The following is a 144,179-nucleotide window of genomic DNA, read 5'->3' as shown; positions in this document are numbered from 1 at the left end:
GTGCACATTCGAGCCAAGTGTTGAGATGTGCGGGGGAATGTTGATCTGTGTACGTCCATGAATGAATGTGAGTATTTTTCCTTCATTCTGGAGTGTTCCAGCGATAGGTTGGACCCCCTACATGCGGCCATTTCGTAGCTTTGCCGTTGCAACGATGGGCAGTCATCGCTCCAAGTTTGCAAGCATTGTTTACATCATATTCGTGTTACACATATATGCCGTGAGGTGACGTGTTCGTTTAGCATCTTTGGGATGTGTTGTTAGTCCAAATGAGTGTAAAGTGCTTCATTGCCACCACGTTTTGTTGCCAAATTGACCTCGTGTGTATACGGCCTACATCCGGGTTGTGCGCGCGCATGTGCGCATGCCCCCGCCTTTTTGTTTATCGCACTGTGCAATTTATTTGTGTGTTGTTGATTATTGTGCAGTCAATTTGCATTGTTTTACATTGGCACTGATATGCTGTTAACCTTAACCCCAAATTCAGAATTTTTGACATTAGGCTTAATCTTCGAGTTAGCGGGGTTCAATTAGTCAGTGGAATTGATTTCAACAAATTCCATGCATTTTGTTAGTAATTGTTAGTTTCAGGGCTCTGGAGTGGCTAAGCTCGCTCGAGTCAATGGTGGTTGAAATAAACTCCATCGACTAATTAAACCTCCGCTAACTTGAAGATTAAGCCTTATGTGAAAAATTCTGATCTTCCCCTTTAAATTCAATTATCAGAGAGTCAATTACAGTGGTACCGCTACATACAAATTTAATTCGTTCCAGGACCTTGTTTTTAAATCGAAATGGTCATATGTCCAGCAGGATTTTACAATAAGAATACATTTTAATTCGATTAATTCTTTCCACAGCCCAAAAACCAACACTAAATCCTTGATAAATGCTGCTGGTACTATTTAGGGTTGCCACCTTTCAGTAATAGAAATAAGGGACGCCTCCCTCGCGCCCAAAGCCTGACGGGTGAAAAAAAGCGGCAACCCCAAAACTCCTAAAATGCATAGAAATGTATTTATTTTTAGATGAGAAAACTGTATTGTGCACTATTTGGGCATGGCGGTTTCCTTGCAGCAGATTGTTTTGTTTTTTCCTGCAGGTTAGTGAAAACGAAGTTGTGAATATCGTAATTAACATTTGTGTTGTCGGCACTGAATCCGGTCACGTGATCCATTGACAAGGCAATTTCTTAAGGGAATGTTCCAGGAGACCTACAATTCCAGCAGCTGACTCGTCTGTATTCTCTATAAAGTCCAGCATTTTGTTGGTGAGCCCAGACTCTGGACTGAAGTACTGGACAGCAAGGGAAACATCTTCCTGCTCTATTTATTCGAGGCATCGGTCTGTATGGAGAATGGGATGGGTGACGTTAAGATCTTGAGCAAATCACCCACTGCCTTTGGACCCAGGACTTGTTTCAACTGTGCGTCCTGCTTTGTTCTCCCCAAAGTCATTTTCTTCACCATTTTGGAATCACATAAAAATCTGATTGAGGATGTGTCCGCAGTCAGCACTATTGTAGCTCTGGCTGGCTACGTTTTACTGTGTGGTATACCTGTGTCATCTCAGCTGCAGTAATTTAGAGGGTAGGAGTGGGATGATGTCAAATTCACTATTAATCAATCAATAGATAGTATACTGTATATTCACAGTAGGACTGTTTATTCAGTGTTTATTTGCTGTTAATCTATTAGGAATAATTCCAAATGAGGAGCATTAGTTAGCGTAACAAAATAAGATGTTCTTTATGGGTACATAAATTCCTTCCATATTGATTGATAATAAATGCATGTTTCAAAAAAATAAAAAAAATCAACATTCCTGAAAATAATCAACCATAGTGGCAACTGAAATAGCCTAGCGATGCTCCTTATATTCCGTTTGTGGAGGTCCCCTGCAGCATGCTGTTTTACACCTCCGTGAGACACAGCAAAAATGTTCCTGCCTGCCTTGCAGTTCGCTTTATAATCATCATCAGTGACTCTATCGGCCTACTATCTTCCCACTCCAGTCTATTTTTTGGAGACGTTTCCCCTTTAGAGGATGAGGTGGGGTGTCCTGAGCTTCTGTTGTAGAAGAAGACATCTTTGTTTTGAAAACACGCGGGCGGTGCACTGAGCAGAGCGAGCAACATAACTAGGCAACGAACCCGGAAGCGGAGCGCAGTGCAGGGCAGACAGCACCGGGCAGACAGATAACTATCTTGCTGTTTTTAACATCTCCTGCCCTTTTTGTTCATTATTGTTCGCTTAGTGGTCACTCATGAGCGCAGGAGGTGTTTGTTTGTGTGTGACAGACGTGCATAGGGTGGGCGCACTGCCGCCCGCGGCTCCCAGCGGGGTCGCCCCATGGGACAATTGTGAAATACGGAATAAACAGTGTTCCGTATTGGTTCAATACGGAATGCAACTTTTAACTCCCAATTACGGAACGATTCCGTATTTCAAGGGATGGGTGGCAAGCCTAGTACTATGGCAAATAGCAATTACACAAAGCAAAACAAAAAAAATATTGAATACAAATTGGAATAATAATACAGTAATAGTAATAATGATAATAATACCTGAAATAATGTCACGAATCGGGTTCTAATGTGGCGGATGTGTTATGCGTGGTGTAACTGAACGCACCGCGTGGCTGACTTGACAGAGTGAGAGAGGGACTTTGACTTTGTTCAGCTACAGCGGACAGTAGGCATGTTGTGTTGCACAGGTTCTGAAATAAATTATTAAAAACCTGACCAAGCTGGCGATTTTTGGCGATGTTACCACAATGATAATTGTCACCTTAACCTTTGACGACTGGCGAATAGAGGTCGGAGGAGGACTGTCGAGATCGTAGACAATCTACGGCCGTATTGTCGAGCCAGTTCACGGACGCATGCACCACGGTCATATTTTTCATTTCCATCTTTATTTCAATGATAAGCCTCATATTTTTCCTTTTTCCACCACCTGCACTAACATTTTTGGAACCCATGTTGATTTCTCTCACAAGAAAATCCGCCGTGCGTCAGTCTTGCGGGCAAACAAACTGCGACGGTGTCACAAATCGTCAAATTTCAAGCATGTCATCGGATGTAGAAACAAATGGCGAGTCAAATTTTACGTCGAAAAAATCGTGTGTCGAAGCAATCGTATGTCGAGGTACCACTGTAAATGTGATTACATTTTTCTGTTGTCATTCTTATGGTGAGGCGGCAAAGGGAGAAAAAAATGGTAAAAAGTAATTATTACTTAACTGGATTACATTTTTGAGGTGTCATTAGTAATCAGTAATAATTACTAAATAATATGTGACAACACTGCTCACTACTGAAAAAAACATTGCCGTTATACTCTAACAGCATTATTAACACTGATTACCATTTATGTCAGTCAATGAGATAACACAATACGTTTTCCTGTTTTCTATGCTAAATAACCATAAGCAGTCATATCATGCTTTCCCCCCCCACACATTTTTTGTTTGCCATTTTATTAGATATCGATTCTGAATTGCTCCAGATAATGTGCCTGGCACCGTTGCATGCTGTTGTAATGTGTTTTTGTAAAGTATTGATTGTTTCTCCAACTGCAATGTGATAGTGCTGGTCATACCAGGTGGGTTAAATCGGTTGCTCAATGGACACCCACCACTGATAAAAACACTTTTACCCCCTGACTCATTTTGTGTGCTTGCACGTAGCCTGGAGGCAACATGGCTTCATGAAAATTGATGAGACGAGCCTCATCATGTTTGCAGGTGTGTTGCAGCTATCTTCACCAAATGACACACGCGCACACTGTAACACGGAGAGTGCACACAGTGGAGCAATATCCCAGCTGGTGTCTGCGCCCGTCACTGTCCAGTCACCTCGAGCAAACACTGATGAATGATCGGGCAGTATGATGGAAATCCTTATTTACAGTAGTTTATATGAAAATCACAGCACTGTATATTCATTTCACAGCAGTGATTGCATACTTAGCTGCAGGGGATTTTTTTTTTAAATATACATTGTACAGCATGAATGTTCCTGCCTGGGTGGCTGATACACGCTGAAACATGAGGCAATCATTATTGGGATTTATACATTTGCACTCAGAAGCACAGGGGTTTTGTGGCCACATTTGTATACATCTCAAGTTCCAAAAAGTCATTTCAGGGAGATATTTATCAACCTTACTCATTAATAAACTAATTGTGAATTAACTAAAAGTGAAGTTTTAATTAATTTAGTCTCCGTTTTGCTTAATTTATGACAGTCTTGAACCTATAGAAATAAAATGCAGGCATTGGTGTGTTAAACTTTGCCTATCTTAACATGTCTTTTACCAACATTAAGTCCGCAGTGAGCAATGCTAGGGTCACTTTTGCACATGGTGCACCTTGCCATGTTGTCATCATTCTTCACTTAAGTCAGTACTTCTCAAATAGTGGGGCGCATCCCCCCAGGGGGGCGCAGAGCGATGCCGGGAGTGGCACATGTGACCTCGGGGAACACACTTTTTCTTTTTTTGCCGTACTGGAATAAAGTGTACTTGCACATCCACTCAGTGGGTGGCAGTGGCGCTTTCATTCTCAAAGTCTGCGCAGTATTTTTGAACCAAACAAGAGCACAAAGCAAAGATATTATGAAGAGTTGTGCGCCATTCATGGGCCGGGCTCATGCAGTGAGCCAGTGTCTTCTCCGGTTCTGCCTGAGAAGCGCCTTGTTTGGCTTGGGAGCGTCACGACAACTGTCCTCACCTCAGGTTCTCCCCCGGAGAGCTGAGAATGCGCCGTTTTTTTACTTTTCCCACTTGAGAGACGAGGAAAGACCACTCCGTTTACTGTGTCTAAAAATTTTTGCAGCGGACAGCGGGAAGCCGAATCACTTAAGACGTCACTTAAGACATTAGACCCCAATCTCATTGATAAGCCACTTGAATGTTTTTCAGTGAAAACAAGCTGAATATTGCCAACAATCGTCCCACTTTGTCAGTGCTATATCAGTAAAGTCAGTACTAAATAAACCCCACACCATTGCAAAAAAGCTGGTACTGCGAGCAGCAAAAATAAAAACTCGCTCTGTCCAATGACACTGTCGTTTTTGTTCTATTCATTTTTGTTTTTTCGGTCATATTGTTTGGCATTTTTTCCTCATGGGAATCTTGAGAATCAATTTGAATTCATTATTATTTATTGATTTTATGAAATTTTTCTGTTCCAAACAAAACAATGATGTACAAACAAACACAGAGTTTGTACTTTATTGTAAGTTGATCTATGTTATCTATGTTATTTTCTTCTTCGATCGAAAAAAATGACACAATGTTAAGCAGAGGTGTACTTATAATTTTATAGTCAAATACTATTTACAGTGGCGGCAGAGACTTGGTGGGGAAACATTTACGGTTATACGTCTTCTTGGGGGGGGCGTAACAGAAAATAAATGAAAAGCACTGACTTAAGTAGACAGGACTATACAATGAGGGAAAAAAGTATTTGAACACCCTGCGATTTTGCAAGTTCTCCCATGTAGAAATGATGGGCTGGTTTGAAGTTTTCATGGTAGGTGCTTGTCCACTGTGAGAGATGATCTAAAAAAAAATCCAGAAATCACTGTGTATGTTTGTTTTTTACAATTTATTTGTAATATAGTGCTGTAAATAAGCATTTGAACACCTGAGAAAATCAATGTTAATGTTTGCTACAGTAGCCCTTGATTACAATTACAGAGGTCAAACTGTTCACCAGGTTTACACAGACCGCAGCAGGGATTTTGCACTACTGCTCCACACAGATCTTTTCGAAATCAATCAGGTTTCTGCATTGTCACTGAGAAACAGAGTTTGAGCTTCCTCCAAAGATTTTCTATTGGGTCTAGGTATGGAGAGTGGCTAGGCCCCTCCAGAACCTTGATCTGCTCTTTACGTAACCACTCTTTGGTTATTCCAGCTGTCAGCTTTGGGCCATTGTCATGTTGGAAGACTCAGTCACAACCCATTTTCAATGCTCTAACTGTTATTCCCCAAAATATCACAATACATGGCCCTGGGCATCCTCTTCTTAATACAGTGAAGTCGTCTCGTCCCATATGCAGAAAAACACCCCTAAAGCATGATGCTACCACCCCCATGCTTCGCAGTAGGGATGGTGTTCTTGGGGTGGTACTCATCATTCTTCTTCCTCTAAACACTATGAGTGGAATTATGACCAAAGAGATCCATTTTGATCTCATATGACCACCTGACTTTCTCCAATGGCTCCTCTGGATCATCCAAATGGTCATTGGCAAACTTAAAACAGGCCTGGACATGTGCTGGTTTAAGCAGGGGAAGCTTCCATGCCATGCATGATTTTAAACCAAGACGTTTTAGCCAAGAGTAACCTTGGAAATGGTGGTTCCAGATGCTTTGAAGTCATTGACCAGCTCCTCCTGTGCAGTTCTTGGCTGATTCCTCACCATTCTTAGGATCATTAAGAACCTACGAGGTAGATTTTGCATGAAGCCCCAGTCCGATGAGATTGACAGTCATGTTTAGCTTCTTCTATTTTCGAATTATTGCACCATTGGTGGAGCTTATATCACCAAGCTGCTTGGCAATTGCATCGTAACCCTGTCCAGCCTGGCTTCCCCTTATGCCATTCCTGAAGGCCGGTTGATGGGGCCGGATGGCCCGGGGGACCACCCTGGATCCCAGGGGGGATGAAGATGGCCCCTTGGCCAGGCTGCGGGAGGAGGGATGGTCTGCGCTGTCCTCCCCGGAACAGTCCTTAACCTATCATTTAGACTGTCATTGTGCTGATCTGGGCCGCATCTGGCACATTGACGTTAAGCGGGAGTTTCAGCGCATCCGGTCTGCACGGTCCGCCCCAGAACAGTCCGTAACCTATCATTTGGGCTGTCATAGTGCTGATCCAGGCCGCATCGACGCACTGACGTCAAGCGGGTGTGATTGCTATTCGGATCTGGCGAGCTGAGGCCAGATCCGGCACGCAGTTGCCTGCTATTTGGGTGGTCAAATGCTCATCATCAAAAGTTAGCTAGATGACCCTGTCTGGATAAATTTGAAATCTTGGTCAATTTGACAGTCCCACTCGTAGAGTATAAGCGACATTATTTTGACTGATACGCACATAGAGGCAGAAATATGGTGTGGGTGGGCGTACACATTACTGTAGTAACGTTGGAGGAGTTAAAATTGAATACAATTTCATGAAACAAATATTTGAATTCAGGTTGGGAGTTGTTTTTTTTTTTACACTCTTATTGATTTTTATGTCGTGCCACAATGGCATTGATTGCAAAAGAATAATGCTCTAACGCACAGTGTTACAAAGTAAGTCTTATAAAATGGCATTAGTTGTTTGAAACAGTAGAGGTGATCATCCACTTTTTCCTCCTCTTTTATCATGCTGCTCTACTTACCATCACGCCTTCCCTCTCTCTCCTTTTCAAAACTTTGAATGAAAAAGCCTCTTTTGCTTGACTGATCCAGAAAGAGAATTAACCACAATGCCACAGGCAGGCCAATGTAAGTGTGCTGTAAGTATTGTGTACACACAACCACGCACTGTAAGGCTCTCACCTGGTAGAGCACTCACATACTTTCACAGCTTTCATTTCCCGCGTTTGTTCCCTTTTTAGATGCGGGGAGCGGAGTTGTTTGTTAACAATAAGGAAGCCTCATTGTGCTGAAGACAGCCACTAGAATGACTGTTTTTTGTGAGTGTGTATACATACTTTATGTTCTCTTACGCCTCCACTCACTGACTCAGTGCGACGTCACCCGGCGCCCATGTGTGAGTACAGTAAAACCCGCCGCAAGATTCCATGCAGGAAACACACAAGCATGCACAGACAGAGGGCCCATTCTTACACAAAGTGGGCAGGGTACAGTGACGTCGTGACGACAACACACAAACACACACACTTAGTGCTAAGAGGAGGAGGAGATTGTTGGAGGGTGGGGGGACGAGGCTAGAAGAGCAAACAGGAACAGAAAGTGAAGTCTGGTCATGATGTTTGTGTGTATGTGTGTGAGGGTGACAAAAAGAAGCACACAAGCTGATGCCTCAAGTTTGATTAACTGACAAGCAGGAGGAGGCCAGACCTGACACTGTGACCTGGACTTAAGGTAATATGTCACTTTGACTGAGTTCCTTTTGATGACCGAATGATAAAAGTTGGAGAGTTTAACTGTGCTGTGGTAGCTATTATTTCAAACATTGCTTCACTTCTTTTTACACTTGTATGATAAATAAGAGTTCAGTGTGTTTAAAGTGTGTGTGGTTATGAATGTAAAGGGTTTGTGTTTGCTCTGTGATTGGCTAGCGACCAGTCCAGATTGCAGCTCACATGTCACAATGAAAATTATATATACAGTATAGAAAAGCTATGACATTTTAATTTCTTGTCTTGAAAAGAAAAATTGGGATGGATAAGTGCAAAACACTGTGAAACTTAATTTGAATTGATCTTTGACCAAGTCATCTGTTATAGTCATCTGGAGATACACAGTATGATAACAGTTTTCTCCTTAATGACTGAGTAAATGTGAATGGTGGTGCGTGATTTGGGGACCCATCCTAGGCTTGATGATGGCTATGGATCTTCACTCAGCCTCACTACTAAATCTCTGAGTGATAAACTATTTATGATGGAAAAGAATGCTACCTTGGCTTTAAAACAACCATTATTTGTAGCCACCCATTTCCTATTGCACTTCTCCTTTGTAGGGTCACGGGTTCACAGTGAGTCTTTCTCAGCTGCCATTCACACCAATGGAAAAAAGTAGCAAGTGTACCCGGATTAGAAACAAGAACTTGTGCAAACCACTTGGCCACAATGTACTGTAGTTTCAATTCACAGTCAAATTTTCACATAAAATAGCATGCATAAGTGCATGTGTCCAAGTCTGAAACAAGTACAGTAACTTTTTAAATACAACTTAAAACTGCAGAACCTTCATAAATTGTTTTTTTAAGTGGCAGTTCTAATTGAGCCCTCTAATTTCTGCCTAGCAACAACTAACAACAAACTTGTGATTGCCCAGGAAAAAAGCAAAGCATTTCTGTCACATTTACAAAACCACGGCCTTGCTTGTTTTTTGTGTAGTCTATTATTCAAGCAAACATAGGTCATTAGGAGTTTTCTGCTTTTAGCCTTGCTAAAATGCAGTGGTGGATGAAGTACTCACTTTTTTTTTTATTTATGTAAAAGTACAGAAACAGGGGTAAAAATTACTAGAGTAATTTTTTCTTTAGATATTTGTACTTACGTAAAAGTACTAAATTAACTGCTTTAACATTCACAAGTAAAAAGTAAAGGTGTTTTCTCCCAATGCAAAAAGGTGATGTATATATTTTTTTTATTTTAAATATATGTGGTGCAGGCCGAAAATTTGGACACACCTCCTCATTTGTACGTTTTCTTTATTTTCATGACTTTTTATATGGAAAATTCTCTCTAAAGATAATAAAACTATGTATGAAAATGTGTGGGATTATGTACTTAGCAAAAAAGGTTAAATAAATAAAAATATGTATAATATTGTAGTATCTTCAAAGTAGCCACCCTTTGCTCTGATTGCTTTTTTGCACACTCTTGCCATTCTCTTGATGAACTTCAAGAGGGAGTCTCCTAATATGGTTTTAGACTTCTCAGGTATACGCTTTCAGGGTTGATTTGCGGAATGTATTGCTTTTTTAATGATGCTGGGACCTTCATTGGTGTTGCATTGAATGAGGTGTGTCCAAACATTTGGCCTGTACTGATATTATATACAGTTGTGGTCAAAAGTTTACATACACTTGTGAAGAACATAATGTCATGGCTCTCTTGAGTTTCCAGTTATTTCTACAACTCTGATTTTTCTCCGATAGAGTGATTGGAACAGATACTTCTTTGTCACAAAAAACATTTATCAAGTTTGGTTCTTTTATGACTTTATTATGGGTTAACAGAAAAAGTGATCAAATCTGCTGGGTCAAACATATACATACATGGATCTGAAAAAGCGAATGATTGACTTGAACAAGTCAGGAAAGTCACTTGTAGCCATTTCAAAGCAGCTGCAGGTCCCAAGAGCAACAGTGCAAACAATTGTTTGTAAGTATAAAGTGCATGGCACTGTTTTGTCACTGCCACGATCAGGAAGAAAACGCAAGCTATCACCTGCTGCTGAGAGAAAATGGGTCAGAAGGGTGAAGATTCAACCGAGAATCACCAAAAAGCAGATCTGCCAAGAATTAGAAGCTGCTGGAACACAGGTGTCAGTGTCCACAGTCAAGCGTGTTTTGCATCTCCATGGACTGAGAGGCTGCCGTGCAAGAAGGAAGCCCTTGACCCAAAAGCGGCACCTTAAGGCTCGACTGAAGTTTGCTGCTGATCACATGGACAAAGATAAGACCTTCTGGAGGAAAGTTCTGTGGTCAGACGAAACAAAAATCGAGCTGTTTGGCCACAATGCCCAGCAATATGTTTGGAGGAGAAAAGGTGAGACCTTTAACCCCAAGTACACCATGCCTACCGTCAAGCACGGTGGTGGTAGTATTATGCTGTGGGGCTGTTTTGCTGCCAATGGAACTGGTGCTTTACAGAGAGTAAATGGGATAAAGAAGAAGGAGGATTACCTTCAAATTCTTCAAGATAACCTAACGTCATCAGTCCGAAGGTTGGGTCTTGGGCGCAGTTGGGTGTTCCAACAGGACAATGACCCCAAACACACATCAAAAGTGGTAATGGAATGGCTAAATCAGGCTAGAATTAAGGTTTTCGAATGGCCTTCCCAAAGTCCCATTGAGAACTTGTGGAAAATGCTGAAGAAACAAGTCCATGACAGAAAGCCATCAAATTTAACTGAACTGCACCAATTCTGTCAAGAGGAGTGGTCAAAGATTCAACCAGAAGCTTGCCAGAAGCTTGTGGATGGCTACCAAAAGTGCCTAATTGAAGTGAAAATGGCCAAGGGACATGTTACCAAATATTAGCGCTGCTGTATGTATATTTTTGACCCAGCAGATTTGATAATAAATAAATAATAAAGTCATAAAAGAACCAAACTTCATGAATTTTTTTGTGACAAAGAAGTATCTGTTCCAATCACTCTATCAGAGAAAAATCAGAGTTGTAGAAATAACTGGAAACTCAAGAGAGCCATGACATTATGTTCTTCACAAGTGTATGTAAACTTTTGACCACAACTGTATATAATATCAGTACAGGCCAAATGTTTGGACAACCACAACTGTATATATATATATATATATATATATATATATATATATATATATATATATATCGGAGAAAATGTGACAGTAACAAAAAAACAATTAAGCGATAGTTATGAGGTAGGTATCAGTGACTTTTTTACAAACACTATTTTTTTCATTGTGACATAATTTTTTTTAAAAGTTTAAAATATGTGAGTGAATATTTTTTTTAAAGTCGTTTTTTTTAATGAAATATGTCTTGTCTGTGTTTTCCGCCATATATATCATAAATACAGTATATATTTATTATATATAAAGTATATAAATTGTGCAGAATGTAAAAAGTAATACAATTGACTGCACTGACTGTAAACAAAAACTCCAAAACTTAATTATAATCGCGGATTGCAAGCAACTTTCAGGTGCATACCCCCACCTCCTGTTTAAGAGTGTGCAGCACCCATTTGAAGGCGTGCTGCTCTCACTGTTGTTTTTTATTGGTCAATATCTTGTTTACCTTGCTAATCTTGCTTGTACTTGTGTTTCTCCCCCTAGTGTTCAATAACACTATAGTTGCACAGGGCTTTTTGAGGCATGAAAATGAAACTATCAATTCACAATGAGAGAAAAACAAACAAAAGTAATGTTGAAAACAGGTGATCATTTGAAAAGTAGTGGAGTAAAATGTAGATCCATGCTGTAAGATGGTGTGAAGTAAAACTAAAAAGTACCACTTCATATTTGTACTCTTGTAAAGTACAGATTCACAAAAATGTACTTCAGTAAAGCAACAAAGTACTTTTACTTCGTTACATTGCACAACTACTAAATTGTACTTTTTAGAAAAAAAAATTGAAAACTTCTTTAATATCCCAACAAACACTGAATCCATTGTTTGCGACTAAAAGCCCCAATCCCTTTAAAAAAAAAAATTCAAACGTTGTATTCTGCGCTCCGGGCCAATCATTAAAGATTCCTGCCATGCCTTCTGTCACCACTTCTGCTCTTTTAGGTCACGCGTGCGCTTTAAAAAGCAGCCCCCGTTGCAATCATAACATGTTTCTCAGCCTTTCCTGCTTTTGTGGGCCTCGTCAATAGGCTTGCCTGGACTAAATTATCCTCCTCGAGAGCACAATGTCATGAGAAAGTCTAGTGGACGATTAGACAGTCTCGGAATGTCATAACAGCCGTTGGGTACATTTCTTATGCTCAAAAAACGTGCCGCTTTTAATCTTTATTTTTTCTGTTGTGCTTTTACGATATTAAAGTAGCAGTAATAATATTTGTTTTCCAGTTTGCCCCTCAGCTCTCCCTAGTTATGTGTCATTCACTTTTAAAGGGGCATAAGTATTTTTTTGTTTGGTGGTTTGTTACAAAGTAAAATAGCTCCCAATTGTTTTAAGGAACATTTTTGTGATAAAATAACACAAGGTTAAACGATTGTAACACTTTTTGCAAATTCTCGTTCTTATCTTGGTGCTGGCTGTCCAATCTCGTCTGGAACGTTCTTTCTAAAATTGTCTTTGCACTTACAGTATTTACAGTTTCTTACTTGCAGGAGCACTATCTATGAGTAATGGACAGTGAGTCAATATGTGCACTATATTCACATAGTTGCTTGGAAGTAAACGGAATCAAGATTTTGAATTCAATGTTAACTTAAATGCTTTGTATGACTACAATACACAACTGGTGCAAAAGAATGAGTTTCATTTCTTATCTAGACTGTACAGTACATGTCCCGGCACAACATATTTTAGATTTTGTCACATCCCTCCAATACTGCAATAAAGTGTAGAAAATTGAAAATCCATCCTTAATTTAAAATTAGAAAACAAAACTAAAGGTGTCTTTATGTTTTGTCACATAAAAGTGTTTATTGTGACCGCCTCCTTGCTGGCGATGGCTAAGTAGCAGCTGAAAGAGCTTCATTTCCTGTTGAGAAAATGACTGGTGGAGGGTGTGAAGGGGGAGGTGGATGTTAGCTGGTCTGCCGGTAAAGCAATTTCACATATGAGAAGCGCAGCAACGGTTATGCCAAATGTGTTTTCGCTTCTCGTGCAGGTGTCTTCTGCCTCGCTCTCTGCCAACAAATGAGAGAGGAGAAGCTTTCCTCCCTTTCAGAGGGGTTTCAGTGAAAAAATGAGCTGTGACACTGCTACACTAAAAGACCCAAGGTGACCCGAGTCTTGAGGAACAGCTCCTAATTGAGTCATTGTAACGCATGTTTTTTTGGCTAGGCTTCTTTTATCCTTTTTTTCCCCTGCATGGCACCTTCTCTGTGTGACAGAATTCTACTTGCTATTGGAAAGTAAGAACAGAGGTGTCATGAGATACAAGTGACTCGACTTTTGTGTGTGTTTTTTTTTTTTTTTTATATATATAAACCAAGATGATTTGAACAAAACTTGCTGGTGTAGGTGTACTATCAGCTCGGGGTGCACAATCTGCTCGGAGTCCAACACTTGACAGTGACGTTTGTTTATTCTCGCAATATGATTGGTCGAAGAATCGAAATGCATGCCCAGAGCTGTGCTCTCTTGTAAAATGCCTGTTTAAATGTGTGACAGTTGTTCTTTAGACTCGTAGTGATGCGTCGCCATAGACTTCATAACCTATTGACCAAGGGCGTAGGTTTGGTTTTAATATTGGTAGGGATGATATAACAGCATAACCTGTATGTACACTTTTTGCTGGGGACGGGACATTAATAAGACCAAACAGATTTGGTGTATGGGGGTGAGGGTTACATTTCTCATCAATATGAACCTAATTAATTGATAGGCTAAATGATTAAGGCAAAATAAATCTGTATTGACCTATACTAACCTACACACTGCACATTTATAACGTCTTAATCTGATATATATTTTTTAAATCTAGTCAAATAATTTTCTCCATCTTTTTTTGAGTGTTAAAGGCTAGTTAACAGATTAATGTGTCAGATTCTTCCACTTACTTTAAGTAAATACCATAATTTCCCCAATATAAGGCGCACCCGTGTATAATGCGCACCCCAAATTTACTTGTAAAATCTAGGGAAAATTATTGTACCCGTTTATAACGCACACCCTAATTGTAGTACCAATAAATAGAAGAATACAAGAAAACGGAGCTCCTGCAGAGATAAAGAAATGTGATTTTACTGACTAGTGAAACACAGCACAAGCATAGCACATTGGTAGTTCAAAACATTACGATAAACTGAAAATATTTACGGTAATAATATGATTTGACAATTTCTCCAACTTACCAGAATCTAGGAGAAAACAAAACAGATGTGACTTTTCTTTTAAAGGCTGCTGTATAACTTGCTCGTTTCATCATGATGAATAAATGTATCTTCCATGGATTGATACGGTAAAATGAAAGTGAAAACGTAAGTCGGAAATTCGTGAGAGCTCATCGCTGTCAACACGACAGTAACAATAAGAACTATTCTTATTTGGGTTTGAGTTTCCCGAGGGACAGATATTGTTGACGGACATAGCACACAGTGTGTGCTTATGTTTGTTATGGTCCGAGCTGCAGAGCTGCAATAAACGTTGACTCAAATGAGTTCAAGAAACTAAATTCTGTGCTTTACGAAGAGTGAAAAAAGCAGAATTTAACACAGACGAAATCATTCGGCCGATTAGAGTGAAGTATTACCGAAACAAAATGGTGACGTCACGTACCGTATTGGTCGGCAACAGGTCGCCGCATACGTTTCTTCAACACAACGTGGCCGTGTCAATAAAAAAAAAAAAAATGGTTTATATATATATATATATATGTAATATATATATATTTCTGTCTCCATCCATGTACACGTTTATAATGCGCGCCATGATTTTACAAGTTAATTTTTTGGGGAAAAAAGTGAGCGTTATATTCGGGAAATTACGGTATTAGTATTTGTTCATATTGAGCTGGTCATTTGTCACATAAATCAAGAAAAAAATTATTTCAAATAATGTTTTGAACAATATTCTTGAATTAAGAAGATTTCTGACGAAAAACTTCTTTTAAGATTAAATATACAAACTTTTTGCTTATAAGAAGTCTGTTAAGCTCATTTTCAGCTAGCTGTTCTTCTTATTTCAAGAAATCTCAGTAAGTAAAATCAACTTGGTGTATTGTAGCAGTAGCAAAATTAGTGGGGTGTTTCCCACCTCCACAACATTGACGTCTTTTTACATTACTTACAGTGGCCGCTGCTGGCGGAAAAAAACTTCTAATATCCCTCGTCTTTGAAGTGGGCGGGGGAAGTGGCATGTTGTATTTCTGTCGGGCTGTGAATGGGTGTGTGTGTGGGGGGGATGGGGGGGTACAAGTCATCAGTCAATCAAACGTGTGTTTGAGGGGAAAAAATGGACTGGAACATTCAGCGAGTGAAAAGGGGTCAGTGTAAGTCTGAACATAATGAAAGTACTGTAATTCATTTAATAATGGTAGGGCCAATTCTATCCTTACAACATGTTAATAAATTAACTGAATTCTGTATAGATATGGACGTAAAACTCTCTCAATTCTTTGTTAAAAGAGCAAAAAACCGGGCAGTTACGCATCTATTTAAAGTATATATGCCGAAGAATGACGCCAATGCTGCAGCGGTTCTCCTTCTCCCATTGATTTTTTTTCCACAACGTTTCAAAATGTATGCATGGTACGAAAAATAAAATATTTACCTTGAATCCTCGAACAAATCACTCCTGAGACAATCGTTCCTGTTTGTATGCGGTACAGCTTTCATAGTTCTTCCAAAAATCCAAGCTTAAATCTGGCTTGGAAAGAGCATGTGCCGTCTTCGGCTGACTATTACTAAATGAAGCTCGGCGGCTCGGCCCCCTATGGTAAGGCGTGACATAGTGACATAGTGTCATGTCAATAGGTAATGAAGTCTATGGCGTCGCTTAAAATTGCGAGTTTAAAAATGCATATGTAAAGCAGCTGATGATATCACAGACAGATGATTATTGCAATTACAGTGGGGTAAATAAGTATTTAGTCAACCAGTAATTGTGCAAGTTCCTCCACTTGAAAATATTAGAGAGGCCTGTAATTGTCAACATGGGTAAACCTCAACCATGAGAGACAGAATGTGAAAACAAATCCATAAAATCACATTGTTTGATTTTTAAAGAATTTATTTGCAAAACATGGTGGAAAACAAGTATTTGGTCAATACCAAAAGTTCATCTCAGTACTTTGTTATATACCCTTTGTTGCAATAACAGAGGCCAAACGTTTTCTGTAACTCTTCACAAGCTTTTCACACACTGTTGCTGGTAATTTGGGACATTCCTCCATGCAGATCTCGTCTAGAGCAGTGATGTTTTGGGGCTGTCATTGGGTAACACGGACTTTCAACTCCCTCCTCACCCCGTGGCGTCAAAATGATAACAAGAACGGTGAGCAAAAATCCCAGAACCACACAGGGCACCTAGTGTATGACCTACAGAGAGCTGGGACCACAGTAAGAAAGACTACTATCAGTAACACAATGCGCCGCCAGGGACACAAATCCTGCACTGCGAGACGTGTCTCCCTGCTGAAGAAAGTACACGTCCAGGCCCGTCTGGGGTTCACTAGAGAGCATTTGGATGATCCAGAAGAGGACTGGGAGAATGTGTTATGGTCAGATGAAACCAAAATAGAACTTTTTGGTAGAAACACAGGTTCTCGTGTTTGGAGAAAAAAAGGATACTGAATTGCACCATACCCACTGTGGGGTGGAAAAATCATGCTTTGGGGCTGTTTTTCTGCAAACGGACCAGGACGACTGATCTGTGTAAAGGAAAGAATGAATGGGGCAATGTATTGAGAGATTTTGAGTGAAAATCTCCTTCCATCAGCAAGGGCATTGAAGATGAGACGTGGCTGGGTCTTTCAGCATGACAATGATCCCAAACACACAGCCAGGGCAACAAAGGAGTGGCTTCGTAAGAAGGATTTCAAGGTCCTGGAATGGCCTAGCCAGTCTCCAGATCTCAACCCCATAGAAAATCTGTGGAGGGAGTTGGAAGTACGTGTTGCCCAACGACAGCCCCAAAACATCACTGCTCTAGAGGATATCTGCATGGAGGAATTGGTCAAAATACCAGCAACAGTGTGTGAAAAGCTTGTGAAGAGTTACAGAAAACGTTTGTTCTCCGTTATTGCCAACAAAGGGTACATAACAAAGTATTGAGATGAACTTTTGGTATTGACCAAATACTTATTTTCCACCTTGATTTGCAAATAAATTCTTTAAAAATCAAACAATGTGATTTTCTGGGTTTTTTGTCCACATTCTGTCTCTCATGGTTGAGGTTTACCCATGTTGACAATTACAGGCCTCTCTAATATTTTCAAGTGGGAGAACTTGCACAATTAGTGGTTGACTAAATACTTATTTAAAAAGGTTTTATTCCCTGGCTTTTAACCCTCCATCAGAATCAACCCTTTTAATGTTTTATGGTTTGTTATTTTGTTTTATTTATTTTTTTGCTTGCTTGCTTTTGACATCAGTAATGATGTAGTATGTTCTTTTCTTTAAATAATGAACATTTTCTTCATATAAATCGCCCATTACTTACACAATAGAAAACTTTTGCTGCATTTGAGGAAGGTAGGAAGTCACACTTATCCCAATCGAAGGATCCCAGTTGCAACCTCAAAGCATTCCAAGTGAATGTCAACAACAAAGATGGTTGATCACAACAATTAGTTGTTTTTAATTTTAGCCATTTATAGACATTTTGACCTCCAGCAAACCTGCCTTTTCATAAGCGAGCAAAAAGTGGAGGAAAAATGACGGTTGTGATAATTGCACACACTGTAACTGGCCTGTATTAGTTACATCCTAGTTGAAAGGCAATATAAAAATATCAATTCATGAAGCTAATTTACTGTATGAGAAAAAATATATGGCCCCTAAAAAAAACAATCTAACTTCATTATTGTGTCATCAATACGTTGTCTTATCTTGAGCGCCATTTTGTCGAGTGAAGTCAGATTTCAGCAATTTGTGAAGTGGTATTTTTCCCCCCCAACAATGATCTCCCAGTTCAAGTGGCGTCACAATTATATTTTTCCTGGTCGGAGGTTGGAAATGTCTCTCCACACGAGTGATGTTGTGATGTCATCGGCAGGCACAGCCCCGCCGAGCAGATTGTGCAAACCGAGCGGATAGTGGACCTACAACGGCTCACATACGGATTTCCAGTTCAACCTGCCCTGTCACATCCTAATCTGTCCTTCCTACTCTAATTGTCACTTTTCGGTGATTACGGGTACCCCCTCTCTCCTAAACAGATTAATCTGTAATAAGTTTGCAACACTACTCATAGTGATGAAGCATATTTAATCATGTTTTTCTATCTGTGTTACCCCTGTTATTTCGTTATCTCTGTCCCCTTAAACTATCTTCTGCCCAGATGCATTTTACTAACAACCACAAAGGGACTATTACAAACTCACTAAAGGTGGATTTCAGCATTTTAAGACATTCAGTCTTGCAGTTGAAGAATATAATTCAGTGGAACAGTCAACTATTTTTTTAAAAATCCAAAAACTGGCAGTAGCATGAAATTTTAATTCGTCCACTTTGATTCTCCCCCCCCAACTCTCTTGTTAGACTTCCCTCTCAGCGGGACTCCCACCCAGATTGTTTAACTACATCTCTCACTCAGATCCCAATGTTCCATCCCTGCCGATGCAAATCTGCCCCAATCTGTCTGTCTCTGGCCTCTGGTGTTCCTCTGAGGATCTCTCACAGAGGTCTGCTCTGAATCCTCAATGACACCTCTACAGTTTGAATGAGAGGAATGTATAATTATGAAAAATGTGAAACAAAGAAACCACCACAATATGGCGAACAGCCACTTGAGCAAAACTTTAAACTATGTTAGTCCTTGTGATTTGAGGAGCTTCATTTCAGCAAGTTCCAGTCTTTTTGTGGCGTCAATAGGCAATCGCAAACCTTTACTGATAGATTTGAGCTTTCGGTAAAAGTTAAGCTAGCTGGAAGCGTCTTGAAATTGTGAAAGTACATTTCTTCCCTGAAAAATTTCAGATGTGAACAGCACAATAATGACAGAAGCGTTGACACACTGCAAAGAAGGGCTTTATTGACTGATGACTTAACAGTAGAATTGATTTCTCATTAGCTGGCTAATTATTTCCAGAACAACCAAAACACATCAATTGTATGCTTCCAACTAGAGGTCCACCATTATGGGATTTTCAAGTGCTGATGGCCATATTGATATCTAAAAAAATTGCTGACTGCCGATATCCAAAGCCGACTTTGGAAGCCGATGTTTGAGGCCGATATACTTTTTTTAAAAGCTCGTAGATTTTACAGGGATTTTTTTTAATTGCTTCAAAAGCTTCAAATTTACAATAATGACCTGAGACTTAAAGGGAATCTCAAACTTAAAGACTCGTAGCCGCTAATAAGCCACAATTGTTCTATTTTACAAAAATATGTTATTAGAAACACGTATAATATTGCCATTGATTTAAAAATCTATAATATTGAGTACATGTTTTGACCTACGGAGGGCGCCATGTTTTATGGACGCTCTGAGTGATGACGTAAATTGTCATTGTCACTCAACGAATACTACATGATTAATACAATTCCTTCTACGCTGCGAGACATCCAACACATGCGCTCATCAGTTAAAAGCGGCAAGTACTTACTATTTGTGTTTTATGACCTTTTCATTGCCTCAAACTACTTTTTGCGTTTGTTTCCCTGTCATACTTTTAAGCATTTTTTTTTCTTGTGGTAGCTTTAAAGGAGATTGTTGATCTGTTGACTACATTAGTCACGGAGCATATTTAACCCACCCCTATTTTGATATTACTACGTTTATGTATTTTCTTAAGGCATCTTTAGTGTGTTCTGTCTGTATGCATCTGAACAAAACAAGCTGAAAGCGCACTGTAGTACTTTGCGTGTCAATTCGCCTCTTGTAAACGTTTAGCTGGTGTAGCACATTTTGACACACCACTGTTTTTTTTTTCCTACACTCATCTCGTCTCATCCCGTCTTTCCTGTTTATTTTGCTTTTGCTGCTCGTTTTGTGAAATACTGACAGTGCTGTCATGCTCCTTAATGTTCTTCTCGGGTTCAAAGTGAAAGGGTTGAACAGATGACATGTTTATGTCGCTAAAGTCAGCGTAACCATGTGACGTCACCGCCCTGCGACGTCAACAACAATGGCGACCTACAGTATTAGTTCAACTAATGCTACAAGTTACATTTAGAGTGTAAGTATCACTCAGTAAACACCTTAGAAGGCTAAAGCAACATTGCATATTCTCTCATGCAAGATTAAAAAAACAATCTTACATTATTTACAAAAGAGGCAAGCCTGAAACTTTCTGTAACAGCCTGCCTTCAAGCTGCTGCAGGGCCCTTCCGGGGTCCTCCCGTCAGTCAGCGGCGGCCACAGTTACCCACACAGATGCCTGATCAAAATCCTTTTTTTTAATCAGCTTATTTTCTTACTAATCGGGCGATGGCCAATGTTGGGGGGAAAAGTCCATATATCAGCCGGCCGATATATCAATCGACCTCTAGTTCCAACCGAAAGATGTCACGTGTAAATTCACTGTAAATTTATTTGAGGAAATAATGAAAACAATATTCAGTTGTATTTGATTAAAGTGTGAAAATTTGAATTTGCTTAACAATTCTCCACTCGTATACCTGTTCATATCAGTACCGATTTACAAACTTTTCTAGTACTGTATAACCCCAAACTAACAGACAAAAAGCTCACAAATGATAAAGCACAATATTGCCGGGAACCAAAGTATTGTACTAGATCAGGGGTCGGCAACTCAAAATGTTGAAAGAGCCATATTTGGCCAAATTAACAAAAAACAAATATGTCTGGAGCCGCAAAAATTAAAAGCCTTATAGAAGCATTATAATAAAGTCAACACATGTTGTATGTATCTATGTTAGCCTAGTATCAAAATGACTAAGTTGGCTATAAATACATAATGAGCCTTCATGATTAAATGTTTATTTTCCTTGCAGTGCATTCTATAGAGAATGACGCACCACGTGACTACTTGTTGTTGTCCGACAGTGCCTCAAGTTTAACTTCATTACCATATTAATGAAGTATGTTTAACTGCTTTGATAAAACTAAGGAATGCAATGAAGAAATCCGAATTGTGATGTCATTTGTATTTTGAAGATTCGAAAAAACAACAAAATAGAATGTGCATAACGTGCCTCTTATCTGGGCAACAAGCATAGTGCAACAAAATGCAGCCTGGGGTAGGATGAAAGAGGAAGCATGGAAGACGAAACCCAAGAATGTTGATGAACTCTGGGAGACATGCAAGACTGCTTTCTTTGACGTTCCTGATGACTTCATCAATAAATTGAATGAATCCTTGCCGAACCGCATGGATGCAGACCTTCAAGCCCATTGAAGTCATACAAAATATTAAATTTGGATCTCACAGCACCACTACTTAATTCACTTATGTTATGTAACATATTTTTGTATTTAAAGTACATTTTTTGTTCAATTTTCACACTACTTTCTGTAGGCGACAAAACTTTTGTCTTGCCAAAATTTGACATTTATGTCTTCATTAAATCATAAATCTTTTTTCAGTGAAACAAATATATTTTTGTACATTCAACATAATTTGGGAGGGTCTTAGCTTTCATATGAGCCATTTCCAAAACCAATTGAATAATTAAAAGTCAGGTTATTAGCAATTGTTTCTACAAAATGGATAAGCGACAAGACTTTTGTCAGGGACTGTATTCTCCTCAGTTTTATTTTCTCTTTTCCTCTTTGGAATCCATGTCCCATCATTTTGCCGCCGGTTTGTTTCAACCAAGAGCTGCCCTGCTGATAGAAACGTGTGTTGCAGGCTATGACGCAAATCTTCGTTGACAGAAAATGTTGAAATGTAATATTTTTTCTTCACATTTTTACAGCATTGGAAAATGTTAAGACTGTTTGTGCAATGTTTGTCCTGCTACAGAAACCATGTTCAAACAAAAAATGTATTTCCTACCTCTTTTTTTCTATTTTCAAACATTTTTGAAATACTCCAGGGAGCCACTAGGACAGCGCTGGCTCTCAAAACACAGGATGCTGACCCCCATATTAGATGAAATAATTCAAATAATGTAATGTAATAATTTTATATGCTGTTTGCTTTCAGGTGTCAAGTTATTGAGCACATCAAAAGGGAAGGCAAAAAGCACTTGGCTACAATTTCTGCAAGATTACAGTCATCGCAGTTTTAGACTGAAGCTCATTTCTGCTGTCTTCCATCTTCTATTGCATCAGCTTGAAGCAAATGAAACTCCAAACAAGCTTTAAATCTGCTATGTGGACAGAAATCTGATGTCCTGAGAGCCATCTAAACCATTAAGTTGGCTTAAAACATTTGGTCTAAAAGCTATGGAAGGGACAACAGAGAGCATCCGCAATTTCTTCAACCATCTTTGGATCTTTGTGACGGCCAAACACAACCAGGGTGTCTACAATACAGTGTGCCTGGTGGTCCTCCTCACTCTGCCTCTCATCGTTTTCCTCACCACGCTGGCAGTGTGTTGCCACTGTTGCTGCTGTCACCATGCAAAAAGCTGCTGCTGCTGCTGTCGAGTAGGAGGGGGCGCCACTGAATCCAAGAAAAAGAAGAAAAACTCGGCCAATAACGATGACTTGTGGATTTCAGTCAAGACGGGGCAGATGATGCCTGATCTGGTCGCCCTGCCAATGGAGTAAGAAGTCATTTTTCCTGGTCAGAAGCCTTTCGCTGGATGGGAGACTGAAAAGACTGTAAAACTGTGCTAAAACTGTTTGGATTTTGTGTTAGCACCATGTTTACAACTTTTGTGGTACAGACATTCAGAAGCTCAATAGATGCCAGTATGGCAGAATTTTCAGGGTCAAACTGTTAAAAGTGTTGCTATGTCACTGTTTTGCGGCATATCGATGACAAAGAGTTAAGTTGGAGTGCGTTGAGGAGCTGCGTGTAGTGCTTTGCTGCTGTATTCTGGCATGTGTATGTAATTTTGAACCTTTAGACATCCCTCAGTCCCTATTAGACCATGCTGGAAATCCGAGTGAATCTGTGTTTGTATGTCCGCATATGAGCTGTTCATGCTGTTCTGTATTCAGGAGGGCACATCAGTTTCCAAGGCCAGTTGTAACCCGGCCTTCTCGTCACAAGCAATCTACGATGTCTTTGAAAGTAAAGAAAGAAAAGAAGAGAAATTACTCTTGATTTTTGGCTCAGGAATTCAAAGCACGTGTTGACTGCTGTCATTGCTGGTTCGGGTCCACGGGTATTTTGAAAAGCTCAGCTCGGTTACATCTCATGGGACGTTTATAGCAATTCTCGTCAAACTATGCATTTCACCATATCAAAGAATTCCCCCATGTTATAAGGATAACAGCAAATTAGTTGTATTAACTTTGCTGAAAAGCTCTAACAACGACTCTGCAAACCGTTGACAATTTATTCCAAATCGAAGAACAGTCCAAAAAAATAAAACTGGGCCCACGCTCCATTTCTAGCAGCATGTACTGGGCATCCAGGGAAGCCGGGGGTGGCATCAATTTTGGATTGGGCAAAACAGTTCGTAAGTGTCTTTGTTCAGTGCAACGCTGATTATCGGTATCTTCTGTCAGCGTCAGCCGGATGTTAGGGTTAGGGTTTGAGTTACCGTATAGCGAGGGTGTGACATGGTTGGTCAACTTGCACCATACTACTGTACTTTTTTTTTTTTTTTTTTTAATTGAACAATACAAAACATACAAATAACAGACAATAATACAAAGCAACTAGTTCACATAGAATATAACCTTCTCAACATGTTTACATCATAAGATATACAAAAAAAATAATAAATAGAAATAATAACTCAAGAGGAAACTAAGTATAAGCTAAACAATTTTGCATGAGCTTCTAGAGTAGACTTGCATTTATTATTTTGTATCATATTAAGTGATGTGAAATATGTTCAAATTCAACCCAAAAAAATGTTAAAAGTTCGAATTTACTTTTATGAAATTTAGATTTATGAATATGAAATTTCCCTAACAATATATAAAGATTTAATACCGTTTATGGCATCATTCCTGCCTCAACCATAACTTAACAAAGGAATTATGTGCTAATATAAGGGTACCCAAATTCTTGAAAACAAGGGCGTAGGTTTAGTCTCAACATTGGTAGGGAGGATATAACGGCATAACCTTCATGTACACTTTTTGCTGGGGACGGGACATAAACAAGACCAAACAGATAATTGAACGGGGGTCAGGGCAACATTTCTCATGAATATGAACCTAATTAGTTGATAGGCTAAATGATCAATACAAAATAAATCTGTATTGACTTACAGTATACTTACTTTCATGTGTATTGGTTCAGGTGGTATGTTTGATTCAAAACATTTTAAGTGCAAGCCCTTAATTTAAAAAAAACACCCCAAAAAAACCACTTGGAGCTATCCAAGAATGGGTCCACTTCAGGAGGATACTGGAGCACCCCTAGACTCAAACTAAAGTATTGAAATATAAAAGTGGTTTGAGGAAAAAAAATAAATGGAAAAAAAATTCTGAGATATACAAGGAGCGATCTGCATCTGAGGCATACTAGACTACCCAAAGACTCGAACCAAGGTATTCTCATGAAATTCTAACGTGTGATTTCATTTCACACAATTTTTTTTTGTATCAGTTCATGTTCATATCAGTGCCCCCCAGAAGTAGACACATTCTTGGATAGCTCCCCCTTTTTTTTTTTTTTTAATAAAGGGACTTGCACTCTGAAGCTACCACGTTGCATTACTGTAATGCACATAATGCAAACAATGATCCAAATGAGGGACGACTAACTTGACTTTGTTGTTCCTTGTGGAGGCTGGCCTGACCGCAGTAGCTTTGCAAGTTAGCAAGTTCACATGGTTTAATGTTATGCTAACTCTGATGCAGGTCAGACTTTCAGTGCAAAATGTGTGGTGTTTCCCCCAAATCCACAACAGGGATGTCTTTTTACAGGTGCTGCTGCTGCTGGCCAAAAATAAAACTTTAAAAACTAACTAATATCCCACCTCTTGGAAGGGGATGGGCATGTTGTCGACATGAATCTGTCGGGGCTGAGTGAGTGTGCGTGTGTGCACGTGTGGCGGAGGTGAGGGGTGGGGGGTCAAGTCATCAGCCAATCGAATGTGCATTTGAGGGGGAAAAATGAACCGGCACATTCAGCAAGTGAAAAAAGATCAATTTAAGTTTGAAACAATAATGAAAAAAATTCACTAAATAATGGTAGGGTTTATTCTGTCCTTATAACATATAAGAAGACGATCTATATTACCTATATACAGTAACTGAACTCATTATATAATGCAAATAAGGTTGAAAGTTGGTGGGGACAATTTGAGAGTCCTGAAAGGTTGGTCGTGTTATGTCCTTACCGTCCCTATGCAAACCCTTGCTTGAAAGTCATATTCTTTATCCTGAGCAAAGACTAATTAACATTACTGTGTCGTATTGAAAGTTAGTGATCATGGGCTCATATTAGACGGCACTACTGAACTTCCTAACGTTTTTTGCAACAAATCTCAATGTTTACCCCAGAGGTTGCGCTGGACATTTTCGTTGTCTGTCATTTTGACTGACAGGGTCATACAAATCCGGTCATAGTCTATTTTTACCCGTCACTTAAATTTTTAAAATGATAATGATGACATATTCAATAGTATTTAGTATTCATTCATTTTTAATTAATATTGTAACGCTTGCTTGGCGGCGAAAAATTAGACACGGAAGTCGTGGTATTTTTCTCCCTTTTTACTCTGCTTACCGCCAACAACTCCGCCCCCAAAGAAAAAGAGGCAACGATATAGACCCCAATCACTAACGTCACACAATGATCTTAATTGTGGTTGTCAGCCCAAAATCTTCTAAATATATATTAAATGCATCTTACCAGATATAAAAAGACTACTACATAGTCTGTGGTGATCGTTTGGTGCCCAGATTTCTTGTCGAATTACAGCAGTCCATCTCGCTCTCATCTTCGCGTCTCTCAGAATACGGTAGAACTTCAAGTCTCTCCGTCTATCTTCTCTGTTACAGCAACCAACCACCACACACGCCTTCACCATTTTGATTATTAATATTAACGAGCAGAAAAACATGCCGTAATAGGAGGCATGTATGTAGCGGTAATGTGTAAACATGACGAGCTGACACACAATATGGCGGCCCCGGTCAGGGCGGCGGAGTTGTGACGTCATGTGTTTGGGGTCTATACACAGGCGGCAATCTTGTCCATCAATTGGATGACGCGCTGGCACACCGGGTGCACCAATAAGAACCTCGCGTTGATGTGTCAATCACGGTGCCGCCGCCAGACCCCGGTGACGCTACAATATTCTGACAGAAGAGCCAATGACGTCATGCATTAAGAGAGACAATAGCTAATTAATATGCTAACTCGCCACCCTGTGGTCTCACTGGTCTGGGGTGTGAATTGCAACCTGTCAAAATGACGGACGGACTTCAGTTTTTTCCGTCACCGTTTTAAAAAACCGGTCAACGACGGAAAATATCCGGTTAACGCGACCCCTGGTTTACCCCAACTGTAGCTGTTTAAATAATACATGTACAGTGCCTTGCAAAAGTATTCGGCCCCCTTGAACCTTGCAACCTTTCGCCACATTTCAGGCTTCAAACATAAAGATATAAAATTTTAATTTTTTGTCAAGAATCAACAACAAGTGGGACACAATCGTGAAGTGGAACAAAATTAATAGGATAATTTAAACTTTTTTAACAAATAAAAAACTGAAAAGTGGGGCGTGCAATATTATTCGGCCCCCTTGCGTTAATACTTTGTAGCGCCACCTCTTGCTCCAATTACAGCTGCAAGTCGCTTGGGGTATGTTTCTATCAGTTTTGCACATCGAGAGACTGACATTCTTGCCCATTCTTCCTTGCAAAACAGCTCGAGCTCAGTGAGGTTGGATGGAGAGTGTTTGTGAACAGCAGTCTTCAGCTCTTTCCACAGATTCTCGATTGGATTCAGGTCTGGACTTTGACTTGGCCATTCTAACACCTGGATACGTTTATTTTTGAACCATTCCATTGTAGATTTGGCTTTATGTTTTGGATCATTGTCCTGTTGGAAGATAAATCTCCGTCCCAGTCTCAGGTCTTGTGCAGATACCAACAGGTTTTCTTCCAGAGTGTTCCTGTATTTGGCTGCATCCATCTTCCCGTCAATTTTAACCATCTTCCCTGTCCCTGCTGAAGAAAAGCAGGCCCAAACCATGATGCTGCCACCACCATGTTTGACAGTGGGGATGGTGTGTTCAGGGTGATGAGCTGTGTTGCTTTTACGCCAAACATTTCGTTTTGCATTGTGGCCAAAAAGTTCAATTTTGGTTTCATCTGACCAGAGCACCTTCTTCCACATGTTTGGTGTGTCTCCCAGGTGGCTTGTGGCAAACTTTAAACAAGACTTTTTATGGATATCTTTGAGAAAGGGCTTTCTTCTTGCCACTCTTCCATAAAGGCCAGATTTGTGCAGTGTACGACTGATTGTTGTCCTATGGACAGACTCTCCCACCTCAGCTGTAGATCTCTGCAGTTCATCCAGAGTGATCATGGGCCTCTTGGCTGCATCTCTGATCAGTTTTCTCCTTGTTTGAGAAGAAAGTTTGGAAGGACGGCCGGGTCTTGGTAGATTTGCAGTGGTCTGATGCTCCTTCCATTTCAATATGATGGCTTGCACAGTGCTCCTTGAGATGTTTAAAGCTTGGGAAATCTTTTTGTATCCAAATCCGGCTTTAAACTTCTCCACAAAAGTATCTCGGACCTGCCTGGTGTGTTCCTTGGTTTTCATAATGCTCTCTGCACTTTAAACAGAACCCTGAGACTATCACAGAGCAGGTGCATTTATACGGAGACTTGATTACACACAGTTGGATTCTATTCATCATCATCGGTCATTTAGGACAACATTGGATCATTCAGAGATCCTCACTGAACTTCTGGAGTGAGTTTGCTGCACTGAAAGAAAAGGGGCCGAATAATATTGCACGCCCCACTTTTCAGTTTTTTATTTGTTAAAAAAGTTTAAATTATCCAATAAATGTTGTTCCACTTCACGATTGTGTCCCACTTGTTGTTGATTCTTGACAAAAAAATTCAATTTCATATCTTTATATTTGAAGCCTGAAATGTGGCGAAAGGTTGCAAGATTCAAGGGGGCCGAATACTTTTGCAAGGCACTGTATATTATATATCTTCCTGTGTTGGAGAACAAACTGCCGTAATTTTGTCATGAAGGTTTTAAGTGACTACTTCAGATGGGAGAGCCCTGCAACGCAGAGAATATGTTTCTTACACATGTTTAAAGAAAGAAAGCCAAATGATTTTGGCTTGAAATGAGCTGTGCCAGAGGGCTTGTTGTTGTGACGTTTCAGAGAGCAATTAGGCGCAAGCATCTCTGTGTAAACATCATTACGCATTAGCGTATGCTGGCATCATACTTTGAAAGTGCTGTGGGGACCAACAAAGAACGAGATCTTGCTCTTTTAGTTGTGGCATTATACATCAAAGTGTACGTCATAACACAGCAACAATTCAGAGGAAGAGCCTCTGACGCTTGTCACACTCTGGTTAAACTAACTCTGTCTGTGAACATATCAACCCACCCCAGAAAAAAAAAAAAAACAAGGTGATAATGACCACAGTCAGAAGCGGAACTCATCATATCATGTTAAATTGAGCAACAAAATAAAACCATTGCAAAATTACTTTAGTTCAAAAGTGAGGTGTGTACACTGATTTAAACTTAGAAATTGTATTAAAATTGGATTTGTTTGAAAAATACTGCTCTATAAGAAATACATCATCTTCACGTAATTTGAGGAAGCTAATTTTTCTACTAATTACAAAATGGGTAACATAACCACAAGTGATCATTGTGTTAAAAAAATGTCCCAAATGAGCATTTTGTAGTGCTAAACCTTTAGTTAGAAGTACAGAAAAATAGCATAAGGAGAAGAGTATTGTTTTTTTTTCCTTGCGCCACAGTTGCAGTTTCTGTTCCTTTGTATATTTTTTCGCTGCTCTTTCCATGAAGTGCTCCTCAGTTAAAACAAACCCTCCCTTATTAAAGCCACGGACACTCTCATGGAAAAAAATAGCTCAAGCTGAGCCCACGCGTATGTGTCAACCTGACTGACTAAGGCAGACACTCACTCGCCCCATTATTTACATATAAAGAGATAAAGAGGGTCTTTGTATGCATGGCTTAGGTCTTTATTTTAGGAAGAACTTGTCTTTTTCGCCTCTCTTTGTTTACTCTGGCACCAAACTAAGCGGAAACCAATCTTTTTGAAGTCATTTGGAAGTCACCGTGCTTTGAAAGACATTTCATTTGCAAGAGGGGCTTTTTTTTCCCCAAAAGTCAAATCTAACTTCATGACTTCACACTGAAACTTTATTCATTAAAGTGGAGCATAACGACTGACACCGCTTGACTTTGGAATTAGTTTGATCTAAAAAAAAATAAATTAAAAAAATAAAATGTTCTTGTATAAATGTATAAAGAAAAATGATAGAGTGAGAAAATATTTTTTAACTGTCATGCTCAGAGGCAAAATTTTGAAAAAGTGTGTGAGAAAAGGATGTAAAAATAAAAAAACATGTTGAACACTGATCAAGAAAAGTGGTGGTTTTGAACTCTATCTCAATAAAGTGGTGGTGTGACCATGAAACCTGTTCAAGCAATGTTTGTGTTTTTAGTACAGTGGTACCTCCACTTACGAAATTATTTGGTTCTGGAAGTAGTTTCATAACTTCTGTAAGTAGAGATGCATTTTCCAAGTAAATGCTCTAATCTGTTCCAAGCCTCCCAAAATTCAGATATTGCGCTATGGCAGAGGTTCGTAATAGCTTTCACTGCAATAAACTCAAATACGCTGTGTTCTAACACCAGATTTAGGTGGGAAAATGACACTTTTAGTGCATACAAGCAGGCAGGAGTGTCTCGATACTGATTCAAAGTAATTATCTTATAAAATAGCACCATGCATGCACATATAAACGTTGTGAAAAAATGAAATGAATGGGAAAAATTTGCTTAAATTTAGCTTGAATTATTTATGTAAAATGAATGATAACTGCCCAGTTTCCTGCTTTTAACCAAGAATTTAGACCAGGGGTGTCCAAACTTTTTGCAAAGGGGGCCAGATTTGGTGTGGAAACAATGTGGGGGACCGACCTTGACTGACGTCCTTTACGTAGAACAATATATTTAAGGAAATTTTAGCAAGCCATTTTTTGTGTCACATTTGCTGCATTATTTTTTTAAATTAATAATTTCAACAATCTCGCAACTAGCCTTTGTGGCGTTCTCTTTTACTCTTTTACTTTTACGCTCATGCGAAATACTGCTGCTGTGAAATTAAACTGGCTTCAACTTGCTTCAATTTCTCGCTGCGTATCATTCCTGTAATCTTGTCGTACATGTCAGCGTTCCTTGTTTGGTAATATCGCCTCACATTTAACTCTTTAAAAACAGCGACTGTCTCTTTGCAAATGAGGCAGACACAGTTGTTGCCTATTTTAGTGAAGAATAGTCCAATTTCCACCTATCCTTGAAGGGTCGGTCGTCGCAGTCAATTTTCTTTTTTTTTGTTGATAGTCGCCATTTTAGAAAATTGGAAGTAAGGGGTCACATGGCGTAATGTTGCTTAGAGTGCTACTGCCTTTTAGTTGGTAAATGAGGTGCAGCATTTAGTGTGTAAACTACTTCATATGCTGGTAGCAGTACAGCTGACCAATTTATCAAGTCTGTGTGCGGGCTAGACGTTCCTGATTTTATGACAGAGGCTGGGGGCCGGATGAAATTTGACCACGGGCCGCATTTGGCCCCGGGCCGGACTTTGGACATGCCTGACCTAGACTGTTTTACGTTCATATTTATAGATATTTTGGGATTTATTTACAGAATTAACTTAAAAAGCTCTATTTCGTGATGGCCGCCATGTTGGATTTTGTATCCATACACATAACTTTACAGGCAAATAATCAGGCAATTTTCGGCCCCCCCCAAAAAAAACCTAGTAATTTAGACATTTCTCCATCCATACAAAAATAAAAATCAGCTTTTACATGTTCTATTTTATGTAACATTTCAATCTAGAAACAACAAGGGCCAGATAGCCGGCAAGACGAGCTGAGGCAATACTGACATTGGTGCCACATTTGGCTCCTTGTCAATTATCTCATTTCAGAGTGTAGGCGGTGTTTCCTTGGCAGGTGCTCATCAGCTGCGTATTTAAATGCAGGCAACCCAAGCACGGGTGCCGAGATATTTTACTTGCTGATCGCTGATTACTTGTACCTTCAAGGCCCATTTGTATTATTTGCTAGCTTGTTCGTCAGCTGTTTTTTGTTCTGCGATTCCTCTACCGTGCACAGGTATTAAGTGTGTTCTTTTATCATCTGCCCACCGTTTAGTTCAGTGCTATTCGATCCCCGTTGACCTCTTGTCACGGCCCTTTTTGTTATTCCGCTTTTTTCTGCGATTGCGTGTTCATTTTGTTTGTATTAATAAACCCTTATACGAATCCTCTTTATTGTTGTCGACTCTTGGGTTCAGTCTTGCATTCCGCAGTCGCGGACCGTAACAATCGGAACTTAAAAGTTGTGATTGTACCGGTATATGGAAAAATGCTAAAATTGCTTTTGTTGAGTAAAATTAAGAATACTCTGCATGGTTTCCTTAGGTATTTAGTTTCTGATGTGAAAATTGAGTAATTTATTAGCACTAGAAAAATTATGTCAAAATTGCACTACATAACAAAAAATTAAGTTGCTATGACTTAAATTATATGTTACATATTGCTATTGATCCTGAAAATATAGGTGATCATCTCCCAATTTGGTGATTTTTGTGCATCTAGCGTAAAATCTGAGTATTTTATAGCCATTTTAAGTTTTGTTTGTGCACTTAAAAACTTTAAAAAATAATCCGGATTTTATTAGGGAACAACTTTGAGTTTTTTGATGCTGCTGCTCGTGTAGACTTAGGCTATACATGCCTAAAGGAGGTGCCTGCTTTGGTTTTGAGAATATTTGAATTTTAAGTTTTGGAAAAAAGGCCCCCTACAGAGCAGCCCCGAGCCCCATTTCCCGTCAGCTGATAATGAAGACTTTGGCAGAGCAGCTATAAGTATATTACGTTGAGTAAACTGTTGTAAGCTGTGAGTACTAGCCATACTATATTTTTGCCTTTCGTATCGTGAAATTCTCATGAGGCAATTTCTTCCCACTGAGGAGTGTCTCTGTACGTGGAGACGTTCGTACGTAGAGGTATCACTGTATTTGAGTGCAGAATTCGCATGTTGTGTGTTTTTTCTGTTAGTACCTTTCAAAATAATACAAGTTAGGCTCACTAAAAATGCCAGATCACAGGCTTCTGAGGCCTTGTAAAGACTGGCAGCCAAAATGTGATTTTTAGCCTATCCAGATTGGAACACGATGACTCTTTTGTAGTCTGAACAGTCACAAAGCATAGTACAGGTAGTCCCAGGGTAACGAATGAGTTCCGTTCCTACGCTTGCGACGTACCATGAATTTCCGCGTTAATCGCAATTAACCCAGAATTAACGTCATATAAATAAAATAAAGTAATAAATAAGATATAGTACTTACCATCAATGCTACGAGCCCCTTTTAGACTTATATCCCGCTAAATTTTCGTGTTATGTGACGCGGGATTTACATGTGTCATGGCTGTTAGACATTGGGTGATCTACTAGGAATTACCAATTGTTGGACACTTTCAGACTTATCCCGTTTTGGAGACTCGACGCTCTCAGTGCTGGGATGGCGGGGAATGGGATTTTGTAACGCGGATATTACCGTATTGGCACGGATATAAGACGGTGTTTTTTGCATTGAAATAAGACTGAAAAAGAGGGGGTCGTCTTATATTCGCGGTCTCGACATTATACCCATTCACGACGCTAGATGGCACCAGATATCATTGAAGCGATGTTCTGTCAGGACAGATCTCAGCTACTCTCCCCATTCACGACGCTAGATGGCGCCAGATATCATGGAAGTGATGTTCTGTCATGACAGATCTCAGCTGCTCTCAAGTTTAACCAGTTTGCATTATTTTATTGCAATGTTTTTGCTCATTTAGATTTGTTTCAAGACTACAGTTACAGTTAGACGTCACTTTGATGGTTAATGCAGTTATTGAAATTTTGTTGTTTTATCACAATAGATTGGTTTATTTACATTTCAAAAACCAGAAGCCATTCATTTACGAATGTGATTGCATTTTAGTTTATATATTTAACCCTTTAATGCCAGCAATATGAAGCAATTATCAGAGAATCCCAAAATTTGAAAAATAAGGTCCTAATGAAACCTTTTTTTCAAATTTGTAATAAGAAAAGTCCAAATGTATATGTGTAATAAGCGCTTAGATATCTATAACCCTTGCTAAATCGATGATTGACACATGCAGCGCGTTTGAAGTCCGCTTCTCTGGACTTGTGGCAATATCAAACACAACCATCTGTCAACATCATTAACTTTAATAAGCAACTCCATTGCAGTGCCGCAGTGCCTGAGGAACAATGAGCAGGGAAAGGGAGGTAGGGAGCGAGAGTGACACTAGGCGATCGGTTCGGGACAGCTTGTCTGTATTTTTTTATTTATTTATTTTTTTTTTAAATCCACAATGGACTGAGGGCGCGAAGTAGCAAGGGATCACTGTAATTAGTTTTGCTTTGCTTTTTTTTTTTTTTTTTTTTTAATTCACAATAACAAAATTTGAAAATTACAAAAAAGAAACCAATTACTTTTTTGTGTTTTTTAATTAAAAAATTAAAAAAATAACAAAGAACAAAACAGACTCTGTAGGTTTTCCTGTTGTTTTTAATAAAAAAAGTAAAGAAATTAAAATACAAATGAATAGAATATTTTTTTTAAGTAATATATAAATTCAAAACATATTTGTCTCCTTTATGATGAAAAAAGGAAAATATATACTAGTACTGTTATACCCTTTTTCAACATAAAAAAATAGTAATAGAAAATTAAACAGGTGAATATTTGCTATTAAGAGGCTGAAAAAATTGGATTTGGATCATTTTTATGTCAACAATATCTCTAAATAATGAACTATGAAAACACTTTAAAAAAATTAATTTCATCATCAAATAGTTGTCAATTAACGTACCTGTCAAGTTGTACAGTTTCAGCGTAATTGTACAAATGAGCACTGATATTTAAATACAGTGGGGAGAACAAGTATTTGATACACTGGTGTATCAAATACTTGTTCTCCCCACTGTATGTACGCCGTACGTTCAAAATCTGTACGTTTTTCGTCCATTGTGTTTTTTTTTTTTTTTTCCGTTCGGATTTTGTCACCGTTTTGGCAACGAGACAATGGACGTTACTATGCGTTACTACGTTGGTTGAATGACGCGAGAAAAGTCAGAGACACGGAGAGAGAAGAGTGCTTGTTGTGACGCTGTAGCAAATGCGATGCTAGGATAGATAGCTCCAATATTTCCTGACTGTAGCCGACAGCCTACAATCTACACCTAGATATCACATGCATATAGAACTACGTTCAAAATGACAGACTCGGAGGCGTTAGTAAACAGCCGCCATATTAAAGCAGTAGACTTCTCAGAAAGGCTCTGTTGTAGTGAACCTTCTTAGCGAACCTAAGTACCTTTTTATCTAAAATACTCCTAAATCGGCAAAATCTTGACTTTATCTTTAAATGATGAAACAGTTTTAAAACTTTCACATGTCGAAAGTAGACAGAGGGGAACTAATGCAAAACCGGGAGCAATTTTAACAACTTTAATAGTTGATTCACAACATTAAATGACTTTCCAACATAGCAAAGGTTACTATGTTTTTTTTTTTTTGAAAAATGAAAAAAAAAAAAAACATGAAAGGTGAGATTTTATTCTGCCAATTTGTTGCCAAACACAATTTGCCTGCAACTATTGCTGATAACTCCTCAAAATTAGCAAAACAAAAGTTCCCTGACTAAAAGATTGCATCAGTAAGTTAGTTTTATCAATTGACCTTTTTAATTTCTAATTGGACGCACTAACAAACTACCTTCAAGTCAAACTGAATTGCGGGCTGAAGTGCAGCCATCAACACATGATAGAAATTGGCAAAAGTGCTACATACAATTATAACAAAAGTCACTGTTAAATTTTAGTAATCATGATGTAGCTGAAGATATTGATTGTTCTTTGATTGCACCAGATTATATGTTACAATATTACCGATAAATTCATATTATTTAAAAAATTAAGTTTTATTTTTGTTTCATATTGCACGCTATATACAACGTTGTAAGATTACTCACCAATTTGTAAGGGCATACGTCACTATTTGTAAGATTGCCAACGGCCTAGGGTTCACAGGTATGGATTAAGTTATCAATTAGTTACCAGACATAATGACCCTCTGGAGGATACTATGGCCGCGGTGCGGCCCGTGACAATAATGAGTTTGATACCCTCGTTCTAAATTGTCCTAATGGTTATTTTTCTGTCACTGCCATTCAATTAACCTGCCAAGGCTTTACATATCCCAAAATCAATTGCGACCTAATTGAGTGCTACTATACTTAAAAATTGCTTTCTGTTTGCATTGTATGGTGTATGAAATAGATTCAAATGGCACAGTGACCTGTCATTAAAATAGCTCCGGTCCAGACAGCAACTTCGCTATTTGGGTAAACTTGGGAAACTACTTGAAAAGAGCAGAAGTCAAGCACTTCCTGCAAATAGTTGCTCAACATTTTTATGAGAAAACATTAGTCATCACTTGAGTTCATCGCTGCTGTTTTTGTTGTTGTACTGCAAGTTCTGGCAACATAAGTATTTGAACCATGTATTAACTCATTGGCTGCCATTGACACCAATAGACGAGCCAATAATCGCTGCCAACCATCCCAGTCAAAATGGCTTGGGTGTCTATTACCATCAGTGGGTGTTTTTAGTATAAACGTGCTTGTTTTACTAACTACCACAGCACATACTCGGTTTAGTTATAATAGTAGTGTACATAGGCGGACCCAGAGGGAAGCCCAGGGTAACACTGGACCCCTTTGAAAACTGATTGGACCTCACAGTTAAAGAGGATAGACATGTCACAGCATCGCAAGTGTTGTCGAAAGGAGCTAGTTACACGCTTACTGACTGCGAAGTACCTCCTGTCCAGTAACAGGCACTATGCCAAAGTGTTGTAAACCCTGGCAATGGCGTACCACACGCAGGCTATTTTTAGACAGTGACGTCGCATCATAAAGCGGAAGTAAAGTCGAAGTGGGACATTATAGACCCGCCCTCGCATAGACAGTACGTATTTTGTGCTACTTTTCTCCGGTAATCTTTCAAAAACGAACATGCCGATCACGCATTGCTTTTTTGGAACTTGTAGAAACGACTCTAGACATTACGACACATGAAGGATGTTTTCTTCATACGTTTCCGGAAACCAAAAACTGGGGAGGAAAAAATGTGAAGACTGAATCAACTTGCACGGACTTTAACACCAGCTCGGTGTATCCATTCACATTTCATATGCAGTAAACATTATGTTGGGTTGGCATGGTCTTTCAGAGGACAAACAGGTAAGTTAACTTATTTTTTTAGCGTAACGTTGTGCCGTACTGTTTCTGTCTGACAATGAATGACCTGAAAAGAATTACAATGGCTTCTTACTGCCACTGTTACTGTTTCTGTTATATATATACATATATATAAAAACAACTTTAGTAAGGGGGAAGTGTAAATAAATTATAGGATGTGTTATCAATGAAAAAATTAAAAGGGTTCGTTGGCTGTCACTGAGTAGCATTTGCAATCACTACACAAAGCTAACTAAATTATCCCCAAGATTGGTAAGACACGTAGGACAACCAGAGGATATATAAGAAAGACAGGGCTGATGGTAAAGGATAGCTTGTTGAAACAGGAGAATGTCATTGTCAGTCGCGTCGATAAAAAAGCTAAAGCTATGCTTAGGTCGGCTCGTTTTTTTTCATCTTTTTCAGCCTTCGACACTAAAGCCATCTCTTTAATTTAACATTTTTTGTTCTTCCACATCTTTGCCAGTCAATTTGGCACCAGGCACATCATTTTCGGAGAGAATTGGTTGTTTTAGCTCTGTAAACATCTCCTTCGTACACAATTTCCATTCATTTCCTATTAGGGACAAACCTACTTAGCAACAGTAGCTAATGTCATGAATATTAACGAGCGGAAGTGACGTGTTGCTTGCGGTACGCCATTGATGTACCGATTGTGGTGTGTGATCCTATTCTGTAGAAAGGTCATGGTGGTTTTCAAATGACAATAGCGCCACCTGAGGGTGGCCACGCCCCCCCCATAATTTTTTTGGCCACCCCACTTGCCAATATAATGTCAGATTGTAGTAACTGTAGAATTCAAACTGTAGTAACTTGAAATATAACACAATGAACCAAAGTATATCAGCAGGTGAGTCCTGAAGTCATTCTGACAGTTTTCTACTGGCCTGTTTACTACAACAACATTAAAAAAAAAACAGAAATTATCACAATTAGTTTTAGTGTGCCACCCCAAGATTTTAAGTGGCCTCATTTGCTCACCTCTATGAAAAATATCTGGAGGCGCCACTGGCAAATTAGTCGCTGTTTATAATCACTTTTGTGTTGAGGTAGGACATTGTTTTGCTAGAAGTCCCGTGTATCAAGTAGCAGCGGCAGGTTTCATACCATTTACACAAACTTTAATGAAAATTAAGTTAGTGTTATTGCAGATAACAAAACAAATCTTATCGTCCAGCGCAGCTCTTTCTGTCTCGCTAGCGCACACTCACGAACACAGATACTGTCATGTACGAGACGGAGGACCCAGTTCCGTATCGCAGACACAGGATTTTATTGATGTTGACAGGCAAGGGAAAACTATCAGGTCAAGCGATAATGGCAAGTTGACATGCAGGCATATGTTGAATCGCTGACGACCTGACACTGGATGTTGTCTGCTCGAGGCTTATATAGTGTTCTCAGTTATTCTTTATGACATAATAAAGGGCTTTGTGATGCATGAGTGTGAAGCAATATGATGAAACATTACTAGCTGAAATTACTAGCTGAAACATTACACATGCAAGAAGATGAAACATTAATGGCTCAAACATTAATACGTGACAGAACCCCCCTCTCAAGGGACGGCTCCAGAAGTCCAGTGGGCAATCTTGGCAGCGGGATTAAGTGGGCCATCTTGCTGAACCTGTCCACGACCGTGAGAATGACAGTGTTTCTTTCAGAAAGAGGGAGTCCAGTTACAAAGTCCATTGATATATGGGACCAAGGGCGTTTGGGGACTGGCAGGGGTTGGAGCAAGCCGGCTGGGGGACGGCTGGTGGTCTTGTTCTGGCTACAGGTGGGGCAGGCCTTCACGAAGTCTTGGACATCTGTTCTCAACGATGGCCACCAGAATCGCTGGGAGAGCAGGTGGATGGTGCGTGTGACCCCAGGGTGGCAAGCCAGGTGGAAGTTGTGGCCCCACTGGATCACCTGAGACCTCAGATTATCAGGAACAAAGAGGCGATCAGTGGGGCAGGCGCTGGGGCCAGGCTGATCCCGGATGGCTTCTTTAACCTGCTCCTCAATGTCCCAGGTAAGCGTGGAAACTAGGCAGGATTCCGGGTTAACAGGACTGACAGATTCAGGGTTGGTGGGTATGATCGCCTCCCTCAGGCAGGTCTGGTGGCATCTACTGCCCCATTCTCGTACCACTCCAGTTTCCCAATCTATGTTAGGGTTGTGCTGACGCAGCCACGGATACCCAAGGATGAGAGGCTTACCTGGTGAGGGGAGCAGATGGAACTGAATGGACTCGTGGTGGTTTCCGGACAGAAGCATGGTCACCGGGGCTGAGATGTGGGTCACTGTGCCGAGTAGATGTCCATCCAGAGCTCGTGCAGGAACGGATGGGGAAAGTTGGTGACGCCGAATGCTGAGCTGCTGGGCCAGATCCACATCCATGATGTTGGCCTCCGCTCCAGAGTCGATGAGAGCGGTCAAGTGATGGGTGGTGTCAGTCAGCAGGAGGCGAATTTGGAGAAGAGGTTTACGAATGGGGGGAGACAGGAGACACGTTGAGCTCACACGAATCTCCCCGACGTCTGGTGAGCTCTGGCTTTTGCTGGGCAGGTTACGATTCGATGACCCTCACCTCCGCAGTACAGACACAGGTTAGAGGTGAAACGTCGCTGGCGCTCTTCAGGAGTTAGGGCAACACGGCCGATCCCCATGGGCACCGGCTGGTTTTAATGAGTGGTTGTAGCAACTGGAACAGGCTGAGAGGCAGCTACTGGAACAGGCTGAGAGGCAGCGGGTGCGTTCCGACCTCCCCTCTCTCACCGTCGGGTCTGAATCCGACGGTCAATGCGGTTTACAAGGGCAATGGCTTCATCAAGGGTTCTGGGTAAATCATAGAAGACGAGCTCAACTTTGATGTAGTCCGCCAGGCTGTGATAGAATGTGTCGATCACAGCTTCCATGTTCCAATCGCTTTGCCTCACCAGAGTTCGGAATTCAATCGAATACTCCGACACTGACTGACTGCCTTGATGGATGGTCATAAGGGCGCGGGATGTCTCAGTGTTAGCAAAGCCCGGGTTGAACACTTTGATCATTTCATCGGCAAAGGCATTGAAGTTGTTACAAGCTGGTGTTTGTCTCTCAAATTCCGCTGTTCCCCAAAGCCGATCCCGACCAGTCAAGTGGGTGATGACGTATCCAACCTTAGCCCCTTCGGTTGAAAAGGTCTGGGGTTGCAGGGAAAATTGGACTTTGCAGCTTGTGAGAAACGCTCGTACCTGAGTTGGGTCGCCGTTAAAACGTTCGGGGTCTCCAATCTTGGGCTCGGGAGCGTCAATAGCCAAGGCTGGGTTCACCGGAGCCGAGGCTTCTGGAACCAGATCATGGGATTGTGATGGCGATGGAGTTGCCAGTTTGGTGAGAGTTTGGATCACCTGAGTCAGTTGTTCTTGCTGTTGCTGGAGTTGCTGCTGGTGTTCGTGGCCGATCTGGATTAACGATGCGAGGTCACCAGACATCCGGGAGACCTTCTTTTCCGTTTGGTGAAGACGGTCCAGAACAGAGGGTTGATACGCTGGTTCCATTCTGGTCAGGTCATACTGTCATGTACGAGACGGAGGACCCAGGACACTGGATGTTGTCTGCTCGAGGCTTATATAGTGTTCTCAGTTATTCTTTATGACATAATAAAGGGCTTTGTGATGCATGAGTGTGAAGCAATATGATGGAACATTACTAGCTGAAATTACTAGCTGAAACATTACACATGCAAGAAGATGAAACATTAATGGCTGAAACATTAATACGTGACAGATACATGTACAAGTTACATCTCATTACGTCTACAGATGACCAGTTTCAGCTTCGATTAGCCACTCCTCATTAACGCTCACATTTACTTCAGGTTGCTGCTTATATTTGTGTATTTTGCCGATTAATTTAAATCTTATGCGTGTTTTATATTTACAGTGGTATGTCGACATTAGATCGCATCGACATACGATCCTTTCGACATTTGACATAATATTTGACCCGTCATTTGTCTCGACATATGACGACATGTTCAAAATACGATGATTTATGACAGGGTCGCAATTTTATTGTTTCTCTGCAAGATGGACGCACGGCAGATTTTCTTCTGAGTGAAATCAGCATGGTTCCCAAGAAGGTTAGTGCAGGTGGTGAAAAAGGGAAAAAGGTGACACTTTCGATTGAAATTAAGATAGAAATGATAGAAAAATATGAGCGTGGTGTGCGAGTCAGTAAACTGGCCCGACAACAGTGTTGTTAATCTGACTTTAAATAAGTAATTAATTACAGTAACAAATTAATTTTCCCAAAAAGTAATTGAGTTAGTAACTCATTTACCTCAAAGTAAGAGTAATTAGTTACTCGGAAAAGTAATTGATGTGACTTTTCATGTTCTACACATTATTAAATGATCCATTCTATAGCGTCTTTCACAAATATGTTTTTATTAACTGATTGAATTGAACTGTCTTTTTCATAAAAAAAAAATAAAAAAAAAAAAAAGGTCATCCTTTTTACATTTTTTTTAGAATTTCACCTAATGTATAGGTAATGGTATACAAACTTTCCCATGCTGTGAGAAAAAAGCCTTTTTCTGTTGTACTGAACCATGACTTGTGTGTACCATCACACCCCTAATATATATATTTTTTTTCAATATGCAGGTGAGGCTTGAATATCTTCTCTATTCTATCTTTGCGCTAGTTATTTTGATTTAAAAAAAAAAAAAAAGAAAAGAAAAAAAAGACACACGGTTTATGGATACCTCATTCAAGAAAAGTTTAGGGCAAATGATTATTTTTGGTAATAAAAAACAAAAACAAACTATTATTTTATTGTAGCTTCTACAAGGACAGCGCCCACTTGGGGACGATATTGAACAGGAAAACAGTCCATTTTTTTCAATTAATTGTACCCACCTGAATGCCACGAACTGTATGTAAAAGGTTTCCTGAGCGTTTAACATGACGCTCGCCACGCTACATGATAATGCTTGCAAAAATGCAAATGCTATGGTAACGCTTTGAGCCATCTAGCATTGTATTTGGAACGACGTCACAACACCCTCCCCTCCTCCCCCTTCCTGCTCTGCTCTCCCCGTGTCTCCCGCATCATTCAACCAAATTGTAGTAACGGGAGCCTTCATATCCTTAGTAACAGTAACGGGGTTGCAAAGATGGGAAAAGTAATTAATTAGATTACACACTACTGACAAAACTAATGCCTTTAGTAATGCCGTTATACTTTAACGCCGTCGTTAACAACACTGCTCGACGATACGGCCGGAATATGTCTACGATCTGGACGGTCCTCCTCCGACCTCCATTCGCCAGTCTTTATAGGTTATGGTGACATTTATTGTTATTGTAACATCGGCAAGGAAGTTGCCAGCTTCGTCAGGTTTTTAATCATTTATTTCAGAATTTGTGCAACACAACGCAGCAACTGCTCACCAGCAACAATATGATAAGAGAAAGTAAAAACTCTCCCGTACATTTCTCACTGTGTCGTAAGTCACAAGGTATGTTCAGGAACAATATGCAAAACACAACCACCATATTACCGCCCCATTCATTACATTATTATTATTATTATTATTATTATTATATTATTCAAATTTGTATTCATAATTTATTTGGATTGCTATGTGTAATTGCTATTTGCAATTGTACCAGCAGTATTTATTAATGATTTAGCGTAGGTGTCTGGTCTTTGGTATGAATTAATTGAATTATAACTTATTTTTATGGGAAAATCCCGCTTGACATACAGTATGACCGTTTCGACTTACAAACCATGCCCTGAAATGAATTAAAGAGCAGCTGAAGAGCTTTTTGGATTTCGTTGTATTTTTACGAATATAAACTTTGGACTATTTTATCAAAACAACCATGTCATTTTTTACGCGTAACTGCGAGGATAATTTGCGTATTTTTTTAGGTGTTGTGCACACTGTTAATAGTCCCTTCCAAATCCCGAAACAGACAGCTGCGACCCATCACAATCAGCCGCCTTCATAAGCCTGCTTGACATTGCTGCTTGTCGCCAGACTAACACTTTCGGCATACCCGTCAGTCACGTCCAGCATTCAGGTATTTCTCATACTGTCTCACACCTGGCTAATTTGACTTCTTGTTCCATCCCAGAATTCCCCGTGCCTGACCCCAAGCTGTACCATCGCCTGATTGACCGCCCGTGAACTTTTGACAGCTACGACTGGCATGCACATGCGCTGCTGCAAGCCTCATGCGAAATTAAATATACGTTGCATACTAGCACAGTTATTGTCTTTGTCTGCTTGCCAGCGCATGCGATCGAGGACCCAGGGAGAAGTTCTTCCGCTTGACTCTCACAAAAGATGTCCAAATCCTTGCAGAAGAAGTTTTTTTTGGGGTCACTCAAATTTTTCGGTAATTTTAGTTTTGAGATGGCAAATAATGCATTCTGGCCAATTTAACCGTAAAAGTAAAGTAAAAACGCTCATCCAAAAAGCTCTTCAACTGCCCTTTAAATTTGTATGTAGAGGTACCACTGTACATTGCAATGTTTATTTGATTTCATCGGCATTAGGTTTTGTGTTTGTTTCCTCCTAGCGTGACTTATCCCTGTGATTGCCAATTGATTTCACCTGTTGTGCCTGCTCCTTGTGTATCCACCAAGCCGCTTGTATTACCCACCTGTACTTCATTGTCTCGTTATCCCATGTCTGCATTTAAGTTCCCCATGTGCTGTCTGTTCTTGTTGCGTTATTTGTCCATTCCTGCGTCAAAGCCCATTTAATGTTCCTGTTTTACCAAGTAAGTTTTGATACCTTTTGTTTGATCCCATGGTATTTTGTTGTGATGGTGAAATGAAGCCTCATGAGGCATTGCACCACTTGAGCCAATTGGTTCGAGAAAAGGTTAATTTCTCGGACCTTCATGTCTCCATGGAACCACCTACTGGCTAAGTGTATAATCACAGTCATTTGTCACCCAACCACATGTGTGATTCGTTAATTTTTGTGTGTATGTGTCTGCTGGGAATGTTTTCTTTAGCAAAATATTGTCTCACCAAATCCTCGATGTACATAGATTATCACATAAGTATATATATATTCAACTTTCTTTTCATTGTTTTTCTGTCACAGAAGTTAAATTTGGCATCCATCTTCAGCATTGGGAACAAACTCATAACCTGAGAGACCATAATGTATACGGGGCAGTACCCCCCCCCCCCCCCCCCCCAAAAAAAAAGGGCCTATACATATGAAACAAAAATGCACTCATCGACATAAACAGTACCTCATAGTCATAAAAACTATATATGATATGGCGATGTCTCCTGTAGGTCAGCAGTGCAAGCAGCTCCCCAAAAATCAACGTACAACAAATTATACATATAAACGAATGAACTTTTGAGTCCAGTAAGAGGAGTGGCCACATACAGTCACAGTCATACGTCACTCATGAGGTAAAACTTTTTTTATTATGTAGTGGGTGTATGTGTGAAACTGATTCCATAAATGGCATTATCATAGTGTGGCAGGTTGTGCCATGTTTTTTTCTGAAAATAACATGTGCGTATGTTGCATGGATCCGCTCCATGCGACACGATCCGCCCGACATGCTCAGGATAGGACTTGAATCCAGGCGTACGACGCATCCAGCACGGCAGGCGGATTCTCTGACCACCAACCCAGAAGCCAACAGACCTGCGTGTACCCGTTACACGTAATCAGGGAGAAAACAGTAAGCGTGTTTGTGTAACATGAAAAAGGGTATACTTATGCTTGTGTAATTTGGACATTGACGTAGCTACAGGATGGTGGGGATTTTCATTCTGTTTTATTAAAAAATATTTTTTTTTCCACAGAGAGGAAAACCTCTTTCTTGCTGGTTTCATCCAAATATGAACTACTGTACCCTTCTCTCAACTCACTTTCACTCTCCAAACCACCTCCAAACTAGCCAAACTCTCACCTGATCGCAACTCTCCTTCAAACACCCACATTTTGAATGCAGCCATAGGTGTTAATAGACTGTAGAGAGCTGTCAAACCGCGCAGCAAATCTAAAGCACTCCCTGAAGCAAATCACGTGGTAGAGCTGGGCAGCGAGGCTTCGGACGTCATCATTTTCGGATAGAAGGAATTTGCCCCCCCCCCCCGGCCAAGCCGCGGAAACGGCAACAGCCGAACGGAAACGGTGCTCCGCGGAGACTGCTCTCGTGAGGAGCCGGGAGGCGCCAAAACTCCGCGCGTTCCCCTCCTGTATTAACCCTTTGTACTAACTCCATGTTCCAAAAGTCTGAAGAATGCTCACCGAAAACAGGTTGACAATTTATTTGTTGACAGTGGTCAAAAACAAGGCAAAACAGACAACGGAGGGACAATTCTGGATCCATGGTCGACTAAACAACGGCTACATAGAAATGTTCCCGAGCAGCGACCGTTTGTTATCTCAGTGTCCAGTCTTTTTGAAAGCTGCGATGGAGTGGGCTGGGCCGAAGGTGTGGCTGGGTGTTGTCTTGGGATCATCCCTCTGTGGCCGGTTTTGGGCGGTTAGTTTCGTGCGCCATCCTTCGTGGCTGGGACGTGGTTGCCACAGCGACCGACGCCGGTCTTGATGTCCCAAGCGCCCGCTATCAAATTGTTATCCTGGCTGGCCGAGATGCTACTTAATTTCAATCTTGCTCGTGACGCACACGTTGGGCTTCTGTGATAAGATGGCGATGAGTATCTATTCTGCTTCTTTTCATTAAACTATGGTGTAAGTGCTATTTATTTTATATTAGGTGTGTTAGAGTAGTACAAACAGTCCTACAGTACATATGAGAAATGATACTATTCCCTGATTGAATATATTAAGTGTGTTAGAGTAATGCAAACAGTTATTTGGTGTGTGTGATAAAGGTAACTATTCCCTTCAGGAACCTCCCCTAAATGAAGCGAGCCTCGGTACGCGCTTCGCGGAAAAGTCCCTTCATTACTCAACACACGCTTCGAAGGCTCGGCGCACCTCATGACATCACTAGTATTTTGTTTGAACTTTGCATTTTGTTAACTATTATTAAAGCATTTTTTAGTTCCCCAACACCCTGCTTTGCCTTGCCTTTTGTTTTCCCTGCATTTGGGTCCACCTCGCCTCCGCCGTTTTTACAATCGTTCAGGGAAAAAATATTTTACATTGACTGTAGACACCTTGAAATAATCTTGGCCACCACCTGGCCACCCAAGGATAAAAGTCTAGCTCCGCCCCTGGTAATGTAGTATATTAGATGTTTTCTTTTTGCATGACAATTTAAAAATGAGCATTGCATGTATCACACAGTTTCTTGGCTGTAATTTTACACACAACTGGCCAGGAGGGCTTCTCATGTGTGAGAATGTCCAATCAATGGGAGTCAAGCACTATTAAATCCCTTCTGGCAGTGGAACAAAAACACGTTCCGACCTCGTCAACAGATTCGCTGATGAATAGGAAAAGGAATGTACTGAAGTAATAAAGCCAAACCCATATTAATGACATTTGTCAGCTTGGAGAATAAAATGAGAGTTGGATCATGATGTGACGGGAATATGGAGAGCGAGGGAGATGGAACGACATCTAATTCGCGTTTGATTGAAACCCATTGCGTTGACTGATCAGCGTGGTCCTTGTCACTGGAATGTAAAACACGCAGAAAGCCTTCGACGCTTAATTCTTCTTCTCTGGTTCAACCTGTGCCACTAATGTGATATGACAGTTTGTTCAAAACTCATCTGCTGTAGACAACACACTGTGAACTTTAAATTTTTTTTATTATTATTCGAATTATTATGACAAAACTATTTATTAGGGGAAATATGCTGCTGTTCTCAAAGAAAATGAAACGATACAAAAAAAGAATAAAAATTCAATACAAACATTGGGGAAGAATCTGGTTCATGTTTTTCAGAATTCTATCATGTAAAATTAGCCAATTTAATTCAATCAGTCCAAAAGTATTTACAGTGGAAGCTTGAGATAGTTTTATGCATCCGCTAGGTTTTTATACAAAAACAGGACTCAGCTATTCAGTTCCCAGGCTCCTTACACATTCATCAATGCGTTTTGGTATATTCAACATTCACATAGTAAAATTTATTGTGACTTCTAAAAAAGCCACCCTTGGAACAAATAAAATGTTGTAAAACTACAATATTTCATAATGCGCTTTGACTATGATTAAAGGAATCTTACTGTTAACTGTTAATGTTTGTTTACATTCTTTTAGGTTAACATGTCTTCGTCGCTGGCAGAGGTGAGTAGAATGTGTTACATTTACTCAGTTACATTTACTTAAGTTCCTTTTTGAGAAAAATGTTTTTAAAGAAGTTTTCCACGCTATACTTTTTACTTTTACTTAAGTAGATTTGTGAAGAAGAAACGCTATTCTTACTTTGCGACTTCGGGTTACACTATAGTTGTTCCATTTTTCTACCAGTTTCACTGATGAGACATCGCAACAATAATAACATGGCCGAATTATAGCAATCAGAAGTAACAATTAAGTCACATGGCTACTTGCAGTCAGAAGTCCCACGATGACACCGGCCTGTTCAATCACGTGGGGTCTTAAAAGCACCATAAAAAAAGATATTTCACATAGACCGCTGCCCTCAAGATTAAATCGAAAGAGCGGATTTCAAGCTCTCTCCCAGTTTATTTGTCAATGATATACCATGGAAAACTGGAAATGTGGTCATTTTATTTCCATGGTAGGAAATGCTGAGGTCACTCATGTGCTTTGGACGGGTGATGTTTCATTTCTGTGTATTTTTTCTGCTAAGAATTTGATGATACAGTATTTGAGTACTTTCTGTTCGTATAAATGATGTTGTGCTAAGAAAAAAATATACCATTGTTTAAAAAAATCGGACGTAAGCAGTTATTCATTACTTTAGAAATCTTTTCAGCAAATACTTTTTTACTTGTGCTTGAGTATTTTTTTTTTAATGAGCACTAACTACTTGAGTAAAATGTTTGGCTACTCTACCCACCACTGTTCTTTGGAAAGAAATTATTAGTTATAAATTATTTCCTATGATAAGTATGACACTTCAGTCAGAATTTCTAAAACTGATCAATCACAAAAACTGAGGTTCCACTGTATTAACTGCAATACTACGATTCTGTTCATCATCTACCGGTATTCGAGTAACAGGGAGAACAATTAAATTCTGCTTCCCTTGACACAAAAGAAAAAGTTTCTAGTTTATCTACATGTGTGCAGATGTCACACAATGAAAGAATATTCGTAAGTCAATCACGGATGCAGATATCACACAGTGAAAGAACATTTGTAACTAAATCACCGACAGTCGGTATACAATTTACATTTTTCTTAGATATTTTTGCTTGGTTGGGTGCTAAAAAGATCAGTTTAATCAAATGTGTTAGAAGAAAAACCAACAGCACTTTTTTGTTAGCTAACTACAGTCATAGACTTTACTATCAGTTGACAGGACACGGGGCCGATCCATAGGGGGCCTATTTTGAAAAACTTTAAAATTTAAATATTTTCAAAACCAAAGCCACTCGCGACCTAAAACCAAAACAGGCACCTCCCTTAGGCATATGTGAGTCTCAGCGGCATCAAAAAATTCAAAGTCGTTCCATAATAAAATCATGATTAATTATTTATTTTAGAAGTATAACAAAATTTAAGATGGCTAAAACATTCTCATATTGTATGCTAGATGCACAAAAATCACAAAATGCAGAGATAATCCCCAAAATTTTCAGGATCAATAGCAATATTTGCCAGAAATAGCAACTTAATTTTTTTTTTTTTTTTTTTTTACAAAATGGCGGTCGTCACAAAACAAAAAGCTTTTTAAATTGAAAATTCTAGTAAATAAATGTGTAAATCGCGCAATTTTTATAGATACGAACGTAAAACAGCCTTGATTCTTGGTTAAAAAAAAAAAAAAACGGGCAATTATCATTCAGTTTTTTATGTAAATATTTCAAGCAAAAGTTACGGTATCGTGTAATCCAACATGGTGGCTGTTACGAAACGAAGAGCTTTTTAAGTTGAAAATTCTTGGAAATAAATGCTTAAATTGCGCAATTTCTATAGATATGAACGTAAACCAGTCTAGATTCTTGGTTAAAGGCAAAAAATGGCAGTTATCGTCCATTTTACGCAAATATTTCAAGCCGTTTCAAAGTGCATTCATGGTGCTATTTAATATAATAATTACCTAAAATCCTCGACCATATCACTCTTGAGACACTCCTGCTTGTATGCAGTAAAACCTTCGTCCTGTATCCACCTAAATCCGGCATTAGAACGCAGCGTGTGTTTCAGTTGGTCACAGTGAAAGCCAACTAAACATTCTGCCTGGGTCAGCCCCCTACGGGAAGGTGTGGCAATATTTGTGGGAGTTGTCTTGTCAACTGATGGAGGGGTCTATGCTACAGTATTAAACAAATTTCTTGATCTCATTTGGAATTTTTTGCTTCTTTGACCACAAAAAAAATGTATTCACGGGTGTTGAATTTCTCATGGAGTTTCAATTTTGTCCTTAGGGTTGTGTGAAATAAAGAAAAAAAATACTGTGTCATATATGGCTAGTCCTGTCAATTGAGTCTCTATAGCTTGCTATTAAAAATTATTGGTGCAATTTTTTTTTTTTGTCATGGTAGTCAAGTGGTTAGCACATCTCACAGTTGAAAAGTTTTGCATTCAAATTTTGACTCTTTCCTACTGCTTCGTGTGTGGGATTTCTTTACACCAAATTCTAAAAATTCCTAATGAGAGCAGGTTCACTGTAGATATTCCAAATTTGAGTGTTTTAAACAGCTTTAAGGGCAAGCTTCTTCTACTTGTCTTGATAACTGACGATGATCTTTTGGCTCTTCAACGAGCGCCTCTTCCTGCTGGAGTACGATCCCACTGGTCGGATCTTCATCTCAGTGAAGTCCAAGGACACCAGGTGGCCTTTCCACGGCTCCCAGTTCACCCCCTAGGAATATGTCATCCAAAAAAAGTTGCATGTGTCAGTAAGTTATTTCCATTTTTTTTTAAACATTAAAAATCATTTCTTTGTATTTTTCTCGTCAGTTTTTCCTCTCCTTGTGCTTTCTGCCTCTTGATCACAAACCAACAGACAGACGGCGGCCTTACAAAGCATTTGAATTTTGTTTGCAAACAAGGTTTTTTTTTCCCCTTTTCTGCAACTGCTTGCTCATGTCATCTTCACAAGGTTTCCAATGTGGGAAAATACCCATAATGTATGAGGAGTGTGGTTCTTAACCTATTCAATGACTGAAGTGCCTTAAAAATGAAACTGAATTGACCATTACTTGAATTTATTCTACTTGAATTAGACAAAAAATATTATAGTTATGTTCATTTTAGGGCTGTCAAACGATTACAATTTTTAATTGAGTTAATCACAGCTTGGAAATTAATTATTAGCAATTAAATGCAATTCAAACCATCTCTAAAATATGCCATATTTTTCTGTAAATTATTGTTGGAATGGAAAGATAAGACACAAGACGGATATATACATTCAACACACTGTACATAAGTACTGTATTTGTTTATTATAACAATAAATCCACAAGATGGCATTAACAATATTAACATTCTTTCTGTTAAAGGGATCCACGGATAGAAAGACTTGCAGTTCTTAAAAGATTAATATAAGTACAAGTTATAGTAGTAATTTTGTATTAAAACTAGGGCTGTCAAAATTATTGCGTTAACGGGCGGTAATTAATTTTTTAAATTAATCACGTTAAAATATTTGACGCAATTAACGCACATGCCCCGCTCAAACAGATTAAAATGACAGCACAGTGAAATGTCCACTTGTCGTTTTTTGGAGTTTTGTCGCCCTCTGCTGACGTTTGGATGCGACTGATTTTTTTAGGCTTCAGCATCCATGAGCATTGTGTAAGTAATTATTGACATCGACAATGGCGGGCTTCTAGTTTATTTTTTGATTGGAAATTTTACAAATTTTATCAAGACGAAAACATTAAGAGGGGTTTAAATATAAAATTTCTATAACTTGTACTAACATTTATCTTTTAAGAACTACAAGTCTTTCTATCCCTGGATCGCTTTAACAGAATGTTAATAATGTTAATGCCATCTTGTTGATTTATTGTTATAATAAACAAATACAGTACTTATGTACCGTATGTTGAATGTATATATCCATCTTGTGTCTTATCTTTCCATTCCAACAATAATTTACAGAAAAATATGGCATATTTTATAGATGGTTTGAATTGCGATTAATTACGATTAATTTTTAAGCTGTAATTAACTCGATTCATAATTTTAATCGTTTGACAGCCTTAATTAAAACCCCTCTTAATGTTTTTGTTTTGAATAAATTTGTAAAATTTTCAATCAAAAAATAAACTAGAAGCTCGCCATTGTTGATGTCGCCGAGCGGTGACGTCACATGGGCTCCCTGCCGTTCTTCCATAGTGTCTTTACCTACGTAAGGTAGTGATTGAAATACACCACAAGTGGTCAATGGCGAGTTTTAAATTACATAGAAATCAAACTGATGAGAGTGTTTTGTCCCTCAACTGACGCCGTAGTTCCCTGTTTACTGGTTCATCTAGTACTTCACGGTCATCTGAGTGCTGACTTTACAAGGTACAAGACCTCTGATAGTTTGTATATTGTGACTAAATTTTGCCATCCAGTGTATTTGTTGAGCTAAATGAAATGTTTGAATAGTTTGTTCAAAGTCTGAGTAAGTTTTATATTTTGCATAGCATTTTGATTGGGAATGCCAGTTCTCCTTTGCATTGTTGTTTAACTGCGTGAGAAAAGGGCCTAATTAATAAAGATTGAAGCGCTTTTCTTTTTGTGAACATTATTTTTTTTGAGAGATAGGAATATTATTTTTGTTGTGCTTTCACCAAATTATACTTATGTTTGTTGTGAAGGACTTGCCGAAGCTTATGCCAATAAACGGCGCAGTCCAATGAACGCCTGTGTCCACTCACCTTTCGCTGCCTCTTAGCTGTCAATGTGCAAATAATGGCGTCATTGTAATCTGTTTGAGGCAATGCATGAGCGGGTCATTTCATATTTTAACGTGATTAATTAAAAAAATTAATTACCGCCTGTTAACGCAATAAATTTGACAGCACTAGTTCAATCTAATAATAATGGTATAATAAACGACAATAAAATAGTTTAACAACTATTTAATACAATCATTTTAATTAATGTAGCTATTTAAACACTTTCAGGTGAAACTTTTTATTTCAAAATATGGTCAATTTCATATTTCTACACAAATCAACAGACATTGTTGATCTGTCCTCAGGTCACGTGTTATTTTTTTGGCATTACTTACTCATGTTAAGTGTTGAAAAGAGCTTGGAAACGAATACATTGACTCTCTTCGACACTTGAAAAATCCAACAAGTGTGTCTGTGTTATCTCAAGATTGGATGTCTTTGATCGTTAACCTCAAATACATTTGTGTGAACCCATTTTCGTAAAAATTGGTAGGTCTGATGTTTTTGTGCAGAAAGAAGTGCCACCAAGGTAAGGGCAACCAAGTTTTTTTTTTTTTTTTTTTTTTTTTAATCATTGCTCTAAGACGTTTTATAAAAGAGTCACAGAGGGACCAAAGTCATTTGCTTTTGTGAATAAAGTTTTGTTTCTTGATAACATACTGTTTCAATCCATCAAAAAATAATAAACGAGCGATTGGGCATATTAAATTAGCAGTTGAAAATCATTTTGGGATAGAAATAAAATATATCATTATTTCTGATTATGCAAATGTGCCGCACAACATGGTTGTTAGGCCTTAATTAATGGCTAGCAAGGGCTTTACTTGCAGCATAAATGCTGGCTGCAGTGAACTACTTGACAGATGATGAAGTTAACGAGGCGTATCTCTGATTACTCACCAGACTGTGCCTGTTGTCCCCCCATTTGCCGTTGATATTGGCCAGGTGACAGTTTTTGTACCACCAGGCCCCGCGGTGCGTGAGGGCGCAGTTGCCTAGGGCGATGTCGTTATCTGAGTCGATAGTTGTCCAGGGCCGACCTTGGTGGTAGGTCATGGCGTCACCTGGGGAGCGACAAAGACAGACGCGATTGATCAAACCCGAGTAAATACTTCCCAACCTCACTGTGTCATCACTTTTTGCTGAACCACTGGACGAATATCGACATCGGCGCGGCAGTGTTGCTTTAAGACATTGTAACATGACACAGCAAAATCTATAAATGTCCAACTTGTATTGCTGACAAAAACCTAATGAAATTTCCAATTTGCTTATTGGACTCTGACTGTTGCCTTAAGCCGAAATATATTCATTTTCTTCATGCATTCTTCGGTAAAAATAGCAACATAACGTAATGCAACAAAACATGATGTTGCGTAACATAGCCTAATGTAACATCACGTCAAATAGTGTAGCGTAACGTAACAAATGAAGGCCTCAAAATTATATACCGGTAGTACCTTAAAGTAGATCTTTTGAATCGGTTGAGTCTATAGATGACAGCTACATTTCAAGTGTACCTGCTGTTCCTCTGTAACTACCAATGGTGAGTGCAAATTTCTGCCTGGCACTGGCGATCTTGAAGCTGTCGTAGACGGCGTAGGCCCTCTCAGAACCGAGACCCAAATCAAACCTCACTTCGTACTGGATGGGCGTGTTGGTCATCTGGTATATCTTATCCAGTCCTAAAATTAACAAACAAAACAAGAATAGCTCGGCCTGCGTGACTTCGCAAGACAGTATTTAGCAGAAAAAACAGGTCTTTGGTGTCCTTACCAATCCAAAACTCGTCAGTCATGTTGCCAAAACCAGCCGCATATTGCCTCCAGCGTTTCATGAAGTCCAGTTTGCCAGTGGTGCGGCGCTGCAGGACCTTGAAGAAATATATTTAATATAATTATATGTATTTGTTCATTGCTGTTCTATTACTGTGCTTCAACTTATGCATAAGAAGTGGCTGCCCCTTTTATGTAAACTAAATGAACTCTTCTCCTCTGAGATATGAAGAGGGGATTAGGGATGGGAATTGATAGGATTCTTACGATTCCGATTCCATTATCGATATTGCTTAACGATTCGATTCTTTATCGATTCTCTTATCGATTCTAATTTGGGGAAAAAGAAGAACAAACGTTTTGATTGCCATCGAGTTTGTTTAATCAGAAGTCACAACCTTACAAACTCACAACAAGGTCAAAAGAGGCCCAAAGCCTCAATATTAACTGTGGCAATAAGTGGCAAATACACAAGAATGTGTAACATTTTACTGAAACATTTTTCAAATAGAAATAAAAAATATTGGTATATATTGGCATACAGGTCGTTGGTCTGCCGTTAGCAATATGTGTTAAACTTGCAGGGGTCCCCAAACTTTTTCCAGTGAGGGCCGCATAACTTTTCCCTTCTCTGATGAGGGGCCGGGGTCAGTTTGTAACCGAAAAAGTGTGGCGATTGCAGGAGTGCCTAAATGTAAAAAAATATTGTTTTTCAGAAAGCCACAATCAAATAACCCTTTCTGGATATTTCACGGAACAAAAGTAAATAAAATAAAAATAATGGAAAATGAATGAATGAATGAATAATAATATAATATAATAATAATTAATAATAATAACACTATTAATCAAATAGATAATAACCAAATAACCCTCTGTGAGTTCTTCACAGAAAAAGGCCAGAAAATAAATAACACTATTAGGGGAAAAAAAAAAAAGCTCTCTGGTATTGTTCAGGGGGCCGGACCAAATGTCGGGGCGGGCCGTATTTGGCCCGCGGGCCGTAGTTTGGGGACCCCTGTTAAAGCGTATTATTTACCAGTATATTGAAATGCATGCATTTTAGTTTTTATGGTGTTTTCACGCTCAAGTGGGGGCGCCCTTGCGCTTCCTCACGCGAAGAAGAATGCGCTCACGTGAAGAAGAAGAAATGCCGCATCCAAGGCGAGTGAGCGAGTTAGTGAGAGAGGGAAGCACTGCGACGACCCTACGTTCTTTGTTAATGCTTGTAAAATATCTACAGAGGCAACGCCTGTATGTATCGTCTCTTGTGTTGTTGTTGTGTGTTTCAACTCGCGATCGGACACTTAAATCCAGTTGTGTAGTGGTTTAAATGATGTGCTTATGCTAGCGAACGCATGCTAACTGTTTTGTTATGACTGAATTAGGAGCTAATCACCGCTGATTTACGTTGATGCAAACCTGTTTGTTATTGGGGACGAAATTGATTTGTTTCATTTTTATTTTTCAGTTTCACTCTTCAAGTGATGGTTGAATAAAGTCAGCAAATTATACCAACGGCTTCTGTATCGTCATTTCGGAGTTTAGCTAGCTGTCTCGGTGAGCACAGTGCAGTCTATTGCAGTTATCTCCACCTTGCAATGATTGCAAGTCATTTTGTTGTAATTTTTCCTCGTGAAGTGAAGACACACTTTCGAGCGTTTGAACCTACGTGCTGTCATTGTTATGTTTACGGCTGCAATGCTCGTGCTTCGTGCTAAACCATCGTAACCTTTCATTTTCACCCTCTTTCCTGGTAAAGTGTAGCCAAACTTTGGAGCGGGTGGTTCTTGGCGTCATGCTAGTTTGATGCGTTTGGACAACAAGACAGTCACAACGCAATATGCGTCTTAAGGACTCGTTAAAGGGATCGTTAAGGCTTTTTCATTGTGATGTCGAGGCCTCGAAACACTAGGAACCGGTTCCGAATTGGAATCGGATTTCGATTCCCATCCCTAGAGGGGATAGGAATTTATTTTTTAGACTTTGTGTTTTTTTGCCGTGTACAGATGCTCTTTAATTGTGTGTCATCTTTTGTTCATTTAGGAGAATTAACCCTCCTGTCACACGAGATTTTTTGGGTCAATTTGACCCTAGGAATGACAATGTGCAAGTTTCGAAAAAATATTTATAAATTAAGCTCAGACTCATTGATGGCGATTGACGTCATTTGCCCCTCCCAGTTAAAATGGATCGGACGCAGCAATGAAATTTTAACGTTAAACATGACAGAAAATGAATTTTTCAAAACTTTAATCTAATTGTAAACATGTGCCACTAACCTTCATTAAGGCAAGCAGAGCACGTGTAATACCCCAAAATACCTATATTTTTACAAAAAGATGGGTCAATTTGACCTCTATGAGTAACCATAAAAAAATATATACTGTATATGAAATAACAACACTATTACTTTCACTGTAAAATATGTGTTACATTTTTTTTTTAGAAATAAAAATTAAAATATTTAAAATGAGGGGGTAGATGGTCAATTTCACTTTAAAAGATGTGTTAAAATTTTAATCTGTATTCTACAATTCCTTCCGATGCGGCGAGATGTTCTACACAATGCCCAGTGCGCTTGCACACGCATGCGCCCATCGGTTAAAAGCGGCGAGTATTTACCATTTTTGTTTTTATGGAGTTTTTTATCAACTTTTAATCGCCTCAAAATACTTTTTGCATGTATTCCCCTCTCATACTTTTTAAGCATTGTGTTTTCTTGTGGTAGCTTTAAAGCAGAGTGTTGATCTGTTGACCACAATAGTCACGTAAAGTATTTAAACCACCCTTATTTGATATTACAGTGATCCCTCGCTACTTCCCTCAGTCCATTGCAGATTTTTTTCAATTAATTAAAAAAAAACAAAAAAAAAAACAGATGAGCTGTACCGAGCTGATTGCGGAGTCTCCCTCCCTCCCTCTCAATGACTGACAGACGTTGATGCTTGATGTTGCCAGAGAACCGAGCTTCAAAGTGCGTCATGCGTCAATTATCATTTAACTTGTTAAACCGTCGCTGTGGCAACTCATTTTGTGTAAGCGAGCAGCTTTGGATTTGAATGGACTCACTCAATGAAGCATTTAATAAAGGAAAGCCTTTTTCTGCTTTCTTCCTGTTTAAAAACAATTCGGTGGGACAGTAACATAAATACATTGAACACCTAAATAAGTGAAAATTAACGCCCCGCACCCCAAAAAGTTTTTTTGTTTTTTTTTGTGTGGGGCACTACTTTTCATTTATTGCAGCGGGTTCTGGTCCACATTAAACGCAAAAACGAGGGATCACTTTACTACATTAAGTATTTTCTTAAGGCATGTTTTAGTTCGAGCTTCCTGTATGCATCTAAAGAAAACAAGCCGAAAGTGCACAGTAGCACTTTGGGTGTCAGATTCGCCGGTGTAGACATTTTGGCAGAACAACTGGTGATTTTGACCCGTCGATGTAAAAGGAGGGTTAAATGACCTGTAAAAAGAGAAAGTCGACTCCGGCAAATTTGCCTAGACTTTCTTCCTCTTTAAACTGAAGTAATATAGCAATTATGTATGCACTTACAGTATATGTCACCTGTCTAACCAACCCACTCATCCATTTTCTGTTTTGCTCGAGGTATTTATATATTTTATATAATAATAATAATGAAAGAGAAAAAAATGAGAGCGAGTGAGAGAGAGTGTGTGTACCAGCCAGCCGCCTCCATCAGTATCCATGTCGCAGTATGCCTCTATTGGATTGGAGTTAACATTATTGATGTACACAGTGTAGATGCCACTCTTCTTAAAGCCATTTTTCATAATCTGAAAACAGTCCATGGGGTAGGGGTGGAGCAGGCCAACTACAGAATAGATAAAGAAGGGTCAAAAACATGAATGGGATTCAACGCAACCCATGCTTGAATTATAATGTATGCGCACCCGTTTTGAAGCTGGTTTCAACCACTTTGCTCCTCTTGTTGCCTCTGTAAGCTATGATGCTGACTATGTATCTCTTCCCCATCAGGAGGCCGGATATGGCAAAGCTGGTCTCTCTGGCTCTGAGCTGCTTTTCAACAGTCTGAAAACACAATACAACAGATTACTGGCCAGTATTTAGTCTGTGTTATTTTTACACAGCATCCTCTGCAATATCCACCCACACATCAAATGTTACATTAAAGAAACAAGTAAATCTTATGCTATCCTCTTTCAGAAACTATTTGTGTGAGCAAGCACTTCTTCCCTGCGGTGGTGTAACAGCAGCACATGATGATGACATGAACACACAGTGAACTGCTGACTTGCATTTGGATAACGCAGGGCAAGAAATATGGTCTGTAATTTGGGTTTGAATTCTCCATCCTCGGGGTATTTGGATAGAAGCGGATCACGGACATTTGATAAAAAGTGAAAATTTTAATATTTAACGAACCAACTGCATTATATGTCTACTTTATTATTCATGGCAAAATAATGGGTCTATCCCAACTACTGGTTGACGCAATAATTGATTAATAAATCTGTCTGGACTCTCTGGATTTTTTTCTTTACGACCACAAGAGGGCAGCCTTGCACAGACTTCATTAAAAAGGACGTACTGTATAGTAAGGCACGCTAACCTTTTGAATACGTTCACTTATAAACATTTGCATTAAAGGAGACAAACCTATGCCATGTAAAGTGTTCCCTTTAAGAGTATTCACAGTAATTGTATTATTTTTAGTATTGCCTTTATGTGTCTCTAGGTTCAACTCACTTCCATGTTGCCATCCTCATCCCTGTAGGTTAGGATGTAGCCCTCAATGTCAGCCAAAGGAGCAGTCCAGGTCAACATGGCCGACTCAGTGGTGACACTCAGAGCCCGGAGGTCCCTCGGAGTGTCGATTTCTGTCAGTTGAATCACAGCGGACCACATGAATGCTCATTCATGCTGGTAGGGAGTACTGGAGTTAATTAGTTTGGATTTAGGGGATTGCAAAGCTTGAAATTGCCAATGAAGACCATTTGTCTAGTGTGCAAGTAGTCAAGCGCATTTTGCCTCGTGTCTTTCTCTACTTGATGTTTGGAACTAAAGCTGACAATTATCTGCGTGCATGGTTTTCATTTGCTTTGTGCGGATGAACCAGCAATTAGCCTGTCCTGTTTGAAAATAAATACTAAGCTAATTTGTTTGACACATGCACATGGACTCAGGTAATTATAGTGTAGTTCATTTTTACAGTGCGGCAACATTTGGGTCAACTGGCGGCTCATTCTAGGATGAGAGACAGGTATAAGAATGATTTGTAACCAACATGTCACACTAATAATTACACTTATGGGTTATTTGGAGTCATTGGCTCATTGGCTGCCATTAACGGCTATTGACGTCCAATCCTTTTTTTTTTTTTTTTTTTTTTTTTTTTTTTTTTTTTTTTTAAACCTGTCCTGTTCACCTGTTTGACGCGGAGAATGGAAGTCTAAGTGTCCGGATGGTCTGAACAGTTTTATTGTTTCACATTGAGAGTATGACATACTCCCATTGTGATCATTCAACATACCTCGTTTATTATGATAAAAATGCGAACAGGAAGGGGTTATCGGGAAACAGAAGAAAAGAAAAGAAAAGAAAAAAGAAACACAAGAAAAGAAAGAAAAGAAACAAAAATAACAAGAAATACATTGAACGCCTTCACTAACTATGAATATGTTGGTGCAATCGTCAGCTAGATGTGTTTCTGACTGACACCATGTGCGGGGCCTGTTGTCCAGGGAAAGAAGGGGAGAGGGGTTGGGGAGTCTATAAGCTAAGTGATTGGGAGGGGTAGAGTGTACACAAATCAGCTCTGTGATCTAGAATACCAGTAATTGTGTGAATCCCTTGTGAGTGTAAGCCCGTTGGCAACCGACCCTACGCCGCCCCATCGCCAATCCCGGCACCGGGACCCCCCCCCCACCCGAGCGCACCCAATCACATCCAGCTGCGCGCGAGCCCCACCAAACACGTCCAATCAGTTTTGACTGGGAGGGCTAACAGTGATTATTGAAATTTGCAGTGGATGGATTTTCCAGGAAAAGATTAATTTTAATGATGAGAATAATAATATATTTATTAAAATATTATCCAATATAAGATATTAATGGTAGCTGAATATAATACTATAGCTGGTAGTTATTTACAAGTAGGCATGTGCCAATTACCGTTTCATACTTTGGTATGAAAACGTCAAGGTTTCAAAACCGCAAAAATTTTCCGTCATAACGTCCCTAACGTATTAGCTATATTTTATGTCCAAAAAATGCATGGAGAAATCCCTCGCTTGCAGCTGTAAGGCTCAGCCCTCCCCCACCGGTTGTTGCTCAGTGTCAGTGAGTGAGCTGAGCTACACGATGGCAGGAGGAGGTGAAACTTCTGAACTTTTTCCCCCATCGAAGAAAACGAAATGGCTCGTATGGAAATACTTCAGCTACAGAAAAGTTACAGACGGCCGCGACTTAGAGGAGGGCCAACTGACATGTAAAACATGCTTGCGGAGGATGGCTGCCGGCAATACTTCTAGTATGATTTCACATTTATGTATAAATTTTATACAAAATTAAAGGTTAGTAACTCCAGCGTGTTTAGTGTGTCTAGCAGTGGTAAAACGTGTGTTTTTTCTCTCTGGCAGCGGTCTGTGTTGAGAAAGAGAGTGTGTGTATAACGTGAACATGATACGAGTCATACACAAGTGCTGTTTATGAAAAAAGAATTCAATTATTTTTGTTCTGACAGTAATAATGTTGAGTTGTGGCTGTGGGTTTAGACTCACCTAAAGGACTGCATTAGAATATTTCAGGTTTGTTTTTTTGTTTTTGTTTTTTTTATTTTTTATTTTATTATTCTTGATTTTAACTATTCTTATGTTCCAATTTACTAATATGTTTGAAAAAATTAAAATCCTGTGCAATGAAAAAAAAAATTTTTTTTAACCCAGATATCGCAACGTAACACATTTTAGAGCTTTAATTGCCGTGATATTTTTGCTTACGCTTATCATACCATTAGAATCTCATAACGGCACATACCTATTTAGACATAATACATAAAGTTTCCCAATGAATTATCAGCCATGTGTATAGCATGTCTATTAGTTAGTTAGCACATTTGGGCCAATTCTTTAGCTAGAGTGGCACCTTCAAAATATATAAAACTTCTCCTTTCAATAATTGGTTATTTTCAAGGCACCCAAAATGGCAACTCATTATTCAGAAGAAGAAATAAAGGGAAATAAATGATACATTAGGATTAAAAATAAATAAATAAAAATGTAAGGGTGAAGACATCTGTGGGCACAATATATATATTTGTAATGCTATATGACAGAATTAATTGATGTATTTAGGAACACATCCAAACATCTCTCGCTTGTGTATATTTTCTTGCGTGACCATTAATGGTTGGTGGTTTTCACGGAACCCTGCTTATAATCCATAACTGAGGCTACACATTTACACACTAATGAAAACAGCTAAGTTTGAACTTTCCACTTCACACGTGTTTCACACAAAGATACATTTGTTCTAAGCCATCCTCACCCAGTGCCACTATTTCTGACCCATACTGAACTACAGAACCTACAGTATTTAGCCTCAGAGAAGCCTGCCCTGCCAAAATAAAGGATTTTGCTACTTCCTGAGGATTTTGCAAATGAATGTGGAATATTTTCCTTGTGAAAAGTGTTTTTTTGAGCAATCGAACGCCCACCTTTGTATTAGTGACAGTATAAGTGGTCAATTCGACTTGTGAAAGTTTTCATTCCAATTAACACAATACCAAAACAATCCCTTCATTTTGTCGAATAGAAATTATTTATGTTGACTCAACCTGTCTCAGCTTGGACGGAGATCTTCCTGCTGCTTCTGCCTCCTTTGACAGCCCAAATGTAGACTGTGTAAACGACACCGGGCCTCAAACCACTCAGACTGTAAGAATTGCTCTCGGCACCAACGCGGATTTCCCCACTGGAGCCCTCCGAGGAACTGTGGGTGAGGACATAGCCATCGATTTCCGCCTGGACGCCTTCCCAGGACACTCTGAAGCTGCTCTCCGTTTGGTCTTGGGTTAAAGGGTTTGCAGGATCATCAAGTTCTAGAACAAGATTTCAGTAGATGTGGTATATTATACATGGTAAAGGGGCTCTACAAGTAGTTCTGTTTCAAGAAACATTAGTACTGTATTAGCAGAGGGGGGTAAAATAGCCACAATTTTTACTCAAGTAAAAGCGTTAGTTCTAAACATTATTCAACTAAAAGGAAAAATAGTTATCCAAAAAACGTTACTCAAGTACTAGTAAAAAAAAATATTTGCTGAACTGTTATTATTATTCTGTACTACAACCTATTACATGACCATATTAGGCCAGAAAATACACACACACACAAAAAGAAAAGAATCTAGAAGAACTAATTAGAAAAATCTACAGAAATGAAACATCACAAGGCCAAAAAGCATAACTGCCCTAGTGGAGAAAATACAGTGGGGCAAATAAGTATTTAGTCAACCACTAATTGTGCAAGTTCTTCCACTTGAAAATATTAGAGAGGCCTGTAATTGTCAACATGGGTAAACCTCAACCATGAGAGACAGAATGTGGGAAAAAAAACAACAACAGGGAATCACATTGTTTGATTTTTAAATAATTTATTTGCAAATCATGGTGGAAAATAAGTATTTGGTCAATACCAAAAGTTCATCTTAATACTTTGTTATGTACCCTTTGTTGGCAATAAAGGAGGCCAAACGTTTTCTGTAACTCTTCACCAGCTTTTCCCACACTGTTGCTGGTATTTTGACCCATTCCTCCATGCAGATCTCCTCTAGAACAGTGATGTTTTGTGGCTGTGGTTGGGTAACACGGACTTTCAACTCCCTCCACAGATTTTCTATGGGGTTGAGATCTGGAGACTGGCTAGGCCACTCCAGGACCTTAAAATGCTTCTTACGAAGCCACTCCTTTGTTGCCCTGGCTGTGTGTTTGAGATCATTGTCGTGCTGAAAGACCCAGCCACGTCTCATCTTCAATGCGCTTGCTGATGGAAGGAGATTTTCACTGAAAATCTCTCGATACATGGCCCCATTCATTCTTTCCTTTACACAGATCAGTTGTCTTGGTCCCTATGCAGAAAAACAGCCCCAAAGCATGATGTTTCCACCCCCATGCATCACAGTGCGTATGGTGCAATTCAGAATTCATTTTCCTCCAAACATGAGGACCTGTGTTATTACCAAAAAGTTCTTTTTTGGTTTCATCTGACCATAACACATTCTCCCAGTCCTCTTCTGGATCATCCAAATACTTCTAGCAAACCGCAGACGGGCCTGGACGAATACTTTCTTCAACTGGGGGACACGTCTGGCAGTGCAGGATTTGAGTCCCTGGCGGCACATTGTGTTACTGATAGTAGCCTTTGTTACTGTGGTCCCAGCTCTCTTTAGGTCATTCACTAGGTCCCCCCGCGTGGTTCTGGGATTTTTGCTCACCGTTCTTGTTATCATTTTGACACCACGGGGTGAGGAGGGAGTTGAAAGTCTATTTTGCACAACGACAGCCCCAAAACATCACTGCTCTAGAGGAGATCTGCATGGAGGAATGGGACAAAATACCAGCAACAGTGTGTGAAAAGCTTGTGAAGAGTTACAGAAAACGTTTGGCCTCCGTTATTGCCAACAAAGGGTACATAACAAAGTATTGAGATGAACTTTTGATATTGACCGAATACTTATTTTCCACCATGATTTGCAAATAAATTCTTTAAAAATAAAACTGGGATTTTCTGTTTTTTTTTTTTTGTTTTTTTTTTTCCCACATTCTGTCTCTCATGTTTTAGGTTTACCCATGTTGACAATTACAGGCCTCTCTAATATTTTCAAGTGGGAGAACTTGCACAATTAGTGGTTGACTAAATACTTATTTGCCCCACTGTATATTTCCCACCATGAAATGAAAAGATCATATCTTCAGTTTTTCAGAATCTATTGGTGCCAAATAAAAAGTGCTTTTGAGTGACCTTGACATAATGTGAAATAGTTCATTTTTTTTATGGCGCTTATAACACGCCACGTGATTGAACATAGGGCATCTGACTGCAAGCATGTCAGACGTATTGACTGTATTGGGAAAACTAAAGCAGACCCTTGTACACTACTGAGTCACATTTCAGGTTTTTGACTCTTATTTTGAACAAAAATAATTGCTGAACACATTTGTAGGATCCAATTTTCCAATTTCACAGTACCAGCTTACTTGATTCAATTCTATTCTTTCTTAAATTTGCTTTGACTGAGAGGACGCATATGCTTGACCAACGACTTCACCCAAATGACATCGACAAGTATCCAGTAGAGCTGTGTCAACCTAAGAAAAACATGTTGCTAATACAAGTATAAGAAGGGTTTTGGAGAATCAGCTTTTGACACCTGTTTCTGCTTGTGTTGAAACCTTCCTGCTGACTTTGTTTCCCTTGATGGCCCAGATGTAGACGGTGTAGATCACACCTGGTCTCAGTCCTGTCAAGCTGTAGGAAGTGGCGTCTGGTCCCAGAGATATTTCACCACTCGACCCCTCTGAGGACGTGTAGGTGAGGACGTAGCCTTCTATTTCTGCCTGGACACCATCCCATGATACTCTGACGCTACTTTCTGTCTCATCATTGGCTCTGAAGTTAGTAGGCGCATCGAGTCCTAGAGGAGAATGTAAGTAGAAAAGCTTTACTCATACACTAAGCAGTACAAGGTTATGTATAGAGCATAGATATTAGGAAGTCACATTGAAGACCTGTCTCTGCTTGTGTTGAGACCTTCCTGCTGGCTTTATCTCCCTTGACAGCCCAGATACGAACTGTATAGACGACTCCGGGCCTCAAACCACTTATTGTGTAAGTGCTAACATGAGGCCCAACTGGGATTTCCTCGCTCGAGCCATCAGGAGAGCGGTACTTTAGTACATAGCCGTCTATTTCTGCCTGGACGCTTTCCCATGATACCCTGAAGCTGCTCTCTGTCTCATCATGGGCTAAGATGTTAGAAGGAGCATCCAATTCTAGAGGATAAAGTTAATAGATAAGCTTTACTCAAAAAACAAGTTTTGGATGGTTAGTTATTACGTATTCATGTGGTGAGGTAAGTCATAATGAAGACCTGTTCCTGTTCGCGTTGAGACCTTCCTGCTGGCTTTGTTGCCCTTGACAGCCCAGACGTAGACTGTATAAATGATTCCAGGCCTCAAGCCTTTTAATGTGTAACTGTTACTATTAGGCCCAACTGGGATTTCCTCGCTTGAGCCATCAGGAGAACGGTAGCTTATCACGTAGCCGTCGATTTCTGCCTGGACACCTTCCCAAGACACCCTGAAGCTGCTCTCTGTTACTCCCTGGGCCAAGAGGTTAGTTGGACCATCCATCTCTGATAGAGAAGAAGCAGGTTAGTAAGCAAATGGAAGAGTTGTAAGGTTATAAAACAGTTATTGTTGAAGTTCTAACGAAATCATTCAAAGTCTACCTGTCTCAGCCGTTGTGAAACTCTTCCTGCTGACCTTGTCCCCACTGAACGCCCAGATATTTATGGTATAGACCACACCAGGCTTCAGACCAACCAGCCTATATGAAGTCATGTCGCGCCCGACCGGGATCTCGCCACTGGAGCCCGCATCCGAGGTGTACGTCAACATATAGCCTTCAATATGGGCCTGAACCGGGTCCCAAGAAAGCATTGCGGTATCTTCTGTTACCTGAGTGGTAATCAGGTTCGCTGGAGCATCGATGTCTGTTGAGGTGCAAGTAAGAAGAATGTAAAAAATTATGTGGATAATTTAAAAGGATATCTGATGGTATCCCATGTCTCATATGAGAGAAATACTTTGTAGTCTCAGAAAATGGTGGTTGATTAATGACCCCTGATTCATCTATGTCAACCTTCGATAAAATATTAAAACTGTCACAAAAAACACAGTTGAACAAATCCAGATGCACACTTAATGCCTATGTGTGTAATTGATTCTCGATTAATTCATGATCAGGCTCCAGCACCTCCGCAACCCTCGCGAGGATAAGCGGTATGGAAAATGAATGAATGAATAATTAAATGGCAAAACTGTCAAAAAGATAATTAGTGAAAGCTAGATGCCATTTGAATGTTTTAAAGGTGTGTATTATCTCTAGTATTTGTTTATTTCAGCTACCCTTTGATTTGTTTTTTTTAACAACAGGTGGTATTAAAATTCAGAACATTACTTTATGATGGGCCATTAATCATTCTGCACATGAATTTTTGGACAACAGGAGGTTATAAAATCACATACTATACAGTACATTCCGTTGTGGTTTTATTGAAGGTCTCATAAATCAATCTGTCATACGATGTTTGGCAGATTCCATAAATTATCTGGAAAGCGGAATCTTTGGTCACTCTCATGTACATTGGAAACAAAAATTAGGAACTCAACCAGCTAACTAGCTACTTGGATTGCAGGATCTTTTTGGGCTAATTTTATAACACAGAGCTAGTTTCCTGCCTTGTTATGTTGGAAGCTTTAGAAAATGTTGTGCTCAGATACACCTGAGTTGGTAGCAATGATGCTAATGCTTGCATTTATTACACATGTCCAACCACCCATTCAGATTCACAATGTGGCAGAAACGAAATATGGAGTTGCGTCACCACCAATATCAATTCCATATGTGACAGTGTGCATCTCTGTTTTGCAAGCAGCATGTGAGTAAAATTTACCACCTCTTTGCCAGGAACCTGCGGTCAAGGACACCAACTGCTGACGTGATGGAAGTGTTCATCTAGACCTGAAAGGGTGAGCTAGTCTGGCAATAGGTTTGCAATCTTCATCTGGATGCTTGTAGAATAAAAAATGATTATTGATGATGCTGAAGAACCACAGCTAATGCCCTGAGCTTGACTACCGAAAGTCAGCTGCGAAAGGCTCGAAGTGATTAGCAAGTGATAACGGCTGGTGAATTAAATATTTCCCTGTTTCTCAAAGACAGTAGCAATTCCCACTCCTTATTGTTCATGAATCCGAATCAGTGTTTCCCAACCGCTGGGAGATGATCAGTTATCTGCCTAGAAGTCATACATTGTTATATTCCAGGAGAAAAGTTGTACTATTACGAGATGATTACAGTTTTAAGAGTACGAGAATTAAATCATACATTATAATATTACATGATTAAAGATTAAAATCGAGATTAAAGTCTATTTGCTGCTTATTTTTACGTTAAATGAACCGGATGTGGTTTGGAGGTCCGCGGACTTTCAACTTTTGGTGACATAAGGTCAGTGTGTAGAATTAGATATTTATATGGTGGAAAACACAAACAAGACTGAAAAAGCATTTTCTGCTCTTGCACTCCTCTTTAAAAGACACTGCTGTATTTTACGCCAAAACAACTGTTGTGTTTGATAGAACAATATGTCTATATGCTGCCATAGCAGATTCATGGCGCATTGAGCCCCCAAACTATTTTTAATTTGCCCGTTTTACCCTGAAAACCCCCGTTTACAGACGTCGCGCAACCGCTTTTGTTAAGGCAGCCATAAAAATAAGGTAATTAATTATATTTATTAGTCTAAAAGCCTGCCTTTTTTTAGCTTAAAATCATTAATTGATGTCTAATATTTCGTTTAAAAAAAAGACTAAAAAAATATTCACTCGCATATTTTAAACTTTTAAACAAATTACATCACAATGAAAAAACATGGCGTCTGTAAAAAAGCCACGGATATTTATCTCATAACTACCTCTTAATTGTTTTTTTTTTTTTTTTTTACTGTCACATTTTATTCAATATGTTAGATTATAAACAATCGATCCAAACAAAGAAAAATTGAAAAAAAATAAATAAATTATAAGGGTAAATATTTGAAAAAAAACCCATTTCGACCACTCCTTGATGTCTGCAATTTCTGCATCGTAACCCTTGTTATATTACCATGTTTCACCCATAAAATCCCCAAATAATCCAGCTGTGGCCATTCACAGCTGTGTCTTGACACTCAGTGATACATGCGACATGGAGTTTTTGGATCGAAGCAAGGTAAGTACGTGATAATATCTCGTTAAAGTCATGGCGTCTGTAATTCTGCTCTCGCGTGCTCTCACCTCCAGATAGGGTTTTGCTGTTTAGTTTTTTAATTTTTTTTTTTTAAATGCCCTCGTGTTCAAAATTTTTCTTCCCCTAGAAAATTGAGATTTTAAGCTTTCCAATGATGTATCACACGTGCATATCAGAAAATTTTGAAAGTTGGCTAAATTGGGTGTCTCAGAGCGAAACTTGTAGCGGAAGTCACCTGTAGGGATGGGAATTGATAGGATTTTTACGATTCCGATTCCATTATCGATATTGCTTAACGATTCGATTCTTTATCGATTCTCTTATCGATTCTAATTTGGGAAAAAAGAAGAACAAACGTTTTGATTGGCATCGAGTTTGTTTAATCAGAAGTCACAACCTTACAAACTCACAACGAGATCAAAAGAGGCCCAAAGCCTCAATGTTAACTGTGGCAATAAGTGGCAAATACACAAGAATGTGTAACATTTTACTGAAACATTTATCTAATAGAAATAAAAAATATTGGTATATATATATAGGCAGATAGGTTTTTGTTCTGCCTTTGGCAATATGTGTTAAAGCAGGGGTCCCCAAACTTTTTCCTGTGAGGGCCACATAACTTTTCCCTTCTCTGATGAGGGGCCGGGGTCAGTTTGTTACAGAAAAAGTGTGACGATTGCAGAAGTGCATAAATGTAAAAAAGTATTGTTTTTCAGAAAGCCACAATCAAATAACCCTTTCTGGATTCTTTATAATAATAATAATAATAATTAATAATAAAAACACTATTAATCAAATAGATAATAACCAAATAACCCTCTCTGAATTCTTCAAGGAAAAGGCCAGAAAAGAAATAACACGATTGAGAAAAAAAAATAAAAAAATTCAAAATGGCCGGACCAAATGTGGAGGCGGGCCATATTTGGGCCGCGGGCCGCCGTTTGAGGACCACTGGAGCGCGCATACACCCAAAGAAGAAATGCGGCATCCAAGTGAGTGAGAGAGGGAAACACTTCTACGAGCCTACGTTCTTTGTTAATGTTAATATCTACAGAGGCAACGCCTGTATGTATCATCTTTTGTGTTGTTGTTGTTGTGTTTCCACTCGCGATCGGACACTTAAGTCCAGTTGTGTAGTGGTTTGAACGATGTGCTAATGCTAGCGAACGAATGCTAACCATACTGTTATTAGCAGCTAATCATCGCTGATTTACTTTGATGCAAACCTGTTTGTTATTGGGGACGAAATTGATTTGTTTCATTTCTATTCTTAGTTTCACTCTTCAAGTGATGGTTGAATAAAGTCAGCAAATTATACCAACGTCTTCTGCATCGTCATTTGGGAGTTTAGCTAACTGTATAGCCGGGACTTTGTACTGTGAAGACACACTTTCAAGCGTTTGAACCTACGTGTTGTCGTTGTTATGTTTATGGCTGCAATGCTCGTGCTTACCCGTCGTAACCTTTCATTTTCACACTCTTTCCTGGTGAAGTGTAGTCAAACTTTGGAGCGAGTGGTTCTTGGCGCCATGCTAGTTTGATGCATTTGGACAACAAGACAGTCACGACGCAATATGCGTCTTCAGGACTCGTTAAAGGGATCGTTAAGGCTTTTTCATTGTGATGTCGAGGCCTCGAAACACTCGGAACCGGTTCCAAATTGGAATCGGATTTCGATTCCCATCCCTAGTCACCTGAGTGTTTTCCGCCATATACATTTTTTGTGTTTATTTGATTCCTGTTAATGACCTGGATGAGAATTACTTTGTATTGTTAAAATAGACTACAGTTTTAAATGCTAGCTCGTGGTGTGCATTGAGATTTGTTCAACACAAAAAGTGTGCCTCAGCTCAAAAAGGGTTGGGAAACACTAAACTACAGTAGATTGTAAAATTTTCATTTCTACACTATACAGTTGACAGTACATTAGTACCTCTACATACGAATTTAGTTCGTTCCAGGACCTGGTTTGTAAGTTGAAATGATCGTATGTCGAGCGTGATTTTCCCATTAGATTACATTATAATTAGATTGATTTTTTCCACAGCCCAAAAACCTACACAAAATCCTTCATAAATACCACTGGCACAATTACAAATAGCAATTATATATAGCAAAACAAATGAATTATAAATACAAATCGGAATAATACTAATGTAACGAATCGGGTTCTAATGTGGCGGTTGTGTTTTGGCATGCTGTTCCTGAACGCACCGTGTGACTGATGAGCGAGAGAATGCGGTAGAATGGGAAGTTTTTACTTTTTTTTCATGTTGTTGTTGTTTTTTTTGCGTCAGCTACAGCGGACAGTAGCTGTGTTGTGGTGCACAAATTCTGAAATAAATGATTAAAAACCTAACCAAGCTGGCGACTTCCTTGCCAATGTTATCATAATAATCATAATAATCATAATAAATCGGAAATAAGAAAGTGTTTTTGTTGTCACCTTAACTTATAGAGATTGGCGAACGGAGGTCGGAGGAGACCGGCCATATTGTCAAGCCAGTTTACTCACATCACGCTCATATCATTTCCGTCTTAATTTCGATGGTAAGCGTTACTTTTTTCCACCACCTGCACTAACGTTCTTGGGACCTATGTTGATTTCTCTTGCCGTGTGTCTGTCTTGCAGGAAAACAATGAAATTGCGACGCCGTCATAAGTCATCGTATAGTATTTCGAGCATGTCGTCATACAACAAACAAATGAGAAGTCAAATTTCACGTCTAATGTCGAAAGGATCTTATGTCGATGCGATCATATGTCGAGGCATAGACTTCATTATGATTGACGGGTCAGAATCGACATTCACCATGCAACACCTTGGAGGGGGCCGCCCTGAAGTCCACTTTACTTATTCCCAGTCGGTCGCCGAGTAAAAACATGCAGGATTTTAACACGCCGGATTTAAAAAGTACGAAAGCTGTGCCGCATACAAACAGGGAGGATTGTCTCAGGAGTGATTTATTCGAGGATTCAAGGAAATTATATATTTCGTAATATGCATGCATGTTGAAACGTGAAAAAATCAGTAGGAGAATGGGAAACGCTACTGCAATCAGGGTCATTCTTCGACATATTTACATAAAATAAATGCATAACTGCTCGGCTTTTTGCTCTTTTAACACAGAATCAGTACTGTTTTACGTTCATATCTATAAAGAATTCGGGGATTTGAGCATTTATTCACAAGAATTTTTAACGGAAAAAGCTCTGTTTACAAATGGCGGCCACCGCATTGACTAACAAACTAGCCTCGTACTTCGACATATTTAAATAAAATAAATGCGGAACTGCCCGTTTTTTTTGCTCTTTTAACAAAGAATTGAGACTGTTTTATCTTCATATCTATAAAGAATTTGGGGATTTAAGCATTCATTCACAAGAATTTTCACCGGAAAAAGCTATTTGTCTGTGATTCCACTCGGTCAGTTTTGAAAGCCAAGCAAACAATGCAGGCACCCTATTAATCGGCCCCGCGCCCCGTCAATAGTTATGAAATCTATGGTCGACGTACCACTGTCCAACCATGAGATATGAGCGGTGAATGAAGTAGCGAGCAGAAAAACATGTCACTTGTTGTCGCCTACTTTCCAAACCACAGACAAAAAATAGGGGTCACAGAAAAGGTTTCCACGTATTTGTTGCTAAGATCCAGACTTATGTTGAACAGCAACACCAGCTGAGTCACTGTTCGTGACATTGGTGGAAAACCAACATCTAGTGGTGTCCTTGTACACAATGATAGCACAGAGTGTGTAACATCTGTGGTATCACGGGAGACACGTGAGCCACGAGTCAGAGTGTGCTGAGGAAAGATTGATGACAGAGGAGTGAAGAAGTGAGGGTGTGGTACAAGCATCCAGCAGAGACAGGGGAAGTGAAGGGAAATGTAAAAGTAATCATCATTAGGGATGATTCCTTTGTGGCACACTTCAAGGTTAGTCCGGTGTCATGATGTGGTTGGTTTGATGAAGACTGATGGATGATACATGCAGGGGAAGAAAGGAGCTGTCCGTCTGCTAAACTTTATTCCATCTCTTTGTTTTTCTCCTCATCCACTCTCTTCTCTACTCTTACTGGTTTGCGCTTGATGGTCAAAAACACATCAGGATCTTAAACTAGTTGGAAACGAGTGATAAAGTTCAATTTCATGACCATGCACCACTGTCATTTGAACACACAACATAATTATTTGTGAATAATTAATTAAGTGCCTGTTAAATTGAATTCTAGGTCAAATAAAGGCTGTATTATACTCTGTTGATTCTTGATTTTCCTCAAGTTTCTCTTGAGCATTTTTTTTGTCTTTTGCTGGGTACCAAATTTTTTAACATCTGACTGATAAGTCAGTCAGACAAACTACACACACACATTACTGGACCATATAAGGTGCCCCACCATAATACTAAGACTTAACATGTTTTGCTTCCTCTAGCATATCCATCTGCTTTTGGTTATTTGGGCTTTACTGGTGAATTCATTGAATGCAAATTAGGAGCAGCTGCAGTGTTAAGCCTTGTTATACCTCCTATCACATTAGCCATCAAGTTCACACTGAATTTGAGTGTCCATTTTACATAACAGTGAAATCATTGAGTGCCACTGGATGTTTGAGTAGCAGATAATTCATTTATTTTCACTTTAATGTGTACACTGTACAAGTGATAGAGGTGGGAATCTGTGGGCACCTAATGATTCGATTACGATTACGATTCAGTGGCTACGATTCGATTATAAATCAATTATTGCCCCCCCCCCCCCCCCCCCCTTTTTAATGTTCGTACATTACTTACAAAAATTGTACAAAAAAACTCTCAGGCTTAAATAAACGACTATTTCAGTATGAAGTTAACAGTTCAAAACAGTAAATAAAATACTCAAGTCCCCATTCTGTATCAGCAGCTTTACACTACAGTCAATGAATTTAATGTTGTGAATCAACCGTTAAAGTTGTTAAAATTGCTCCCGTTAGTCCATAATTTCCCTTCCGTCTACTTTCGACATGTGAAAGTTTTAAAACTGTTTTAAAGAAAGATTCAAGTCAAGATTTTGTCGATGTAGGAGTATTTTAGATAAAAAGTTAATTAGGTTCTTTTTTTTTTTTTTTCTTTTCTTTAAATCCTGTCCTGTTCAGCTGTTTGACACGGAGAATGAAAGTCTAAGTGTCCGGTTGGTCTAAACAGTTTTAATGTTTCACAATGAGAGTATGTCATACTCCCATTGTGATCATTCAAGATACATCATTTATTATGACAAAGCAGTGAACAGGAAAGGGTTATGGGGGAACAAAAAAAAAAAGAAACACAAGAAAAGAGAGAAAAGAAAAGCAACAACAAGAAATACATTGAACTCCTACACTAACTATTAATATGTTGGTGCTGACATCAGCTAGATGTATTTTCGGTTGACACCATGTGGGGGGGGCCTGTTGACCAGGGAAAGAAGGGGAGAGAGGGTGGGGAAAAACTATAGGCTAAGTGATTGGGAGGGGTAGAGTGTACACAAATCAGCACTGTGATCTAGAACCCAGTAATCGTGTGAATCCATGATCTAGAACACAGTCCATTCATCCATCCATTCTCTTCCGCTTGTTCCGGGGTCGGGTCGCGGGGGCAGCAGCTTTAACAGGGAAGCCCAGACTTCCCTCTCCCCAGCCACTTCAACCAGCTCCTCCGGCGGGATCCCAAGGCGTTCCCAGGCCAGCCGAGAGACATAGTCTCTCCAGCGTGTCCTGGGTCGTCCCCGGGGCCTCCCGCCGGTGGGACATGCCCGGAACACCTCTCCAGGGAGGCGTCCGGGAGGCATCCGAACCAGATGCCCGAGCCACCTCAGCTGGCTCCTCTCTACGCGGAGGAGTAGCGGCTCGATGCCGAGTCCCTCCCGGATGACCGGGCTTCTCACCCTATCTCTAAGGGAGAGCCCTGACACCCTGCGGAGGTAACTCATTTCGGCCGCTTGTATCCGGGATCTTGTTCTTTCGGTCACGACCCAAAGCTCGTGACCATAGGTGAGGGTAGGAACGTAGATCGACTGGTAAATCGAGAGCTTTGCCTTTCGGCTCAGCTCCTTCACCACTACGGACCGGTGCAGAGTCCGCATTACTGCAGACGCTGCACCGATTCGCCTGTCGATCTCCCGCTCCCTCCTACCGTCACTCGTGAACAAGACCCCAAGATACTTGAACTCCTCCACTTGGGGCAGGATCTCATCCCCGACCCGGAGAGGGCACTCCACCCTTTTCCGACTGAGGACCATGGTCTCGGATTTGGAGGTGCTGATCTTCATCCCAACCGCTTCACACTCAGCTGCGAACCGCTCCAGTGAGAGTTGGAGGTCACGGCTTGATGAAGCCAACAGCACTAAATCATCTGCAAAAAGCAGGGATTCAATGCTGAGGTCACCAAACCGGACCCCCTCAACGCTTCGGCTGCGCCTGGAAATTCTGTCCATAAAAATTATGAACAAAATCGGTGACAAAGGGCAGCCTTGGCGGAGTCCAACCCTCACTGGGAACGAATTCGACTTACTGCCGGCAATGCGGACCAAACTCTGACACCGGTCGTACAGGGACCGAACAGCCCTTACCAAGGGGCTCGGTACCCCGTACTCCCGGAGCACCCCCCACAGGACTCCCCAAGGCACACGGTCGAACGCCTTCTCCAGATCCACAAAACACATGTAGACTGATCGGGCGAACTCCCATGCACCCTCGAGGACCCTGCCGAGGGTGTAGAGCTGGTCCACTGTTCCACGGCCGGGACGAAAACCACACTGCTCCTCCTGAATCCGAGATTCGACTTCTCGGTGGACTCTCCTCTCCAGCACCCCTGAATAGACTTTACCAGGGAGGCTGAGGAGTGCGATCCCTCTATAATTGGAACACACCCTCCGGTCCCCCTTCTTAAAAAGGGGGACCACCACCCCGGTCTGCCAATCCAGAGGCACTGTCCCCGATGTCCACGCGATGTTGTAGAGACGTGTCAGCCACGACACCCCTACAACATCCAGAGCCTTTAGGAACTCCGGGCGGATCTCATCTACCCCCGGAGCCTTGCCACCGAGGAGCTTTCCAACCGCCTCAGTGACTTTAACCCCAGAGATCGAAGAGCCCACCTCAGAGTCTTCAGACTCTGCTTCCTCAAAGGAAGGCGTGTCGGTGGAATTGAGGAGGGCCTCGAAGTATTCTCCCCACCGGCTCACGACGTCCCAAGTCGAGGTCAGCAGCACACCATCTTCACTATACACAGTGTTAATGGTGCACTGCTTTCCTCTCCTCAGGCGCCGGATGGTGGACCAGAATTTCCTCGAAGCCGTCCGGAAGTCGTTTTCCATGGCCTCGCCGAACTCCTCCCATGTCCGGGTTTTTGCCTCGGCGACCGCCAAAGCCGCAGTCCGCTTGGCCAGCCGGTACCTGTCAGCTGCCTCCGGAGTCCCACAGGCCAAAAAGGCCCGATAGGCCTCCTTCTTCAGCTTGACGGCATCCCTTACCGCTGGTGTCCACCAGCGGGTTCGGGGATTGCCGCCACGACAGGCACCAACCACCTTACGGCCACAGCTCTGATCGGCCGCCTCAACAATGGAGGTGCGGAACATGGCCCACTTGGACTCAATGTCCCCACCTCCCCCGGGACAAGGGAGAAGTTCTGCCGGAGGTGGGTGTTGAAACTCTTTCTGACAGGGGATTCTGCCAGACGTTCCCAGCAGACCCTCACAATACGTTTGGGCTTGCCAGGTCTGGCCAGCATCTTCCCCCGCCATCGGAGCCAACACACCACCAGGTGGTGATCAGTTGACAGCTCCGCCCCTCTCTTCACCCGAGTGTCCAAAACATGTGGCCGCAAGTCCGATGACACGATTACGAAGTCGATCATCGAACTGCGGCCTAGGGTGTCCTGGTGCCAATTGCACATATGGACACCCCTATGTTTGAACATGGTGTTCGTTATAGACAAACCGTGACGAGCACAGAAGTCCAATAACAGAACACCACTCGGGTTCTGATCGGGGGGGCTGTTCCTCCCAATCACGCCCCTCCAGGTCTTACTGTCGTTGCCCACGTGAGCGTTGAAGTCCCCCAGGAGAACGAGGGAGTCCCCAGAGGGGGTGCTCTCTAGCACACCCTCCAAGGACTCCAAAAAGGGTGGGTATTCTGGACTGCTGTTCGGTGCATAAGCGCAAACAACAGTTAGAACCCGTCCCCCCACCCGAAGGCGGAGGGAGGCTACCCTCTCGTCTACCGGGGTAAACCCCAACGTGCAGGCACCAAGCCGGGGGGCAATAAGCATGCCCACACCTGCCCGGCGCCTCTCACCATGGGCAACTCCAGAGTGGAAGAGAGTCCAACCCCTCTCGAGAGGATTGGTACCAGAACCCAAGCTGTGTGTGGAGGAGAGTCCGACTATATCTAGTCGGAACTTCTCTGCCTCACACACCAGCTCAGGCTCCTTCCCTGCCAGAGAGGTGACATTCCATGTCCCAAGAGTTAGCTTCTGCAGCTGGGGGTCGGACCGCCAAGGCCCCCGCCTTTGGCTGCCGCCCAACTCCCTACGCACCCGACCCCTTTGGCCCCTCCCACAGGTGGTGAGCCCATGGGAAGGGGAACCCACGTTGCCTTTTCGGGCTGAGCCCGGCCAGACCCCATGGGGACAGGCCCGGCCACCAGACGCTTGCCTTCGAGCCCCACCTCCAGGCCTGGCTCCAGAGGGGGGCCCCGGTAACCCACGTCCGGGCAAGGGAAACTGGGGTTCATTTATGTTGCTCATCATAAGGGGTCTTTTTGAGCCATACTTTGTCTGGCCCCTCACCTAGGATCTGTTTGCCATGGGTGACCCTACCAGGGGCTTAAAGCCCCAGACAACATAGCTCCTAGGATCATTGAGACACGCAAACCCCTCCACCACGATAAGACCGTTTGTGTACCTCCACACACATCATGAACAGAATAAGTGCCTTATTGGCATTTGCACTTGATTTAAAAAAAAAAAAAAAAAAAAAAGTTTTGCACTATTTCAATTTCAACAATAAATATGGTGCTGCATTATAGTTTTTTTTTTTTTATTTTTATATATATATATATATATATAACTAGTTGAACGTGTTCTCTTATTTTTCACAGAATGTTTATTTGGAGAAACCTTAAAGTTGTTACATTTATCATTAGTAAAGCATCAAGTGGGGCATCACAATACAATACAACCGCATATATAAGTATCGGTTTGATACCCGTATGGGATTTTTGGAGTTGGACAATACGGGGATATCGATTATTGGTTAAAAAGTCAAAATCGGACAGCTCTAATTAATACTGGCAGTCTATCCCAATGTTTTCTCTTGTTTTCCCAAGCCTGTCATCATACCTGTTCTGTTGAATGATTTATTTTTGTTTTCTTGAAGTATTGTAAATAATATTTCCTTTTTAACAACTACTACCCTTTTCTTCCTCACAGAGCTACTGGCCAACCACACTTTTGTCTGAATAAAGTTAGGTTGATAATATTGAATATAGTTATAGAATAGAATAATCACTATTGCAGGTGGTGAAACTACAATATTTAAAATTGTTATTCTGCAGTAATGTTTAGTATATTAAAGTTATGCCACATTGGTATAAGATCCTGTAATTTTTCAACTTTGAGGCTGTTATACAATTTTGTGTATTCAGCTTACAGTATATATACTGCAATGCAATGCAAAATATTGTATTGTAATGTCTTTTTTTATTTTTATAACTATATTCAAATAAAAAATTCAATTTGAAATATTCAGGGCCATGTTGGATAAGTACAGTGAATGCAACAATAGTTATTTGTTGCCATTGCTTTTGTCTTCAGTCCTCGCCACAAGTTGTCAACACAAAAACTTCCTTTGGTGATTTCAGGAGATGCCTATGTCTGATTTAAAATAAAAAATCCTAACACAACAAAGTTAGCCAAAATAAAAGTTGATCATTTGCATGTTCTTCTAACTACTGGATACATTCTGCATTTCCATTTTATTGCCTTGAATTTCCCCACCACACTTAATCAATCTGGCCTACCTACAACAAGTATTAATAGATAATGAGACCAGAACACCCCCGATGGCAAGCAAAGCCGATCCTCTTCAATTATCGTCAAAAGCCTTTTCAGAACACACCTCAAATGATAGACTGTAGCCACTAACTGGGGAGCAGGCTGCTGTCTGTCTCGGGTAGATTAGGGGTTTTTACACATATTCATTCATACTCGTCGCAGGAACAGGTGACAGAGAGAAAAAATAGCAGGGGGCTTCAAAAGAAGAGAGGTGATAACTAAACACCGTTAAATTGGCTGCCTCCGGATTGAGAAGAAAAAGAGTCATCAACTGCATTGCTACGTACATTGAAACTGATGTATCACTGAGGATTAAACAGAAAGTGAAGAAGGAGCAGAAATGCAGGATACACAGCACTCACTGCACTCACCAACTTCTATCTAAATTATAGTATTATCTCTATTTTTTTTTAATTGCACTAATTCATTTTATTTTCTATGCTATCATGGTCTAATATCCCTAGGCTCTCCAGAATCAGTAATACTGATCCATGTAGTTTAAATGGTATTAGCAATGGCACTGTTTAATTACCCGATTAAAATCGAAATTTGGCATGCATGTGGCGAGCCCAAGTAATGTGCTCTGATCTCTTCGGTCAGGGCAAAACCTGATTCAGGCGAATCTCGATCTAACCACGTCATTGCATCTAATAATCGGCATCTCTGCTAAGTATGATGTATTTTATTTACCTAACTATCATGTTTTTAGATAACCATTGGTTTTGAACAGCTGTAAAAAAAAAAAAAAAAAGATGTGACTGTCACGGTTGTGTAGTGCTATATTGAATTTTTGTTTAGTATTGATGGTGTCTCTAATTGAAACACGATATCGGTAGTATCAAGAGGTGGGTTACGTCTAGTCAATCTCCAATGAAAGCCCTGATTTAATAGAACAGTGGTCTGCATCCTGCGGCTCCAGAGCCATATGCAACTAATGCAACCCGCTGATGCTGCTTAGCTTTATATTAAATACATGAATATATGATGAAAATTTATTCTGGCAGTTGAGAGATTTAACAAGATTTAACATAGCTTTAGGAGGGAGATCAAGTCAGGCTCACGGTCTTGTCAGACTTATCAGACTTAGTAAAGTAACAGTTGCCACTCGGAAGGTTCGCCCACCAGTCTTTGCGGCATTCACAGGCTCAAAGACTTGTGGGTACACCTTCCAAGTTGGAATCTTGGCTTTACATAGTTCACTCACGCAGGTCATGAATTCACTAACATACAGTGGGGCAAATAAGTATTTAGTCAGCCACCAATTGTGCAAGTTGTCCTATTTGAAAAGATTAGAGAGGCCTGTAATTGTCAACATGGGTAAACCTCAACCATGACAGACAGAATGTGGAAAAAAAAAAAACAGAAAATCACATTGTTTGATTTTTAAAGAATTTATTTCCAAATTAGAGTGAAAAATAAGTATTTGGTCACCTACAAACAAGCAAGATTTCTGGCGGTCAAAGAGGTCTAACTTCTTCTAACGAGGTCTAACGAGGCTCCACTCGTTACCTGTATTAATGGCACCTGTTTTAACTCATTATCGGTATAAAAGACACCTGTCCACAAACTCAGTCAGTCACACTCCAAACTCCACTATGGCCAAGACCAAAGAGCTGTCGAAGGACACCAGAGACAAAATTGTAGCCCTGCACCAGGCTGGGAAGACTGAATCTGCAATAGGTAAAACGCTTGGTGTAAAGAAATCAACTGTGGGAGCAATTATTAGAAAATGGAAGACATACAAGACAACTAATAATCTCCCTCGATCTGGGGCTCCATGCAAGATCACACCCCGTGGCGTCAAAATGATAACAAGAACGGTGAGCAAAAATCCCAGAACCACACGGGAGGACCTAGTGAATGACATTCAGAGAGCTGGGACCACAGTAACAAAGGCCAGTAACACAATGCGCCGCCAGGGACTCAAATCCTTCACTGCCAGACGTGTCCCCCTGGTGAAGAAAGTGCACGTCCAGGCCCGTCTGCGGTTCACTAGAAAGCATTTGGATGATCCAGAAGAGGACTGGGAGAATGTGTTATGGTCAGATGAAACCAAATTAGAACATTTTGGTAGAAACACAGGTTGTCGTGTTTGGAGGAGAAAGAATACTGAATTGCATCCGAAGAACACCATACCCACTGTGAAGCATGGGGGTGGAAGCATCATGCTTTGGGGCTGTTTTTCTGCAAAGGGACCAGGACAACTGATCTGTGTAAAGGAAAGAGTGTATGGGGCAATGTATCGAAAGATTTTGAGTGAAAATCTCCGTCCATCAGCAACAGCATTGAAGATGAGACGTGGCTGGGTCTTTCAGCATGACAATGATCCCAAACACACAGCCAGGGCAACAAAGGAGTGGCTTCGTAAGAAGCATTTCAAGGTCCTGGAGTGGCGTAGCCAGTCTCCAGATCTCAACTCCATTGAAAATCTGTGGAGGGAGTTGAAAGTCTGTGTTGCCCAACGACAGCCCCAAAACATCACTGCTCTAGAGGAGATCTGCATGGAGGAATGGGCCAAAATACCACCAACAGTGTGTGAAAAACTTTTGAAGAGTTACAGAAATCATTTGGCCTCCGTTATTGCCAACAAAGGGTACATAACAAAGTATTGACATGAACTTTTGGTATTGACCAAATACTTATTTTCCACTATGATTTGCAAATAAATTCTTTAAAAATCAAACAATGTGATTTTCTGTTTTTTTTCCCACATTCTGTCTCTAATGGTTGAGGTTTACCCATGTTGACAATTACAGGCCTCTCTATTTTTTTCAAGTGGGAGAACTTGCACAATTAGTGGTTGACTAAATACTTATTTGCCCAACTGTATATCCCGCTAAATTTGTACTGGGAATTACCAGTCGGGACACCTTCAGACTTGTCCTGTGTTGACGACTTGCCACTCTCTGTGCAGAGATGGCAGGGGACGGGATTTTGTGACGCGGACATAACATCTTTTTTGCTCGGCATTGGCAACAAAATAAACATTTCCACAGATGGACATTGGACTGTCTTTTCCTCGGCTCTATGATCCAGTAGCAATTTAATTTTGTTATTTTTCCAGTTTAATTTTGCTGTCTTTCCAGTTTGCCATGTTGATGATTGCGATGTTCGGTTACCGCTTTTCATCTTAAAGAAAGAGCAAATGACGATCGGCTCGCAATGATATTTACGCCATTTGCCTTCGCGCTAAACAGCTGCTTTCACACATGCCCTGTCTCGGGTAAGTCCTAGACATACTACGAAGCGACCTAGTGATTTAATCAGATTTCAGTGTATGTCTGAATGTGGCTTATACAACTATATACTATGTATGCCACTCGGAAGGTGTACCCACAAGCCTTTGTGACACTCACAGGCTGAATTTCTGATTTCCTTTGTTGTTTGTTGTTATTTGTTAGTCAAATAAGGCAGTGGTCCCCAACCTTTTTTTGCACCACGGAAAGGTGTGATGTAGGCCTTTTTTTCATGGACCAGCTGGGCAATGTGTGGCATAAAATTACAGTAAAAGTAAAATAACAGGACTGGGTTAAAAACGAACATTAAGCAGTCAATTAACCTTTTTTAACAGTGGCCTCTCCTAAAATTTGATTGCAAATATCCTTGGTCACAGGCCTAACGAGTTCTTCTACAATCATGAAATGTTTCGCCATGAGGTATGATGCTCTCAGTGCATTCACTTTGTTGATGTGGTGCCCCTCAATCATTGTTTCTGTCCTTCATGCAGGTGTTTTTTTTTTTTTTTCTTTTAAATTCTAACGACATATCTATCATTCCAGGGTTCTTAGTCTCTATGTGCTGAAGCAGCTTTGAAGGCTTAATTGCTTTGTTTGCTAGCTTTTAGCCACATATTATGCAGAATGGAGTTGGTCTTAGGCTCCTGGTTCAGCAGGTGGTGTTTTCTCGATAAAAAAGCTGTGCAAAGACGTCTGTTTTTAGGTCACCTTCACTAACGTGTGGGCTTATTACTTCCCAGAACAAATTTGATGCGCCAAGTGCACATAGATGCAAAAAGTGCACATATATATATAGTATATATATACAGTGCCTTGCAAAAGTATTCGGCCCCCTTGAATCTTGCAACCTTTCGCCACATTTCAGGCTTCAAACATAATAAGATATGAAATTTAATTTTTTTGTCAAGAATCAACAACAAGTGGGACACAATCGTGAAGTGGAACAACATTTATTGGATAATTTAAACTTTTTTAACAAATAAAAAACTGAAAAGTGGGGCGTGCAATATTATTCGGCCCCTTTACTTTCAGTGCAGCAAACTCACTCCAGAAGTTCAGTGAGGATCTCTGAATGATCCAATGTTGTCCTAAATGACCGATGATGATAAATAGAATCCAAATGTGTGTAACCAAGTCTCCGTATAAATGCACCTGCTCTGTGATAGTCTCAGGGTTCTGTTTAAAGTGCAGAGAGCATTATGAAAACCAAGGAACACACCAGGCAGGTCCGAGATACTGTTGTGGAGAAGTTTAAAGCTGGATTTGGATACAAAAAGATTTCCCAAGCTTTAAAGATCTCAAGGAGCACTGTGCAAGCCATCATATTGAAATGGAAGGAGCATCAGACCACTGCAAATCTACCAAGACCCGGCCGTCCTTCCAAACTTTCTTCTCAAACAAGGAGAAAACTGATCAGAGATGCAGCCAAGAGGCCCATGATCACTCTGGATGAACTGCAGAGATCTATAGCTGAAGTGGGAGAGTCTGTCCATAGGACAACAATCAGTCGTACACTGCACAAATCTGGCCTTTATGGAAGAGTGGCAAGAAGAAAGCCATTTCTCAAAGATATCCATAAAAAGTCTCGTTTAAAGTTTGCCACAAGCCACCTGGGAGACACACCAAACATGTGGAAGAAGGTGCTCTGGTCAGATGAAACCAAAATTGAACTTTTTGGCCACAATGCAAAACGATATGTTTGGTGTAAAAGCAACACAGCTCATCACCCCCCCACTGTCAAACATGGTGGTGGTAGCATCATGGTTTGGGCCTGCTTTTCTTCAGCAGGGACAGGGAAGGTGGTTAAAATTGACGGGAAGATGGATGCAGCCAAATACAGGAACATTCTGGAAGAAAACCTGTTGGTATCTGCACAAGACCTGAGACTGGGACAGAGATTTATCTTCCAACAGGACAATGATCCAAAACATAAAGCCAAATCTACAATGGAATGGTTCAAAAATAAACGTATCCAGGTGTTAGAATGGCCAAGTCAAAGTCCAGACCTGAATCCAATCGAGAATCTGTGGAAAGAGCTGAAGACTGCTGTTCACAAACACTCTCCATCCAACCTCACTGAGCTCGAGCTGTTTTGCAAGGAAGAATGGGCAAGAATGTCAGTCTCTCGATGTGCAAAAGTGATAGAAACATACCCCAAGCGACTTGCAGCTGTAATTGGAGCAAAAGGTGGCGCTACAAAGTATTAACGCAAGGGGGCCGAATAATAATGCACGCCCCACTTTTCAGTTTTTTATTTGTTAAAAAAGTTTAAATTATCCAATAAATGTTGTTCCACTTCACGATTGTGTCCCACTTGTTGTTGATTCTTGACAAAAAAATTAAATTTCATATCTTTATGTTTGAAGCCTGAAATGTGGCGAAAGGTTGCAAGATTCAAGGGGGCCGAATACTTTTGCAAGGCACTGTATATACATACATATATATATATACAGGGTGTTCCAAAATGGTTGACCCCATTCTAAATGCCCATATCTCTGAAACTACTTGATGGAGCTTCATGAAACAAAATACTGAAGCGGGATGCGTTCTTAAGAGTCTTTATTGCTCGAATTGCTGCTCTCCGTGAACTCTCGTACACTCTCTCTAATGAGCCGGAACGCGCGCAGCTCTTTATAGTGTCTGTCACGTGACTGTGACGCAGCCGGTAACGCACTCGGCCAAACAGACACACAAGTTCGGTGGGTGAATTATGTCCAACAAAGGGTCACCACAATACACTATATGTTGAAGGTCAAGTTTAATTGGTTAAATTTACGAAGAAAAGAACAAATATTTGTTGGTTCTATGACAGATTTTCATAAATGTTAAATATGAGCGCCGTCTGTGACTAGGCACACGTCGAGTTGGCATTCGAGCTCATGCCCGACTCGAAACTCAGATTTGAAATTTTTGGTGCCAAGTCCTAATTTGTTTTGTAGTTGGTGCCTTCTTTGCAAAATTTGTGAAGAAGGCACGCTGCACTGTCTTCAGTGACTGAGTCCAAGCATACTAACATGCAAAATGCCTTTTCTTTTGAACTGTATGGCATTTCTTAACCTGAAAAGATAGAAATGCTAAACGTTACACATAAAAACTTGAAACGTTTATCCACAAGCTGTGAAAATTTGAGATCATTCCAACAAAAATTGTCAAAATTATTGGCCTACGAAATGGGTTCAGACATTTTGGAACACACTGTATAGATGCTAGATGCTAGAGCCAATGGATTTCAATGACTAATCTGAACAAAATGACCGGAAGTACCTCGTCCGCCATTGCTGATGTGTGCCGCCCGCAGCACACAGTCAACAGAACCTAAAGTTACTGTTCACATTGACTGACGCTGGGCTGCTATAGGTTTGCAAACACCCCAGCAATGGCGGCCAACCACTAGAGAGCGACGTACACAAACCTCTACTCGGATTAGTCAATAGAGTAGACAGGCATATGTATGTGTCAAGAGTCCAGATTGCAGTCATCAACAAATTATGTATTATTTCTCTGCAGACCGGTAGCAAATGCACCATGGAACGGTACCGGTCTCCAGCCCGGTGGTTGGGGATCCCTGAAATAAGGAACTAAAGAAGTTTACGGAAACATTTTGAGTTATATGTGAGGCTATCAGTCTTATTTCTCTGTGGAAACTTGGTCGAAATGAATCTTTGACTATTATTAAAGGTTGCCAACCCCTACATTAAAAGACTAAACAATAAGAACTAATGCAAAAAATTTCTCCTTGTATTCTAAAAGCAGTCCAGACAAACCTCAATTGCCAGATGGACAAACCTCTCAACATTCAGTGAACATCTTGTAGTCGTTTCACCAATCATATCATGTTTCCCCTCCATGACCGCACTCGCCATTAGAAGCAGCCCACATTATGTGCTAGTAAATTCCAGCCCTATACGTCATTAACCCATAATTGTAACTCTCAATGACTGGACTGTATTCCTTAATTGTTTTGTTATCATTGGCTGCGCGTGGAGGGTTGTATCGTATTTCATTCTGAGCAACAAGATTCTGGTTTTCCTATTCATTTCTGGGCTGTTAGCTTTTACAAGGACTCAATTAAAAGCGTATATCCTCAAGAGAGTTTTATCAGCATTACACAATTAACAGATGGCTATAAACAAAAATGCAGTGCCACTGACCTGTAGAACCTATTACAGAAGAAGCGTTTCCCTCTATCGGTCCTTTGATAGCCTGCACTGCAATCAGGTATTCTGTTCCAGGATACAGGCCTGAAAGGGGGTAAAAAAACGGTAAACTCCAGTCAAGCATAGTACCCAAAATCTGGCTTAATATTTGGTGTGGAAGCTTACCTACGATGGTGTGTTTTGTCCTCGCCTCTTGGCTTTTCTGGACATTTAACTCCTCTTCCTGCCCTGATGGGTCAATGTGTGTGAGCCGGAAGTAATCCACCTCCGCTTGTGGGTTGCTCCAGTCTACCTGGATTGAGACGTCGCTCCGGTCAAGAACTCGGATGTCACTAACTGCTGAGACAACTGGAAAGCAAAAAAACTGAATTTCAATCATACACAATAATTAGTTGAAAGGACTGGTCTTGGTTCTTTCTTGAGTCCTAAAGTTCTTGATGTTCTCTTAGTCTCAGTGATTTCTACTTTTGGCCAAGTCTTGTCAGGTCTTGGTAGTGGTCTTAAGCTCAACACTGTTGAAACTCTTCAATTAAATTAAGAAGCATTCTTATGGGATACGAAGAAGAACTTGCATTGGTTATAGCCCAAAACAAAAGGCAAGGCGCGGGTCACTGTATGTTAGTCAACATTAGATCCATGAGACCCCAGAAGTGTAACTGCACTCGCACCACCTACCTTATACATGAACAATCACAGAGCATCTCAGCTTCTGCCTAGGGGATAATCATTTTCACACTGGTTAAAGTGTCACACTTTTCTGTGTATTTCACTGTCAAATAATGTTAAATGTTTCATTTCGGATTTCAATTAATCTGAAACTGAACAGAAAATAAGCAACGATATTTGCCAAGAAGACAAATGAGGTTAAAAATGAAGTAAACTGGTAAATGTTTCATTTCGAATATCAATAAATCTTAAACTGAAGAGAAAATAAGCATGATTAGTTGCCTTTCGCTCCCTTACTGGAACCTACATGATGTTATGCACTGCACCATGACTACCTACATTCATAGGGCTATAAACAGCCCTTCAAGGGCAACAGTAACTATGATTTGAAATGAGTTAGACGCATCGACTAAATGATACCTGACATGGTCTAAAGTTTTCAACCAGCGAAACGCCTTCATCCAGCTGCTTCCTCTTCCTCACACGGTCAGAAGCCACATGAGGTGTTATGGGGAACACTGCTCAGTGTGAGTTTCATTGACAAGAATAACCACACGTGAAAAATACAAAGCCATATTCCCTGGCCCTCTCGTGCTAATCCTGTCAATCCTATCAATCTCCTTCTACACAACATCAGTCTCCTGCCAGGAGAAGAAGTCCGATTCAAATTTAACATATTTGCAGCAATTTCCTAGTAATGCAAAATTCAACGTTTAACAAACTGGATCCTAAACACTTTTTTGTTGTTTATACATTTAGAGTGAGATTAAAACCACTCACACGTAAAGACATTTCAATGAAAACCAGGAGTGAAAGTGGGCCGGAACGGTCCGGAATGCTATTCCGGTAAATGATTCGGGGCTGGAACGATGCTTTGATCCCGAAAATATGACGGCAACCATCAAAACACCTTTGTTTAACAAACCTGCCAGGCTGCCACACATGCATCTCATTTCCAAGAAGAAAACAATCTACCAACGTCTGATTTACATACACAAGCGTTAACAACAAGCCTAATAAAGTGCTTGTGAAGCATAATCTGTTTCAACCGATATTTATTATTTATTCCACTGAGTTCTGCCGAGCAGCTCAAAGTATCTGAGTCTGACGAGCCGCGTCAATGGGTGCATGCGTGCAGCAAACCACTCTAGACTCAGTTGTCCATTCAATTGGCTGACTGTGATCAGCATGGAAAGTTAGCTCTGATTGGTTCAAATGCACGTTTTCTGGAACAAGAACAAAAGTAGAACAAACTACAGAGGTTGTTGTGACAAATAATAAACAACTTGTTGAATTAATGCAATAAAAAAAAAGAATGCAACAAAAATTTATTATATCTCTATGAGGCAGGAGAGAGGAGAAGACACTAATTTTATCTGATTTTATTTGCTCTGATGGGGAAGTTAAGAACATTTTCCATGTTAATGTGCACATTTGGACTTGTTTTCATTAATTTATGTAAGGCTATTTATATATTACCTTATAATTTAAAGATGTTTGCATTATCTTTGAAATATATTCATTTCAATGTGCATAATGTAATAGTCATTTGTACTCATTATTATTTATTATTATCATAATTGTTATATTACTTGTATCTTTATGATTAAAATAATAAGTCAATGTTAATATTATATTTAATTTTAATGTACATTCTATGCTCTTATTTTCTAAAGTAGTTAAAATTGAGGTTTTGCATTTAGATATGAGGAAATGAGGGGAAATAGTTATTTTCTATACCATTATATTGCACATCATTGGAAAAAATACAATTTTGAATGAAAATTAGTTTGTCTTGTATGCTTTGTTACATGCAGTAGCCTAATGCATATGTAAAACCTGCTGTGTTTTATAGGTATAATTCTTCCAAAAGCAGTTTTCTTTGCATTTTGCTGATTTTAGGAGGTTTGACCTAAAAAAAATTGGCGACCTTTATGTCAGGAAATTCCGGCAATAAATTCCAGCCACTATCACCGTAGATGACACCTAACTCTTTTATATTGTAGTAACTCTTCTGGACTGATTTTGTTTGTTTTAGGATAGGTCCTAGTCTCACCTGTTGTAGCTTCAATCTCTTCCGCCCCACTTTGGATTCCTTTGACGACAGCATGAACTTCAACAAAATAAGTAAGCCCAGATGTCAGGCCCGTGATGAGATAGGAGTTATCCATGTTGGGAACCCGAACCTAGGATATATAATAAAAATTGTGTAGAATTCATCTAAATTGTAAGAGCACAATTAAAAGCATTAAAACACCTACAGAGAATCTAACGGACCTATATAATGTATATGTACTGTATACTGTACATTTTTACCTGCTTTAAGGCACTCCCCTGTCCTCGGGGATGATAAGTTAAAACGTAATAGTCAGCACCAGCTACTGGCAACCACTGTACCAGGAGGGAGATATCAGTTGCTTGGACCAACCTAAGACCTTGAGGACTAAGAGCTGGGGGAAAAAAAAAAACACGTTGTTTGAATTTTAATGTTCAAAATTTGAAAATTTCTTGAAATATCTCATTTTGTTGGGTGTTTTACATAATATTAGCATTACCATCAATCCGTAACCTACGTTTTATTTTGTAGCTTTCGACACCTTGTCTATCATATTTATGAGATAGTATGATTAGTAACTCACTTATCTTATTCTTTGTATTTATCTATGTTTTGTTTAGGGGGTAATTTGACTGGACACTTTCGTGGACAGCCAGGGGTCCTCATTGAGTCCATTATGATGGAATAGCCCTGTGCTGTGGTTTATCACCCAATCCAAAGTACTTTCTGATTAATAAACTACTGTTTTTTGTTTTTTTTTAAGCATAGACTTCACCATTAGTTGACAAGACAGCTCCTACAAACACTGCGCCACGCCTTCCCGTTGGGGGCCAACCCAGGCAAAGCTGTGTTGGCATTCACTGTGATAAACTCAAACACACCTTGCGTTCAAATGCCGGATTTAGTTGGCAACAGGACAAATGTTTTACTGCATACAAGCAGGCAGGAGTGTCTCAAGAGTGATTTGGATAGAGGATTCAAGGTAATTTTTATATAAAAGAGCCCCATGCATGCACTTTCAACTTCAAAAGCTCTTCGTTTTGTGACGGCCGCTATGTTGGATTACACAATTGCGTAATTTTAGCGTGAAATATTTACGTAAAATGAATGATAACTGCCCGTTTTTTTGCTTTTAACCAAGAATCTGGACTGTTCTATGTTCATATCTTTAGAAATTCCAGGATGTAAACATTTATTTAGAATAATTTTCAACTTAAAAAGCTTTTTGTTTTGTGATGGCCGCGATGTTGTATCTATACACAGTAGCATAACTTTTTTATGGCAAAAAAAAGTAGTAATTTAGACACTTCTGCGTCCATACAAAAAAATTCAATCTAAAAATGACGCGGGCCAGATAGTCGATGTTCTGGCAAATTTTGTACCCCAACAGAAATTGCAACTTTCTTTTGCAACAGTTCTGCGAATGCTCGTAGTATTAAAAATAGCTGCGAATACAGCAGTTCCAAAGTAAGCACTACAAACTTTCTTTAAATAAAGGAATATTAAATTACCTTTGATCATGGACGAACATGTAGAAAAGTTCTCCTCAGACACATCCCGCCATGTTAGCTGCATGAAACAACTACATGCCACTCTCTCACTGACTCCCTGATGTCTTCGCTGTCTCGTTAAGCATTAATTTACGCAATTTTCGTGTTGCACATGTATATTTACGTATCTGTGTACTTGTTTATTTAACACCTTTGGATAACATTCAGAGTCCAACGTAACATCCAATGTAAGACGGCTTATTTACCGCCACAAAAGCTTTGGGAGCAAAATATTATAAGGGTGAAAAATTTGACAGAACACCGGCAAGACGTGCTGAGGCAATAGTAACATCGGAATTCAACCTAAATATGTTGTGATTGTATATGGAAAAATGCAAATTTTGCTCTTGTTGCGTAAAATTAAGATGATTCTGCATGCTTTCCTCAAGTAATAAGTTTCTGATGTGAAAATTGAGTGATTTATTAGCTTTTGAAAACTTACTTAGCAAACTTACTTTGCAAAATACAAAAAAAATAGGTTGCCATTTTAGGGAAAAACTCATATGATATGTTAAATATTGCTATTGATTTTGAAAACATAGGTGATTACCTCTGCATTTGGAGATTTTGTGCATCTAGCGTAAAATTTGAGAATTTCATGGCCATTTTAAGTTTATCTATACTTGTATTAAAAATAATCATTGGGATTTTATTAGGGAACAACTTTGAATTTTTTTTTTTTATGTCGCTGCTAATTGAGACTCATATATGCGGGAGGAGCCTGTTTTGGTTTTAGGTCTTGGTTTTAGGTGGCTTTGTTTTGAAAGTATTATAAATATTATAAATAAGTTTTTGAAAATAGGCACCCTACGGATCGGACCTGAGCCCCGTGTGCCGTCAAGTGATAGTGAAGTTTATGTTTAAGGGGATGGATATTTAATTAGCTTTCTTTTCCATTGTTCGGCGTAACTTAATAGTTGCTATAGCTGGATTGCTGACAGAACATAGTGTGATTGGCACAGTAGTTAAAGTTATATATAGTAGTATATCTGACATTACTCTTTAATTACACTGAATTTTTGCGTAAATGCTGAAATACATTACCACACATAGTTATTTATATGCTTTGATAGATTTAAGTGTTACGTGTTCAAATGTGACATACTGGTAGTTTGTATGCGGATAAGGCTGCAATGTAAACTTAAGGTTAGCATGCTAACTAGAAGTTATGAGGTTCAATGTTTGAATTGCTTTGCCTTACATATGTCCTAAAATTATCCTAGATGTGACTTTTAACCAGTGTTGTTAATCTTACTTTGAAAAAGTAATTAATTACAGTTACTATTAATTACTCCCAAAAAGTAATTGTGTTAGTAACTCAGTTACCTGAATGTAAGAGTAATTAGTTACTTGGCATAGTAACTAGTGATAATTTTCATGTTTTTTTTTCTTTTTTTTTTCCTCAAAAAAAAAAAAAAAAAAAACCATAGGTCACACTATGTGAAGTTTAAAAGGTTTTTGGGACAGTTGGCCCTAGCCCAATTCTTTACCCTAATTTACCCTTTACCCTCAATCAATCTTTAAAAGTTGTTAAAATTGCTCCCATTATTGCATTAGCTCCCTTCTGTCTACTTTTGACATGTGTAAGTTTTAAAACTGTTTCATCCTTTAAAGATAGATTCAAGTCAAGATTTTGCTGATTTTAGATAAAAAGTTACTTAGGTTCGCTAGGAAGGTTCTCTACAACAGAGCTTTCCTAAGAAGTGTACTGCTTTAAGATGAAGGCTTTTTACTAACGCATCTAGTTCCTTACTGTAAATGTTGCTAACGCCGCCATGTCTGTCATTTCACATCTAGTTTTATATATATGTGATATCTACCATGTCTACCATATCTACAATATAATGTGGGTGTAGTTTGTAGGCTATCGGCTACAGTCAGGTATTATCGGAGCCACTTAGCATCGCGTTTGCTCGGTGTCACAACTTTTTTGCCTCCTCCCCACTCCTGCTCTGCTCTGTCGTCTTGGTGAGTCCGTCTCCCTCAGACTTTTCTCGCCTCATTCAACCAATGTAGCAACGCATAGTACCACACGCCTTTCCATCCTCAGTAACGGTAACGGCGTTGCCAAGATGAGAAAAGTAATTAATTAGACTACTCACTACTGAAAAAAATAACGCCGTCAGTAACGCTGTTATTATTGTATTGCCGTTATTAACAACACTGCTTTTAACATACTTTTCATCCCTTCTCCTCTTATTTGGAGATCGTGAGGACACTCTGCGGTTGTCAGGCGACCCGAAAGCAAAGCTCTTCATCGGAGGTGATGGAATAACTGATGTCAAGAGGGTGAATAAGAAGGTATGTAACAACGGCGGTGTACCATAACAACACAGCAGCTGCCAAGACACGGCAGTCGGCCAGTCGGCTGTGCAGTTGCATGCTACGCTTTCCACCAATTAGGCAACCTCTGTGGTGGATTAATAGTTGATGAATATTTAGATTTAAATATAAAGGGCTTTGCACGCTGAAACCTGAGATTTTTTTTTTTCTCAGTAAAAAGGAAAATATCTGCGCTGTATAGTTGACATAAGACAGGAGCAGTACCACACTGTATTCATCAGCTTTACTCTTTTAGCAGCTAATAGTTGCTTGTGGTATTTGAGACACTTAAAGCAATCTTTGACCTGAAATAACATGCAAAAAAAAAAATACTTTAAAATGGAAAGACTTCCCTCTAGAATTACATGAACCTAATGAAAAGATCAGGGTACTTCTGCTGTCTAAGTCCACATAGGGTGAAAAACGTTTTTTCAGAGTATGAATCTTAGGTGTTTATTATGCAATCTCTTTTGAAGAACTATATCCATTCAAGTGTTTTTTTCATCAGCATCAGTGTGTATATGTGTGCAAAATGGGGTCTCTCAAAGGTTGTCATTCAAGCTAGAATTGCCAATGACTGCAGGATCCAAAAGGTGCATCTTCAAATATCCTTTAACTAGCTGTATACAACGTATGTGTACAATGGATGTAGCTTATTCTACTGTTAAGGGGCAAGTAGCCATGCTCTGCAGGCAAGAATCCATTTGGGGATAAAGATAGGGCATGAATGTATAGCAAGAGTAATACAGAATTCATACACAGTTGGTATTTTCTAGAATATTACTAAAAATCATGTTTTTCCACCTAGCAGGCAAGAGCATTTTTGACTTTGAAGGGAAATTACCTGCCAACAATCATCATCCTTGTCTCGGAGGTCTTTTTAGAAACTGTCACAAGCTCAAAGTGCGGATAAAATTTTGTGTATCAGCTAGCAGCTGGTTCCCTTTCTGTTCATGTCAACTTAAATTGCAACAGTATGCAATTTCCATTCTATGGCAATAGCAATTTTGTGAACCATACATTTAAGCAGCGAAGGTGCAGCTCTATTGAGGTTCTTTTTTTTTCTTCCTTCCTGTGGTGCTATGTGACCTAATATCTTGAGATATTTGAAGGCCAAAACCACTAAAGCTGATGTTCAGGGGTCAAACCACTGAAAGGAACCCCCACCCATTAGCTGCTATCCTAAAATAACTGCAGGGCAGATTCTTTGAACACGAGAAAAGCAGGTATAACTGTCCAACAGATCACAGATGACATTTTGATGATTTAGCTATAATACAAAGTGAATAAATGTCTACAAACATTTCAGTGTGTGGCCAGTTTTAGCAGGTGGGATGATATTTTGAGTGAACCATGACTGTATAGGCCACTCTGGTCCACAGTGGGTGGTAAAACTGCAGAGACATTTACCTCAAACGTCATGACACCTAAACAATTTAAAGATGTGATTGTCCCTCAACATACAGAAGAAGACTATTTAAGTTACACCCACAGCAACATTTCCAGCAAAAATCTCTCCCACTTGGTAAGGTTCCGGACATGGCACTCCTGGTTATGCTGTCAACACAAGGTGAAAATATAGGAGGTGGTCTCTTTTTTGGTAAGGTAAGCACAAAAACGTCCGGAAGCAAATTGAACATATGATCGTTCTAAGCATACCTTAAAATGATTTTTTTCTGTGTATAAATCACAATATTATGATTAGGAGAATTGGGACGGAAATGTATAAATAGCAATTGCCATTCAACTGCTCTATGATTACTGCAGTATATATGAACGTACAACCCGACAAACAACTTACCTAATGAGCAGTCCTCCCCATAAAAGCCCTGGTCACAGACACACTGGCCATTCACACAAAGGCCATTCCGACTGCAGTCATTGGGACACTTCTGGACACTGCAGTCGTCGCCAGTGAAGTGCGGGAAGCAAACACATTTTCCATCCACACAGCGCCCCTTGTCGTTACAGTTGTCAGGGCACATCTCCTCACTGCAGTCTTCTCCCGTATATCCCTGGTAGCAGACACACTTGCGATCTACGCAGCGGCCATTGTCGTTGCACTCATCTGGGCAGGAAGATATTGAGCAGTCTGGGCCTTCCCATCCTGGGTAACATTGGCAGCTGCAAGTCTCCTCTTGGTAGGTGCCATGGCCACTGCAGCTTGTGTCTAAACCTACGCAACCAAATAAGACAGAGAATCTGTTAGTGGTTTGTTATTCACTTGTTCTTTAACGCAGAATGCATAGAATTTATTTTAGTGCTTCTCAGGACACCTCAAGACACTTTACATTGTATTATTTATTCACCCCAAATTAGCCGCTAAAAAGCTAATACGGCCACTATTGCCCTGGGGCAGACTGACAGAAGCGAGGCAACCAATTTCTGATTACCACTCTATGACAGTAATCTCAGTTCTTGTGAGACCTTGTTCTTATAACACCAACAACGACAGCAGATGTAGCTCAAGGAGTCGGCGTGTTTCCTGTTTTAGGCCTTTTCCCCAATAATAGGTGACTCCGTGCCGGGTCCAGCCTCAGCTCGCCAGATCCGCATAGCAATCACACCCGCTGAACGCCAGATGCGGCCCGTATCATCAATCTGACAGTCCAAATGATAGGTTCACACCGTTCCAGGGCGGACTGCTCGAAATTTAATGTTCGACGTCACAGCAGAGCGCACCCTGAAGACGGCCATCCGCTCTACGACACTAAACAGGAGAACACGCAAGGAGGAGGAGAAACCACAGTAACGTATAGCCCAGATATGGCAAACATGTTACCCAATCTGGGACAGCACTGTGCCAGATTTGTATCAAAACAAATTTCAGTATTACATTTGGGGTCCATTTTGTTCAAAATGTCATACTGTAATGTGCTTATACGGTCCACAACTCAGTAATGTATTTTATATGCCAGTCCTTGTAAGAGCCATATTTATTTTGTTGGAAAAAGGCCAGCAGGGGGCTCTATTGCGTCAACCTGGCAGTCAATTTAACACAACTGAATCGGACAGCAAGTGCGTCTGATTAGGAGCAAATTTTTTTACTATGCCGGGTGTGCCATTTAAACTGTGTGTATTGTGAACACCATCTTTCGGTGTGTTTTTCTTACAAGATTCTGAGTTATTGTCTGTATTTCTGTTAAGGAAGTCATTTTTTCCATCAATAGTAATTTTATGATATATTTTCTCTAACGCATTCGGACAAACAAGAGTGAGTATCAAAAACGACTTCCTAAGGACCATGTACGAGGTTTGAACAGGGTCCCATTCGGAGTTTAAATCCACTGACATAAGGTAACGAGACGATGAAGAACAGGTGGAAGAAGAACACGAGAGGAAGCCGATTAGTAGACACAAGACACACTCAAGGCATAAATGTGAATCAACTAAACTCCAACTATGACACCTTTATTATCTATGAAATCTGTTCATTTGGGTCTTACCTACTGCACCTCCACTGCCACAACATCCCTGAGCACACTGGCTTTTCAGGTAGTTGACTTCCTCTTCTAAGCCATTCACTCTGTAGAGGAGAGACTTGAAGCTCTCAGATTCCGCACAGTCACATGTGGGAGACTGCAGCCTGATCTTGTGCCTGAAAATGACGTTGTTCTCTCCAGTCGGTGTGGTCTCCATCTGCAGACCTACAGCATATGGCCAAATACCACTCATAATGGTGTGCTTTTGTCATTTCTTTTAATGTTTCGTCTAACCTTTTTCATCCTGACTTTGCGGATGCTCCAGTTTGCAATCGGACCCCCCAGGAACGTCAGTATTATAGACATGGATGAAGGTAACTGCTTGCTCATGGGTGGAGGAGTCCACTTTGGTAGCAAAGCTGCATTGCGACACGATGCAGAGTAGGACCAGCAGGCCCCTCCATTGGTGTTTAGCTGTCATGGCTGAAAGAGAAGATGAGAGCAAATTAGAAACAAATCCAGTTTCCTCGAGGATCAAAAAGTTATCCTCTGAACCGGAACCACATAAGTTTATTTCAAGAGCGAAAAGGATTGCTTCATTTAAAATCGGTCACCATTAATGAACCGTCGCAGTGTTAGTTAGCTGTATAATCAAAAGACTAATTTAGCATCAAGTATGATAAAATCCTAATTATTCACCATTCCTTGTGGCTGTGTTAATTTAAAAGCAAAAACAAGAATGAATTTGGATGATACTACATCTGTTTGTTTCTGTGATTATCCATTTACATCACTGGCATGAATTATGCATAATACGATAGGGGAGCTGCAGATGTTTGGCATCACAACGGACCGACTGCATAGTTGCCAGGTTGAAAGGGGGTCAAATTTAAACTTCCCTGGCAACCGTTGACAAAGAACTGAAAACACAAATGCTGTTGACAATTAGTCGTCCTGTATTTAGCAGCAATGCTGTTTATTTATCTGAATGAAAGTAAACCCTTGGATCACACACAGTGGTTCTGTGTTTTGTGATGTTGTCTTTCTGGAAGGAGAAGGATGCCTCGTAACCAAGCCAGCAGCACTATTAATTTTGCCCAGTCAAACATTTGAGACCTCCGCTTGCTGCTGTACAAAACCTTGTCCTCCAACATGATGTCATTGCGTTTAGCCAAACTGATGTCATGTGAACCTAAATCCATTCTGTGGCTTTCCCCGAGAGGGCAAATTACAAACTCTTGAAAAAGCAGAGTCATTTCATCTTTCACAAGGTTTTTTTCACCCCTGAGGTCTGGATATAACTTGTGTCGCACAGACGTGAGGGAATGTGGGAAGTTTGTATGGCCTACTGATAGATATACATAGTAGCAGTGTGCCAATACATTACATCGATTATTAGATTCATCGAGATTCGACACATCCGATTCGATTACGATTCATAAATATTCAAAAACGATGATTTTCACAAATAACTTAATCACAGCCGCTGCTAGCGAAACACAATTCAAGACACGTCTGACACCTTAAGGGGCACACAAGGTGAGGATGGCGGCAGCGGAAATTACTGAGTGAGAGATTTACTCCTGTACAAAAGACTCGAAAAAAATTGTGTATGAGACAGGCAAGCTCCGGGTGGTCGCGCTTTGGGTTGTTTTCTATGCGCAAGTTAGTTAGTTTTTTGAGTGAGAGGGGAACAGAGATAGTTCACTGCTCTTTGCCTTTAAGTTGTCCAGCAGTAGTTTAAAGTCATGTTAATTGAAAAATGTCCTGAGTTTGTTGCTAAGTCCCGCGTGCATCTATAAGAGGTGATTACGCGAACCCTCCTGTACTCTTTAGCCTTTGTTGTTGTTGTTTTTGAGATGTTAACAGTTAGCGCCGAGCACCAAGCTAATTAGCGAATTCGCTATCTTGTATTTTCATGTCCATTTGTGTGTTGCAGAACGTGTAAAACCAGGACTTAGTAAAGCAGTAACACTACAAACATGCAAAATAGTGCAGAAATCTTTGAAAACAAACTATATTCGTTAAAATAAGTCTTATTTCTAAAGGTACTTTATGTTTGTTTCCACAAAATGCGGAATTCATTTCACCAGTGTAAATTTTATTGTATTGTTGAGAGATATTAGTACCGTCTTTGAAACAGCTAATGTTTTTGCACCTTCTTGTGAAAAAAAGCAGCTTAAGGTCAGCTTTGTGCTGCGTTGTTGTGTTTTTATTGTTCCTGCTGGATCCTTAGGTGATTGGAAATAAGAACGTAACGGACATAATTTTGTTTGGCTGCTTTAATTAATGAATACTGTCATATATACCTTGCTTAAAAGTATAACGTAGCCACAAAGTAAGAAAAAAGAAATCCTGAAAGATAGGGGGGAAAAATGCATCGAAAATCTTGATCATCGTAATACCGTAAAGATAATATTCAAATTGTAGCGCCCTGAATCGTAATCGAATCGAATCGTGGGGTGCTTTAGATGGCACACCCCTAATAAGTACAGTAAGTTTAGTTACAGTATATGAAGCCAAGTTGTGTTGCTTTCACTGGTGCCTGGTTATGTACGCTTACAGATTTCATAAGGCAAACCGTCAACATCTTATATAAAAAATAAAGGTAATTTAACCGTAATTTCTATTGCGCTTTCAGTAGGGATGTCCATGGCCGATCATGCCATTTTTCAGAGGATCGGAGTCAGGTGAAAAGGATCGTTTTTTTTATTTATTTAATAAATATATGTATTATATATATTATATTATATTATATTGCTTCATGCTCGTACAGCCTCTCACTCTCCCTCCTGCTGCTTTTCTTGGTCATCAGTGCAGCTGGCGTTTGGTACTTAAAGTTAACGATGTTTGACAGGTTTGTAGCTTTGATCTGGCAAACGAAGTCTCATTAGCTCTATGATCAAAGGCACAAATGTGTTTATCATGGTTTAATCAATCGTCGATGTCGAGAGGCTGTTCTCGGCAGTGTGAGCGTCAAAGCATGAATGAATTTGAGTGGACTCACTCATATGTATTATATCAATGAGAGTGATTAAAATATGGCATTGAAGGTGATGCAATGAAAAATGTCGGTGCGTATACAGTTTGTGCTGGTGCACTTTAAGAAAGAAGTGCAATGCAAAATGTAAGTGTGGAACCTTGGCAATATATGTCGCAAAAATTATTATTATTTCCTATATCGTTCAGGCCTAATTTATATACTGTATATATTTTTTACTTTTTAAGGGATTAAAAAGTATTGTTAAAAAATCCAGAAATACAATGGCATTGCCAAAAGATACATAAATATATACGTTTTATACTCTACAACACTCCCGGGAAAAGCTTTTTTTTTTTTTTTTTTTCAGTATCGGATCGGGACTCTGTATCGGCAGATTCTCAAAATCAGGTTACTCAGACTCGGGTGCAAAAATATGCAATTGGGACATCCCTAGTTTTTAGTTTGTAATGCTGGAACCTTTTTGGTCAAATTGTTGGCTCCTTTAAATCAGGGCTAAAAACGCGATTGTTTACCACAGCATATTGCACACAGCATACTGTCTATATGTTTCAAATGTCAAGTTATTTGCATTTTATTCGTATTTTTTGTTCGTTTTATTTCCATTTCCGATTTCAATTATCTTTTAAGTCTCTTGATAAGTTAATGTGATTTTTATGTAAAATTTTATTTCCTGATTCATTTGTCTTTGCTTTTAATTTTCTTTTTAATTCAATGTGTTTTATACAAATCATTTTATCTCTGTTTGTGGATCTTCATGTGATGTAAAGCATTTTGAACTGCCTTGTGTTGAATTGTACAAACACATTTACAAATAAATTTGCCTTTGCCTTTCCGTCAATGGAGTTCATTTTTTGTGAAACTGCATATAAGTAAGCATGTCAACTACTCTGATGATCATCCTAAATTGTACTCTAAATCAAATTTTAGTTCACTTACCTCGTGAGGATAGGCGGCATGGAAAAAGAATGAATTATTTTTAGTCTACTCTGCTAAAATGTCACTGTTGCTTTTTTTCTATGAACAATCACTTTGATGGCAAACGTCGGGTTTTTAAATTTTTTTTTTTTTATGTTTTTGTTCCCACGTGTGTCTTATTTACAGCATTTTCTATGTTTATTTTAACTCTTTAAAGCCACATGTATCACATTTGATACTTAGAATTTCATGATTTTAATACTCTAATTCTATTTTTATTTATTTTTTTAATTTTTTTTTTCACAAATTTGGAAAAAAAAGGTTCCATTAAGACCTTATTTTTCAAATTTTGGATTCTCAGACAATTGTGTCATGTTGCAGGTCTTTAAGGTTAAGTCCAGTGTGGTTTAAAAATAAATACTGTAGATGAATTAAAAGAATTTGTCCACAAAAATATTAAATACTGTATAATATAAAATGGCAAATTGTCCATATACGTTTAATACACCGAATATGAATTGAATGGATGAAGTAATAATTACCGAAATAAATGCACTGGGTGTGAAACTAATGACATTGTATTAATATATGCATCATGATTTTCAGCAGTTATACTTACTAAATGCATTTGTTTTTCAATATCTGTTTTTAGAGGTTATTATACTTTCTACTAACAGTAAAAATAAAATGAATGTATTTATTCATCATAGCTCTTAAATTGACCTTCATATCAAGTATTAAATCTCGAGAGAAAAAAAAAAAGGAAAATAATATTTTCAGATGTTTCTTTGACTGTTGAGTAGAAAGCTCAAAAACAGATGTGGACGAAAAAGTTCCTAGAAAGTCAATCCCTCAAAATAATCCCACTGGGCCGATTGTGAGCTTGACTATTTGCACTGAAATGTCATCAAGTGGTCTGTAAACGTGCTGAGTTGCCCCTGAAACTATAATATGACCATTATCAGATTAACAAAGATTCTCAGCAGCAGTTACCATGAGAATACCTTACCCTTAAGTGCTATGGAAGAATCTCATAAATAGCCACGGTGCAAAATGTAGGTCTCATTAGAAAATCAAGGTCGATTTGGTTGAACGATTTAAAAACCGAACACAATTCCATGTTAGCTATCGTGCAACACTGGTCAGTGCCAATCCCAAATCGCCTTTTTTTTTGCCATGCTGTGTATTCTTGGAGGTAAAAAATGAATGCAATAAATTTTGCAAATGTAATATGAAACAAATGTGGAAAAAGTGAAATGGTGTGAAAACCTTCCATACGGACTGTACATCCTCCATTGTGTCATTAATGTATAGTGTCACACTACTATTTATGTAGCTGGTAAACCGATTGCCATCTGCACCTCACACCCCACAGTGGAAACACCAGCATGATCACAGTTGACTGTTCCAACTGTTACTGTATTGAACTACCACTTGGTGGAAACATGGCAAAAGTAGTTCAAATTCGCATAGTCAAGTTCAAGACACCGGTTTAATTGCTATTGGTCAAGGGTTTGAGGTTGGTGATTGGCGTCTGTGTGAGAAATCCAAGCCATGACATCACTGTTTAGGGAACACGTGTGGCGGTAGGCGCATCGACTTAAGTGGGTGTTTTATGAGAACGTGCAAATCGACAGAAACAGCGAAGAGGCCTTTCATGTAAAGTGGGTCGCTTCTGTTATCTGAAATGCTTGATGGACAATTGGAATTGAATTGTCTATTGCAGGGGTTGGCAACCAGCGGCTCTTTGAACCCTTTGCTGTGGCCAGTGGCAGACTTGGCAATTTTTGGGGCCTAAGGCGAACATATCCAGGGGCCCTCTTCATGGGTCAGGGGTAAAAAAGGTGAGAAGGGTGTGGAGGAAATATGTTCTGGTACACTAGGGCTGTCCTAAACGACAAATTTTCTCCTGATTGGTCAGCCGACTAGTTTTATAATTAGTCGACTAATCTAATAATTTTCTTTTTTTTTACTAATTTAGCAATGAAATTTTTGTTAACGCTTATTTATTTACAAAACCATTTTGGAACACTTAAATTCTTTATAAAAGTACAAATAATCATGTAATTAACAATAATTAATCACAAATAAACAATAATAAATTCTTTATAAAAGTACAAATAATCATGTAATTAACAATAATTAATCACAAATAAACAACAAGGTTAAATGCTGATAGCATTTACTAGTGCAAAAGAATGGAAAGTAAACAGATTCAGAACACTGACTTTGCCTCTCCAACATTATTCAAAATCGTAAAAAAAATCCAGCATTATTATTATAGTATACTACTATATATAATAGTATTATAATAATTATAATAATTATTCATTGCCAGTCATATTTGTCATAAAGAGTGTCATTTGAAAGCTATTCTTAGTGTAGAATCTGTATTCTGTAGTATTTACTCAACATATAATATTAATTCTGAAGTATATGGGATTAACTCCAGAAATCGTTATTTCTATGACGAACATTACGTGCTTTTATTTTGAAATGTTGACCAGAGGTACATTCGCTAAACCGCTAACCGAAAGCTTTACACACCATAAAAAAATATTCTTCGTCATTGCTTGTGGTATCACTTATAGATTTTTTTTTTTTTCGTAAGCAAATGATGTTAACCAGCTGTTGAGTGTTATTGTATGACTAATTGGAACTGTACTGCATTGTTTCGCCACATGGTGTGTTGTTGTGTATTTTATGTTCGGTGTGACGAAGAAGAAGAAAGTTAAAAGAGGCAGTAGCGGCCTGTTCTCAACTTCTCCCTCACTGCACTTTGGCTCACACGGAGAGCACGTTCGCTCATGTGTTCGAAATAAACGAACAAACAAACGAACTCTGGTCCGCTCACAATTGTGAAGTTTAAAGGGCTTTTTGGGACAATTGGCCCTAGCCCAATTCTTTACCCTAAACTTAACTAGACACAGGGGTATTGTGGATATTGCAATAACTAGATAGTAACCTTTGCTATGTGTGTAAGTCATTTAATATTGTGAATCAACCGTTAAAGTTGTTAAAATTGCTTCCGTTATTGCATTAGTTCCTTTTTGTCTACTTTTGACATGTGTAAGTTTTAAAACTATTTCATCATTTAAAGACAGATTTAAGTGAAGATTTTGCCAATTTAGGAGCATTTTCGATAAAAAGTTACTTAGGTTTGCTAGGAAGGTTCTCTACAACAGAGCCTTCCTGAGAAGTCTACTGCTTTAAGATGACGGCTGTTTACTAACCCATCTAGTTCTTTATTATACATGTTGTTAATGCAGCCGTGTCTGTCATTTGCATCTAGTTCTGTATATACTGTATGTGATATCTACCGAAGCATCATGTGGGCGTAGTTTGTTGGCTATCGGCTACAGTCAGTTATTATTGGAGCCACCTAGCATAGTAGCATCGCGTTTGCAACGGCGTCACCCTCCCTTGCCTCCTCCCCACTCCCGCTCTGCTCTCTCATCTCCGTGAGTCCGTCTTTCTCAGACTTTTCTCGCGTCAATCAACCAACATGGTAATGCACGCCTTTCCCGCCTCAGTAACCGTAATGGCATTGCCAAGATGAGAAAAGTAATTAATTAGATTACTCACTACTGAAGAAAATAACGCCGTTAGTAACGCCTTTATATTCTAATGCCGTTTGATACACAGAATCGGGTTCTAATACGGCAGTTGTGTTTTGCATGCTGAAGAGACCGTGTGAGAGTGACAATGGCCGAGACAGGCGGAGCATCTCGGGGCGGTCGTTTTGTGTGTCTCGCTCTCCTGGAAGTGGCGACAATTTGACAGTCCAAAAAGTCATGAAAATGAGAGCGCCTGTGTGACTTGGGGTACCACGCATTTCCCTTTGGTGGTTTAAATTTCCCCTATGTATTTTTTTATATACTCCAGTTTGCTCGGCATCAACTCAGGAGGTAGCGACCCCGTCGCTGGCAGAGCGACGACTTAATTTATGCTACATTAAGTGCAGCACCACGCTGTGACGCTGCACACTCCCTCCCCTCCCACGAGGGAAGTACAATATTTTCTGTTCTATTTGTCCAATCAGTTAGTAGCCTTTCTTCCACGTGATGCTACTAGGAAAGTTCGGTGGCGCAGTGTGAATGCTGAACCTTTTCAACGTGTCATTTGCAAGTGTTGTTGCGAGGTAGCACTTGTAGCATCATGTGAACAAAAGGCACACTTATTGATTGGACAAATAGAAGAGGAAATACCTCCCTCCTGGGAGGGGAGCGTCAGAGTGTGGTTCTGTGATGCTGCACATAATGTAGCATAAGCACACCCTGAATTAAAAGTATGTTAAAAATAAATGAGCATTTATTCTGCTTTCCAAAAGGCGAATAAACTCCAGTGTTAAGTCAAATATGCACCACATAGTGAGGTGATGCAATTTTATCAACTGTCAATATTCCTCGTCCGTAAGTAATATTTGCTGATGATACAAATTTGTTCTTTTTCCATAAAAATCCAACTGCACTTGAGCAAATCATAAATAGTGAATTAGAGAAAATAGACACATGGTTATAATGTAATAAACTATCTCTAAATATCAATAAAACAAATTACATTGTGTTTTGCTCCCATAAAAAAACAAGCCACTAAACAAATCTACCTAAACATAAACGTAGAAAACATCTAAATAGTCGACTCTACAAAATTCCTGGGAGTCCATATTGATGAGTGCCTCAATTTTGGAAAACATATTGATGATCTTACAACTAAACTGTCAAAATATACTGCTTTTCTTTAAACTGAGACATTATCTCCCACTCTATGCACTTCTCATTTTGTATAAATCTTTTTTTGAACCACACCACAATACTGTAATATCATATGGTGCAACACATATCCAACTTATCTAAAAAAACTGGAAATACTACAGAAAAAAGTTATTTATACGTGCCCTAACATTGTTTGAGTTTAATGCTCCATCTAAAATAATTTTTCACCGCCGCCACCTTCTGAGGCTTAAAGACCACAACTATTACCAAAATGTTTGTGTAATGTATCCGATTATCTATAGACTAAACCATAAATTAGGTGACCGCATCCCAATCTGTACTCCTCAGCACACATATACTACCAGTAACAGAAGAAAACATCAAATCACAGGGAAAAAAGGAAGGCTACAGTGTGCAAGCTTTAGCATTGTGTACAAAGGACCACAGATTTGACAATGAGACAATTTATTGTATTTTGAGTAATGAATTTTAAAGATGAATACAAATGGGTTCAAGTTTCTGACTTCACTGTATATATCAAGATGAACGTCTAACTAAAGTCATGTTTTATGTCTCAAACACTTGGTAAAGGCGGAACAGCATAAATATTTCTGGTAGCCAGGCTCCCCATATAATACCTACTTTATTTCACCTTTAGCCACAGAGACATACGTACAGTATATGATCTTACAAATGGCATCACTCAAAAAAAGTACTGTATATGCTTAACACTAACACAACTTGTCTGTGTTATGTATAACAACATGTCTTGAAATAAACCTGTCCTGATCGTTTTAGTGTGTGGCAAAGTTTAACACAAAATAAGCGGTGTCTACGCTAAACCTCAAAAGTAGGTGCTCTGGGGTCGCCTTGGCAACCAGCCAGTTGTGCGAAGCCTGTTTAACATCAACAGAGATTTTAGTTCAAATTAAAAATTGAAAGGAACAGAGGTTGAAATGTTGAATAAAGTGGAAATTCATCTTAAATGATTGAAATGAATGATTGACCGTATATTTTCAGGCCACTTCTTAGCTCACATAGGATGATGTATTAAGTCAACGAATGTACTAATTTTTACATTTGATTTCTTGGCATTGTCTATAATTTAAAGTGTAAAACTCTGACAGCTGACCGAACAGACTGAACTGTTAAAAAACAAAGTTGGTTGAACTTGAATATTCAAGTCAACCAATTTCAATGGCTTTTTCAAGTTTTAAAAGAAAACTGAAAAGTTCATGCTTTAAGGACACTTCATAGGACACTAGTTTAATGAGTTTGAACTCAACATTTTGAAGTAAATTGGACTTCAGTTTAAGTGAATACCGTATTTTTTCAGTCTATAATTCTCAGTTTTTTTGCATAGTTTGGCTGGGGGTGCGATTTATACTCTGGAGCGACTTATGTGTGAAATTATTGACACATTATATCATTTCACATTTTATTTTGGTGTTTTGGAGTGACACTGATGGTTTGGTAAACTTGTTAGCATGTTCTTTATGCTATAGTTATCTGAATAACTCTTAACGGCTATGTTACGTTAACATACCGGCCACGTTCGGAATTTCGTTGTTCATGCATCATGTAACATTAAGATACTGTACACTTATTCAGCATGTTGTTCTCTATTGTATTTTTATTTTAAATTGCCTTTCAAGATGACATATCTGTTGTATATGTTGGATTTTATCAAGTAAATGTCCCCCAAAAGTGCGACTTATACTCCGGTGCGATTTATATGTTTTTTTTTCCTCTTCATTGCGCATTTTTGGGCTGGTGCGACTTATACTCAGGTGTGACTTATAGTCCGAAAAATATGGTATATAAAGCTGCCTTCACATACTCTTGGAAAGATGATCCTTACCACTTGCTAAGTGGTAATTAGAAGTTAAGTAAATCCTGTTCATGCGCTCTTGTTGTCGTTGTACAAAAAAAATCAAAAAAACATTTCAGACACGGTCTTAATTTTGTTTTTTCGCATGGACAAAACTGTTTTGGACCTTTTAATTCATCTACTACAACAAGATGAGAATGCATCAAAATGCGAACGTTAAGTTTCTGTCTGTAACTGAACAAAACACTTTGATAAATAATAAAGAGTTTTAAAAATGTGTACATTGCGTCAGTGGCGTGGGAAGTGGGTCGCTGAGGGTGCTGCAGCACCTCCTAGTGTTGGGGAGGGGAAAAAAAGTGCTCCCATTGTTCCCAACTCTTAAAAACATTTTCAACACTCTAAAACAGGGGTCTTCAAATACAAATCTTGAAGGTCCACAACTGTTTTTTTTTTTTTTCATTCAAGCATGGGTCTATTTATTAATGTCGGTCAAGTACAAGGATGGTCAAAGGTGGCACAGGTGGTGAAAATTTCATGCACATTCTGATTAAATAAAAATAAATTCACAAAACATTTTCTTGACTTAAAATGAAAATACAAAAAAAACTTGCAAGTACATTGTTTACACATGTACACTAAATAATTGACAAGAGCTCTTAATGAGGTGCAAACATAATGGTTATTGACAGTAACTTTAACTGTAAAGCGCTGCTCAATGAGAGAAATGGCATTTAGGGGTCATGAAGCTGTTTACTCACATCATCAGCCAGTACTTCAGTGCGTCTTGTGGTTGATTAATCTGAGAGTGAGATTTGTTTGTCCTTTTCTTTTCCTTCAAACATTGCTGCCATCACTTCAGTCATACAGTCTTTTATTATTTCTCCATCAGAGAACGGCTATTTATGTTTGTTCAACACCCACGACATTCTGAGTGAGCGCTCGTTGCAATTTGTTGTTGTGTCACAGATTTAACAATAAGCTTGCTTGACTCTTGATATGACTGCTTCAACCTGTTAATTTTTTTTCCTTTTCAATTCTGATTTAGGAGGAAACTTGTCTTCAAAAGAGCTGTGCTCTTTAACATAATGGCGTTTCACATTTTCACTTTTTATCAGAGCAACTGTCTTTCAGCATATTAAGTAGCCTGCATAGGTTTGATACTTGCAGTTGGTAAAATGGACGCATATTTGTCAGTCCATTCCTCATTAAAACATCGATTTTCGTTTTCCACTTTTCTTCTCTCGGTCAACTTTGAGCATGACATTTTGTTAGATTCTGTCTTCTACTGGTGGCATGTAAACAAACATTGCAAAGTGCCGGGTGCGACTCGTGTTTCACACTGCTGCGATCCGTCCACTCTAGCAGCATGCAGGCTCTCTCAGCCAATCAGCGCATCCATGCATACTCTCTCAGCCAATCAGCACATCCATGCATGCTCTCTCAGCCAATCAGCACATTATTGTCATAGGGATGACAACAGAAGTGGGAACATGGAAGATATTTGACTACAAATTAAAGAGAATTTTGCGATAGACCAGTAGCGCATAGCGATAGATCGGCGACTCGAACAAATAATATTTGTAAAAAAAAAGGGTTTTTTATTTTGATTTTTTTGTCTTGTTTTTTTTTTTTTTTTTGAAAAGTGCCATTTGCTCTGGGTCCGCAGAGAGGTGTGCCGTGGTCCGGTCATGGACCGCGGTCCGCTAATTGAGGACCACGGCTCTAAAATATATGATGCCACCATTGTCATCCTTTAAAAATGAAAAAAAGTCCCCTGATCTTAAAACCGCTCCATCTACATTTGCGGTACTTGCGATGAACATTAGTGGACCTCTCTGACTATTCCTATACTCAAAACTATGCATTTTTACTGTACCAATATTTGGACAAATTAATTAAAGTCCTGTATGTAAACTTTATTCAGGTTACAGTTCTCATTTATGTGGTTCTGTAGATTCACAAGTCTGAATAAGTTCTGCCCAAGGTTGGGGATTATTAGTAGTAGACCTCTCTTACTACTCCCATACCAAAAACTATGTTTTTTTACTTTACCAATATTTAGAAAAAATATAATAAAAAGTCCTACATGTGGACTTTGATCTGCTTACAGGTTACCGTTCTCGTTTTTGTGGAACTGTAAATACACAGTTCTGAATAGGTTCAGGCCAAGGTTAGTGAATTTTAGTAGGGGACCTCTCTGTGTTGCTGGCTGCATGGCTTCCAACACCGTCTATGAAGTGGGTCGGTCTTTCACTCCGCCCCTCTAGTCCGCCCCTGGTTTCCTGCGCAGTCTTTTGAAGGCATTGGGAGTTTATCTTAACTTATCAAGTTCAGTTTACTCAGACGTTAAAGTATTTGCCACATATTTTATTATGTAGGTTAATTCAAGTCAGTTAATCAAGTACACAATATTAATTTGATGCTTACTCAAATTCTTTAGTTCTCTTATGTTGATTCTCTTACGTTAAGATTATGCGCAACTTAAAATCTTAGGTTATCATGACTAATACAGTGCTACCTATACATACAAAGTTAATTCTTTCCAGGACCATGTTTGTAAGTCGAAATGGTTGAATGTCGAGCAGGATTTTCCCATAAAAATACATTAAAATTCCATTAATTCATTCCACTGTCCAAAAACCTATACTAAATCCTTGATAAATACTGATGGTACTATTACAAATGGCAACTACACATAGCAAAACAAATAAATTATTAATAAAAAACAGAAGAATAAAATAACAATAATAGTTTCTCTAATAATATAACGAATCGGGTTCTAATGTGGCTGACGTGTTTTGCCTGCTGTACCTGAAGGTACCGCGTCGCTGACATGAGAGACAGGGAGAGGTGCAGCAGATGTATTACTTTCTCTTTTAATGTTTTGTTGAGAACACCGTCAACTAAAGCAGACAGTAGGCGGGTTGTGTCGCACAAGTTCTGAAATAAATGATATAAACGTGGCAAAGTTGGCGATTTCTTTGGCAATGTCACAACAATAATAATTGTTAACTCATAAAGACTGGCAAATGGAGGTCGAAGGAGGACCGTGGATATCGTAGACATTCTACGGCTGTATTGTAAAGCCAGTTCACGGATGCGCACCCCACGCTCATATTTTTCTGTCATTTCCATCTTCATTTCAATGGTAAGCGTCACCTTTTTGCTTGTTTCACCACCTGCTATAACATTCTTGAAACCTGGGTTGATTTCTCTCACCAGAAAATCCGCTGTGCGTCCATCTGCGGCGCTGTCATTTCGTCGTATTTCGGGCATGTGGTCGAAACAAATGGCGTGTCAAATTTTACGTCGGTTGTCGAAAACATCGTTTGTCGAAGCAATCGTATGTCGAGGTATCACTGTATAAAGTTTCATATTTTACAGATCATTAGTGTTTGTAAAAGCTTACTGTGTCAGATAATAAACCCTGGTCATCAACTGAATTAAAAAAAATACATTACATTATTAACATGCGCTGTAAAAGAACATTTGCATTATTATTGAACCACATCTTAATCAGCCTTTGCGCATCCAGACAACCTAACTCAACAAACCCTACAATTACACATTCCTAACAATATCCCCTTCTCCATGTCAAAGTTGATCTATATCAACAAGCCTACAAAATACATGGTTTCTATCCAAAAAAAAACAATCCCTGTGTGTATTTACATACAGCGTGAGTGTGTTGTACTAAGGCCAACATGTCGGGATCCACGGACACTTTCCTTGACAAGCGGAGGTGACAGATGCTGCTGTGTTTGTTTGGAAGCTGTGAACGCTCAAACATTGACCTGACAGAGAGGGTGAGGCAAACAGATGCAGATAGCCCTTCTTGCAAGTACATAGAGAAGGAAAGGAGAGCTATTGAGTGTCAGAACAAAAGGCTGACATTCAACTCATTGGCTACTATTGACAACGGTAGATGTCCCAACCTATTTTGACGGGGAGAGGTCGGCAAAATCGGTTGGACGTCTAGGGCTGTTATTGGCACTGACGCATTAGCATCCATTGCCAGTCCTAGCAGTTTCTTTTCTTCATTTCTTTATTTTCCCTTCAGGCATGACAAATCCAACAGACATACAGCATTTATATGTGTTTACAATTAATTCAGCCCGAAAAGAAAAGGGCAGATGGGAGAAGCCGAAGTTTATTGAGACCCGCCCCCAGTATACCATAGGACGCAGAAAATATTGAAGAACAATTTATGACATTCAGATTGCGTAGTGATTACAAGGTTTTTTTTTTTTTTTTTTTTTTATTTAACCATCACCGTTGATTGTTCATTTTCCCAATAGTCCATTGTCGATCGTGTCCATGTGCTCGTTATGTTGATTAGATCCAGTAGATTAGTTCATAATTCAGTGGATTAGTTCATAATTCAGTGGTTAGTTTATTCAATCGATTCGATCTAGAAGATAGGGAATAGCTGAAGACCAATGGCAGGCCGTGTTCGCCGCCCCCCTTTCGTCGACTAAATGATCGTCGCAGTTTTCATTCCTTGCTGCCTCCCGACAAACATTCATCTCAAGGTTGCGCAGCTTCGTGGTAAGTTGCATCGCCATTCAGGTTGTCCAGTTTAAATCATTTGGACGTCTATCTATGTAATACAGCAGACAACCCCCCTACTCACTCCCATGGAGTCGCTGCCTAGGTGTGAAGGGGGGGTTTCACTCTGGATAGCTGCTATTAGCATCTTAAATATTTGCAAATCCAGGGCTCCCTTGACTTTGTCAAACACGGAGGAACATGGAGATGGCCAGTCGCCGTGTTCTACAATACGATTGACACGGCAGCACTGAATGCATATGTGTTGTATCAGGCATGCACTGGAAGGCAAGAGAGATGGGTGGACTTCTTGGTGGGTCTTGCAAAGGAATCGGCTCACTCTCATGTGGGCGCAAAGAAGGCGCAGAATGAAAAATTGCTTCAGCAACAACTTTTCACACCTAGCCCCAGGAAAAGGGTGAAATGTCATATGTCACCACATAAAAAATGTTATGTTTTGTTTTGTTTTTTATTACACCATTCCTTGTAAATAGTTTCTTTTGTTGTCTTTTTCACATACGTTTCTTTATTGAATGAAAAGGGTTTTTTTGTGCAAAAAACTACTGGCTGTTGTGCATCATCAGCCATCTATCAGCAAAATGACAATTATAGCACCATACATACAGGAAACAGTGCAACTAAATATTCAGTGAGATTGAGACAGCTGTTCTTTCTCAATGCCGTAATGTCAGACAGTCCTCTGCAACAAATCCCCAGCAAAAAAAGTGCTCTGATGTCTTCCGAAATTTGTGAAATCGTGCACATTTCAATCACATTAGACAACCATACTGAGCAGTTTTCAAACACTAAAACATACAGTAAAAAGGTTGTCTGCCCGATTGCCTGCCTGAGCGGTCCACTTTGCGACAAAGCCAAGGCAAGCCTGCCCTGCAAAACACTCAAGATGCTAATTAGAGCAATCCGACCCTGTGGCTTTGCAAGTGTGAATGACTCACAAAAGATATACTGATTAGAATCAGATGACCCTTCTCTGGTAACACAAGTTATTTGCATCCACTGATCCACCCTTGGTAGTTCTAGTGTCTGTTGACATTCCACTGGCCATGCCATTGACGCACATGTATAATCATTTCAATGACGGCCATAAATATCCATGCCAATGACGACCATGTAAGTAAATTCTACTGACGCCGATGTACATCAATACCATGACGCTCATGAATGTCAATTTTATCAGCAGGAAGTGACCAATAATCAACAAGGAGTGACCCCGAAATGCCCCAAAATCATGAGGAAGTGACTCATATAACCAATCGATCCATTTACTAGTTAAATAATCTTTTGTGTACTACTGATGGGAGCTTGCATACTCGTACCACACTTTGAAAGCCACTGCCATACCTAATAACTAAAAAAGTCACTGCACATAATTAATTGCACAAAAAAAAAAAAAAAACAATTGGACATCAATCACCAGTTACAACAGTGAAAATGTAATATGAATATTTGACTTCATGAGCGGATGCAAACTTTAAAATGTTTGTGGTTACATTTCTTTCCTCTTTCAAAGCTTGGAGTCAGCAGGAGTGTTGTTAGAGGTAGAGAGAATCTGATGAAATTGTCCATTATGGCATCTTTCTCTGCACGGGGGCCAGTCATTCTCTGCCGCAACCCTGGCAGGAAGATCAGGGACAGGAAACTAAGGGTGTTTATTGTTCAAGGAGAGATCTTTTGTCTGTGGGGCCGCCAGGTAAAAACTTCCAAAGGCTTCCATGAAAGCTGCTGCATTATGCAACTTTTTTCATAAGGAGCCCACTCTCTCAGGGATGTGAGTCCCTCCATCTCCGCCCTGTCTACACTGTCGTGCATGGCTGAGGGCCTACATCTGGAACTCATTTCCAGAGCTTGTGTAGGTACCCTGGGCCACGCACAGTAGCATTAAATGTAAATCTAACGGATCAGCAGCCCCCTAAGCCAATCAAATCTGTTCCTCGTTATTAAGAATATCTACACTTGAACGTGTTAGCATCTAAAGGGAAATGAGCGTTGACGGGCAATAAAGGATTATCTCACACAACGAGGCCATTGACTGGATAGAAATGCTCTTTTTCGAGGAACTCAAGTCTTTCACACGTGCTGCATTGAGAACATCTACAGTATGAATGCAGTTTTGTCTGACTCAAAGCAACTTATGCTATACCTAAAATTCCCTGAATGACGTGCACCCATAATTTGACATAAATGCCCCTCTTCTCGACAGGGCATCCTTAGTTGATCTGAGTTTTCATAACTAGGCATTTAATTAATCTTTTAAACAAATCACTTCATAATAAAATCTGCTGTTCATAGCAAATTTGTTATCATTTGCCTGGAAAACTTTGTATAAGTGTAAATGTTTACATTTACGTACTCATGCTGTGACTGAATGCATCACATTTTAAACTATGTGACAAGTCAGAATCTTAGAAACACATCTCGGTACACAGTCTAAACCCAAAAATAATTCAGTTACGTGAAAAGGAAATATTTGAGAAGTTATTAAATATGTCAGTGGCATGGGCGTCACCAGACATATTTCACTGTGGCATGTGCCCCAGTATTGATCTGCAGAACCCAGTATAGATTTCACTGGTATTTTTTTTTTTTAAACAAAAAACACTTTGGAGTTTTAAGTCTGCATTGCGTAATCCACAGATTGTGCCTATTTAATATGGTCATTTACCCTGTTCACTCCATATACACAATATGCACATGGCTCCTTAGTATGGTAATTTATGCATGTAACTTTGGCTGTGATAGGCATATGAGTTGACACTTCCGTGGAGCACCTTCGGGAGATTGCTTAGTTCATGAGTATCAGGAGATCTGCGTTCCCAAGTTGGAAAATCGTTCTGATGTGTTGTAAAATCGTGATGTGGGATTAAAAAAAATGGTTGCTACAATGAAGAGTAGCCTATTTTAATGCTCCAATAATACATCACAAGTTGAGTGAGTGTTTGGCGCTTTTTATAGACACCAGGTAATAGAGAATAATTTCTTCGATTACTCCAACATATTTACGGTGCGTGTGCCAAGCTGCCATTTATACAGTCGACAGTGCAAATGATATGACCTGCTTTACAAGTTAGTGCCAGATAAACTGCCCATACTTGTTCATTTTTACCTATGTGTTGATGTTTGTTTGGTCGCCTATTCCCACGAATTTAAAATTGAAGTAGTCAATTAGCTGCCGTCTTTTAGCTAAGTGGCTATGAATGTAATCAAAATTAAATGTGATTTAAGTGAGAGGCTCTCACTCATGAGTTTAGTCTAATATTGTGTTAATATGATATGTGGTATTTGAACTGTATCAATACTGATGCTATTTATTGCTATTTCTTTATACAGGGTCAGGCAAAATGATCTGACACATTTGTAGGTTTTATACAAGTCAAATAAAATAAAGAAACAAAGTGTTTTTATTTTCCAAAAGTACATATAATGCCATTGTTTTTTATTGGGTTTTAAAAATTAAATCAGTCGAATGGGATCTGGTATTATTGTGTTATTATTAATTACCACAGAGGTTATTACCGCTGGCATATTTTCTGGAGTTAAGGCAGTGCGAGGCTAGCCAGTTGATTTTCGTTTCAATGCAGATCCAGTAGCTCCGAATCGGTAACAAGATCGTGTTTCGAGCTGGTACAGGATCATGTCTACCAAGATTAAACTGCAAATGTAACGCTCGTTGTGTTGCAGTAACAAATTGTTTGGAAATAAAACAAAATGGCGTTATATAAAAAAAATTGGCATTATATGTATTTTCGAAAATATAAAGCCTTTTTTGTTTTGTTTTTTTTACTTTATTTGGCTTTTATTTAAACCTACAAATGTGTCAGATCGTTTTTCCTGACCCTGTATGATCAAAAATGAATAGAATCTATCTGTATGAATGAATTGCCTTTTTTGGGGATATAACCTCTAACAATTTTGTATGTGTGCTCATCATGATTTCCAGCTGTTTTACAATAATTTATTTGTTACTGCAGTCCCTGTAATCTGTAACAAGATGTTTTGTATTTTATTTCTATTGGACTCAAACAACATTACTCTTGCAAATCGATATTAGAAAGTTATTTGCCCATAGAAAGGGTAAATAAGAAAGGAGGGATGAGAGAGGTAAGCTGGGCTACCCACCTAGATAACATAAGCCACTTTTAGGTCACAGCCTACCAGTTAAGAAACAAGGATTAATTGCATAACAGTTACAGTGATATATACTCATTTCTGTCCAGACAAAGTAGAGCAGCAGAGTGCAGAAAGAGGTGAAGGAGAGATGTAAGTTGATGAGCATGAGCAGAGGGGAATTGACTCTGAACAAGGGATGTTGTAATTTTGATCTTGAAAACTGATGGCTGAAAAACAAAAAAAGTCACTTTTTTTACAGAAACATGTATTTTGGATTTGATTATATATTTTATTTCTGACTTTTTTCATGATAAGTGCAAAACATTTTTTTTTTTTTTTTTTGCTTGCTCACCAGTGCCCCAGTATTGTATTAGGTCTAGTGACACCCCTGGTAAGTGGGTAAATTAATGCTTCTCTGGTAAGCTAAATTTCAGATAAAATATTTTATGTTTGCCTCAAAAAGCATGCTTGAATATATAAAATCTTTTGTTTTTCATACAAGAAAGTTGCTAATAACTTAATCTTCGGTTTCAAGATATTGAGACATTCATTCATACTGCCAAAGTTTCCCCATTCAATTCACACTGTCAGTGAGAATTTCAAAGACAAACAGTAATTACATGCAATTTTATGATTGAATGCGATTATAGTGCAACAAATTACTCACCCTTGATGGCAGGAATCCTCCTTGTAGCACCTGTTGATGAACCAAAGACCACCACACCAATGGGAATTTTTTTTCTCTCTCTGCTGCTTCAGTTGTTAAACACTCTTCCCAATTGCCTCCAGGCCAATGGGCAGTAATTTGGGAGTGCCTCCTCTCCTTGTGGGATTCAAAGAGGCAGCAAAGAGAAAAAAGGAGGAGGAAGCCAAGGAGGAGAGTGCTTGTGAGCAGATTTTAATGTTTTTATTCTATTTTTCTTAGGCCCCCCACATGGCACTCAGCCTCTTTCCTCACAAAGCTCACTTTTCCATCATCCCAAGGCTTTCTGTACCTTGAATAATATTGGTCTTGTGTCGGGGTTGTGGTGGCAGACGAGGGGTGAAAATAATGTATTCAGCAGAAAAGATGACTGGATAAGGGTTGCAGTCAAGGAGGAAAAGCGAGGGGAAGCTTTATTTAGACTAAGGATAAAGAATCAATGGGGAGTTCTATTTAAAATCACCACAAAACAACTCGTGTTATCAAGTGTAACCGAATACCCCCAATGTCAAGGTTGCAAATACTTAACACTGACAAAAAGTATGCTTTTAAATGTACTTTAAGGATTTACACTCCTTTGAGCAAGAGGAAGCTGTGTGAAGGGTGCTGCATCTTAGGTGAATATTTATTTCACCCAGTATCATTACTGGCTCAAAAACCAACCATCAGAATATTTTTCATTGGGCTCTTGAGCCACCTTTGGGCGCCTCAGTTTTTAAATATAAAAAGTGAGTATTTAATTAAAATGTATGTGTGGCGCTTACAAGATTTAACGCAGGAATTTAGCTTCTCTTTAGAAAGTAGAAAAAGTCAGGCTCCCTTTTTATTACATTAATAAGGCTGCAACAACTAAAATCGATTAAAGTCAATTAATGAATTAGTTGCCAACGAATTTGATAATTGATTTTTGCTGGCAGTTATGAGCTGTCCCATTTGGGTCCTTGTTTGTGTGTAATCTAAGGCCGCGTGTGCCCGCCAGTGATTAAAGAAAGAGAGAGAGAATTCACTGCTACGCTCAGGTTGGGCTGCTGAATCAATAATATTAAGAAGTGTCGAAAGTTTCGATTTGTCTCTTATGTTGTTCTTGTATCCAGTGTGCCTCCGTCATATGGGGAGAGATTTGTCAAAAAGATTTGTAGTCGTATGTATACATTCGTGTTCGTAGATAAAAGATGTGTACTCTGCTCATTTGCGTTCGTACTCTGCTCATTCGTATTTCTCCCCATACCGTCAGAGGTGAGTAAATGATGCCAATTGTATTTTTTGTATTCTTTGTTCATGAGATGCTAAATTTGTTAGCGATTAGGCTAATCAGTGTCCCAAGTGTCCGTTTGTATTGCGTTTTGGAGTAACATATTAGCACGTGAGTTATTGTTAAATAGTAAAGTTGTCTCATTTATTTTTATAAAGAAACCACACACCTAAACCAATTCATATAACAGCTTAGTCTCGTTTCAACACAAACTCCGATTCAAACTGTAAACTTGTCAAACAAGAGAGTGTGCATTAAAATTGGATTTGGATTGTATTTATGAACAGCTTTTGATAAAGAAAACCGATTCATTTCAGTCTGCCTCCTCCTTGTCTGATTTTGTTGTTTAGTTTATTTACAGAAAATAAGTGAGTCATTGATACAATTTATAGCAGTGCTTTGCCCACAAGAAAAAAAAGAGTCAATCAGCAGCACTTTTTTTATTTGAGTGAAGAGGACTTTTGTCTCGTTTGCGTACTGAGAAATTCTTTGTTCTAGACTCAGAACCTTTATCGAAAACTTGAACAAGTTTCATGTACAGAAAACTGATGTATACTACAATTAAGTCAGGAAGCTGTAATAATTCTTTTTTTTTTTTTTTTTTTTTTTAAGGAAATAGTCATTGATTTTGTTTTCATTGTTACTTACAATACACCTATGACAACTTCAAGTGAAATTGTTAAGGTGATTGAAAAAAGTGTCATTTATCCAATTTATCGATTAATCGTTTAATTAACTGTCTGATTAATCAATTCTACAAATAATTGTTAGTTGCAGCCCTAATCATTACCAGCACAATCGGTAGCTATACAGCCTACCTAGCCGCGAGGTGAAGGCTGTGTAGCATCGCTGGGGGCACTGCCATTAGTGTTAATGGCGCAAAGAATTGTGCCTTCCGGGTGACCAGTGTTGTTATCGTCAGCGATGACGATAACGAAAATATTTCGTCACATACAGTTTTTTCATGACAATGACGTCACAATGACACCCTGAAAATGTGTCTAGTAGGACTAAAACACAATGAGGTGGATGCAAATTGTCATTTGACAGCAGGAAAACGAGATGAAAATTCGCTGTAGTTTCCGTCATCAATTCACAATGTGTGATATTTTCTGATGGTTGTTTTCTGATGAGTTGTTAGAACACATTTAGCAGCATTTGGTCGTGTCACTCACGTGCTGATTGGTAAGTTTTGTTTTCTTATCTTGGCTATGCCATGTTGCTTTATCCTTTAAAGGTCTGTGCTGAGTGATCATCACACACTAAACTTGTGGCGTTAGCATAGCGTTTGCGTTAGCATTAGCATTTAGCGCGGTGACTCGGTGTCTTCTTAAAGTCTTGAAAACATTTCACACATAGTTCGTGGCGTCCAGGTGAGTTTAATTAATTACAAATAATGTGCTGTTTTCCTGCTGAGTGTATATTATCATCATGAAAATGGTAATGTCCTTGTTGACAGTTATGTGCTCCTCTGTCATGTTCATTAGAAATTGTTGGAAGCTTATTTATTTATTTATTTATTTATTTATTTATTTAGTTAGTTAGTTAGTTAGTTAGTTAGTTAGTTAGTTAGTTAGTTAGTTAGTTAGTTAGTTAGTTAGTTAGTTAGTTAGTTAGTTAGTTATGTATTCATGGACTAAAACTTTTGAAGTTTTTGGAAGAAAACATTTCGAGAATTGTCGACGAAAACTAGACGAAGACGAACACGTTTTGAAATGATTAAAATATGACTAGGACTATTAAGTGTTTTCGTCCAAAAAACTAAGATGAAAATTAAAATGGCTGCCAAATACTATGAGTGACTGTACATAATTGGTGAATGTCTGACAGAGTGTGAGTGTTCTGTTAATAAAGATGTGGAGAGAGCAAGTCCAGTTTGTTCTGCTTCCTGAAGGGAAGCTAACTTTGTTTGTTAGAGCTTGTAAGCGTCACAAGCTAACATCTTCATCACAGAGGTTAAAAAGTGTTTGCAGCTTCCAGAATTAGTTTTTTTCCGCAGAGACCAGATCTAAATGGCTTTTTGTGTGATAAAGGGCGCCGACCCTTGTTTTAGACATTTTAAAACGTGTGTTATTATGAACAGCACAAGGTAGTTTAAAGTGCCTGTGACACAAAAAAGCATGTTTATTTCATAATACACGCGGTATTTTATGCCCCTGAATGATATGGACCGCTTGGATGTGTGTGGAAGCAATCGCTATTTTTATTTAGTTTTTTGAATCCCGCGCCATGAAAATGAGTGACTTCCGGCTTCGGTCTTGCATTGAGGAGGAAGGCGCTGTGACGTGTACGGTAGAAGACGTCCTCGTCACGCTACAGTGTACTGTTGTGTATGAGGACGAAGGATTCAGCTGATTTTGCGGATTAATACGTTTATTTTTCGCATCACGCCAGCCAAACGGCTGCAGAAAAATCATTCTGTATGAGGGAGAGGCGTATGCGCCTTTTTGGAGTTTCAAAAGGTTCCCATTCACCGTGGATATTGGCCAAGCCCTACTACTGTGGGACCATTGGACTTATAAGGAAGTGAGTAAACATCTTGTTTTGTATTATGTCAAATATGAATACAGCGATTACAAAGTAAACACTACAAACTTCCTTTAAATAAAGGACTACTTATGTTTGATCATTGATAGGCATGTAAAAAGCTCTCCTAATGCTCATTAGCAGCAGCACGTTAGCTGCACAACAACTCCAGCCACCCTCCTCCGGGGAACGAACTGTAAATTGCTCTCCGCCGGGCGGTTTGCCGATCCGCGAAGACAATCGACAACCGGGTCGTCATGTCAAATAATCCAGGCTAGTTATGTGTGATTTTCCGCTTCGAAGACTTTGAATCATCACTCGGTTCGGGTTAGCATGTCGGCTAGCTGTCACGCCTTCTGGTTTGTTTACATTCTCCGAAGCCTGGGAAGGGAAATGACATATTTCCGATTTAGGTGTCATAAAATATCGTTCGGGAGGTGCGACAGTAAAGGTGAAGTGGACAGTTTTGACCATTATGGAGTAATTTTGCTATGTCTCAAGCCATTTATATAGCTTTTGGGGAAAAATACTTGGATAAGAAGAATATCCTGTAAAAATATTGGAGTAGAGAGACTGAAACAATGACATTTTGCGGCTCTCATCGTCGCGTTTTCCTCATTCTGAATAATTCCCCCTCAATGGGCTGAAAAGTAAAACCGATGAGCCCAGTCTACCGCTGCCGTCATCCACCTGTTGGGGACGCTAAAGCCCTATAATGGTAGGCGTGGCTAACCGGCAGATTAAAAGACTAATTTCTCGTCATCTGTGCTTTGCTAAATTGTTGTATATAGTCGAATCGTCTCAAAATATGATTTTAATTCACATAATAATGCCATTTAAGACTTTTTTTCTCGTGTCATATGCTCTTTAAATACAATATTACTTCATTTATTTCCTAATTACATAGTGACACAAAATCAAATTTTCTTCCATTATATGGCAGAATGTCCAAATGCGGCAATACTAATACAACAGAAAATAATTTCAATTGTACAAGCCCAGATTTCACACTTAATATTTTTTAACTGAAACGAGATCATCCCTTTTTCAGCATGTGTATACAGTGTTATCTTCAAATACGAGTTTATATTCACTCAGTTACGATGCTACTAATGCAAAATCATAATTGAAATGCATGGAAATGCCAATTATCCATTCCAGTTTTCCCACAAAAATCAACAACAATATTTATAATGTGTTTTCAGAAATGAAAATAGCCCTCCATGATACTTTATAGTGAGTTAAGTTCTCAGCCACCATGCACGAGGTTCAAGGTTGCTTTTGTATGTCAAAGCAGAAAATCAGCCAATTGATGACTCTCAAAAGAACTTTTCAACTTCACTTCAAAACTTCACTTGTATCTCAAAGCATTTTGTAAAAATATTTCTAAGATGGGATGAAGTGGTGTGAGATTGACATTGTATGTAACCAATACATACCCAACTTATTGTAGGAACTCATTGTGTTTTTTTTTTTTTTTTTTTTCATTATTTCAGCTAATACAGCCAATGTAGTGCAGATTATTTGTAGAAAACAAACCTTTTGTGTCCTGATAGCATTGCTCTCTTCCCCAGCTGGCTTCGTGTTGTGCCATTCGCCTCTTGACAGGTTGCAAATGGAGGGTTTTTTACAATGACAATTAGTTGGTGACAGCTTACACCATGCCGATGAAAACAGTTGCAAGGATTTAAAGCACACTGGGAAAACCCACAATGCATATTAAAGCAGTTTGTCTGCATTTCAATATTATTAATAGACATTTCTTCTTAAATGTGAGTGTATGAAGAATAATGATCACAAGACGCCCCAAGAGTGGCCTATAAGCTTTAAATGCTTTATGTTAAGAAACAAGTCCTCTGTGATCCAGGCAGAGACAACCGGATGCTTCATAATGACACAATCATTATGAAGGATTTACACTTCCTTCCAAAGTTAAAAATAGCAACCTGAAACAACTTGTTTCCTTTAATGGAGTATTCTATCTCATGAGTATCGACTTGTAAAAAATGCAATCATGTGACGCGTATGGAATTATTTTTCCGATCAGAAAGAGATATGGGTGTTTATGCGGTGAGACCTTCAGGATTTAAGATGACGCTTACAGACTCCAGCCAAAGAATGCAGAGAGCATCTGACAAACTGCAGATTTGTATGCAATCTTGAGTGTTCCTAGTAATAAAAGAATACCTCACTTGATTCCACATTAAGTCATTGGAATGATTCTTGCAACATTTCATCTCATGTGAATGTTGATCACATGTGTGATATGTTGTGAATGTTGTTGTACTTAGCTTCAGATTCTAATACATTTTATGAGTCCTGTCCACAATTTTATGCAACGTAAATTTCATATCACGCCACGTGGATGTACAAAGCATAATTTAAATGTTTGGGTTTTTGAAAGCCTTCAATGAGGAAATTAATGCCATATTGTTTTTACAGCTTGACATAGTGGGTGTGTCAAATGTGCTGCCTCATGGTCAAGAAGTTCTGGGTTTGAATCTTAGATCTTTTTGTTCCTATCCAGGTTACTTCCCATACACCCAGAATATACATTTAAGACTTAAATTCATCTTGGAATAAATTGGAAGGAAACACCTTCTAGAACATCTGAACTTTATTTTGGGGCACTGGGAAATATTTTAAATGGTGGCAGGTATTGGCTGACTCCCAATTAGCAAAAGTGTGATTTGTTATTCCCAAACACAAGCAACATAGGCTACTTTTAGACTTGAAGTGACCCGAATTGGATCCATTTATCATCATCGGACACAAGTGAGATTCTTTCTTGACAGTCGGAACAGACCAAGTCACATTGAAGCAAAGATTTTGGAATGTGACCGAGGCCCGAACAGCCCAGTGACCCGAAATCAGAGTTCTTGCAAGGTTCATTTGTATAACTCAGCAACAGGTAATAGCAGGAGGACGGCATAGTCGTGCAAAAGGGGCACGGAAGTGCCAGGCAATGAAACCCCTATACGTATTTAGGCTGCTTGTGATGTCTGTTGTTTTCAGGCTACTGCACACACCTGTCGCCGCGGTGATTTGCGAGCTTACACATGTGCAAAACATTTACAGTGGTATGAAAAAGTATCTGAACCTTTTGGAATTTCAAACATTTCTCCATAAAATCACCATCAAATGTGATCTGATGTTTGTCAAAATTACACAGATGAAAAAACAGTGTCTGCTTTATCTAAAACCCACAAACCATTTATAGGTTTTCATGCTTTATAGAGGATAGTATGCAAACAATAACAGAATGAGGGGAAAATAAGTAAGTGAACCATTACATTTAATATTTTGTGTAAATGTTTGGTAAAAATTGGTTTCAATTGCTCTTTCGGTCTCCTTAGGAGGAGGGTTCATTTACTTATTTTTCCCCCTTCTGTCATTGTTTGCATGCTATCCTCATTAAAAGATGAAAACCTATAAATGTTTGGGTGGTTTTAGTTGACGCAGACAATGCTTTTTCATCTGTGTGGTTTTGACAAAGATCAGCTCACGTTAAGTTGATTTTATGCAGAAGTGTGAGAAATTCCAATTTTACTGTTGACAAAGTGTTTCATCAAGTAATGCAGTGCTTTTCAATTATTTTTGTTACACCCTTCCCCCAGGAAGATGTAAACGTTTTCCTTCCCCCAACTCTCTGCCGCTACTGTAAATAGTATCATTTGCCTATGAAATTAATATGATTATAAGTACACTTCTGCATAACATTTTGTCCTTTTTAATATTAAAGAAAAAAGTAATATAGATGAACTTACAATAAAGTATACGTTTGTTAACATTTTTTTGATTGTAACCGAAAAGATTTGAAACACATTACCGTATTGGCCCGAATATAAGACGGCCCTGATTATACGACGACCACCTCTTTTTCAAGACTCAAGTTTGAAAAAAGACTTTTTGAACACCAAATTAATTTTTATACAGAAAATAATTACAGTACATCTGAAACAAATGATTATAACAATATATTTGAGAGAAAAAGCATGTTATTTTGCCTCATTCAAATCTTAATATCTGAACATTTAAATATGTAAGCTAACGTGCAATCACATTCGTAAACGAATGGCTTCTGCTTTTTGAAATGTAAATAAACCAATCTATAATGATGATAAAATCTATATAGTGATAAAACAACAAAATTGCAGTAACTGCATTAACCATCAAAGTGAAGTCTGACTGTAACTGTAGTCTTGAAACAAATCTGAATAAGGAAAAGCATTGCAATAAAATAATGCATACTGGTTAAACTTGAAATTAGCTGAGATCTGTCATGACAGAACATCGCTTTAGTGATATATGGGTACAATGTGTAGACCGCAAATATAAGACGACCCCCACTTTTTCAGTCTTATTTCAATGCAAAAAAAAATTCTTATATTCGGGCCAATACGGTAATTTGCCGGAATTAATAAAAAAAAAGTCACATCCAAACTGTAAAAATACACTCAAGGTACATTTTTTTAAACCATTTGATACTGAAAAATCCAATTTAATAAAATCAATAAATAACTAGGCCTGCAAGCAGGACTGAACGGGCCCTCGCAATCTAGTGCAACTCGGACGTCACACAACTCGGACAGTGTGCAGGTCAGGGTGGTGGCAGATCGTCCTCTCTAATCATCTCATTAGAACCTAACATGCTCGAAAGTCGCCTCTTTACATTCACACACCTAAGAGATAAAGGGTCGTCACGGCAACAGACCGAGACATGTGGACATAGGCCAAAAAATAAGTATTTCAAAAGGTCTTGAAAATATAATGACCAACCTGAAAAGAACTGGACATATATTAGAAAAATGAGTGACTTTCTATTGCCACTAGTTGGCGCTGTAGGGTTGATGCAAATGACCCCTACAGGACCCTTCAGAGTATGACTCAACAAGCACGAGATGTTTGGCGCAGATATGTTGTAGAAGTTATGACTGTTCAAAACTTGTGGTGAGACGAAATGGCTTCAGTCATTTTCACTTCTCCTGTTGGACTCTTCTGCTTCAACCAAACCTCAGTATTTTTCATCAGGCATCTGAACACATGTCTTATGGCTCCCCCGATGCAGGTTTCAGGTGAATTTTTTTTTTCCTTGGAGGAGGAGCCTGTTTAGTAAAAAAAAAAGGCATTTCCTGTTCCCAATAGGGGGCGCTCGGCCTAATGGGTAATGTTTCAATGCACTCGTGTTAAGGGTGGGATCCCGCACATACATGCCAGATATGAAAAAGATTGAACGTTGTGTCAAGGAGCTATTAGTCTTTTACTGAATTTGTCATTTTGCCGAAAAAATGGCCGACTTAGGTCCATGCCCAGGTCAGACCCATGAATGAAAACGCACCATTTATAAAATTTTAGATCTCCTATGTCTCCTGAATAGTCTCACCACTTTTGAAGATGATCCAACTAACTCCCTCTGTGACAATGTCTCAAATGTGCACCCTGTTAATTGATAAAAATTTCACATTCGATCAAAATACCCAATTTCCTGTTGGGTTTGGAATATGGGTTCAATAGACTTTTTGAAGCAGTTTTGCACAAGGTATCGACTCCCCAAATTTCATTGCTCTACGTTAAAAAAAACCTAATAGGGAACGCCTTTTTGAAAAATTCAAGGGGGCGCCACTGAGCCCTTTTGTTACATTTTTTTGTAACGTTGCAAGATTATTGAAATCCACGCAAATCCGCATGTATGTGCAAAATTTGGTGAGTTTTCGTGCATGTTCAGGCCTCCAAATGTAAACCGTACTACAAATGGATAAAAATGTCACATTCGATCCAAAATACCTGATTTTCTGTTGGATTTGGAAAATGGATGCAAGAGACTTTTTGGAGCAGTTTTGCATAAGGTATGGACTCCCCAAATTTCATTGCTCTACGTTGAAAAAACCCAATAAGAAAGGCCTTTTTTAAGACTCCTTTCTGTTGCCAGTAGTTGGCACTGTAGAGTTGATGCAAATGACCTCTACAAGACCCTCCAGGGTATGACTCTCAACAAGCACGGGAAGTTTGGCGCAGGTATGTTGTATATCTGCTGAGTTATGACTGTTCAAAGTTTTTTGCGAGACAAATTGTTGACGGTCATTTTCACTTTCCTGTTTGAACCCCTCCGCTTCAACGAAACCTCAATATTTTTCATCAGGCATCTGAAAACACGTCTTAAGGCTCCCCTGATGCAGGTTTGGGATCAACAGATTTTTTCCCTTGGAGGAGGAACCTGTCTCGTAAAAAAAGGCATTTCCTGTTCTCACTAGGGGGCGCTAGGCCTAATGGGTAATATTTCAATGCACTCGTGTTAAGGGTGGGATACCGCACATACATGCCAGATATGAACAAGATTGAACGTTGTGTCAAGGAACTATTAGTCATTTACTGAATTTGTCATTTTGCCGAAAAAATGGCCGACTTTGGCACCACGCCCAGGTCAGACCCGTGAATGAAAGCGCACCATTTTAAAAACTTAAGCTCTCATATGTCTCCTGACACGCTTAGTGCTTGGGCCCTAATAAATTCAAATGGATTAGCAACATTAACTCATGAGGACAATATGCCAAACAATTTGACCGACAAAACAAAAATTAATAGAACAAAAAATAAGTTTCATTGGACAGAGGGACAGTTTTTATTTTTGCTGCAGGTAGTATCAGCTCCTTTGCTATGATTTGGGGTTATTTTGCATTGAGCAACTTGGTATGCCACCATATATGATGCTAACTGAGCTCGCTGGTAAACAGATGCAACACTGACGGGGGACGATTGTTGTCAACATTTGGCACGTTTCGCTGTAAAAAATCAAGCTGCTTATCATTGTGATTGGTGTCTAATGTCTTTAAGTGATGTCTTAAATGATTTGGCTCCCTGCTGTCCGCTGAGAATATTTTTAAACACAATAAACAGACTGGTCTTTCCTCGCCTCTCATTGTATTAACTCATTCACTCCCAGCCATTTTCACCGGTGCAACCCCCTTCGCTCCCGGCCGTTTTACTGGATTTTGACTGATTTTGTGAGGCCCACAGAAAATTCTGTTCTATTGCTGTATAAACATGGAACCCACCAAAAGAAAGATTAGACTCTCTTCTTTCAGCAGGAAAAAAATGTTCATATCTTTTTCCATTCTTTAGAAATCAGCATTAGAAAATAGCTTGGTTTGAGCAAATTTCCAATTTCTGATGAAAAAACAGAGAAATTGAGCTTTTTGTGAAAGCATACATTTCAAACATAACTTTGACTTTAACACAGCTATTTGCTTTAGTGACATCCCAAACATCTGAATAATGTTTTCCTTCTACAAAATAACATAAACAAAAAGACAAATACAGTTTTTCATAGCAAAGTAACAATTTATTTGAACATGGCTGGACTGTTGGGCTGGGAGATGACCCTGTTATGGCCGCCGCCGCTGTCTCGGCGGACGGGGTGGGCTTTTCCCTCGTCACTGCCTGAAGTGTCTCATCAAGATGGATTTTTTTTTAGTCTTTCTTTTGTGGTGACCACTGCCTCGTGGCGGAATTCGCCTGGGGAACTTGTGTCGGGTTAGGGTCAGGGTTCCTGGGGGGTAATTGGTTTGGCCGTGTGCGTTTCCGGCTGAGTCGCGGGACACTGGAGGGTGCGGGGGACGCGAGCGGCCGAGCACGGCGGCGCGGGCTCAGCACGGACGCAACGGCATCGTCCGCTGCACTGGTGGTCTCAGTCGTTCTGCTCGGTCGTCCAGCACCTGGCATCCCGGGAGTCCTCCTATTTGTTCTGCTCGGTCGTCCGCTGCCTGGCATCCTGGACATCCTCCTGGTCGTCGCACTTGGTCGTTCGTCACCTGGCGTCCCGGACGTCCTCCCGGTCCTCTTGCTCGGACTTCCCGCCCCTGGCGTCCTAGTCGTCCATTTGCTCGTCTTCCGCCGGTGCCCCGGCCATGCAGTCCAGCCGTTCGTTCCGTTGAATCGGGTTGCGGGTCTTACCAAATGCGCTACTGCCCTCCAGTGGCCAGTTTTATTGCTTTAAAATGGATTTTCAGCATTGTGCTTTGGAGCAAAGTTGCATCAGAACCAGATGTCTCTTGTGAAAAAAAAAACGTAAAAGACGTATAAATACGTTTTTGTAACACTGAAACAATTAAAAATAGAACGTATTTATATGTTTTTGGGAGCAAATGAGTTAAAAGTCAAAGCCAAACGCTACATATGCTTCGTGATATTTATTCGTCTTAGCTCTTCATTTCTCTAATGCTCTTGTTTGGTTCAAAATTACTGCGCACACTGAGTGGACGTGCAATAACACTTTATTCTAGTATGGCAAAAAGTATGTTCCTCAAGGTCACATGCGCCCCATGGGTGTGCGAGCCCCACTATTTGAGAAATACTGAAGTAATGGCTGACTCAGATTCTGAAGAAGACTATTCACCATCTGATGAAGATGATCCGTCGCTCAGTGAGACAGAAAATGACGCTGTGTCCGTCCTTACGAACAGCTTGTCCATGCAGCATGACAGCCAACAAGCTGCACACACTCGAGCCAATGCTTGGCTTGACTGTGTTGGGAGTGGCAGGAGTTGCAGCCATTTGAAAAAGTGATATCGAGGCGATTTTACTTTTCTTAATTTAATAAACTGTGACACCCAAAATGTTAAAGGTTACACAAAACGATCTGACATGACAAAAAAATTGGATTTGTGCGATCTGAACATAGCCATAATGAACATCCATGAGTTACAGCATGCGTAGACAGACATTGTCCTATTAATCTTGGGAACGAACAGAATATTGTTAATTACAATGTAGATGGATGATAGATGAAATGATAAACATTACTGTCAGGTTGGGCCTCCCCTTCATATGCGATTTTGCTCCGTGGAGGAAGTAATTTGTTGAACGCTCGTGCGCACCTGCTGTAGAGCTTCCGCTTCATCTCCTGTCGTCTTACAACCAAGATAAATCGCTCCTCTGCCGCATAGCGCAGGCTTATTCCTCTGGACGACCACCGAATGTGAGAACACCCAGCTGTTGTTTACCGAATGAATTTCGTTTGTCTCGGCGTAATTAACGGGACAAATCACCGCTCCTGCCAGAAATGTCACACACTGATATAATGCCATTGTTTATTCCAGTTTTGTTTGCTCAGAGCATCTCTATAATGTGCTGGCAGATCTCTCGGAACCTATTGTCATTTTACAAGTTATGATGTGGACAATAGTTTTGGGACAACTCCACTATGAGATAAACGTGAAGTGAAAACAGAAAAAAAAACATTGTAACTCATTTTACTCTTTGGCTGTCATTGATAGACATGTAATCCTTTTAAACTGGGTGAGCTGGTGGTGATTTATCATGTCTCAGTGCCGTTGACGGCGATAGACGTCCAATTATTTTTCACTGGAAAGGCTTGCAGCAGAGGTTGGTAGAGACATCGCAACAATAATCACACAAAAATACTTATTAGTCTTGTTTTAGTCATTCTAAAATGTCATACAAATTTCATCTAGTTTTAGTCGACAGTTACTCAATGTTTTTGTGTGTTTTCCTTAACTTTCGGATGAACATTGACAGATGAGCACATATTATAGCATCTACGAGGACAACGCCAACGTGGTGATGATAATACACACTCAGCAGGAAAAACAGTATGTTATTTTCAATTAAACCTACCTGTGAGCAGTGTTGTTAATAACGGCGTTACAATATAACGGCGTTACTAACGCCGTTATTTTTTTCAGTAGTGGGTAATCTAATTAATTACTTTTCTCATCTTGGCAACGCTGTTACAGTTACTGAGGACAGAAAGGCATGCGTTACTATGCGTTACTATATTGGTCGAAAAGTCTGAGGGAGACGGACTCACCGAGACGACAGAGCAGAGCAGGAGCGGGGAGGAGGCAAGAAAGTTGTGACGCCGAGCAAACGCGATGCTAGGTAGCTCCAATAATACTTGTTGTAGCCGATAGCCGGACAAACTACGCCCGCATGTTATGGTAGATATGGTAGACATGGTAGATATCCCATGTACTGTATATAGATATAACTAGATGCAAAATGACAGCCCACATCTTAAAGCAGTAGGCTTTTTAGGACGGCTCTGTTGTAGAGAACCTTCCTCGCGAACCTAAGTAACTTTTTATCTAAAATACTTCTAAATCGGCAAAATCTTGACTTGAATCTATCTTTAAATGATGAAACAGTTTTAAAACTTTCATATGTTGAAAGTAGAGAGAAGGGAACTAATGCAATAATGGGAGCAATTTTAACAACTTTTAACAGTTGATTCAGGGTAAAGGGTAAATTAGGGTAAAGAATTGGGCTCGGGCCAATTGTACCAAAAACCTCCACAAAAAACTTCACATAGTGTGGCCAATGTTTTTTTTTCTTGTTTGTTTGTTTTTTTGAGGAAAAAAAAAAAAAAAAGTTATTATCACCAATTACTTTGCCAAGTAACTGATTACTCTTACATTCAGGTAATTGAGTTAGTAACGCAATTACTTTTTGGGAGAAGTAATTTGTAACTATAATTAATTACTTTTTTTTAGTAAGATTAACAACACTGCCTGTAAGCCACAAACTGACCAAATTAGACTTACTGACCAGAAAAGCCAAGTGGTTCTGTTTTAGACTGGCAGATGCTTGCCATTTTGAAGCCAAAGCTAACACGAACGGGAATGCTACGCTAACGCTAGATGTTACATTTAGCATCTAACGATCACTCAGCACAGACCTTTAAAGGCTAAAGCAGCATTGCATATTCTCTCATGCTAAGATAAGACTACAAATCTTACCGTGTTTCCAAACAAAAAGATGGAACGCAGCCTAGCTTGAGATACATCCTAAACTCTGGTGAGAAGGGAGAGGCGCAGCACATCTCACATGAGTGACCCCACCCAAACAGGGCTACAATACAAGCTGATGTAATCCATGTACAATATGAAAATGTCACGCACTGTGAACATATGACAGAAACGATGTTGCATTTTCGTCTGGTCGTTGTCTAGTCAGACGAAAACTGGCATTCGTCTCGTTATATTCTAGTCTTCTGAGCCATATTTTTAGCTTGTGATCATCATGTCATCGTCATGAAAGAATTGTTCATCGACGAAATTTTTTTGTCATTGGCATTATTGACGAAAACGGCACTGAATAATGAAATGACTTGATTATACCAATCAGACATAACAATACAGTCACATGATCACCATCAAGCTTGCAGTCAAATGTCCTATGATCACGCCGGCCTGTTCAATCGGATGGCGTCTTTAAATCCCTTTAAAAAATTAAACCTTTTCGCATTGAGCACTGTAGTCTTTAGAGCCACGTTTTTAGCTCATTATCATCGCGGCATCGTCATGAAAAAAATTGTTCGTCGACAAAATATTTTTTTTATTGTCATTGTTAACAAAAAAAACACTGAATAATAACATGACTCCATTATACCAATCAGACGTAACAATACAGTCACATGATCACCAACAAGCTTGATTTAAGAAGTCCTATGATCACACCGACTTGTTCAATCGCGTGGCGTCTTTAAAGCCCTGTTGAAAAATAAACCCTTTCGCAAAGAGCGCTGCTGTCAGCATTACTCTAAAAAACGCAGGTTTCAATCCCCCCCCAGTTTTGATTTGGCACCCGTCGAACAAAGAAAACCGAAGATAGGATAGTTTTAGTTTTGTGTTTTCTCCACTAGAGGGAACTCATGCTCTTTGGATGAGTGAATTTTTGTTGCTGTAGACTTTTTTAGTTGTAATTTGATGATTTTTTTTGTCTTTTGTTGGCCTAATGTGATTATGAATTAGGTTACAGAACAGTATAATACAGTACGTATGGACGATGTTGTGCTAGGGGAAAAATACCACTGTTTGAAAAAAAAAAAAAAAAACAATCTAACATTGTAAGCAGTTACTTACAATGTTACTCAAATACTCTTTTAGCCGAATGCTATTTTACTTTTTCTTGAGTAAATATTTTTGGCTGACTATTTTTATTTCAGTAGTATTATTCTGAAGTGACGCTATTCTTACTTGAGTAAAATTTTGGACCACTCTAGCCACCACTGGCAGCCAGTGAGTGATCGCTGCCAGTCCCTCTCAGTCAAAATGGATTAAATAGCTATCACCATCAATGGATTCAGAATGCCTTTAAGCTTTGTTAGTAGTGTACTTTGAACAGAAAAGGGCCTTCCAAAAATTGCAACATGGAACTATTTAAAAGGCGACATACAATATACATAATTTAAATGCACAACAAATACTATACATCCAGTTAAACTGTAAGAAGAACAGCCAAGCCCCCATAGGCAGAGCAGAGCTGCTGATTGCATGTTTCCTTGTGTATCTGGAAGCAGTTTATTTGCTGTGAAGCAGAATCACTGTCCAGGCTACTTGATGCAAAATTGGAAGTGACAGACGCCGCATAAAACATTTGAAATCCTCATGTCTGGCTTGTCTGTGAGTTATTACAAGAATTAACTCATTGTCAGCCATTTCACATTATTACAATATCAATCTATTTCCATTCTTTTTAAACATGAAAAAAATAGTTTGCAGAGTGTTTATGTGGAAACGACGTTATTAGATTTAAAGAAAATACATGGAAACATTTCATGTGTACATTAGCTGAATGCCTCAAAGGCATGTTATATAATCTTTTTTAATATGTGAGTGTATTGACATCAGAGGATTAGGAGAAGATAAAGATAATTTAGGTACAAACAAACCAAGGCCGTGAGGAGGGTTTGTTGAATGGTGGCTTTTGTGTGCTCAGCCATCTTTCCATGAACACACTCAAAGTCTATCGTCAATGTCAAATCAGTACTCATACTGTCTGGTTTCTGCAAACTCAAATTAGAACGCACAGTATGCTGTGTGCTGTGGTCTATACAGTAAGTGCCGTAAGATTGACTGTCGTTTGTGACCTGAATTAAACCAGTTCAGAAAAAAAATTTGATGGTTTTTGTCTTTCTTTGAATTTCATTTAAATGGAGCATTCTGGCTTTTGTCTTTTTGACAGTTTTCTGCTGGCCTGTTTACTACAACAACATAATCAAAACCCAAAATTATGGTTTTTACTTTTGGTGTGCCACCCCAAGATTTTAAGTTGCCCATCTGGCTGCGCCTATGAAACATTTCTGGAGGTGCCACTGTCTCTTTCTGACAAAAAAATCTGAGGCAGAACAAAACTTTGTTCTGAATTGCGAGAATCCTATTGAATTTCAGCCCTAAAAAAGTATATTTAAATTTAGGAATTGTATAGGAATGCTTTCATGCTAGTCGGCAACCATCTGTGGATTTTGGGTCACCTTCTGTGAATTTTGGGTTGATTCCAGGCCGCCTTCTATTTATTTTGGGGAATTTTCAGGTCACTTCCTGTTGATTTGGGCTAATGTCTTGTTTATTTTGGCACATTTCCAGCCCACTACTAAATCATTTGTCCTGTTGGTAAATGTTTGCGCTGCCTATACTTTGTACATATTGGGAAAAAAGTACATACAGCATGTCCACTAATAACACCATGATACACACAAAAAAAAACAAAACCAAAAAAAAAAATTTTGTTCCTGGCTTTGAATCATTTTATTTATGTTGCTTGGGTCCAAATTAAATCAAAAAGTGTTTTGGTTTTGCTGAAATTAGAGGCTATATTCAAAATTACTGATTTTACGTCTTAGTTATCCTAGTCCTAGTAATATTTTTTAAATGTTATTTATTCGTGTTTCAGGTCAAACTTAGGCTAGGTTCATACTGCAGGTCTAAATGCACAATCCCCCGTTCAGACTGCTTTTGTCCATTGAGCCCGTTCAAGTAATACGCATGCGCACTGATTTGCAGTCTGACTCGTGCTGAGCAAGCCGACCCGCATGAGCAGAAACATCAAAACAAATGACTTCACACGCTGGCTATCAATCCGTCATTCCAGGGTGATCATATTTTGATTTCCATAAAGAAGACACAAATAACAGACCTTAACTCATTCATTCCCAGCCATTTTCACCAGTGCAACCCACTTCGCTCCCAGCCGTTTCACTGGATTTTGACTAATTTTGCAAGGCCCACAGAAAAATCTGTTCTATTGCTATATAAACATGGAACCCACCAAAAGAAAGATTAGACTGTCTTCTTTCAGCAGGAAAAAATGTAAGTCCATATCTTTTTCCATTCTTTAGAAATCAGCATTAGAAAATAGCTTAGTTTTAGCAATTTTCCAATTTCTAATGAAAAAACAGAAATTGAGCTTTTGTAAACGCATTCATTTCAAACATAACTTTGACTTTAACACAGCCTTTTTTTTTGGTTTAATTACATCCCAAACATCTAAATAATGTTTTCTTTTTACAAAATAACATAAATAACAAGACAAATAGAGCTTTGATAGCAAAGTAACAATTTATTTACACATAACTAACTGAGAGATGACGCTGTTGTGGCTGCGACGACCGGGGTAAACTTTTCCCTCATCGCCGCCTGTCTCATAAAGATGGATTTTTTTTGTCTTTCCAGCACGCACTCAACGACATCGTCCGCTGCACTGGTGGTCCAGGTCGTTCTGCTCGGTCATTCAGCGCCTGGCATCCCGGGCATCCTCCTGGTTGTTCTGCTCGGTCGTCCTGCGCATGGCATCCTGGACATCTATTCGGGCGTCTTCCGTCGGCGCCCCGGCCGTGCGGCCCGGCCGTTCATTCTATTGAATCGGGTTGGGGGTCTTACCAAATGCGCTACTGCCTTTCAGTGGCCAGTTTTATTGCTTTAAAATGGATTTTCAGCTTTGTGCTTTGGAGCTGAGTTGAATCAAAACCTAGAGATGTCTCTTGTTTAAAAAATAAATAAAAGTAGAAGACATATAAATACGTCTTTGGGACACTCAAAACAATTAAAAATAGAACATATTTATATGTTTTTGAGAGCAAATGAGTTAATAATCCCCATTTAGTGTTATATTCAAAGTTTAAGTGGATTGTCAGAACGCATGCACACGCGTGTATGACGCACACATAAGCCTTACGTGTGTGCGTCAATTTGCCCCGACCCGGCCATTTAAGCAATACTGAAATATTACTTATTTGGCGGACATAGAGAAAACCGAGCATAATCAGGTTTATTCTTTACTTCATTTTATATTTTTAATACTGTAATCAAGCCCGCCTCCTGCATAGAAACCAGATTCAAGCTAGGCGCTACCAAAAATGCACAGCTATCGCTGCCTTTCTGCCCCGTCGCTCTCATTCTTTGCTGACGTAATTGCTGCATGAATTCCGATTTGGGAAACTTGTCAGTTCAGACCCCCACAAAATTCTGGAAAAATGTGGCCCAGATCGGATTAAACCACATACGAAGGTGACCCAGATCGGATTTGAAATGCGACTTGTGCCGTTCAGCCCGTCAAGTTAATGCCCCATTCGAGTCAGAAAAATATGGAAAAAAATCGGATTTGCACATTAAGACCTGCGGTATGAACCTAGCCTAAGGCAAAAATCTGATTTTTTTTGTCATATCTGTTTTTTTTTGGGCGTGTCAGTTCAAACTGCCCCTATTCAAATTTATATCCTAAATGCTAAATCTGGAAACGGTTGGAACTATGCAAATTCACATGACTGGAGACTGGAAAAAAAACAAAATAAAAGCTGGAGCACACAAAATACTCTTTAAATAGTTTCTCCTAAATATGTATTTTTCCTATAGGCTATATTGTTTTTATCACAATGACTCATGTCTAAGAACAGACTGCCACCGTTGACAAGGTTTTATTCATTTTCAAGCAATGTAAACAGACAGTCTGAGCTGCTCCACCAGCTTTTATTTTGTTACTTCCGGTCTCCAGTCATGTGAATTTGCATATTAAGCTAAATATTTAGTTCAGACCATTTCCTGATTTAACATTTAGGATATAGGATAGCCTATAAATTTAGTATTTAAAATAAATATTTAGTTCTGGATTTAAAGAATCAGGTCCAAAACTTCTTATTTAAAAATAAATATTTAAGTTGCCAAAAAATGTTATAAATGTGCAAAAAAAATGAGTCTAAAAATTTTACACCATTTTAAACACTGTGTGGCTCTAATCGTGAGAAAATGTTGTCGTAATTTTCAGCATGTTCTGCTGTACAAACGGCGCCCTATTAGAAAACCGAGCATTCTCAGGCTTATCCTCAACCCATTTTTATTTTTTTATGACTGTTGTCAAGCCCAACCCTTCCCCAAAAGCTTTGTTTAATGCAAGCTAGGCGCTAATAACGCACAGCTGCACCGCTACCGTAGCGCACTATCTCTCTCGCTCTTTGATGACGTAATTGCTGCATGAATTCCGATTTGGGAGACTTGACAGTTCAGACCGCTGTGACATTCTGGACAAATGTGGCCCAGATCGGATGTAAACCACATACGAAAGTGACCAAGATCGGATTTGAAATGGTCCACGTCTATGTGCAGACGGTCAAGTTAGTGCCTCACTTGAGTTGGGAAAAAAACGAAAAAATTGGATTCGTGCATTAAGATCTGCAGTATGAACCTAGCCTAAGTCTATAAAAATAAGTTGGAAAATGTATATACTGTATATATTTAAAAGCATTAGAAAGTACGACATTAAAGAAAAGTGGAAAATAGAATTTTAAAGTCGTGACCATAAACCCAAACTTTTTAGGAAACAAAAGTGTTTTTATATTTCAATGCGACGTAACAAACTAGGAAATACCACTTAGAACTTTGGAACAAAATATGTATCAATTACATGGTGTAATTGAGGCAGATTCATGATAGAAATTGGCAAATGACTGCCCTAAAAATGCCTCTAAAAAACTATGCAACCTGGAATTCCTGTTGTGTGGTGAATGTTAAGAGAGATTTTTTTTCCCTCTCCTACATGTTCCGAAAATGGTGTGGGGCCAACAATTGTAAATATTAAACATCTAATATTTACAATCGTAAATACTTATATGTAAGGTAGCAAACACTGAGTCAGGAGGAGCTACTGGTTTGATTGTATTGCATGTCACAATAGCCATTTGCAAACAAAAAAAAAAACAAAACAAAAAAAGAACAGTCTTCACCTAGTACACCACTTTAGTGATGTTTATCATGGCAGGGATATGTTGGTGGCTCAGTTTACTGACTCTGTCAAAACTATTCTTGTGAACTGAAAAAAAGCAAATGCAGCAGGGAATGTTTGCAGATGTGTTGATTGATTCACATTGAAAGAGAAAACTTGGGAGATTGGGTTTGAAATTCAATCTTTTGTGAGATCCATAGGTGAGCATAGCTGGAATGGTGCACCGTTTAAGACCACCCCCCACTACCACCACACCTGTGGCTGCAAAAATTGCTCATGCCAAAAACCACTAATGTTGACACCCATCCTGGAACATTTTGGACACACTTTGTATTTCTTCCACACCATAAAAAGTAGTTAAAAAAAAAAGGAAAAAAGAGAAAAGAAAATATTTTTGTCTTCATGAGTGGTTTCACTAAAATTTAAACGACAGAGATTTGTATTTGTGTACCTTGCTTTTGTCAAAGCTGATTGGAGCATTTTCAAACTACACCTGTAATTTCACTTTTAGATTCTTTTGGTTCATAAAAGGTTTTGTTAATAAACCCTGAGGGCAACACATTGTACTATCTCGGTGGTCCTGTTGCCAAATGCAAACACAGATGTGACCCCGAGTGACATTTTTTGCCACTTTTACCATCACTAGGTTTCCTTGCACTGATAGAATGTGTAAAAAGGAAAAACACAAGGACCATCCATTACCACTGCACTGAGCACGTGCTTGAATGAAACACAATATCTAATTCACAGAAATTGTGCAGCATCACATACGGTAAAGCTGAGGAGTGGAGTTTCTGGTTTTTTAGATATGTTATCCTTGGCAGAACAAAAGAGGATATACAGTTCAGTAGACCCAGAAGACTGCTAGTTCTCCAAATGTAGAAACACACCGACAGATGACGCTAAGTTGGTGAAATACAGTGTATGTTGCCACGAGAACATGAAAGAGTCCCTGCAGTATTCAGAATACACAATTTTCCAGGTATTGGAAATGATCATGCATATAAAAATATATGGGGCGTAAAACATAAATTATATGTATACTGTGTCTATACATATATATGTATACTGTATGGCGGAAAACACTCAGGTGACTTGAAGTTCCGCTCTGAGACCCTCAATTTGGCCGAATTTCAAAATTGTCGTACTGTATATGCATGTGTGATACATTATTGGAAAGCTTAAAATCTCTGGGGGAAGAAAAAGTTTGAACAGGAGGGCATTTAAATTTTTTTTTGTTTTGTTTTAAACAGCAAAACCCTAACTAGAGGTGAGAGTACGCAGGAGCATAATTAAAGACGCCATGATTTTAATGAGATATTATCGCGGACATACCTTGTTTCAATCCAAAACCTCCATGTAGCATGTATCACCAAATGTCAAGACACAAATGTGAATGGCTACAGCCGGATTTTCTGGGGATTTTATGGGTGAAACATGGTAATATAACAAGGGCCGCGATGCAGAAATCGCAGACATCAAGGAGTGGTCGAGATTTTCTTTTTCATATATTTACCCTTTTAAACGTTTTTTTTCTTCAATTTTTCTTTGTTTGAATCGATTATTTATCATCTAAAATATCGGGGAAAATGCGACAGTAACAACAACAAAAATACTATTAAGCGATAGTTATGAGGTTGATATCCGTGACTTATTTACAGACACCATTTTTTTCATTGAGGCGTGATTTGTTTAAAAGTTTAAAATATGTGAGTGAATAATTTTTTTAAGTCTTTTTTTTTTTTTTTTTTTTTTTTATAACGAAATATTAGACATCAATTAATGATTCTAAGCTCAAAATGACAGACATTTGGAATAATAAATATAATTGCTTACCTTCTTTTTATGGCTGGGTTGAAACAAAAGCGGTTGCGCGACATCTGTAAACAGGGGTTTCAAGGGTAAAACGGACAAATTAAAAATAGTTTGGGGGCTTAATGCGCCATGAATCCTATGTCCTATGGCAGCACATATACATATTGTTCTATCAAACACAACAGTTCTTTTGGCTTAAAATGCAGCAGTCTATTTCAAAGAAGGGTGCAAAAGCAGAAACTGCTTTTTCAGTCTTGTCTGTGTTTTCCGCCATACATATGTATATGGCAGAAAACACTCAAGTGACTTGAAGTTCCGCTCTGACACCCCCAATATGGCCAACTTTCAAAATTGTCCGATATGCATGTGAGATACATCATTGGAAAGTCTAAAATCTCAATTTTCTGGGGGAAGAAAAATTTTGAACTGGAGGCCATTTTGGGAAAAAAGGCTTTTTAAACAGCATAACCCTATCTGGAGGCGAGAGCACGCAAGAGCAGAATTACAGACGCCATGACGTTAACGAGATATTATCACGTACTTACCTTGTTTCGATCCAAAAACTCAATGTAGCATGTATAATCGAGTGTCAAGACACATATGTGAATGGACACAGACAGCCGGATTTTATGGGGATTTTCTGGGTGAAACATGGTAATATAACAAGGGTCACAATGCAGAAATAGCAGACATCAAGGAGTGGTCGAGATTTTCTTTTTCATATATTTACCCTTTTAAACGTTTTTTTCCCCCATTTTTCTTTGTTTGGATTGATTATTTATCATCCAACATATCAGAGAAAATGCGACAGTAACAAAAAAAATACAATCAAGCGATAGTTATGAGGTAAATATCTCTGACTTGTTTACAGACACCATTTTTTTCATTGTGACACAGTTTGTTTAAAAGTTTAAAATATGTGAATGAATAATTTTTTAAGGTCCTTTTTTTTTCCAAACGAAATATGAGACATCAATTAATGATTCTAAGCTAAAAACGACAGACATTTGGAATAATAAATGTAATTAATTATAATTATAATTAACTTCGTTTTATGGCTGGGTTGAAACAAAAGCGGTTGCGCGGCGTATGTAGATGGGGGGTTTTCAGGGTAAAACGGACAAATTAAAAATAGTTCGGGGGCTTAATACGCCATGAATCTGCTACGGCAGCATATGGATATTTTGTTCTATCAAACACAACAGTTGTTTTGGCTTAGAATACAGCAGTTTCTTTTAAAGAGGAGTGCAAGAGCAGAAACTGCTTTTTCAGTCTTGTCTGTGTTTTCTGCCATATATATATATATATATATACAGTGGGGCACATAAGTATTTAGTCAACCACTAATTGTGCAAGTTCTCCCACTTGAAAATATTAGAGAGGCCTGTAATTGTCAACATGGGTAAACCTCAACCATGAGAGACAGAATGTGGGGAAAAAAAAAAAAAAACAGAAAATCACATTTTTTGATTTTTAAAGAATTTATTTGCAAATCATGGTGGTAAATAAGTATTTGGTCTGTACCAAAAGTTCATTTTAATACTTTGTTATCATCATGCTTTGGGGCTGTTTTTCTACAAAGTGACCAGGACGACTGATCTGTGTAAAGGAAAGAATGAATGGGGTCATTTATCAAGAGATTTTGAGTTAAAATCTCCTTCCATCAGCAAGGGCATTGAAGTTGAGACGTGGCTGGGTCTTTCAGCATGACAATGATCCCAAACACACAGCCAGGCAAGCCATGAGTGGCTTGGTAAGAAGTATTTCAAGGTCCTGGAGTGGCCTAGCCAGTCTCCAGGTCTCAACCCCATAGAAAATTTGCAGAGAGAGTTGAAAGTCTGTGTTGCCCAACGACAGCCCCAAAACATCACTGCTCTAGAGGAGATCTGCATGGAGGAATGGGCCAAAATACCAGCAACAGTGTGTAAAAAGCTTGTGATGACTTACAGAAAACGTTTGGCCCCCGTTATTGCCAACAAAGGGTACATAACAAAGTATTGAGACAAACTTTTGGTATTGACCAAATACTTATTTTCCACCATGATTTGCCAATAAATTATTTAAAAATCAAACAATGTGATTTTCTGTTTTTTTTTTCACATTATACATTATATATATATATATATATATATTTATTTATATATATATATATATATATATATATATATATATATATATATATATATATATATATATATATATATATATATATATATATATATTTATTTATTTATATATATATATATAGAGAGAGAGAGAGAGAGAGAGAGGGAGAGAGAGAGAGAGAGAGAGAGAGAGAGAGAGAGAGAAATTGTAACAGATTACAGTTAACTTGCCACTCTATCATGTTTTGCTAAGTGAAGTACAGCCACATCCTCATGAAACGCTAACATCAACCATGTGTCCAAAGTGTCTGAAAGATCATTATTGTGAGAAATATACCAAAAGCAAAATTCTTGGCCAATATCGAAACCAAATATTTGAAACACTTGGCCGAAAAACTGAAAATTGAAAGGCCGAATAATACACATGTATACAATTTAATTTTTAAATCATTTTTTATTATTATTTTTAACTAGTTATTTTCCGAGTAATGCCCTTTGCCTTGGCTTTTTTTTTTCCGATCATGCAGCAGTTATGTTCTAAGTGCCCAGAGGATCCAGAAATTTAGTTTGAAAGTTGCAGTTGCATTTTGAAACCCCTTGGGAGGGTGCGTTTCCGGCAGGAGTGAGCATTTTGTGGCAACGCGTACTTTAGCAGAGGTTCCGTCTTCGTAGCATTCTATTCGGTGGACATAACGGCCGATGAATCCATTATTAATGCGCTTTCTTGGAAGTCTAGGACACTTGAAAAATGGGTCTGATGCCTCTAGTTGCTAAGCTAAATGATACCTTAGTGTATGTTTTTGTGGAACTGTTGTTCACAACAACAACAAAAAAACTACTCCGTTCTAACCGAAACTAGTAAAGCTCTTTACAAGGCTATTACAATCGCTCGTACTCCTTAAGATAAGATTCGCTGTTGTCTTGTGCAACAAGTGGAATCGATCGAGACCCAGGCGAGTGGGCCGCATCCTAGCGGCAACGAAGCCGAGAGAAGTCGTTTCCCGCCGGATTAAACGGCAACTGGCAGAGGGGGTGTGTCTAATTTTGTAGGTGTCACAATCCTATTTGACATCTGTTTCTGTCTCTATCTGTAGAACGTACTCCTAAGTAGGTGACCAACTGAGTGAGCGCTCTTTTGAAATCTTGAGAAAAGTCTTCATTTAAATGTGTGCGCGATGCTCTCAGACATTCCTGAGGTGTGGAAACCAGGGGTCAGTCAGGTCATTAATAATGAGCTGCATCTGCTTCATTCAGATGGGATGGCGATGGAGGGCATTGCAGCGGCGACTACTGCTGACTCAACGTCTCTGTGCGCGTGTGTGTTCTAACCAGATGGCTGAACAAAACTTGATACCATAATGAAGACAGTGTTGTTATTATTTGAAGCTTTACTTAAAAAAACCTCTAAGTCAATATCAACATATGGTGCATTCATTGTATTCATTCAATGGTGTGCTGTTAAAAATGTTTATTGGACAATCCCCCAAAGCAATTTCCGAAAAAGAAAAAAGGAGAGTAACTGGAAATTTTTTATTAATGTTAGCATTTTAATGAGCACGTGGTGTACTTTCACTCACCAACATGATAAATTATAAACATTGATATTTCACTGGCACTATGATATATATATTTTTTTCAAATAGTAAATGAAATACAGCATTAGAAAAAGCTATTGTATCTCAAAGTATTTCATTCAGTTTAAAACGCATGGTTTGACTGTGATTTGAAAATACTTCAACGTGCTTATTTTATTGCACGTGCTGTAACAGACATTGGAAGTGTAGAACAATAAGGTAGTTGAAGCCTTGACAAGTGTGGCTTCACGTGTTCAGCCAACAAGATCTTACGGCGGTAAAGCTATTTATTTTACCCGATGACAGAAATACGGGAAACGTCTCCCTGTCGCATTTTCCTCTCACCAGGAGCTCCATACGTCTCACAAAGGCCCCATAGAAATTGAAAGGAACATTTAATCATTTATTCAAGGGGTTCTTTCTCCTTTTCTTTATATTTCTAACCTGGACTTGTTTGGTCTTGATCAGATTGGACACACTTGAGGAAGCACCGCCAGCATACAGTAAAAAGGAACCATTTCTACAGTTCAGGTTGGTTTCATTTACAGTGGTGCGTGGCTTTTCCATTGGTCTATACAGCTTGCTGACGTATGTAACACCCCACAATACTTCAAATCTTACTTATAAAAACAAAGATTTAAAAATCTAAAGCCTGCAAGATGTGTTGTTTTCTTAATACAGTATATTAGGGTTGCATTTAAAGGGATCAACGGATAGAAAGACTTGTAGTTCTTAAAAGATAAACGTTGTTATGAGTTAAAATAATTTGATATTGAAACCTTTCTTGATGTTTTTGTTTTTATACAATTTGTCAAATTAGTTTACCTAACCTTGCAGGGTGGTGACCTTACGCTGCCGGGCTTCCAGAGTATAACTCTAGCGACATAAACATGTCATCTATTCAACCCTTTCAATTTGAACCTGAGAGGAACATTTATGAGCATGACAACACTGTCGATATTTCAAAAAACGAGCCGCAAAAGCAGTATGAACAGGAAAGACGGGATGAGACGAGACCAAAGTTGGAAGGAAAAAAAACGGTGCTCTGCCTAAATATTTGTTTTGTTTGGATGCATACAGAGACAGAACATACTAAAGATGCCCTAAAAAAATACTTAAACGTAGTAATATCAAATAAGGGTGGTTTAAATATGCTACGTGACTAATGTGGTCAACAGATCAACAATCTGCTTTACAGCTACAGTGCCTTGCAAAAGTATTCGGCCCCCTTGAATCTTGCAACCTTTCGCCACATTTCAGGCCTCAAACATAAAGATGTTAAATTTAATTTTTTTGTCAAGAATCAACAACAAGTGGGACACAATCGTGAAGTGGAACAACATTTATTGGATAATTTAAACTTTTTTAACAAATAAAAAACTGAAAAGTGGGGCGTGCAATATTATTCGGCCCCTTTACTTTCAGTGCAGCAAACTCACTCCAGAAGTGCAGTGAGGATCTCTGAATGATCCAATGTTGTCCTAAATGACCAATGATGATAAATAGAATCCACCTGTGTGTAATCAAGTCTCCGTATAAATGCGCCTGCTCTGTGATAGTCTCAGGGTTCTGTTTAAAGTGCAGAGAGCATTATGAAAACCAAGGAACACACCAGGCAGGTCCGAGATACTGTTGTGGAGAAGTTTAAAGCCGGATTTGGACACAAAAAGATTTCCCAAGCTTTAAACATCTCAAGGAGCACTGTGCAAGCCATCATATTGAAATGGAAGGAGCATCAGACCACTGCAAATCTACCAAGACCCGGCCGTCCTTCCAAACTTTCTTCTCAAACAAGGAGAAAACTGATCAGAGATGCAGCCAAGAGGCCCATGATCACTCTGGATGAACTGCAGAGATCTACAGCTGAGGTGGGAGAGTCTGTCCATAGGACAACAATCAGTCGTACACTGCACAAATCTGGCCTTCATGGAAGAGTGGCAAGAAGAAAGCCATTTCTCAAAGATATCCATAAAAAGTCTCGTTTAAAGTTTGCCACAAGCCACCTGGGAGACACACCAAACATGTGGAAGAAGGTGCTCTGGTCGGATGAAACCAAAATTGAACTTTTTGGCCACAATGCAAAACGATATGTTTGGCGTAAAAGCAACACAGCTCATCACCCTGAACACACCATCCCCACTGTCAAACATGGTGGTGGCAGCATCATGGTTTGGGCCTGCTTTTCTTCAGCAGGGACAGGGAATATGGTTAAAATTGACGGGAAGATGGATGCAGCCAAATACATGAACATTCTGGAAGAAAACCTGTTGGTATCTGCACAAGACCTGAGACTGGGACGGAGATTTATCTTCCAACAGGACAATGATCCAAAACATAAAGCCAAATCTACAATGGAATGGTTCAAAAATAAACGTATCCAGGTGTTAGAATGGCCAAGTCAAAGTCCAGACCTGAATCCAATGGAGAATCTGTGGAAAGAGCTGAAGACTGCTGTTCACAAACACTCTCCATCCAACCTCACTGAGCTCGAGCTGTTTTGCAAGGAAGAATGGGCAAGAATGTCAGTCTCTCGATGTGCAAAACTGATAGAAACATACCCCAAGCGACTTGCAGCTGTAATTGGAGCAAAAGGTGGCGCTACAAAGTATTAACGCAAGGGGGCCGAATAATATTGCACGCCCCACTTTTCAGTTTTTTATTTGTTAAAAAAGTTGAAATTATCCAATAAATTTTGTTCCACTTCACGGTTGTGTCCCACTTGTTGTTGATTCCTGACAAAAAATTAAAATTTTATATCTTTATGTTTGAAGCCTGAAATGTGGCGAAAGGTTGCAAGGTTCAAGGGGGCCGAATACTTTTGCAAGGCACTGTACCACAAGAAAACACAATGCTTAAAAGTATGAAACGGAAACACATGC

At 39.3% G+C, this 144,179-nt stretch overlaps 2 protein-coding genes across 3 annotated transcripts; one reads left to right on the top strand and one right to left on the bottom strand.

The window, feature by feature from the left end:
* The first annotated feature begins 7,948 nt into the window (after positions 1-7,948).
* Positions 7,949-26,866, top strand: LOC130929348 (uncharacterized protein KIAA0040). Of its 2 annotated transcripts, XM_057856444.1 has the most exons (3): positions 7,949-8,108; positions 13,249-13,361; positions 22,360-26,866. In XM_057856444.1, exon 3 carries the CDS (start codon positions 22,602-22,604, stop codon positions 22,926-22,928), a length of 327 nt encoding a protein of 108 aa, XP_057712427.1. In that variant the 5' UTR covers positions 7,949-8,108; positions 13,249-13,361; positions 22,360-22,601; the 3' UTR covers positions 22,929-26,866. The 2 variants fall into 2 exon arrangements, with proteins under 2 accessions (XP_057712427.1, XP_057712426.1); XM_057856443.1 differs by lacking the exon at positions 13,249-13,361.
* Positions 26,867-46,677: 19,811 nt separating this feature from the next.
* tnn (tenascin N) lies at positions 46,678-115,066 on the bottom strand. The gene is made up of 19 exons (XM_057856453.1): positions 114,983-115,066; positions 95,469-95,657; positions 95,199-95,399; positions 93,554-93,922; positions 88,141-88,274; positions 87,881-88,010; positions 85,324-85,506; positions 85,153-85,242; positions 65,129-65,392; positions 64,407-64,670; positions 64,049-64,312; positions 61,457-61,720; positions 58,370-58,500; positions 57,553-57,691; positions 57,322-57,473; positions 53,639-53,735; positions 53,383-53,547; positions 52,763-52,926; positions 46,678-49,827 (listed from the first exon to the last, which is right to left on the bottom strand). The coding sequence occupies exons 2-19, from the start codon at positions 95,653-95,655 to the stop codon at positions 49,684-49,686; spliced, it is 3,342 nt and encodes a 1,113-aa protein (XP_057712436.1). The 5' UTR covers positions 95,656-95,657; positions 114,983-115,066; the 3' UTR covers positions 46,678-49,683.
* Between the last annotated feature and the right edge of the window lie 29,113 nt (positions 115,067-144,179).

Source organism: Corythoichthys intestinalis, chromosome 14 (genome assembly GCF_030265065.1).
Source record: "Corythoichthys intestinalis isolate RoL2023-P3 chromosome 14, ASM3026506v1, whole genome shotgun sequence".
NCBI classification, from domain to species: Eukaryota; Metazoa; Chordata; class Actinopteri; order Syngnathiformes; family Syngnathidae; genus Corythoichthys; species Corythoichthys intestinalis.
The sequence above is the reverse complement of the archived record's forward strand: the minus strand, read 5'-3'. Positions and strand labels throughout refer to the sequence as shown.

Excerpts from the sequence above, each read along its gene's own strand:
- LOC130929348 (XM_057856443.1), top strand. The coding sequence starts at position 22,602 with ATGGAAGGGACAACAGAGAGCATCCGCAATTTCTTCAACCATCTTTGG.
- tnn (XM_057856453.1), bottom strand. The coding sequence starts at position 95,655 with ATGACAGCTAAACACCAATGGAGGGGCCTGCTGGTCCTACTCTGCATC. Across the intron at positions 88,275-93,553 it reads TGGGGAGGACTGCTCATTAG|CTCTTAGTCCTCAAGGTCTT; the intron begins GTAAGTTGTTTG and ends TTTTTCCCCCAG. Across the intron at positions 53,548-53,638 it reads GACTGACGAGTTTTGGATTG|GACTGGATAAGATATACCAG; the intron begins GTAAGGACACCA and ends TGTTAATTTTAG.